This window comes from Sitophilus oryzae, unplaced genomic scaffold (assembly GCF_002938485.1).
Source record: "Sitophilus oryzae breed Bouriz unplaced genomic scaffold, Soryzae_2.0 scaffold_808_pilon_pilon, whole genome shotgun sequence".
Lineage (NCBI taxonomy): Eukaryota > Metazoa > Arthropoda > Insecta > Coleoptera > Curculionidae > Sitophilus > Sitophilus oryzae.
The window spans coordinates 4,031,964-4,141,380 of record NW_022147426.1 but is presented as its reverse complement, the minus strand read 5'-3'; the positions used below and the strand labels follow the sequence as shown (position 1 = coordinate 4,141,380).

General features: G+C 32.4%; 2 protein-coding genes and 2 long non-coding RNA genes across 7 annotated transcripts; 2 read left to right on the top strand and 2 right to left on the bottom strand.

Moving 5' to 3' along the window:
• The first annotated feature begins 3,576 nt into the window (after positions 1-3,576).
• Positions 3,577-4,643, top strand: LOC115888803. Its single transcript, XR_004051317.1, has 3 exons — positions 3,577-3,689; positions 4,181-4,315; positions 4,492-4,643. It is a non-coding gene; the product is annotated as an uncharacterized LOC115888803 (long non-coding RNA).
• An 11,897-nt stretch (positions 4,644-16,540) lies between these two features.
• On the bottom strand, positions 16,541-19,092 carry LOC115888786. Of its 2 annotated transcripts, none has more exons than XR_004051312.1 (3): positions 18,886-19,092; positions 16,980-17,407; positions 16,541-16,753 (listed from the first exon to the last, which is right to left on the bottom strand). It is a non-coding gene; the product is annotated as an uncharacterized LOC115888786 (long non-coding RNA). The 2 variants fall into 2 exon arrangements; XR_004051313.1 differs by lacking the exon at positions 18,886-19,092 and adding an exon at positions 17,530-17,651.
• A 107-nt stretch (positions 19,093-19,199) lies between these two features.
• Positions 19,200-80,775, bottom strand: LOC115888785 (E3 ubiquitin-protein ligase UBR4-like). The gene is given in 85 exon segments (XM_030908625.1): positions 19,200-19,445; positions 19,694-19,850; positions 20,085-20,232; positions 20,288-20,455; positions 20,531-20,689; positions 21,045-21,267; positions 21,646-21,823; positions 21,887-21,985; positions 22,047-22,227; positions 22,287-22,532; positions 22,681-22,814; positions 22,873-23,014; positions 23,080-23,213; positions 23,278-23,461; positions 23,520-23,763; positions 24,465-24,656; positions 24,722-24,832; positions 24,925-25,138; positions 25,887-26,035; positions 26,038-26,110; positions 26,113-26,243; positions 26,299-26,646; positions 26,704-26,875; positions 26,930-27,070; positions 27,128-27,220; positions 27,410-27,712; positions 29,403-29,627; positions 29,686-30,024; positions 30,084-30,292; positions 30,570-30,879; positions 31,594-31,898; positions 34,804-34,943; positions 35,022-35,241; positions 36,902-37,093; positions 37,220-37,394; positions 38,274-38,455; positions 38,521-38,616; positions 39,918-40,022; positions 40,082-40,256; positions 41,628-41,978; positions 42,888-43,041; positions 43,098-43,401; positions 44,275-44,436; positions 44,500-44,641; positions 45,795-46,073; positions 46,512-46,656; positions 46,870-47,035; positions 48,541-48,718; positions 48,776-48,981; positions 50,300-50,456; positions 50,518-50,673; positions 51,938-52,197; positions 52,317-52,457; positions 52,545-52,673; positions 52,964-53,116; positions 53,180-53,322; positions 53,660-53,902; positions 54,006-54,173; positions 54,550-54,707; positions 55,822-56,007; positions 56,063-56,216; positions 61,066-61,309; positions 61,368-61,528; positions 63,148-63,467; positions 63,639-63,803; positions 63,862-64,032; positions 65,015-65,212; positions 65,270-65,429; positions 65,487-65,689; positions 67,510-67,671; positions 67,724-67,950; positions 68,015-68,138; positions 69,371-69,555; positions 69,618-69,795; positions 70,313-70,470; positions 71,297-71,537; positions 72,877-73,065; positions 73,134-73,292; positions 74,080-74,205; positions 74,262-74,460; positions 77,200-77,381; positions 77,469-77,653; positions 79,951-80,190; positions 80,422-80,519; positions 80,640-80,775. Coding segments are annotated over 85 exon segments (15,603 nt in total). The 5' UTR covers positions 80,771-80,775; the 3' UTR covers positions 19,200-19,380.
• A 372-nt stretch (positions 80,776-81,147) lies between these two features.
• On the top strand, positions 81,148-107,536 carry LOC115888806 (protein vav-like). Of its 3 annotated transcripts, XM_030908651.1 has the most exons (17): positions 81,148-81,385; positions 81,552-81,786; positions 84,391-84,560; positions 85,056-85,121; positions 87,229-87,328; positions 87,510-87,671; positions 91,431-91,631; positions 93,011-93,130; positions 93,202-93,356; positions 93,418-93,544; positions 95,499-95,701; positions 95,766-95,966; positions 100,661-100,837; positions 100,896-101,051; positions 101,155-101,332; positions 105,467-105,537; positions 106,936-107,536. In XM_030908651.1, the coding sequence occupies exons 2-16, from the start codon at positions 81,553-81,555 to the stop codon at positions 105,521-105,523; spliced, it is 2,307 nt and encodes a 768-aa protein (XP_030764511.1). In that variant the 5' UTR covers positions 81,148-81,385; position 81,552; the 3' UTR covers positions 105,524-105,537; positions 106,936-107,536. The 3 variants fall into 3 exon arrangements, with proteins under 3 accessions (XP_030764511.1, XP_030764510.1, XP_030764508.1); XM_030908650.1 differs by lacking the exon at positions 105,467-105,537 and having other exon boundaries at positions 106,865-107,028; XM_030908648.1 differs by lacking the exon at positions 106,936-107,536 and having other exon boundaries at positions 105,467-105,815.
• The last annotated feature ends 1,881 nt before the right edge of the window (positions 107,537-109,417 follow it).

Genomic DNA, 109,417 nt, shown 5'->3' with positions numbered 1-109,417 from the left:
TCATTACTATGATGATTGAAATTGTCAGCTTAAATCATCTGCTAATGATTCTAACATGGTTAGCGAAACTCACGTCCAGTGTAAAGGTAAAGTGTTTTGATGTATTATGGTGAATTAGTATTTTATTTTGCTCGTGTAACACCAAAGGTGCCAATCCTCCACTGTAATAATGATGACCATATATAAATGATACATAATGTCATTTATAATTTATGCGATCTTTTGCATTTATGATGATCATATTATGACCATCATATAAAAATATGTATAAATTATATACATCGTATATAATTTATGTGATCTTTTATATAAGATGATCATATATAATCACCAGTGTTGTTAGATGTATGATAGTGACTGTATGATAATTTTACGCTCACTGAAATCTAAAATTGTAATTTAATGTAACAGATATTTGGAATGGCATAGGAATACCTTGTAGTCTGTCCAACGCAAATACGTTTCAAATAAAGTATACAGAGGGTACCGCTTAAATTCCTGTCCCGATATTGAAGGATGGCTATAGAATTTCAATGCATTTCCTACATAAGTCTATCCTTGGTTTGTAGGAGGTTTGACTAAACAAGGATGAACCTATGTCTTGAAACCATTCGACTCGATTTTCTGTCCTCCTTCAATACTGGGACGTAAATCCTCTCATTGCTCTTATGGGGAGGCCGTCGTATATTTTATTTAAACGTATTTGGTCCAACGGGAAGATCCCTGACAATGACAGTTGTGTCAACTCAGAATAGTAGTACTACCATATATGTACATATAAAAGAATAAAGAAATTCTTTATATATATATGAGTACTCTTCTGCAAATAGGGGATTCCCAGAAGTCCATGCTTTTAACATACAACATACATATCATGTAGGGTACCTCTACCCTCCATAATGCAATGCCAATTTCTAAAAAGTATTCAAAGAACATCACAGAGGTAAATTGGAAGTTGACAATATATTTTTTTCATTTTCTAAAAACTTTGTTAATTAACACCTTAATTCATAGTCACCGCTGTATCTTTTACCACAGAATATCTAGCTACGCAACAGAAGCCTCGTTACATGTATAAAATTGTAGGTATCAAAAGGAGACAGGCTTTAAAAGCCTGTCTCCAAATCAGATATTTTGATGCGGTAGTTTCGCTACTACATAATAGAGGGCGATAAATTTAAAAGAAAATAGTTTTCTACAAACGAAATTTAAAAAAGAATTTTTCAGTGTTGCCATTGTGTAATTCATATTGTAATGCTTTCTGATAAATCCTACCTTCAAATTTGCTACATCATTTAAACATATTAAAATAGATCAGTGCTCTTTTTCAAACGTTTAGTCAGGTTTAAGTACGTATTTAACTTGCCATATTAGTTGGGGTTCAATAATCAGTTCCTGACGTTTGATTGTAATTGAATCCTGAATTTTGATTGTAATTCGGCGACAATATAATAAGTATTGTTCTACTATTATGATACCACTTCCTGACGTTCAAATGTGTTCATACTTTATACCGTATGATCGGGGAAAAACGGCGTTAGCGATAGCTATGAAATGAAGATCGCTGTCATTTTATATGGGAAATAGTATACTAAAATATAGTACCATATTACGATACATGGCGTTCGATTGAGCTTAAACGTGGTATTCTACTTATCTTTAGTAACATTGTAATATTATGGTTCCATGGAGCATATAAAGTGGTACCTTCTATAGTACTACATTATGATACCACTTCCTGATGTTCGATTGGGCTCGTATTTGATATATACTTGCATATTTTTGATGACATTGCAATATTATGGTACCATGAAGCATATCAAGTGGTACCATACTATAATATAGCACCATATTAGATACATGGCGGTTGATATAGGGCTTAAACTTGGTATACTACGTATCTCCGGTGACATTGTAATTTTGTGGAACCATGGAGCATATAAAGTGGTACCTTCTATAGTACCATATTATGTTACCACTCCTTGATGTTCGATTGAGCTCATATATTTGATATATAATTTCGTATTTTTGATGACATTTGATGACGATTGGGCCCTAATTTGGTATACTTACGTTTCTTTATAAAGATTTGTTGTGTGTTACTGCATTTTAATAAATTATTTCCATTATTATTAAACTTATATTTCATTACTAACTTTCCAGCATTAATAAATATCACTATCAATCGCCCTGTATATTTTTAAAGGTAATTAAAGGTATTTTCTTAGTTAACAATATAAGGTTGTGTATATTAAAAATGTATTTTTTGAGTATATGTTTTGTAATAATATACTTAAAACTATTTTAAAAGCCAAACGAACAATTAACATAAGTGTGTCTGACAAGAAAAAGAAGAATAGAAAGAAACTATTATACACCAGAAAAAGAATGGGATGCCAATTAAAGGTCTTTTGAATCTGGCAACTGTGCATATTTAGGCGAGCTTCAAGGCCGTCGATGTGCCGTCGATCTAAAACCAAAAGTTCAAAATTTCCAATTATATTCTGATTATAATATTGTCGCGCCATCTAGTATTTTATTTGTGTAATTTTAGCTCTTTCATTACAAGTATTTTTCTGTTGCGTAGCTAGATATTCTGTGCTTTTACTAACTTATACCAGAAAGTAGTTGCTTATACCTAGGATATATAACTTTTGTTAGTGTATTCTAGATATTTTTGTAAGTATGATGATGAATTTGTACGTGCCCTGTCTGTGCAGTAAGAGCGTTTTTCATTCATTTACAACAATCTGTTATAGGGCATTGTGCTTCAGTATTTCCTATCATATTATCTTTTATACAATAAAGATTACATTTTACTTGGTGCAATGTTAAATCGGTTTGTTGAAAACTGGTTAAATTCTCTATATCTCTTTCTTTTAAATTAATACACACATACAATTTTTACTGCACTTTGATTAGCGTTCCCCATACATTCTTAAGGAGTATTACAGGCACATTACAGAGTATTATCATGATGTATTATTAGGAATTATTTATTTATTTACCATTGTTGACATTGCTGTACTTGTTTATTTTTGTTGTCTTTGTGTCTTTGTCTTCACTTACCATAGATTAAATTTAAACTCTCTTCTTTTAATTAATTTTTTTTTGGAGTCTGGCCGAATAATCATTTGAGAAAAAGAAGAGAAAATTTATGTTAATCTGTGGTTACCCATGCTTCAAACCGTAAATATAAAAGAGAAGAAGAAAGTTACTTTTTTTCTGTGGTTGCGGTTCTGTTAAGGCCTAAAATACGAAAAAGAAGAAGAATGCAGGTGGCGCCATTGTGGAAGAAGTGTGAAAATTTTGAACTAAATGGTTTCCAATGTTGCCAAGATATTAGCAAAATCCTAAAACTAATCTAAATCAATATTTTTGTAAGTCTAAAATGAATTAAACGGTTACAAATCATGATAAATCTAATAAACATATATACAAACTTTGTTTTAGCAAAAAAAATAATATATTTTCTTTTCGTATTATTCATGCAGCAAAAAATGACCATTCTGTTTTACTAGTTTTACATATGTTCAATCTGACAACGTTGACGTGTGACATTGTCCGTTTTTAATAGGAAGCCGTTATGTGGCTCTTAAATTTTTCTGATTTTTAATAGAAAAAGTGATTTTTCTGTGCACTGTTTGAGTCTATTCTGTTTCTTAGGGCTTGTTTCGTCTCTTGAAAATGTAAGTACTCATTATTTTGCCTGTTTTCCATAGATTTTTTTCACTTTCAATTACATCATCATTAAAGGCATATATTTTTCCAATTTTCATAGTTTTCTTTTTCAAAATCGAGTATATGGAAATATAAATACATTTCTTGATGTCTCTATTGTACAATAAGAATAAAATTACTTGGAATATTGCTTCATATATAGAAATACTTGTTATTTTTTCGGCCATTTTTTTTTGGTAGAGTTTAGAGATGTTTTTATTCCTAAAGTTTTTTTGTTTAGGTTTTGTTTTTTCCATGATTTTTCGTTCAGGCAATGTAGTATTTTCTACGTCTTTAGAATAAATCAATATTCACCTAAAGGGGCCCTACATTCCCAGTAATTACATAATACTTTCAGATAAACAATTGTTTTCACATTTTTAACGTCGCCATATTGAACAAATCTGCATTGTGTCAATATAATAAATATAATAGTTTAATTTTTAATTTTCTTTTTTAGGAGTGTTATTAATAATACAGACCCAGTAGGTACCTAAAGAACATCTAAAAGAAGAGACTTGATCACTTCTTATATAATTCTGATGTTTCGCCATTATTCTGGTTTACGAGATTGGTGTTCTATTATCCGATTAAAGTAAGTTTATTTAATTCTTGAAAAACACTTTTAATAAATTTATTAAATGTTTATTAACAGACTAACCATATTTTTTAAGATATATTTAATCTATCTTATTATGAAACAAAAAAAATTAACACAATTATTAAGCATAATTTAATGAAATGTAATATTATTTATTTCTTTTTTTGCAGATTTTCTGCAACTAATCAATGGATATATACAGTTCCAGAGCAGTACATTAATTTATCCTTTTCACGAATATTTTACCAACAATGCATCAGGACTTCTAAGTATATCTAAAATTTTATTTCTTTTGGGTAAATATATTTTCACTGGTTTTTAATGTTCATCAATAGATTTCATGATTTCTAAATTTAATTAAGTAAGAAAAAAATTCTATTGAGTCTCTGACTTTTATGGTTCCTTATTATCATAGCCAAGTTCTTGACTTGGCATTTTTGGTAGAATACTATCTACTTGGAAAACATTTTTTTTGGTCCAAGTTTTTTTTGGTTTACTTTCATTTCCCTATAATAACTTGACTCCCATATTTTTCTTGATTATAGGAATAACAATATCCCCATTCATCAATTCTATAAAATATTCTATTGACTATATTTCTATAGGTTTTCTATCTATATATCTACTTAGAATTTGACTTCATGTTGTTTATCGTTAACTTTCATTTCTCTGCAATAGCTTGATTCTCATATTTTGTCCCTTGTGGGATAATAATGACATCATTTATCGATTCTATAAAATATTCCACTGACACATAATATTTTATAAAATATTCCTTTATTTATATTTTATTATGGTATCATTCTTCTATATTACTCTTTGCTTGTGCAATTTCTTGCACAGAATTTTAGTTTTGATGGATTCATTTACATGTTATTTTTCTCAGATTAAATGCCACAAATTTCTATAATTATACAGTTTTGTTTGTCCAAATAATATAAACACTGATAACACTTAAAAACCTCAAAATAAGGACCAATTCCTGGCGCATTCGCCATTTGTTCAAAAACTGACTCGTCCAGTTACTTCTATTTTTCTAGCATTTTCCAATGAACATTTCCACAAGGTAACATCTAGCTCCAGAGCATTGTAACTAGCCTCCCCTAGGAGGACCCAGGTCACCCAACCCTGATGTTCCGGGCATGGAGGTATAAATTCAAGAGTTCTTCCTACTTTATTAGATTGTGTGCGTTAATTTTTTTATGCGCTACCCATAATGCACTATTTATTAGATAATTTATAATATACAGGGTGTAGAAATATTACGAATTTTTTGGAACTTTAGTTTCGGAGATTTTTTTTTTAATTTAATCGGACCTTTAAGAAAATTAATTTCATTTTTCAGAAACTATTAGAGACAGAGTTTACCAAAATGCTTTTATAACTACTATGGGTAAAATGAATTTCTAGATATATTACGAATTTTCTTGAACTCTTAGTTTCGAGATATTAATTTAATCGGACTTTTAAGAAAATTAATTTTATTTTCAGAAACCATTTTAGACTGAGTTTACAAAAATGATTTATATCTACTAGTGGGCAAAACCGAATTTCTAGATATATTACGAATTTTTTTTGAACTTTAGTTTCGGAGATATTAATTTAATCGGACTTTTTTAAGAAAAATTAATTTTTCAAGTCAACCATCCTCTTCAAGATCTTATTAGGTTGATTAAATTCAACATTAAAGAGTGGTTGAAATTCATCACTGATGAGGAACAAAATAATTTTAGGTAAGTATATAATAATAAAATGTTTTTTTTTTTAAATCAAATATAACCACATTTTTTATTTTTTTAAGATATGTAGATATAAATTATGATAGAATGTAATACTACTTATTTCTTTTTTACAGATTTTGGTCAACAAATCGATGGATGTATACAGTTTCAGGGCAGTACATTTATCCTTCTCATGAATATTACAATGCATTAGGACTTATAAGTATATCTAAAATTTTATTTCTTTTGGGTAAATATATTTTTACTGGTTTTTAATGTTCTTCAGTGGATTTCATGATTTTTTAAATTTAGTGAAGTAGGAAAAAATTCTATGGAGTCTCAGAGTTACATTTTTATGGTTCCATATTATCATAGACAAATTCAGAGCATGTCTTTTTAATTTGAGCCAATTTTTGGCTTTTGGTCACTTCTTATTCTCTTTTAGGGGACTTTACTCCCATATTTTCTTAATAAGTCTTTTTTTATTTGTATTATTTTTCTTATGGTGTCATTCTTATAATACTTTTTTGCTTGTATAATTCCTTGTACGGAATTTTAGTTTTGATGGTTTTATTGTCATGTCATCTTTCTCATACCATGAATTGCTGTAATTTTACGAATTCTGTGGATTTGGTTCGCCTGTGTTTATATAATTTAAACACACAAAAGAACACATTTAAAAATCTTAAAATATGGACTAATTTCCGGTCAATTCCTGGCGCATTCGCCATTTATTTAAACATCCTGACTACGGATGTCACTGCTATCTTTCCTATAATTTTTTCCAATGAATTTTTCTTAGTAACATCGACTCCAGAGCATTATAACTAGCCTCCCCTAAGAGGAGGAGACCCGGGTCACCCCCTAACCCTGATGTTCGGGCATCGATGACCTATGTAGCATGCATAGGTACCCAAGGGAGTCACCACCCTCTGGTTTACGAGCTAGGTGTTCTAACGCTAGAGGCTTCGGCCGGATACGACCTGGCACCCAAGCTACGAGACTTCTCTCTTTCTGTGCACGTATCCCGTGACGTCTCGACAGTAGAGGGGGCGGGATATCGGACACATTGAAGATGATGAGGGGGGGTCCGCCTGTAGGGAGGTCCCGGTGGATGTCCGCTCGATGGGTGACGAGGGTGACCCGGAGACGAGGCTGCTTAGCTGGGATGGGAACTGACTGGTGAGGCTTAATCGTCGGACAAGGGTTAAATCTGATGAAGGAAAGCGACCTTATATGCTCTGGAGGATTTTTCTTTATGTGCTTCAGTCATATTTTGACTAGATATTCGTTAGAGGTGGCTAAGCATATTTTTTGTCAATTGCTTCCTTATTTCACTTCTTTATTTTTAATATCATCTTACTTTTTGCTTCATTTTGCTTTTGACCTACCTCTCCCTACTTGTCTGCCAAATTTTCTTTATTATTAGAATATCATTCATCAATTCTATATATTACATTCTTCCAATGACTGTATTATATATTAGTATATTTTCATGCCATTTCCGCCAAATTTATCCCCAATTTTTATGTCAATTCTTTTAATTCATCATGTCTCTCACTATTTCTCCCGTATTTTCTTTATTATGGGAATGCCATCATTTTTCAATTTTTCTATAAACTCTTCCATTGATTGTATTTCTCTAATTTTTTGTATATATTTCTATACATTTTTTGTGTCATTCTTCTGAGATATATTTCATCACTTCTATGACCTGTATAGAATTATAGGATTTTCTAATTTATTTTCAAGCCAGTTTTTCAATGCATCATATCTCTATTTCAGTCTTTATCTCTTATATTACTTCCCTATGGGAATGTCCAAGTCTTTTAATTGTATAATTTTTTGTGTTATTTTTTTCAAGTTCATTTAATTTTCATCATTTTTAATCTACGTAATAATTTATCTTATCTACGTCTCCTATTATCTTCATTCTGGGGGGTGTAAAGCTAGTTCGCCTCCACGTGGTGCACCCTGGGTAACGCTAAATGAACTAGCAAATACTGGCAGTCAGACAATCTTAGGATCTCCTCTTCATAAGACATATTTCCAAAGTTTCACTTTTCTTTAAGAGATATGATGCTATCAAACAAGGCAAACGGTCTTTCTCTACATTATTTTTCTTCTATATTGATTGTATTTCTAAATATTTTTTAAATAGTTTTTGATTCATTTTCTAATTGTTATTTCTTTCATTCCGTGTTTAATTCCTTTTAAAATTGAGTTTGTGAATGGGATATTGTACTGCTTTGGAACAAGGATTTTATGGGACTGCTGCACTTCAAGTCAACCATCCTCTTCAAGACCTCATTAGGTTGATTAAGTTCAACATTCAAGAGTGGTTGAAATTCATCACTGAGGAGGAACAAAATAATTTTAGGTAAGTATATATAATAAAATGTTTTTTTTTAAATCAAATATATTTAGTAACCACATTTTTTATTTTTTTAAGATATGTAGATATAAATTATGATAGAATGTAATACTATTCATTTCTTTTTTACAGATTTTGTTCTACTTATCGATGGATGTATACAGTTCCAGGGCAGTACATTTATCCTTCTCACGAATATTACAACGCATTAGGATTTACAAGTATATCTAAAATTTTATTTCTTTTGTGTATTTTTACTGGTTTTTAATATTCTTCAGTGGATTCCACGATTTTCTAAATTTAATGAAGTAGTAAAAAATTCAATTGACTCTCAGAATTACATTTTTATGGTTCCTATTATCATAGACAAATTCAGAGCAATTATTTTTAATTTGAGCCAAATTTTTTTAGCTTTTAGCCACTTCTTATTCTCTTTTAGGAGACTTTACTCCCATTTTTTTGGAGAGATGAATCCGCCACATAGGTATAGACATTTTTTACTCCCATATTTTCTTAATAAGTCTTCTTTTATTTGTATTATTTTTCTAATGCTACTTATAATACTTTTTTGCTTGTGTAATTCCTGGTATGTTGTTTTGTGTTTATATAATTTAAACACACAAAAGAACACATTTAAAATTTTAAAATATGGACTAATTTCCCATCAATTTATTTAAACATCCTGACTCTTCTACGGATGTCACTTCTATCTGTCCTATAATTTTTTCCAATAAATTTTCCTGAGTAACATCGACTCCAGAGCATTAACTAGCCTCCCCTAAGAGGAGGAGACCCGGGTCACCCCCTAACCCTGATGTTCGGACATCGATGACCTATGTAGCATGCATAGGTACCCAAGGGAGTCACCACCCTCTGGTTTACGAGCTAGGTGTTCTAACGCTAGAGGCTTCGGCCGGATACGACCTGGCACCCAAGCTGCGAGACTTCTTTCGTGCACGTATCCCGTGACGTCTCGACAGTAGAGGGGGCGGGATATCGGACACATTGAAGATGAGGAGGGGGGTCCGCCTGTAGGGGGTCCCGGTGGATGTCCGCTCGATGGGTGACGAGGGTGACCCGAGACGAGGCTGCTTAGCTGGGATGGGAACTGACTGGTGAGGCTTAATCGTCGGACAAGGGTTAAATCTGATGAAGGGAGGCGACCTTATATGCTCTGGAGGATTTTTCTTTATGTGCTTCAGTCATATTTTGACTAGATATTCGTTAGAGGTGGCTAAGCATATTTTTTGTCAATTGCTTCCTGTTCTTATTGACCGCATACTTCTTTATTTTTAATATCATCTTACTTTTTGCTTCATCTTGCTTTTGGCCTACCTCTCCCTACTTGTCTGCCAAATTTTCTTTATTATTAGAATATCATTCATCAATTCTATATATTACATTCTTCCAATGACTGTATTATATATTAGTATATTTTCATGCCATTTCCCCCAATTTATCCCCAATTTTTATGTCAATTTTTTTAATTCATCATGTCTCTCACTATTTGTCTCCCGTATTTTCTTTATTATGGGAATGCCATCATTTTTCAATTTTTCTATAAACTCTTCCATTGATTGTATTTCTCTAATTTTTTATATATATTTCTATACATTTTTTGTGTCATTCTTCTGAGATATATTTCATCACTTCTATGACCTGTATAGAATTATAGGATTTTCTAATTTATTTTCAAGCCAATTTTTCAATGCATCATATCTCTATTTCAGTCTTTATCTCCTATATTACTTACCTATGGGAATGTCCAAGTCTTTTAATTGTATAATTTTTTGTGTTATTTTTTCCAAGTTCATTTAATTTTCATCATTTTTACGTAATAATTTATCTACGTAATAATTTATCTTATCTACGTCTCTCATATTATCTTCATTCTGGGGGGTGTAAAGCTAGTTCGCCTCCACGTGGTGCACCCTGGGTAACGCTAAATGAACTAGCAAATACTGGCAGTCAGACAATCTTAATAAGACATATTTCCAAAGTTTCACTTTTCTTTAAGATATATGATGCTATCAAACAAGGCAAAGGGTCTTTCTCTACATTATTTTTCTTCTATATTGATTGTATTTCTAAATATCTTCTTTTATGTGTATTATTTCTTATTTTACTGTAATTCTTCTAAGAATTCCAAGTCTTTGATTTCTTTTCTATTGATGCCTACATGGAATTGTATAGTTTTCCATTCATTTTCTAATTGTTATTTCTTTCATTCCGTGTTTAATTCCTTTTAAAATTGAGTTTGTGAATGGGATATTGTACTGCTTTGGAACAAGAATTTTATGGGACAGCTGCACTTCAAGTCAACCGTCCTCTTCAAGATCTCATTAGGTTGATTAAATTCAACATTCAAGAGTGGATGAAATTCGTCACTGAGGAGGAACAAAATAATTTTAGGTAAGTATATATAATAAAATGTTTTTTTTTTAAATCAAATATATTTAGTAACCACATTTTTTATTTTTTAAGATGTTTTTTTTTATTATGATAGAATGTAATACTATTTATTCTTTTTTACAGATTTTGTTCAACAAATCGATGGATGTATACAGTTCCAGGGCAGTACATTTATCCTTCTCACGAATATTACAATGCATTAGGACTTAAAAGTACATATATCTAAAATTTTATTTCTTTTGGGTAAATATATTTTTACTGGTTTTTAATATTCTTCAGTGGATTTCATGATTTTCTAAATTTAATGAAGTAGAAAAAAATTCCATTGAGTCTCAGAGTTACATTTTTATGGTTCCATATTATCATAGACAAATTCAGAGCATTTATTTTTAATTTGAGCCAATTTCTGGCTTTTGGTCACTTCTTATTCTCTTTTAGGGGACTTTACTCCCATATTTTCTTGATAAGTCTTCTTTTATTTGTATTATTTTCCTTATGGTGTCATTCTTATAATACTTTTTTGCTTGTGTAATTCCTTGTACGGAATTTTAGTTTAGATGGTTTTATTTTTATGTCATCTTTCTCAGACCATGAATTGCTATAATTTTACGAATTCTGTGGGTTTGGTTTGCTTGTGTTTATATAATTTATGCACACAAAAGAACACATTTAAAAATCTTATAGTATGGACTAATTTCCGATCGATTCCTGGCGCATTCGCCATTAATTTAAAAATCCCGACTTCTACGGATGTCACTTCTATCTTTCCTATAATTTTTTCCAATGAGTTTTCCTGAGTGACATCGACTCCAGAGCATTATAACTAGCCTCCCCTAAGAGGAGGAGACCCGGGTCACCCCCTAACCCTGATGTTCGGGCATCGATGACCTATGTAGCATGCATGGGTACCCAAGGGAGTCACCACCCTCTGGTTTACGAGCTAGGTGTTCTAACGCTAGAGGCTTCGGCCGGATACGACCTGGCACCCAAGCTACGAGACTTCTTCGTGCACGTATCCCGTGACGTCTCGACAGTAGAGGGGGCGGGATATCGGACACATTGAAGATGAGGAGGGGGTCCGCCTGTAGGGGTCCCGGTGGATGTCTGCTCGATGGGTGACGAGGGTGACCTGAGACGAGGCTGCTTAGCTGGGATGGGAACTGACTGGTGAGGCTTAATCGTCGGACAAGGGGTTAAATCTGATGAAGGGAGGCGACCTTTATGCTCTGGAGGATTTTTCTTTACACACTTCAGTCATATTTTGACTAAAAATTCGTTAGAGGTGGCTAAGCATTTTTTTTTATTTTTTCCTGTTCTTATTGACTGCATACTTCTTTATTTTTTAATATCATCTAATACTTTTTGCTTCATCTTGCTTTTAGCCTACCTCTCTCTACTTGTGTCTGCCATATTTTCTTTATTATGAGAATATCCTTCATCAATTCTATATATTACATTCTTCCAATGACTGTCTTATATATTTGTATATTTTCATGTCTTCATGACATTTCCCCTAATTTATCTCCCATTTTTATGCCAATTTTTTGAATTAATCATGTCTCTCACTATATTTGTCTCTCATATTTTCTTCCTTATAGGAATGCCATTTTTCAAATTTCTATAAACTCTTCCATTGATTGTATTTCTGTAATTTTTTATATATATTTCTATACATTTTTGTGTCATCTTCTGAGATATATTTCATCATTTCTATGACCTGTATAGAATTATAGGATTTTCTAATTTATTTTCAAGCCAGTTTTTCGATGCATCATATCTCTATTTCACTATTTGTCTCTTTCATTCTGGGGGGTGCAAAGCTAGTTCGCCTCCACGTGGTGCACCCTGGGTAACGCTAAATGAACTAGCAGAGACTGGCAGTCAGACGATCTTAGGATCTCCTCTTCATAAGACATATTTCCAAAGTTTCCCTTTTCTTTCAGAGATATGATGCTATCAAACAAGACAAAGGGCCTTTCTCTACATTATTTTTCTTCTATATTGATTGCATTTCTAAATCTCTTCTTTTATGTGTATTACTTCTTATTTTACTGTAATTCTTCTAAGACTTCCAACTTCCAAGTCTTTGATTTCTTTGCTATTGATGCCTACATGGAATTGTATAGTTTTCAATTGATTTTCTAATTGTTATTTCTTTCATTTTGTTTTTAATTCCTTTTAAAATTGATTTTATGAATGAGATATTGTACTGCTTTGGAACCAGGATTTTATGGGAGAGCGGCACTTCAAGTCAACCATCCTCTTCAAGATCTCATTAGGTTGATTAAATTCAACATTCAACAGATGGGGTCAGGATGAAATTCATCATTGAGAAGGAACTAAGTAATTTTAGGTAAGTATATATAATTAAATGTTTTTTTTTAAATCAAATATATTTAGTAACCACATTTTTTATTTTTTTAAGATATGTAGATATAAATTATGGTGGAATCGTAATACTATTTATTTCTTTTTTACAGATTTTGTTCAACAAATCGATGGATGTATACAGTTCCAGGGCAGTACATTTATCCTTCTCACGAATATTACAATTGACTTATAAGTATATCTAAAATTTTATTTCTTTTGGGTAAATATATTTTTACTGGTTTTTAATATTTTTCAGTGGATTTCATGATTTTCTAAATTTAATGAAGTAGGAAAAAATTCCATTGAGTCTCAGAGTTACATTTTTTATGGTTCCTTATTTTCTTAGACAAATTCAGAGCATTTATTTTAATTTGAGCCAATTTTTGGCTTTTGGCCACTTCTTATTATCTTTTAGGAGACTACTCCCATATTTTTTTAATAAGTCTTCTTTTATTTGTATTATTTTTCTTAATTTCCGGTCAATTCCTGGCGCATTCGCCATTTATTTAAAAATCCTGTCTCGTCTAACGATGTCACTTCTATCTTGCCTGTCATTTTTTCCAATGAATTTTCCTGAGTAACATCGACTCCAGAACATCATAACTAGCCTCCCCTAAGAGGAGGAGACCCGGGTCACCCCCTAACTCTGATGTTCGGGCATCGATGACCTGTGTAGCATGCAGAGGTACCCAAGGGAGTCACCACCCTCTGGTTTACGAGCTAGGTGTTCTAACGCTAGAGGCTTCGGCCGGATACGACCTGGCACCCAAGCTACGAGACTTCTTCGTGCACGTATCCCGTGACGTCTCGACAGTAGAGGGCGGGATATCGGACACATTGAAGATGATGAGGGGGTCCGCCTGTAGGGGTCCCAGGGTGGATGTCCGCTCGATGGGTGACGAGGATGACCCGAGACGAGGCTGCTTAGCTGGGATGGGAACTGACTGGTGAGGCTTAATCGTCGGACAAGGGTTAAATCTGATGAAGGGAGGCGAACTTATATGCTCTGGAGGATTTTTCTTTATGTGTTTGATGTCAAAGTTTGAGTGGATATTCGTTAGAGGAAGTTAAGCATAATCTTTGGTGAATTTTCCATTTCTTATTGACCACATACTACTTTATTTTTTTTCACTTGCTTTTGGCCTACTTCTATTTCACTATTTTCGTATACCATATTTTCTTCATTATTGGAATATCATCATTCATCAATTCTATAAACTCTTTCAGTGATTGACTTATTTGTATATTTTTTGTCATTCCTCTGATACTTTTCTATGATATATTTTATCATTTCTATATTATATAGAATTATAGCATTTTATTCATTTTCATACTATTTTTTTCAATTCATCATACCCTATACAGAGTATACTTAATTAAAATTTTCTTAAATGTAATTTATTATATCTCTGCTATATTGATTGTATTTCTAAATCTTCTCTTTTATTATGTTATTGTTTATTTTACTGGTTAATTTCATTTCTATTGATGCCTACATAGGATGGTATAGTTTTGGATTCGTTTTCTAATTGATTTTCTTCTCATTCCCTTTCTAATTCCTTTTAAAACTGAATTTTTGATTGCGAAATTGTACTGCTTTGGAACGAGGATCTTTGGACAAGGAGAGCTTCACTTCAATTCAACCACCCTATTCAAGATGCTTTAGATGGTTAAATTGAACATTCTACATTGGATTTAAAATTAAATTCATCATTTAAGAGGAAGCTAAATACTAAAACGTGTTTTTTTAAACACATATGTTTAATAAATACCTATTGTTATTGTGTTTTGTAAAATATGTAGATATAAGGATTAATTTTAAATAAAATATTTTAGCGCCACAATTTATATTAATATAGGCAATTGTAAATACACTTGACGTGTATATAGAGTTGCCTATATAAAAGGTGTGAATATTTTAATTAAGTTTTAACACCTTTTTAATTGTTATAATTAGAATATTTCTTAATTGCAAATTTTACTAACTTAACCGTGTTTTTTTCTTGTATTACTATTGAGAATGATTTTATTCTCTATGTTTTACCCTTGATTATAATAACATTGTTAATAAAAGTAGTAATATGTTATTAAATAAAACTGTGATCAATGATAACAAAAATATATTTTACCTGTAAATATTTTTTAGTTAATAAGTTATATTTCATTAATAAATGTCAATACCATTCTTTATTGTGTATAATTAGAATAGAATATAAATAAAGGCATCATATAGCTATTATTCGTTAGACCAAATATATAGCATTTATTTACCCTGCCACTTAATGGTAACATTTTGAATATATGTATAAACATTCAAAATGAATGTCCTATTTGAATATTTTTAATAAATATTTTAATATATTAAACGTACATGTGTTTTATTTACAGCAAGATTCCATTACGATAACAATTAAAAGAAATATAAAAACTCTTAGAGCTCTTATTAAATATAACAAGAAGAAATAAAATAGCAACCTGAAATATATAAATTGCAAACCAAAAATATAATGGCAATATCAAATACTTTATATGTTAAGAACGATTCTGAAAAATGTACCTCATTTCTGTTCAAAATGAAATTTTTAATGACAAAAATGCACAAGATTTGGTTGCCCCGTGCGAAATTTTTCAACACCTCAAACAAATTTTTAACACTAGAGAGAAATGCTGAATTTTGTTGACTCTAACACTTTGACCTCGTTTTCAAAATTAAAACGCTAATAACTCCGTAATTAAAAAAGATATCGGAGCGCGCTTGGCGCCATTCGATAGGGAATTCAACCCTCTATCTGTACGCAAAATTACAACCCCCTAGGACACCCTTTATTTTTTGGGCCAAAAATTTTCTAAGGTTAACCCCTTTGCTCATTTTTGCTCCAAAAAATAAAGTTTGTCCTAGGGGGTTGTAATTTTGTGTACAGATAGAGGGTTGAATTCCCTATCGAATGGCGCCAAGCGCACCCCGATATCTTAATTAGTTTCTGAGTAATTAACGTTTTTGTAAACGAGTCTAACTGTTTGAGCTCGTTGGCCAACGATCTCCTATTTAATTTCCAAGAGAAAAATATTTTTAAAAATGGTCATTTTTGGTGCTAGATGTGGCTCTTTGAGACAAAAGAAATAAAATCTTTATAGAATAACGCATGGTTCTAGACTATGGCAGGGTTTATATGTTATTAAATTAATGTACTAATATTAAAGGCAACTAGATTAATAATATTTGTTGAATATATTTTTAAGCATTTTGATTTTTGTTTGTTTTGGCAACCAATATTTAATGTTACTGTTGCGATGCCTTAAGTTTAAAGATTATTCAAAGGATTCAAAGGAAACTATTTGAAACATTTATTAAAATTTATTAGAAAAAGAATAGCTTATAAATACCTACAATTAACACAATTAATATTGTTAAACATATTATTCCATGATACAAAAAAAAACATGATATTATACATCCCATATAGCATAACCCCTTGGATTGCTCGTTGATTCTTCTATAGATTTTCTCTCTGATGTATACCGGATGTTCGTATTTCCAGTATCATGCAAATATTTCTGAAAAAAAAAGAAAGTATTTATACAGGGTGATACAGTGTTGCGAAAGAGCGCTCCGTATCATGTCCTTGTTTGATATTTTCACTGCTCAAATATTTTTTACGACATATAAAAACGATGGTAACGTAACTTTTTAATTATTAATATATAATTTTCATATGCATGTTTACAGAATCAAATATATGTTTACATTGAAGTCACTCAAACAACAATGCAAAAAAATTACCTTATGCACTGCATCTCTTCATAACAATAATACATTTCTAACAGTGTAGAACCACCATTAAGATTTAAATTATCTATATATCAAAGAAAAAAGCATGTTCGGGAGGTACAGCATAGAGTCCATGGATTTGAATGTTCGAGAGTATAATTTCCTATTTGGAGGAATGATTTGAAAGCAACAATTAGAAGCAGAAACCATCTCAAGGATTCCAATCTTGTTACCCCAGCTTTATTCTTTATTGGCACACACTTTCATTGAAAAGCAGAGTACAATCGGTGAGGTTTTCTTATGAATCTCTACGCACATCTTATGAATTTCTACGCACACATCTTCCCCAAAGAAAATCTCTTTCTTTCCATTTTTCTTGGTTTATCCTCCTTTCTTATCTTCATAAGAAGCTCGTATCATGTATTATTACATATCTGTACCTGTAATAAAAAAAGTTTCGTCAACATACTCATTCATTGCCTTCACAGATTTCACTTAAAAATACGAATGGTAGATAAATAATATTAAAAATTAGTTATAAAGTAGATTATATAGATCGTACATTTTAATTTAACCAGTAGATTTGTTATTAAACTGAAAATAAACTCATTTTATTTTACTTTTAGATAGCAGATACAAAAAAAGATTTTTTTTCTAGAGTTAAAATCAAAATTAGTATAAAATTTTATTCATAGATGACTCTCACTTAAAACTTTTTGGGAACTAAAAATTATAGATTTCTTTAAAATTCTAAGAAAATTTTAACCGAGGTTCAACTATTTGACGATAGATAGCACTAGTTGTTTTCTTTTTTATATAAATCTATAAATGACTAGTTAAAATATTCAAACCATGAAGGCGCCACCCGTGCATACTAAAGCAGAAACCTATATTTGTTTACTTTTAGAACTTTCCGTATGGTGACGCCACAATCGTTTAGACGTTAGTTCCAAAAATTCTCACTGAAAAAGAATGGCGCTGTAGTCAATTAAACGCGCCAAACGAAAAATTTGAATAAACGGAACGTTTTTTAGTAAGTAAATGTATGATTTTCTTGTTATTTCTTCGCTGGTATACATCGATAGTACCATAAAATACCAAACTTACCAATTGTAGAAGTTGCTTAATGCTTTTTTTCTAAGATTCATAGTTAATAAGCCAAGTCCAAAGAATAATTAATTCAGTATATAAGTAAAATTTTCTAAATAGTATATTACCTCATTTCTTCTAATATTTATTATAATATATTATAATTAATGTATAATTTTGTCCCTTCGTTTTCTCTGTACTCTGTATTTTACTACAGTCGATAATTTTTGGACTGTGCCAATTGGTTACTAATCGACCAGATACTTTTTATCTATTAGATATGCTATAAAAGCTGGTAATTATACAGTTTGACCATTGTAAATACCCGACAAATTTCGCAAGGCCGACGAGGCCGATGTTTTTCACTGATAAGAAAAGAATGTTTTTTTTAGATATTTTTTCTTCCTGAATGCATATTTTAGGATATTTTATATTCTTTGTCCGTTTGGTCTGTTATACTAATCGCAAGTATCAAAGTTCTGTTTGTTCTAGTTTTAAAAAGCGTTCTTATTTCTTTATAGTTGTAGTGTAAAATTAGATTGATTTATTAAGTTTTTATTTAGTGTAGAATACCAGAAGTAGTTTAGTAGTGTTTTTATAACAGTTTATTTTGTAGTTAAGTATAATATGTGAAGGGATAATTTGGTTATTTTTCCTTTTTGTTTGATTATTTAATAAGTTTGATAATTTGTTTAGTGTAGAATACCAGAAGTAATTGTGTAGTGTTTTTATACGAGATTATATTCGTTTATTTTGTAGTTAAGTAGTAGGTGAAGGTATTTAGTTTTTTTTCTTTCAATATTTTTTTTAAATAATAAAATAAACTTACTTATAATCGGATTATGGAAAACCAATGTTCAGAATGATGGTTTAATATCAGAATTGTAAAAGGGGTCCAAAAAAGTCTTCTGGGCTGGGTATTTCGCCACTTGTACTGTAACAAAATCTACAAAATAAAATAGTTATTTTTTGTAAACGCCGCTGCGTTAATCCAACGGAGACCAACTTGTCAGCGGTATACTAATAAAACAAATTTGCCTAACTGGACAAAAAAATTCTTAACGTTTTAGGAGATATATCTCTCGTCATCGCAGGCAAAAAAAACACAAAGGACAAATATATATCACTAAATGATGCCAAAAAGTGCTCTAAAACCTTTATTTATTGTAATTTAAATTACTTTGAAGTTAAAATGTAGATATTGTATCGTGAAATAATTTAGTTTTAACAGTGTTAACATCCTTGGATTACAATAATGAATTAATTCAGCAAGCATAAATGTTTAAAACAGCCTTGTGGTCTTGTACTAGTCCCGCTAGTTTTTTTACTTCACACTACTTAAGACGGAGTTGATGTAGTTCTCTGTGTCTGTTATCACATCCAGCAAACCTGTAAAATTAAAAAGAAACCTTTAATAAAGAAACCTTAGTATTTTTTCGGAGATAATTTTTAAAACCAAAAAATTCTAAAAAATTACGGATTAAAAGTGGCACGAAAACGCTATGACCAATCAGAGCGCCGTCGGACTATCGTACGAACGGATAACGGACACACGAAAATCAAACTATACTCCACCCTTAAAAATATATGCACTTATTTAAAGCTCGGCCTGTATAAAAACTATGAAAAATACTTACCAGCCACATCACAAAATTCGCCAAAGGAAGTGCACGGCAACAGTTCATCTGTGTAATAGCTTAGAAGTTTCTCAGAATTCTTTATTAGCGATTCGTCATTATGACGAATATAATCCGCTAAATTATTGGGCCAGTGTTCCAGTTCGCCCTCTACATCCTATAAATAACAATAATAATTATAAAGTGGTAGATTTGCGTTCTTATGATATAGAAGAAATGGCGTTCGCAAGTTTAGGGCCAGGAACCTTTTATTTAAAAAATTGCCGACGTTTCGACCTGTATCTTCGTCTTTATCAAGGCTATTTTCAGCTAAAGGTTCTTTTGTCAGAAGTCGGGATAATATATTTGATTGCTTCTGATAATCTGATATTTCTATACTGAACAACTTTACCTTAAAGAAATATTTATATATTCCGTCAATCAAACCAAAGAAGACCAAGTATGGTTTGTAAACAGAATATTCTTTCACAGACGAGTCTGTCAGACCACTTCCAGTCCCACCAGGCTGAACATGGCGAGCTTGTGCAACTACCAGTAATCTAAATGAAGAAACATTTAATAAGTACTCGAATGTGGGACACACCCTATACATACCTAGACAAATGTACCAATCTTTCTTTTTCCCACTCTCCTTTACTTTTCAAGTACAAAGCCATGGTTGCCATGTATTGCGGACCTTCGGCTTGGAACGCCAAGTCAGCAGAAATATCGGTAGATGCGTAGAGTGATAGAGCAGCAAATTCTCTTGAGTATACCCTTGTTCTAAAATTATGATATAATTATAATTATTGTCAATAGTCAATTGAGTATACTTTGACTATACTATGTGTCACTTACGTGTTAATGACGTACAGACCAACGTGGATTAAATAAGGCACCATGTGCATGTTACTTTGAGGTCCTCCTCCACCAGTGTCCTCGTGGAAGGACTTCTCAAGAGCAAATCGTGATAATAGTAATTTTAAATCGTGTATCGTGGAACTGTGACCTATATCCCTGCAACAGAATATTACCTGCATTAAAATTCAAACAGATATGTGTGGAGGAACAAGTAAAAAAAGGATACATATTATTTTATACTGAATTGGTCATAATAAAACCATAGTCTGTACTTTAACACAAAGATTATCAGAGAAAACAACACAATCTGAAATCAGTTTTTGACTGATATGAATAGACATCATATATGCTGACTGAGTATGTGTGAATATGCATTAATGCTTGATTTTTCAATTAGGATATCTCAATCATTATCTTACACATTTAAAAGCAAAAAACGGATTTAGGATGGCCAAGCGTGTATATTTAAATAAGATATGAGTAAAATACTTAAATTTTAGAAATGTCTTACCGATGGTTAGTACTCTCCTGCAAGTAAGTGTTGTGCCTAGCTAAGCAACTAGCAAAAGCTGACTCTGGTACTTGGGGACCCCAGAGCGGTAACAGTCCGTTGCACTTTGTATTAGCGTTCTGAAGTGCAGCAGACTCCCATTCGTCGCGTGCTCGAGCTAATCGGACAGCTGACATGTGACAGTCAATATGTACCACATTGAAGTGTGTGACAGTAGAGTAACCTAAAATTGGAAAAGGAATGGTATATTAAAAAATCGTATATGTATCTGCCATACCATCTCATACTCTTGGTTAAAAGATTGTAATAAAAAATATATGCAGTAGTTTTGAAGAAATAATAAGTAAATAATAGTAAAGGTAATTTTGCATAAAGATCTTTAACCTAAATACAATAGTTTTCAAAATAGTTGTAGGTTAACATTTTCCCAATAATGCAACTCTGTACAGTCTGTCCAAAGAGATGATCCCTCACCAGTGACAGCTGTGTTTGTCATTTTAAATCACAGACAACTTGTATTTTCTGACATTATTTTGGATGATCTTTCAAAATCTTCCCTGACTCTTTAGACAGACAATATATTATCAAGGTCATTACGTACCAATAGTTTTGCGTTGTTTAGTTTCAAATTCCTCCACGTTACATCTTTTCGTAAACGTGTAAATCCCTAAGACTTTTGTAGGTTGATATTTGTAACCTTCCCGACAAATACAGCACACAAGACCAGATTCCTCTCCAAGCTCTTCAATTTGTTGCAAAATGGTAGATTTTGCTGTCACCTACAAATAGTACCATATTTACATAGCATGAACAAAACAGCCTGTATAATAAAATATACATACCTGTCCTTTATCGTTAGTTCTCATCCCGAGCTGCCCCAGTTGTTTTTCTCTCATGGCCATTGCTAGACGTTTCTTCTCTGATCGCGTAAACTCTCGAACCTATATAAAAATAAAAATCAAAAAACAAATCTTTAAAAATGTCTTGTACTCTTTTAATTACCTCTTCAATTTGCTTAGCCACTACAGGATTAGTACAAAGAGCTTCTAGTAAATTCTCCGCCAAAGAACCTACGTGTTCGTCAGAACTAACTTGCTCCAATCGGTGAATAATCGGTATAGTTTCCGCTTTTGCTATTTCTAACTGAGTGTTTTCGTGACTATACGCCAGTCCTGTCAAAAACCTGAAATTTTCATGTATTAAGACAAATTATTTAACTCAAAAATTACGTTTTAGTTATACCTTAGAATATATTTTAGTGCAGGTTTAGAAATAAAGTCTTTTAGTTCGTCACTGTCTGTTCTCAACAATGTAGGTTTGACGCACGGCGCGTGCATGGTTATATACTCTATAGCGTCCTTAACTATACCTAACGACAGCACATAATCCTTCAGAGTATTTCCTATGACGTTTTTTTCTATGCTGTTAGTTAGCATGCAGAACATTTCGAGTTTTTGTTGGTCTTCGACTGTATGTTCAAAGTCATACCTGTAAATAAAGAATTATATATATGTTTCCTATTTTTTAAATTGCTTTAGCATATCCTGTAGAGTAACTATGAATTATGGCTCAAGTCTGTCCAACGAGTTCGGGAAGATTTTCTCCACTCGTTGGACAAACTATATATCAATTTTACCTGTTAAATTCTAAAACGTTTTTGAAATGCCCAAGCAAAATCTCCATTTTCTCTTTGTTTCCATAAACCAAAGCCGCTAAAACTCTTGTTAAATGACTTAGAACTGACGCGTTGTTCTTTACCGCAGGATGAACCTAAATCAAATAAAAAAGTATTACACACTTTATCTTAAAATACGAAATAAATATATACCGTGAAAGTTAAAAGTGATTTAACGTATTCGGGTCCTCCAAAAGTTAGAGACAATTCTTCAAAAGTCTCCAGTGATTTACTGGTAGCTTGTGACATTAGCTTTTCCATAATGTCTAGTAGTTGTTCAGTTACCGCTGATTGACTATAAATAAATACATTGTTTGTTTGTAACTAGCATTTTTTTTCTTATGGCTTTAAAAATCTTACCTAGAATCTGTATCACCTTCAAGACATAATTGTAAAATTTTCAAAAACACTTCCATTGCTCTTAATTCCGGATCGATAAGAACTTTCTGACATTTATTGACTTTTATACTTAGTCTAAACAACTTTAGTAACACCTAAAAAAAATTAACAAAGCATACAGATAAATTCTTATGGAGTTAAAGAGATTCAAGGTCATACTTGTAATAAGGGTTTTGCTCTCCAAACGTTTTGTATGGCTCCCAAGCGCATTACCATAACCTTGAGACCGCCACAATCTGCCAAAACGTTGGCCATTTTATACACTTCCTCGTTATCTACGGCACTTTGTCCCTTATTGTCCAGAGTCTCGATAAATTCTTCGGTAGCGTCACCCAACAAACCTCTACACGAGAAAAATACTGTCATTATTGAATTGTTAATAAAACGAATCATTCTTAGACCTCATTCTATAAACTACGCGCATAGCATCGTGGTCACCTCCTTCAGCCAACCATATCTTCTTATAGACGTCCTTCACGGGTAAGTCTAGGCTCATAATTTTATTATTTACTAATAATTCCATTCCGTTGTCGTCCTCCAAGAGCGCGACTAGCTCACAATCTTGACAAATTTTGTTTTTAACGTCTCTCATTAACGGTCCCAGACCTGCTTCATTACTTGAGTATGGATTGCCAAGCATACGACCTATAATTAATAAAAAATGGACATATATAAGCAAATATATTCAAAAAAAATATACAAAAAATCGTAACGCACTGATTATTTTTAGCGCCCAACGTGGGACTCAAATCCACAATTCTGAAATTAAGTATCTCGTGCTCTAAGTAATCACAGACAGTGCATTATTTATTGTCTTCTAGTATGAAAGTAATAATATTAAAACATAAAAATGGGAAAGTCTTATTGTCTAACAGTTTGTGGAATTTAGTTGAGGACTGTCGTTTATTAAAGGTACAGTTTAACCTTGAATCTTCATCTCCCGTAAAATGGATTGTATATAAAATTCAAAATGCAATGTTAATGATATCGATTATCTCCAAAAAAACAATAACGATTGGAAATAAAGGCGTAACAAAAAACATTACACAATCATTTTTGGCGCCCAACGTGGGACTCGAATCCACGACACTGGGATTAAGAGTCTCATGCTCTAAGTAATTACAGACAGTGCATTATTTAACGTCTTCTCCTACTCCGGGGGTAGTAACATTAAGACATAAAAATGAAAAGTTTCTTTGTCTAACACTTTGTGGTATTTAACTGAGCACTATCTCTATCTTTATTAAAGGTACAGTAAAACCTCCCGTGAAATACTGTAAATAAAATTCAAAAGCAATGTTAATAACAAATATTGGAAATAAAGGTGCTAAAAAAGCAATTTTTACCTTGTAAAAAGTCCTCTTGTTGGGGATCTTTTTCCAAAGTCAAAAAGAATTCGCCCACGTCGTTTTCCTCCGGGTAAATAATCGAACACAGCCGTTCGAAAATAAAGACAGGTGTTAGAATATCCTGAAGGCTGTATCTCTCCACCGTTTTGATACACACAGACATAAAGGCTTTTGTCTCTTCTTCGGTGCCTTTAAAATAAAAATTATATATAATTATTGAGATTATTTCATATTAAAAAATAACATTTTTGTACCTGTTGTCATTTCTTCAAGCAGTTCCAACAGTTTCTCTTGAGTCTCATCTATAAGTCTAGTTCTTTGAACCACCAATCTTCTTAGAGACAAGTACCCATTAAGTACGGCCCCTTAAAAATATGAAATAAAATATTAAAAAATTATATTAGTAATTATGGTAAGACTTAAAACATTTTCTTTACAATTTTCTGATTCAACGTACCCACTAGTCTGGACTTGTACTGCCCCCTTATAGAACTGTCATCTAAAAATCCGGCCAACAATTCTGTTAGCTGGTTAAGAGCATAACCTTGGGCTAAATCTGACGTTAATGTGGTTGCCTCCAAGCGATGTAATTGCTCGATTTCGCGAGTCATAAGATTGGCCAGCACTAATGGAAGTCCTTTTATAGTTAAGTATTGTTTCCACGGAGTTTCCTGGAAAATATATATTGTAAAAAATACCTTATGGTCAAATCCAAACCATGTCACAATCATCAGACGTTCTAAATGCTTAAGCTTCATTCAGAACCTCGCAATTAGCGAAGAAGTTTGTTCCTTTAATTTCAATGTAAGCATTCAGAACGTCAAAATTAGTGGTAAACATTTTAAATTAGTAGAAAAAGTTACCAAACTTTTAACTTTTCCACTAATTATACTTCAAAATTTGCGAGAAATGTCATTTTGACCTTTGATTACCTTCCGCCAAGAAAAAATTGTGGATAGAAATCAAAAGTTGATTAGGATTGTTTTATAAGCTAAATATTAGGCTTTCTCTATGGATACAACTAACGCAAGCTGTTGCTAGATATTCTATTAATTTTAATTGTGTTTTTTAAATATTGTTAACGATCTTAAACTAAAAAGTATAATGTGTAATTTAAATCACTAATTTATTCCACTAATTGCGAGGTTTCTGAATGAAGTTTTACATTGATATTAGAGGAACATCTAGGAACTTCTAGTCTAATTGAAACCACTAATTTATTCTACTAAGTTCGAGGTTCTGAATGAAGCTTAAGATATAATATAGCCTGTCCAACTAACTAAGGAAGAATTCAACAGACAACATCCAAAACATGACAGAAAATACAATTCGCCTAGGAGAGCTAATTAAAGTGACAGACACAACTGACACTGTCATGGATCTTCCCGTTGGACAGACTATACAGAAGCATAAACTTACCTGTATCAAACTTTGATATAGATTTAAAAATTCGGCTGACGATTCCCCGGCGTCGCTTAACTTAGACAAAAAGCAAGTGAGAAGAGTGATAATTTCCCTCTTATGTTCGTACGTAGTGCACATCGCTTCGACAATACTACAAGCCACCGCCTCGCTTGCCTGGAACTGGAATTAAACAGAACCGTTTCCAGCCAAGAGGTGGCGCTTAACGCCAATCTACTCGTTTTCCCACTCTCTTAACGTATCTTCTCCATTTCCTCACGTACTTTTCGGCTAAATATAAATTACGAACTTCCTGCTTGGTGCTAGCCAACGAGGAACTCGTCTCGGTACGACGTAACAACCGACCTTTCCAACCTAAAATTCAATAACTGTCAGCAAAAGGTATTTTAATAGTTTATCTCTTCAAAACCTGTAAATGAATGTGACGAATCTTTATTTAAAAATTTTCGTACATCCACTGGCGCCTCGGAAGGAGCTAGCTTGTTTAATCCAGTATTTCTAGAAGTGTTCGATTTTTCTTTAGATTTTTTACTAGTACTGGTACTTCCAGAACTGCTAGCTGGTTCGGAAATTTTCATCAAACTTTGTATGATCTTTAAGCAAGGCAGAATGACGCTTTCCATTACAATAGGACTCTTTGAATCTTCGCAAGCTTTCAAAAATAATGACATCATACAGCTAAGTTTTAGTTCCCAACACTCGTCTTCTTTCTGGACCATCGCAGCTAGTAAGGCTATTTCATGCCGAATGTTAGCTCCTAAATACAAAATATTTAAAAAATAACCTTAAGTGGCGTTATATATTTCTAACTTACCTAAGTCAGTACTGTTCAAATTACCGCTTAAGCTGTTTGTAATCCTCCTCATCAACAAGTTACACAAATCTTCTGTTGCTTCTGGATTATCTCTGGTTAATGTACAAAGGAGTAGTCGTACATCTTCTTGGTTGCTTATATTACCTTTTCTAAGGTTGTTCCATACCAATTCCTAAATGATTTTTAAATTAAAGAAATATACTTTATTTATATAACGGTATCATACCTGTACCAAACCATAGGAGCATAAAGTTTGCCTAGTGGTCTTATTAAGAGCTAAAGCTCTTAAAAGTGTTAAACAATGTTCAGTTGCTGCTGTGGCACAACCATAACATTTATTGACAATGCATGGAGTTTTATAAGTGATCTAAAGATGCAAAATAGTAAAAATGTTTGTTACATCAGAAAAAACTATTTATATTACCTGTAAATCATCGAAAATCGACAAACTCTCTGACAAATCAGTGTCGTGATGTTTTCTTTCGTATGTAACTAGCTCTTTTCTAGAAGCCAACACCTGAAGACAATATTATTTTGAATAAAGTATCCAATTTAATTTTATCCTAGATCATATAAGCATATACAGTGGATATACCTATTTCCCAAATAAACACAAGTATTGTGCGATGAATCCACGTGAGTATATTTTTTTATGACCTAGTAATTTTATATTTTATTTAAAATGAAATAATATAAATAAATTTACCTTCTGAATAATTTTACTTAGTTCTTCAAAGGAGGTTTTACACTCTGTGCAGTACTGTTGCGCCAGCATTTGAATGGTTTTGTTTACTTTTACTTGCGCCATCTGGACGGAACTAACAGAATTCTGAGTGTTGTTGTTGCTCGATGTCTGATCCTCAGGTTTCCTATCGTTTCGATGTTCCGTTATTTTTAAAACTAGCGATTCCAATGTAGGTTTATTAGCTATTAGTTGTTTGTAAATTCTGTCGGCTTTCTCCAACAACGAGTTGATATTCGATACCATTTTCTTCCGATCTTCGTCGCTCTATAACGTGGTAAAATAGTAAAATTCAATAAATACAGGAAAGATTCGTTTTACGCGGTTTAACTTATACGTGTTTGTACCTTTGACACAAGTGAGACTTATTTTAAGTATACATAAAAAAATGGACACCATAATTGGACACCGATATTCGTATAACTCGATTTCAGATATCCAGAAACGTATCTAAGGATTTTATGTAGTTATCTTTCAGAAAAAAAAATAGAAATAAGCGTCTTTCGATCGTGATTTTACTCCACTAGACAGGAAAACGCGCACCTGTTTTTCTTCGATTTAATCAGATCCCCAAGCGATTCACATTCACACATGTAAATACCGACCCAAGATTAAGACTTGCCAACTCGGTATAGTTCCCAAGTGTTTTGCATATGTTTCGAAACATAAATCGCTTTTTGTTTCGAAACATTTTACCAAAATATGGTTTCGCCTACATAAGCTTAGTGTCACAAATTTTTCGAAACTTTTAAGAAACAGATGTGGCTCACATATAAAGATTTTGTACCCGTTTTGTACCTGAAAAGTTTCCATAATTCATTTGATATTCTGTCAAATATGAGAATATAATCTTACTTTAATTGTTTGGATTTTGTTCTGCTATTTTTATAGTACTATAATTAAAAAGTAGAAGGACATATTATAGTGAGTACAAATACAGATATTTTTCTTATGCGATTTTGTAATAATTTATTATACGCATTACAGAGATGATTTGTTTTAGGAATAAATGCAATAACAGCCATTACCCATACCCAACAGGAGACTGAAAAAAAATGTTACCTGCAAACGTTTTTTTCTCTTTTTTCCACAATGGAAAAAAATGTTTTAATTATTTTAACCAGAAATTTTGATCGGCGTTGTTGACAGGTGACTAGTTCGAAATTTCTACACAGATAGCAGTTTCAAAACACGAGTTTCTGTCTTTTTAGACACAAATATGATATAATGTAGATGATTTGTGTCCGACTCCATGCCAATTTTTCAAAATTCCGCCTTGTTGGCTAGTTATAGCGTTTTAACTAAAAATATATGTTTTTTATCGGCTGTTGGGCTTTTAAACTCATAAGGACGCGTTCTATTTACATTAATTTATATATTTTTATTTTCAGAATTAAAATAAAAATCTATATTTGAACAAAAATAGTTTGTAGCAACAAATAATGATATATAGAAGGGGCATTAAAAATATAAAAGTACATTATTAAATTAAACGACGAATTTCATTTGCCAGACATTTTTTGTGCGAGAAATCCTAAAAAAGAGATCTTAAGACAAAAAAAATATGGCGGAGGTCGACATTGTTGATGGTTAACAGTGGCTGCTGAAAACGGGAACATCTTGGAAACAAATTGCAGAAAATGTTTCGAAACACTTCATCTAAAAGCTTTGATTCAGCATCAAAACATTTCAGGAAACGGCTAGTGCCACCACATTGGAAACACATATAATAAAGCCATATAAAATAGGTTTTGAAAATGTCTCCTATTTGTGGCATACCGTTTCCATTTTGTGTCAAGAAACAGAGACATAATTATTAGAAACATTACCTAAAATGTATCCAAAAATGCTACTTGGGTTTATGTAACAGAAAGGTATTTTCATAGGACGTAACACCCGCGTAAAACGAGGTATTTTGGTACATTTTGAACAAGACAAAGGCGTAGGAATTACTTACTTCGATAGGCTCGACTGCGCAGCAAGGTTTGGCGTGCAACGAAAAGTCAAACTTGGCATACTTGCAGAAGCCACAAGCGTGGCACAAGAACGGGTCCCTCTCGTCATAGTTTATGGCCCTGCATTTATGGCATTGAAAAACGTTTTCGCCGCAATTCGCGCACACCCCTGGATTAGCGGGCACCGAGGCGCTACATCTAGGACACTGCAGTGTTTCGCTACTAGCCTAACAATAAATAAATAAATTTTAGATAATCCTTAACAGTCTATTATAGGTATATTACTTGTATATTTTCATAGAAATCGGCATATTCCACCATAAGATTACACGCAACAATCGGCAACGGAAACTCGATTTTTACCTCTGTCTGGCCCGATTGCAAAACCACTTTTTTAGCTTTATGCCACAGAGCAGGCTTGTTCTTTATTTCGACCACTGCCTGCACTGATCTATTGTTATAGTAGATATTTATGGTGCGCACCATTTTAGTTTTCTTCAAGTCACCAATTCTTACTGTAATTTTGCTGATAATATGACTGCTTAACAGCTTTACAATTTGAGTTGTCGTAGTAAATTTAGAATCAACCTTAATTGAAGATAGTTTGATAGTCGTAAATGGTACCTGGAAAAAATATTGTTAATTTTATTTTTTTTCTATTTTACTTATACAAAACAGTATACCTCTGGATTATTGCAAACCAGGCATGGTTCAGATTCTAAGTAGTAACCGTCTAAATCGACAAACTGGGACATATGAGCGTAGAGATTGGCATTTGGGTGGTAAGCAAGCATTTCGTTTTGGGCTCTTAGTACTGAAACAGCCTTTTGAACGTACTCGTCGATTTTAACTTCTCCTTCCTTTTTCTCGGTGTATTTTAACGAAAAATAGCCTAAAATAATATACTGAACATATAATATACAGAACGTCAACCGTTTCTGTAGACGTATCTGTTTTAAAAAACTAAAGGGTTCTCGAATAGTTATATATATATAAATTTATACAAACTTTTTTACTTATTTTTATCTGCAGAATATGCTGTCGAAGTTTCCCGAATACCGCAAAAGACTAATAAAATTTAAATTCCTTTTTTTTTTCAAGAAGGGGCATTATATTTGGGGATTCGCGTGCACAGGTACACTTATTTTGGTTACATTGTATTTACTTACCCAACAGATCTACAAACTGCGCAGCTTTTTTACCGTAGGCTGGCAGCAAGGGCCACAATTGCCACAACAGTTCCAGCAAAGATTCCTGCTCTTTAGGTTTGGAATTCTTGTAAATCGCCAATATTAATCCGTGAGCTTGCCAACGGACTGCAGTAGTATTATTCTCCAGAGTAAACGTTTTAATAAATCTAGCTAGAATCTCTCTAGATATCTGCTTATTGATTTGCTCTACCAAAGCTACACAGTTCGATTCTTCAAAGAAGGCTTCCACTGCGGAATCGTCTGATTTTTCTCTATCCTTTCGACTTGTCTAAAAATAATAATTAGTTTAAACTCGCTATTCAATAAAGTTCAAAGAAAGCCATTAATCTTATTTGTTAATTTATTTATGACGCATGACTCTGGTCGACGAGTCATGGAAGACTCCAGATTTTGAGACGATATCCAAAAAAATGAACGAAACAACAGTCACTGACATGTCCACTCCCAATGGAAAGACTCTAGAAAGTTTTTCACAAAACTAAGCGGTTCTAATGTCAAGTTGCCGTATTTATTTACTGATATTTTGATTACACAGTTCAGATTTGTATTATGAGCTTTTGGTTTAAACGAATTGTGTTGTAATATTTTGAGTTTAAATTTTGTACTAGCAGACCTTGCAGTCGAAAATTGTTCTTTTCATAAAATATTGTAGTGCGAAGTGTACAAGATGTCGAAGCAGCTTAACAGCCGTTGCAAAAAACTTATCGCGTCTTTATTAAAATATTTTGAACGGGAACGCGGTAATAATGGCCCTTTATGTCCCTTAACTATTGTTAAGGAGGCGAGTTTCGTTGATGTAAATAATATCTGTTTATAATTAATTCATTTTTGTTATCTAAAATATTTTGATTAAAAGGAAATATGTAAAAGTCGGCAACGCTGTGCCGGTCAAGTTTATTTGGTATGATCTCTACCTAAGTTTAGTAGTTTATGAAATAACTTCAATTTTATTTTGCCAAATATATATATTTTTTCTACTTACCTTACTGCTACTCTCGCCTTTCTTAGTTTGTGGATTCGAATTAACTACTAGAGCACTAGTTAGGAGTTGCAAAATAGTAGGAGCTACGCCCTCGTCCAACAAGAAACTGACTCTTAATAAAAACGGCAAAATTTCTTCGGTGTGCAGACAATATCTTTGCCAGTTTCCAGTTCTAAACAGAGCGATATCTAGACAAGCCTTTAAGTGTTCTACTAACTCTACAAGGCTGTCGTAAGGGAGGCTTAAGGCATGTTGCAGATCTGTATTGGACTGGTAGCCACCTTTAACGCAACACTGTCTCACTCCTGAAAATATTAAAAAAATTGTAATTTATTTTAGATCTTGTAACCTACGGTAATCGCAAAACATTTTCCGATGCACGTTATCAATCATATCGAAATTGACATTAAAGCCTATAAACCTTGCATAATTTAAGATACCGAGCAGCTCTTCATTTTACTTTATAGAGCAAATGATTGTAACAGATTAACAGATATTTTATTTAGATTAAAACTGTAAAAATTGGTTTAAAGCGATTTTTATTATTGCCATGTTGGTCACACTGCGCCGCAATCAGCAACGTTGTCGTTTATTATTTGACAATTATCATAATGTCAATCATTGTTTTGTATAATATCGTGTTGTTGAATCTTTCAGAGTAATTTTCGTTTTTTGCCGATTTTCATAATTTTTTTTTAAAAATTGTACTTTTAAGCACAAACAGTTCTTTTAAGTAAGAACTAAATTTTCGAGTTTTGGTATTGCATTTCTTGAAATTGTGTGTTTAAAATATGCCGAAGCATTTAAACAGTCGAAGCAAAGAGCTTGTAGTTTACCTAATAAACTATTTTGACTGCAGACAGAAAAGTAAGTTTGATTGGTAAGTATATTATATCACTTTCAAAGTTATTTCTACTTATTTTCGATTTGTAGCGGGTAGCTGCTGCCTTAAATTTAAATACACACACCGGAAAAATCTAGGGATATCATTTTATTAAAGTTAAAAATAAATGTTTTGAATAAACAACCACATATTTGTAGGCCGATTCTTTCTACTTCGATTGAAACGAAGTAGTCACACTAGTTATTTCTAAATTTGGGATATTTGCAGAAGTGTTTGTGCATTTTTTGTCAAATGTATAACAAGCACCTAGCATCAATTGTCTGAATTTAACCTGTACTGGCTATGTTTTTATGATAACTGACCAGAATTCATTCAAATAACTCTGTTTAGTATTAAACGACATTATGGAGCGTAGACATCTTAACAGAGACGAAATGCTAAGGGCCATGGGTATGCTCGAAGTTGGAATGCGCCAAATCGACGTAGCTAGAGCATTAAATACAACGCAAAGTGTAATATCGCGATTAAGTGCACGCTACCGTGAAAGTGGTGATGTTGCTGAAAGGCACACAGGGCGACATCGCATTACTATCTCTCAGCAAGATCATTTTTTTACAATTAAATGCTCGACGCCGACCGACTCTTACAGCACCAGAGCTTAGTTTAATTCTCCAGGAAACACATAATGTAACCGTTAGTCCTGACACTGTTCGCAATAGATTAAGATAGGTCAACTTAAGAAGCAGACGCACCTGGAGAGCTCAACCCTTAACGAGAGGAAATCGAGAGGTACGATATGTGTGGGCTCAAGATCTTGTTCAGTGGTCGAATGAACAATGGGCCAATGTTCTCTTCACGGATGAGTCACGCTTTGGAATTCATCCGGATTCGAGAAGGCTTAGGGTATGGAGAGAACCGGGAAATCTTAATCGGTTACATCATGTTCAGGAAGTGCACCCTTATCAAGATGGAACAGTTATGGTCTGGGGAGGAGTCCAGTTAGGCCGAAAAACCGATCTCGTTTTTCTTGAAAGGTTTCTAACAGGAATCACATATCGTGATTTAATTCTTGAGCCTGTCGTGTTACCATATGCCAATGATTTTGGGAGAAACTTCATTCTCATGCATGACAATGCACGGTCTCATACAGCCAGAGTGGTAAGTGAGTTTATCAATGCTCATCAATTGATGAGCATTGAACATCTTACCCTGGCCGGCACAATCTCCTGCCCTCAACCCCATCGAGCACGTATGGGACGCGGTCCAAAGAAGAATTTTGAGAATGGCTACGCCTCGTGAAACTCGTAGGGATCTGGTTCGGGCCGCGAATTCAGCGTGGCAGGCTATACCTCAAGAAGAGATCGACAACCTGATCAGGAGCATGGAGAGACGATGTAGGGCTGTAATGAACAGTAGAGGAGGCCATACCCTTTATTAAGTAAAAATGGTTTTATCTTTTTTTTTAATTCACAGTTTAGAATAAAAAAAAATGTGTGTATTTTTTGAGTTCAATAAAAATCAAGGTAAATTTGAAAAATTCGGTAAATTTCGCATTTTTATTGCCAATACGTCCTGTAACCTATTTGTTTATTTTAATTTTATTATATCAGAAATGCAAATAATAAAATTACTGGCGACGGCTGGATAAAATTGTAATATCCCTAGACTTTTCCGGTGTGTGTATTTCTACTGTGAGTTTTAGTGACTACTGTTTTTAAATAAATTAATTACTAAAATATTAATTATTAAATTAAAAATAAAACGAAAAAACCTTTAAAAAATGATATAATACAAATGTTGTTTTCCAGTTTTACATTAAGATTCATCTCATAAATCCATCACAATCTGGCAGCGCTGTCGCCATCGCTTGTCACTCAAAGTTAATCACATGTATCGGAAATTGTTTTGCGATTACTTTACGTGCATAGTAAATTCGCTTCATTGTGGTTGAAAACATATCAACGACATTTTATCATCTGACCGTACCTGTCTTTGATACTGTCTTGATAGATCGTCTGTCTTTCTATTGTGTATATGTCATTATTTGAGAAATAAATTAAAATTTTAGAAAAATCGTACTAATATGAACAAAAAATTATTGTTATGTTTGTTATTTATTGGATATATTTAGTGGGATGTTGAAAAGTCAAATGTCAAACATATTTCAATGTTGCAAAATCGTCGTAGCTGCGTTTGCAAGTATGTAATATTTTTAAACACGAATTAACATATGATTTTACTATGGTAAAAAATTTACAAACGTGACAAACGTTTTCTCCTGTGATGTTACAAAATTTAACAAAACATCGACAATGAAAGTCTATATTAGCATCACAAAATATTTTACATTACTAATATTTACATACCTTTAGTATGGGTGCTGAGAGCATGCAAATCTCTCAACTGTCTGTATTTCTCTTTATTTCCGCAAATATACAGCAGTAACTTTCGGGCGTTTCTTCTTGAAGGCGGCGGTAAAGATGTCATCATATATTCACACAAATATCTACAATACAACATATATATAATTATAGACAGTTCTTTAAGACCACCAAACAAATAGACGGAATTTTAAAAAACTAACCTATACCACTGGCCGTCAAATACTGCGCTCATACTATCGTTCACTTCCGACAGTCGTTGAACTTGCAGTGGAAGTCTTAATATGATTTCTGTGATGAGATGACGGTAGTTATTAAAAACGTCCGTAGAATTGTCTTTCAGGTGATTTTTCAAGAAGAATGGTGTCATATCGGGCAGGGGATAGTTCAAATGAGGTTTCAGTAGATTACCATTTGTGGCACCTTTAATAAACAAATTCACAAATATGTATTAATAAATACAGTAGTCAAGTTCGCGGCCTGTATTTTAACTGAGTAAGACAAAGATGTCTTATGTTATAACCAATTGATAGACAAACAAACGCACAGTTGTCGGTTATCACAGGCGATATGCATGATTTAGGAATAAGAGGCATAAAAATACAAACTGAATTAAGCTGAGCACATCAACAGAATATAAAATATTACGTGTGGTATTAAAAGCAGGGTTGGCATGATTTAAATCGTTATTTAAATCAAGTGATTTTCTTTTAATTTTAATCACATGTGATTTAAATAAAAAAAACTTTTATTGAAACTCTATAATAGATCAAAAAATAACTGTAAAAGTTATAAAACTGTGTCCTAGAAAACTAGAAAAAATATTTCTATAACAGATAGTAAATCAAAAAATAACTGTAAATGTTATAAAACTATATAAAAATATCTATTCATCAATTTAAAGCCCTAATGTTGGACGGATTTTTCAAGTAATTTCGTGTGAATCCATTAGACCGCTAAACGCAGGGATTTATTTTAAAATTTATGTATAAGTGACAAAAACTCGCTGTTCGAATACATATTATTCGCAAAGTCTAGTGCCAGAAATAGGTTCTTCTGATATAGAGACTATATCTTCATTCCCGAGAATCTATATCGTTGTCAGAAAACGAAATGTTTCATTTTTTTTTTGAAACGCTTGTTTCCAAATTCCTACCGACATTTTGATCTGCAGCAAGCATTTTACACTTTGACATTAGATAATACATACTAATTTCATTCTCGACTTAAGACTATTTCCGAACAATAGTGTAGGGTTTTATTAGGAATAAAAATTATACTTTTTCTGTACCTTTGAAGGACCATCTTAAAGTTATTCCGACGTTACAGGGAACACAAAAAGTACATTTTTACTCCGAATAGAACATACTATAATATTATATTTCTTTTAAAACATTACAAATAATTTTTTAATCAATTTCAAACATTGCAGATAATATGAACAGTAATCGAGCAACAATTTGTACATTCGTTGAATTTGACACTTAATATTAGTTTAATAATATATTTTTGTACCTTTTTCTTAGGTGTAACAGTGCTTTACTTTTATGCCTAGGCGTTAAAATGACAAAAGTTAATATCTTTGAGATGTTTGAAAAAAAAATCCTTTTGATCTGAAGCGAGCGACTTTTTTTGCGGAATATATTGGTGACCGATGTGGAAAAATGACACAGGCCGTAGAATTGTTAATGTTATCGGTATCAGGCAGAGTTATAAAGATTTAGCCATTTAGGATAGGACTTTAATAATTGGAAAAAAGTCCTAGTCATTTGTAAATCCGATTTAAATATTGTTTTGAATTAAAATCAAAAAAATCTGATTTTTTTGATTTTTTTTAAATCATGATTTTTTCCAACCCTGATTAAAAGTGTAAAGAAATTACTTAAATTTTTGATATTTAACGGTCAAACCCGTACCAAATTAATAATCAAAAAAACTTTCGTGATCGATATTAAATATTTTAATCAAAAACCCATTCTCTATCTCTTCTTTGGCACTTTTAAATTTCCATTAAGGTATCTCCATAATCTTACACGTTAAAATCTAGACCAAGGATTTAAAATGATCAGGGCTGTATACATACCTGTACTACTCTCTTCTTCAGTCTGATTTTTCCAATAATCATTGTAGAGAGTCTGGCAAATCTTCAAACAGTAATTTATAATTCCGACTTTGTGAAGATAAGTTGCCGCAGTTCTAGCGACATAATTAGTACTATCTGCGGCACTACTTGATTTGGACGTGGAAGATGTTTTATGTCTTTGAAGTAAATTGGCTAAAAATTATTACATTGCTAAGATAGGTCCCTTAAAAGTATCTGTGAGGATGACGTATCTAATCTAGACTCGCCGAACAGGCTGAACGTCATCTCTCAATAAGAATCCAAAACAGCAATACTTACAAATTAACTTCAAAAGAAGGAGGTGAACCTCGCCAGTTTTACTTCTAGTGCAAATACTCTGTATATTTTCTCCGTTGAATTGTAATTCTTCAGTTATAACAAGCAATAACGAATTTAAACAAGTCCTGTCTCGCTCGCAGGCACCATCCAGATCACCGGTAAGTTGAGAAATTACCTAAAAAAATATTTTCCATTTTAGTGTATTTACTTTGAATAAAAATATTAAGAAAGGAGCATATCAAAAATCTTAGATCGACCGCGACGGTGTCCTAAAATGGCCGACTTAAATTTCAGTTTACCAGTGCCGTTCTAATTTTATTCAAAACGTGTAAAAATATGATGTAGGGTAGACTAAATAGTTTGTTGTTTTATTTTACTTTGTAATAAATGTTGGTAGTTATTAAAATTGTTATAAAAATGTACAATTCTAATAAAAATAACTAAGTTATATTAATTATTTATTAACACAAACATCCGATACGCTACTGAAGCAGGTAAGTCAAATTGACGTTTCTAAATACTTTGACATCTTCTACATCTAATCTTTGACAAGTAGTAAATAAAATCAAACATGCAAGAAAAAAGATATAATTAGTTAGGAATTTCATAAATGATAGATTTACTACACGTATGTATATTATATAGTCACTTATTAGCGAAAAGTTATTCCATTATTTCCCTCGATTTTTGACGTTTCGAGATCTACCGCAAACTACACAACCAACTATTTTACAGTCTTTTTCGATAAATCGCAATAGTGTCACTGTTGATTTAAGTTCTTCTACAATTTCTTTCTAGATTTACTACCTTGAAACAACTATCAGTAGTAGAATAAATAATAAATAACATAAAATAAGCCCAGTAAAGACTGACAAATCCATAAAATTTCAAATCAAATTCAAATGTGTCAAATGAATCGTCAAACAGAACTGTCAAGGATCCCCTCCCTAGGGCCCTTTGTTCGTCTACCTTGCATGAATACATAGATAGCTTTATACACTTCCTTAATTTCTTATTGAAAGTGTATTTACAACAGAAAATAGATATAGCTTACTTGAAGTAAAGGTATTGTTCTGACACCTTCAACATTTTTCAGTTTAGGTAAATATTCGATAACTTTTTCCAACAACTGTAGTCTGAGACAGTGTAATTTTGCAGTGTTTTCGGTTTCGCATTCTAAGTCTTCTTGTACTTGAGCCAAAGTATCGCTTCCTTGAGATGGTCGCTGTATGATTCCTAAAATTTTAATTGCGGAAAATATTTTAGAATTCTTTAAACGAAGATTATTTTTGAAAATTTACCCTGTGCAGAAACAATACCAGAACTACTCTCGGTAGTTTTGACAGCAGCTCCGTCATCGCCGTAGGCTGATGATCTACCAGACACATTATGTTCACCTAAAAAAAATATTTTTGAGCATAGATAACCTTGAAAAAGTAATAAATTAAAAAAAATATATTTTTTTACGTGTAATAAAAAGTTTTTTATACGTAAAAATAGATTTATGCGTGTAACAAAGACTTTTTTACGTGTAATAAATAGTTTTTAAAGCGTCAAAAATAGTTTTCTAGGCGTAAAAATAGTTTTTACGTGTAACAAATAGTTTTATACGCGTAAAATAAAAAATTAGAAACAATTAAAATTACAATATTTTTTATAAACACGTGAACTGTTCACAAATACACGTCGCGTCACTACGTATACTCTGTTTTTTTATTTCAGGTAAGATTTCGACAGACGATGGCAGAAAATCGTCCATTTATTTCACTAAAAGACAATCCATTTATTTCACTATTTTTCTAATATTTTTTAAGTTAACTATGGATGGGTTTATAAATAAATACGTCATGCGTCGTTTCTTGTTGTTTTTAACCAGTTTTATTGGTTTATTTAAAAAATGACAGATCATATTTCAATATTATTGGTTTGACGCAACGATGAACGACAAACGGACGCCTATGCGTATGAACTCGGCTTAAGATTTTTGAGAGTTGTCAAAATCTTGCCAAATTATAGGTTATAATTTTGTACCAAATTATGTCAAATAGAAATGATAAATATTTTGCATTTTGGACTGTGTTGTTACTTGTGTTTCGTGTTTTTTTAAAATTATGTGGAGGAACACACATAATTTTAAAAAATAAAACACACGAGGGAAAATTAAGTGTTGACCCAGACCATAGTTTACAGGTAATATTCGATGCACAGAGACCGCTAGAGACACAGTTTGCCAGAGACTATGGTCAGAGAGTTGTATTAGCCACAAATAAAGTTGTATATCATCTCGTATATGGTACCAAAAACTGGAGTATCTGTAAAATAACATCACACGCTAGGTAAACAATACATTTTAGTACTGCAGAAAAAAATTAAGATTAAAGTTAATTAACCAAGATTAGATTTTTTCAGTTTCATACAGTTTTTTTTCACAAAATTTTGAAGTAATCACTTGTCACTCAAAATTTATATATTATTAATTATGCGTTCCAATTGTACCAATTTATTTCTTTGTAAAATAAAATAAACTACTTTGAAATTAAAATGACAGACAAATCTATCTCTGTCAAGGACCTTGTCCTTGGAAAGACTATATTTCTAAGGCAGTCCTTACCACTTTTCGTCTTGCTAGCTTGTGTGTTACGGCCTTGAATTTTTATCCCCAGCGCGTAAAAAACTTTCACTTCAAAAAATTAAATACCTGTAATACTATCTACGCCACTGCCTCCGCTTTCTGAGCCAGCGCTTCCTCCTTGATCGGCGGGGGAAGTACGTAACGTGGAACCATCAGTAGCGGCCGTTGACCCTATTAAACATAAAAAAATTAAACTCTTCGATATTAAACATTAATAAATATTAAGCAACCTTCATCGTCCGAACCAGCTGCCGACGCTGTTGTGTCGCTAAAATTTGCCGATTCCTGCTGGGCCTGAGACGGCGCAACCGCCGCTTGGCCTTGTGTGACGTCTCTAAATTGAGCCTGCAAATTCTGCACTACCTGGTGTTGTTCGGCCGCTCCAGCGACGTTCATTTCGTGGTCCTGCAAAGAACAAATAAAGTAAAGTCAGTTCAACATATAACAAACATCCTTAAAAATGACCACAGTTGTATTTTGAGTTACTTTAGTTTGCAATTATACAATTTAAAATAGAATAAAGCACTGTGTCAAGTTTTCTTCTCCAGTTTGTTTCATTTTAATTAAGCAACATTAAAAAACTTTAACTCTCATTTTCTCCATAATTATCTTCTAGGACTTCATCCAGTTAATTTCTGAACCCCTCACTTGATACTCAAAGACAAAAAGACTGTCGAAGCTAATCCGGTGTTTAACCATAGTAAATTTTTGTTATTTTTAAGATAAAATTCAGTTGAAGTGATTAAAAAGTACGCCCTCAATACAAAAAGAAATACAACGAAGTTACAATTAAGGAATAAATAATAAATCAAATTCAATACAATTTTCACTGCTTTGAAATGACGCGTAGAAGATTGTGACGTCACCTATTAGCATTTGACTGAATAGTTGACAGAGGGCGCGAGCCTCTGAAGAATAATATTATGGCGTGTCTAGTTCTCTGCTACCGTATTTACACAATATATCTTAAAATCACGTTAGATTTTTCCATTTTTATTAAGATCGTTAAAAAATACGTTTTTATGTGGGATTATTCTTTATTACCCCAATATTAAATTTACTTTTATATTTTTTACTACTAGAAATTAAAACTTAAATTTTTATAATTAATAGGTTACTGCCATTTTTATCGAAGCACTAAACACTACCAAAGTTGTTCGGATGTTCGAGGCGTTCGAGGGTTCGAGGTTAGATTTGTATTTTGTGGATTTTGCGTTTGGCGTTAAATATTTTTGAGTTTTCAATTTTGTTTTATTGTGCCCTCTTTATTATTTTTGTAATGAAGGGTGTTAAAGTTTGTTTTGTGAAGGGCTGTCTAAATAACTCTGAAGGCTCTCCAGAAAACGTTTTTATAACTGTTCCTTTGGATGAAAGCCGTCGAAGAGCCTGGTTTGAAGAGGCAAGACAACAATATGTCAGCAAAAGTACGAGATTTTGCTGTGAAGATCATTTTAACGGAAGTTCCTTAAGTTTTATTTTACAATTAATTTTATATCTACTTTAAAATACATTTAGAAAAATGTTTTTTATGTACCTTTGTACCTGGTGGCAAACCGTGACACTTTTGATAGGTGACGTCAGAGATTGCAAAAGTGTACATTTGAAATTCTTAATATTGATTAATTTTTAAAAAAAAAGGATGAAATTGAAGTAAAATAAAAAAATACGGGTGTCATAAAATTGTATGAAGATTGATTATTTGCAATAAAAAAAAACTATGGTTAAACTTCGTTTCGAAGAAAAAACGTAAATAGCCGTAAATAATATTTAACCTACCTGCAAACTCAGAGCTATCGCCAACGCCACTATATCCTCATCCGCACCCGCGGGAATATCCAACAAGGGAGGAAACCCGACTCCTCCACCCAGCAAAGCTTCCAGAGGGTTGACACCGCCACCTCCCTGGTGCCTGCTCTGCTCCAGCAGTTCGATGGCTTCGACCATGTCGACGTCGAAGGCTCCCGAACTCGAGGCCACTTGATGGGCCGGTAACTCGCTATGATTGGCTGACGATGACGTGGAAGGTTGAATCGGGTCGGGAGTGTACAATTTCATCGACTGGGGACTCTCGCAGCGAGTGGGGGACGGTATACAGACGCGTCGGCGCTTGACGTGCGGTTTCAACACCTAAAATAAACAGTAAAAGGTGTTAATTGAATTAGTTAATGTACTATAAATATCTTAAATCATACAGGGTGTTCAAAAGTCTATGCTAAACTTTCTAAAGTATAAAATTATTATTATTATTTTTTTAAATAAACACACTGTATATTATTTTTTTTATTAGAAGGAGAGTTAAAAAATAAACATTTTTTGTATTTAAAGCATTTCAAAATTTTTAATGGTTTCGCAGATACAAATAGTATTTTTTCATATTGCTCTTTCAACGGTAAAATATGGGAGAAAAATTACTGGGCGTTTTTCATAAAAATTTACTGTGGAAAATGCCATATGAAATATAAAACCGCGAATTTTAAATTTAAAAAAAAATGTTCATTTTTTAATTCTTCATCTCTTGAAAAAATAATATTCCATGAGGTGTTCCATTTAAAAAAACGAAGAAAAATTATTTTATATTTTAGAAAGTTTGGGGTAGAATTTTGAACATCCTGTATGATTTACGATTACCATATTTACAGCAAAGTAAGTACAGACGATCTAAACTAAATATATATAGTTTTGGTTTCAGGACAGTTCTTATATTTTTAATATTTTTTTTTTCAGAAAGGCTGAAAATATATATTTATTTATTTATTAATATTTCTGAAACTATGGAAATATATTTACTCATATCTTAGGATTATGTGAAGACAAAAATGCAATAATATACAGAGTGTTCCATTAAAAAAACATCCCGATCCACTCCTTTTTTGAGCCACCCTATATAAGTTAAAATATTTTCCTGAAATACATCCTAGTACATACTCTAGGTTTGCACTTCTTCAACAAAATTCCCAAGTTTTTTATTCTAGGAGCTACAGATGCCCGACGCACTATTGCCGCACCCTGTATATACAATACTTAAATTATTCTTACCTTACACAAAGCCTGTTTCGCACTAAACGCTATAACGGGATCGTCGCACAATAACAACTGCAAATAAAGCGAAATTGCAACGTTGCTGTAATTCTCCGAACTATAGAAGGCATGTATAATCTCTATGAGTGAGTGAATAACTTGTTCAGTATATCTGAAAAACAAACAATAATAATATTTCTAATAAGTACCCTTAAAACAATTACGTACTTTAATCCAGGAACAACTACTGGAGCTAAAGCAGGAATTTCGGGATTCAGTTTGTGCAACATCCATAACACATCTATTAGTTGTATTAATAAATGTTTGCTCTTTTTTGTCTCTTTATTTGAGTCTTTTTCAGGTTCTTTACTGCTCTCACTAGTGCCCAACGGATCTTCGACTATCGCGTCTTGAATAGAAGCGTAACTATCGGCAAACTTAACCAAATTTTGCGGTCTGGCCACCGCAATACTTCTAACTATCAATACTAAGCGGTAGTAGCTTTCGGCATCTAAGTCCACGGTCTCGGTTCCTAAAAAATTCAATTATAGTTTCAGTTGAAATCTAAGTTTGTTGATATGGTATTTCCATAATTTATTTTTATTCAAGGGTCGAAACTTTTGAATAAAAAGATTAGGAAAGGAGTAGTACTTATGCATGGTAGACGAACAAAGGGCCCTAGGTAGAAGATCCTTGACAGTTCTGTTTGACGATTCATTTGGCATATTTGAATTTGATTTGAAATTTTGTGAATTTGTCAGTCTTTACTGAGCTTATTTTATATTATTTATTATTTATTCTACTACTGAGAGTTGTTTAAAAGTAGTAAATCTAGAAAAAGGTAGTAAATCTAGTAAAATAGTGGGTTGCGTAGCGTGCGGTTGATCTCGGTCAAAAATCGAGGGAAATAATGGAATAACTTTTCGCTAGTAAGTGACTATATAATATACACATACAAGTAGTAAACCGATCATTTACGAAATTAACTTAAAATTAACTAATTATATATTTTTACTTGCATTTTTGCTTTTATTTACTACATGTCAAAGATTAGATGTCAAAGAATTTAGATACGTCAATTTGACTTACCTGCTTCAGTAGCGTATCGGATGTTTGTGTTAATAAATAATTATTATATAACTTATCTATTTTTATTAGAATTATATATTTTTATAACAATTTTAATAACTACCAACATTTATTCACAACGTAAAATAAAACAACAAATTATTGAGTCTACCCTATATCATATTTTTACACGTTTTAAATAAAATTAGAACGGCACCGATACACCGGAATTTAAGTCGGCCATTTTAGGAACCCGTCGCGTTCGATCTAAGATTTTTGATATGCTCCTTCCTTAATTTTTTTATTCAAAGGTCGAAACGAATATCTTTTATATTACCTTTTCTTTCTGTCATAGACGTCAAATTGCATAGAACGTGTTCCAGTAGAGCTTGATCCTTGTAATTGTGATATTGTTGCTTGGTAGGATGTAACGTCAACATCAAAGCTTTTGAGTGGACTTGAATTGACGGTGGGGTGGGTAAAGTTAATAACTGGGTAGCTAAAATAGATATATATATATATTTTATAACGACTTCAAATAATGGTAAAAACGATTACATACCAATTTTCAAGGCAGCGGGTTTAAGTTTGGTGAATTTTTCTTCTGATAAGTGGGCATAAAGTGAGGCGTCTAAGCTTCTAAAGATGTCCATTGCCAAGCGCTCTAATTTTGACAGTTGTTGAGGCAAACCACATTGTTGATCCTTAAATATTGCAAAGTTTATAGCAAATGCCATTAAAATAAAAAATTGTGTGTGCACTATGTGCGCATATTTGAAGTGAAACAACAGCTATAAAATTGAAGGATTTGAAGGATATATATTTGTTTATGAATGCTTTTTATAAACTTCAAAAAAATTAGAGTTAATATAAAACCGTATACTATTCTAGCTTTATAATTTTATGTTTTTTAATTTTTGATTAAAAAACGATAATTTTATTACCCGGCCGGATAGCTGTAAACCAAAATACTACTACATCTATATCTCTGACTACTACTAACAGCTACCAACCAACAATTTGTTTTGTGTAGTCTGTGGTCTGTTTTTGTTTAAATGTTTTGTTCATTATTCATGTTGGGGATTTATTTTTAAATTAATGTTAATCGTTAGGCAACTAGTATTTCTTTTGCATAATCAAAATTGTCACTAAATTTTACATAACCAAATTGTCATTCTAAATCGCTGTCTTTTTAGACAGATGTCACTTGTCCTGTCATTATTCGAATTCTCAGAATGTTGTTAACAAAAGTTTAATGTTAAAATATATTTTAATCAATCACAATTGTTTATCTCCATCATTTACCGGATTAATAATACAGAAATTATAACTCAATTACAAACAATTCATTATTTATAGTGATTTACAGTAATTTTAATAAATTATACGAATATTCTCGTTGATTGTTCGTTTAAAATAAATATGACAGTGTCCTCCAATAAAAATGCGAGTTACCAACTCTAAATTCTAATTCTGAGCTGGCAAATGAGCTAGATGCTTTACCTAGACCGTTATTCAGAATCTACCAACCTATTGATGAAAATATGCATGAAATCAAGGTTGGTATGTACAGTATCAAGTTTATTATAGTGATTTTCTTAGCCGCGTTGGCACAGATAGTTACCCAGTGTTGTCACAAGCTTATTTTTCATCGGGGTAGATTATCACGAGATAACGGGGTTAAATTTTTTTACAAAGGGGTAGATCTACCCTGAAGGAAGTAGCTGTGGCCACTGCCGCTATCACTTTTCCTCTCGCTAGCTCGCGCGTCACGGCCGTCTCGCTTGCGTCACGCGGCCTTCATTCAAGGCCGTGGGTCACATTCTTGGGAACATTTCGTCTGTTTTAATTACTTACTTCAGTATTCGAGGACAACCCTTGATTATTGTTACAGTTACTGGCCGAGTTAGCAGCTGCACTAGTAACGTTATCGTCGCTGTCTTCGGGCCATCCGAACAAATCTTTCGTTTTGCCGTAAATTTTCAGACTATCCACCATCGTCATCAGCTCGGGATCTTGACAAGGTCCGAAAACTATGGCCAACTTTTTATCGGCTTGTAAACTCTCCTCTCTAGAGAATGGCACATCATACCAACGACTTCTCGTGACAGTAAACGAAATAACTCTTCCGAAAACCTAAAATAATTTTCAAGGATTTAAAATACATTAGAGCTAATACCGTACGTTCGAAAAAAAAACACGGAGTCAAAGACGGCTGGGGAATGACAATCAATGAAAAGTTTAGCATGGTCAATCTCTAGACATTATTAAAAATCATACATTAATAATTAAAAAAAGATAGAACGTTTCAAGACACACAAATTTATTTCCAAAAAAATATGATTTCTCGAATTTTAAACTATACCATTTAGAAATCATTTTTACTGAATATAAAAATAAATTACAATCTTCTAAAGCCAACTGGCAGTAAGCGTCGTTAATAAATAAAGAAGAGTAGACGTTTGTTCCAAGTAAATGACGTGTAGGTCTTGACCTCCCTAAAATTATCAACGATTTTCATCCCCCAGCCGCTGTTTTTTTTTTCAATCGCATGGTATATTTTGTACTCCTTACTTCTACGTAAGATGGAGCTTTTTGAGGATCTTGAGTGCCTACTAAAACTCTGATACCGCACATGACTGTGTTCGGATCGTTGTTGGTAACCTCTATTTGGAATTGGGCCTTGTTGCAAACTATATATAATCCGGTAGTATTTAATCTAAAACGGAAATAAAAAAATAACATATCGTATATTTTGGCTCATTATAGTAAAATGTACAAGTTAAGTTCACTTGAGTTCAACTTCTACAGAGCGATCATCAATGAGTGAACTAGTTGGCCAAACCAAACGAGCAAAATCAGAATGGTCAATTATTTCAACCCTAGTTGATCTCTCCATATATATTCACATGACTTAATTGATTGCTCTTACCTGTGTTTTAGTTGGGCCGCATTGTATATTTGTAGCAAATCGTTGCCGCCATATTCTACGTCGTTCATTACAGTGCAATGTTCGAAAAAGTCGACGGGGAATGTCGGAGCGCTCGATGTTTTGCCAGATTTTATCGGCTTTTTCTTTTTAGGTTTCATTAAAGTTCCTAAAACAATATACAGCAACATTATGGTAATGTATTAATTATTAGAAATACTAATAATTGCCTGGAATTTGATATCTACAGAAAAAATACCACTACACACAGATCTGTTCCTCATGAGTCTTATCATAGTGTTGAACATAAGATGGCTAGTTTAAATTTTTTAGTTCATGACTACCTACTTAGTTTTCCACTTACCAACGAAAGATATGAAATAGAAAGAAATTACATTGGGAATGAAGCTGAGTGTAATGGATTTTCAATTCCTTCATTAGTTGATAAAATAACTAGAAAACGTAGGTATAAGTTTGCGATTTCTGCAACTTCGACTTTTCGAGTGGAGAAAGATACGTCAAAATATATTTCAATACTGTTTTTCAAGAATGTCAATAATAATTATAAACTTGTGTCTAGTGCTAATAATAAATTACAAAAACTATTAGGTATAATGCCTTTGAATAAGATTAAGGAAGGAGCATATCAAAAATCTTAGGTCCATCGCGATGGGCCTCAAATATGGCCGACTTAAATTCCGGTTTATCAGTGCCGTTCTAATTTTATTTAAAAAATGTAAAACTATGATGTAGAGTAGACGTGGGGTAGACTCAATAATTTTTTAGTTTATTTTACGTTGTGAATAAATGTTGGTAGTTATTAAAATTGTTATAAAAATATAAAATTCTAATAAAAATAGATAAGTTATAATAATTATTTATAACCATAAACATCCGATACGCTACTGAAGCAGGTAAGTCAAATTTACGTATCTAAATCTTTGACATCTAATCTTTGACAAGTAGTAAATAAAAGCAAAAATGCAAGAAAAAATATATAATTACTTAATTTAAGTGAATTTCATAAATGATCGGTTTACTACACGTATGTATATTATATAGTTACTTACTAGCGAAAAGTTGTTCCATTATTTCACTCGATTTTTGCCGAGATCTACCGCACGCTACACAACCAACTATTTTAGAGTCTTTTTCGATAAATCGCAATAGTGTCACTGTTAATTTAAGTTCTGCCACAATTTCCATCTAGATTTACTACCTTTATACAACTATCAGTAGTAGAATAAATAATAAATAACATAAAATAAGTTCCGTAAAGACTGACAAATCCACAACATTTTAAATCAAATTCAAATGTGTCAAATGAATGGTTAAACAGAACTGTCAAGGATCCCCACCCTAGAGTGCTTTTTCCGCCCACCATGCATGAATACATGGATAGCATTATGCTCCTTCCTTGGTCTTCTTATTCAAAGGGTAATGCTAAAGATAAAACACCTCCACTGGAAACGTCAGGTATTTATGAAATCTTATGTAAAGATTGTAATCAGATCATTGTAATCATTAGGCAAACTAAAAGATCAATATTAACTAGATTTAAAGAACATATGGTTCAGATAAGATATGGTAGACCGAATAAATCTTACGTTGCTCAACATGTTGTTTGTCTGTTAAAATGTTTATAAATTTAATTTTAAATATTGCAACTTTTACCTATAGGAAGAGTAGGCTGAATATTATTGGACATCCAAAATCCGGTTTGTTCCATATTAGCGATGAACATCTTCAAACTACCATCCTCGCACAGCAAAATCAAAGTAGTTCTTAATTCGCTACCCGAATTATGTCTGATAGCTACCATGTCCATTATTTTTGATTTCGCTGGTACCACCTACCGAAAAAAAATAATAATAATACCGAAAAAAGTAAGATAAAATATATGACAGACCTTAATTTCTTGAATTAGGACAGAATCAGGCTTAAGCATCAACACTACAGGTTGGTTACTGGACTGCATCGCGCAACATATCAAACCCGGATGATTGGGTATCTCAGTCCATTGGCACAATGGTTGAGGATTCGAGCTTCTTGTGCTGTTACTTTTCGTGTTTGAACCGTTAGACGATGTAGTCGTTGGAAGGTTGATCGGAAATACTGGAAAAATCATAGTAAATTAGTTAATTTTGTTTTTGGTTTATAAGTTATAAGTTACAGGCAAGCCAAAGTACCTAAGCCTTCAAAGGTGTATATATTCTGAATCTAGATAACATTTCCTACAAATGCTGAAATTTTTATAATTTTACGTCTATGTTTACTATGTTTTTAAGGCCTTTGAAAATGGGTAGGCAAGATAGGCATTTTTTCGACTTTTTTCCCCATACATATATAGTCATGAAAATAGGCGATTGTCACCGATTTTATTAAAACTGCGGTTACTTACTAAGGTGTAGAATAAGAAAATATAAGCCATTGTAGTCTTACGAGAACAGTGATTGATGTATGGGACGTTTTAACCTTCATCAAAAACAGCTGAAAACAAGGGTCCAAAAAATGAATTCTCTTATAAAGCCAAAGGACCTAAGCCTTCAAAGGCCAATCAAAAATCATTATGAATCTACATAAAATTTCCTACAAATGCTGAAATGTCCATAATTTTACGTTTATGTTTACTATGTATCTAAGGGTTTTAAAAATATGTAAAAATAGTCAAAAAAGGGCATTTTTTGAATTTTTCCCATATATAAAGTCATGAAAATTGGCTATTTTCGTCATGTCACCGATTTTATTGAAACTGCTTAATAAAATGTTAAGTCTTACGAGAACCAGGAACGCATAAACGGGAGGGGTAATAGAGATAATTACCTCTCCAAGAAAGAAATTTATATTTATAAATATTATGTCCGTTATTTCCCAAGTTGATCTTTTTTTTGCTGCCGCCCTCTGATATCTTAGTTTTTGCTCAAAAAAAATTATCCAACGTAAACAAGCTCTTAATTTCTAATTTAAACCGTGCCGGTATCATGATACTTTTCCCATTTAAGTACCGTAGAAATTTCTGACCTTTTGCATTTAATTTTTTATCTCCAAAACAAATGAACCTACAGCTTCGGCAAATACATATTCTAATACAAAATTTTACGCTCTACAAAAAAGGTCTCTTTGGTTTTTTCCATAAAAACATTCCTTTAAAAGTTATTCGCGGTCAAAGTTATGCACATAGTCTATAATCATTGCAATCACTGCAATCATTCACTGCAAATTCTTTAAATTTAATTTTTTTTTTAATTAAATTCATTTAATTAATTCGATACAAGTAATATTTAAGATAAAAACCACTCGAAATTTGTTCATTTTTTTCAATTGACACACATATTTACGAACACTGAAAGGCAATGAAACAATAAAAAAAACCCTCCCAGACTCAATCTCTAGATGCACAAAAAAAATTAAACCCAAATTATTTCACGTTTACCTAAAGACAAGCAGTTGCTCTTCTGAACTATGGGCGAAATAAAGCTTTTTCCTTGAGCGTAGCTATAGAACAGCAAATTTAACGTGTGCGAGAAGTAGATGGACACACCTCCACCCGCTACTTGTCCATTCAGATCTGTCACGTCCAAGTGAAACACCTAAAAAGTATTTTAATATCAATATAGACACCTTTAAAACCTAATATTAAGAGGAACATACTTCAAGTGTGTTGGTGACGTAAAAACTACCATACTTTGTAGAACTGTCATCGTTCAAAGTTTCGATATAGATGTGTCCTGGCGATGACATTATCAGGATTTGGTAAATGCCTTCCTCGTATATGAAAGTGCAATCTCGAATTTTTCCACTGGGAACCTAGAAAATATACAATGTTTCTATTTGAAATTAAACAAATCTAATAGGAAGAAACCTTAATAAAGTAATCGCAAAACAATTTTCGATGCACGTCATCTACTCTGAGTGACAAGCGATGGCGACAGCGCTGCCAGATTGTGATGGATTTATAAGACGAATCTTAATGTAAATTTGAGAAACAATATATTTATATATCATTTTTTAATGATTTTTACGTTTTATTTTTAATTTAATAACTATATAAATAATTTTGAAAGTGGTATAATGTGCTTACCAATCAAACTTACTTTTCTGAGTGCAGTCAAGGATAATAAAGAACCTTTATTGTCACGTTCCCGTTCAAAATAGTTTATCAGGAAAGCTACAAGCTCTTAGCTTCGACTGTTTAAACGCTTCGGCATATTTCAACACACAATTTCAAGAAATACAATACAAAAACTGGAAAATTTAGTTCTTAAAAGAACTGTTTGTGCTTAAAAGTACAATTTGAAAAAAATACTATAAAAATCGGCAAAAAAGAGAATTACTCCCAAAGATTCAACAACAACACGGTATTATATAAAATAATGACTGACATTATGATAGTAATTGTCAAATAATAAACGACGACGTTGCTGATCGCGGCGCAATGTGACCAACATGGCGATAATAAAAATCGCATTAAACTAATTTTTGCAGCTTTAATCTAAATAAAATATCAGTTATAATCATTTGCTCTATAAAGTAAAACGAAGAGCTGCTCGGTAACTAATTTAAACAGTTTTGCCAAAGTTTGATTTTAGTCAGGTTTATAGGATTTAGTGTCAATTTCGATATGATTGATGACGTGCATCGGAAAATGTTTTGCGATTACCGTATGTAAAATTGCACTATTTTGTGAAAATATGCAAAATATTAGAATTTTAGTCGCTTATTAAAAAAGCTGTAATATATCCAAATTACTTTCTGTTAATTTTCTTATATTTTTTTCTGTGTAGACGAAATGACAGTTTTGTTGAAAAACTGAATGATCCCCTCCATTCTCTCGATAGCCTTCCATCATAATTCAGTTCTAGTAAAACGTCTGATTTTTTCGTCAACACACAATATTTTACTTAACACTGTTACGTTTTGACTGAACAGGTAAGACCGACAGGTAAAACGTTACGTATAGTCGAGGCTTTAGAAACGTATTAAAACTCATACATTTTAATACAAGTGTTAAAAGTTTTAAAAAATACACTTTATAAAATATCACTCATTATTTAATTAATAATCTACTTACCAAAAAGTGGTATTGCGGATTGATAGCGTCCTTGCTAAGATCAAAAATCTTAACAAAGTCGGCAGTAACTAGAGCTAGTTCTGTCTGAGACCCGGGCAACCATAAAGCCTTGATAATAAAGTTGCCCGTTTCGAGATGCGGGTGTAAAACTAAGTGATCTGTCACTTGTCCGTTGGAGTTAAATGTCAAAACGTGACAGTCTTTCAGGCCACAAACGGCGAGAAAGTCCTCGTTGCAAAGATTTGATGTCATTGAAAGAACTGTAAAAGAATTATTAATTTTTGAAAAGAAATATATATGATTGACAATTAATGACTGTCAATTTAATTCAAATAGAAATTACTACTATACCATACTTTAAGAAATCACAGAAATATACCTGTAAATGGTATTGGTGCGGAACTAAGTCTGGTCAGAGTCAACTTTCTCGTAGCAGAGTCAGCTTGCTTTAGCAGAGCTGACAGTTGAAGAACGGTAATTTTTCCTTTTTCATGGGATACCGCTAAATGTTGTCTTTTGCCTAAAACAAATAACCATCTTTTTGATCTAAGCCTTTCATCAATATTATAGATCTTGAAGGGTCACGTCTAGAGAAATGGGTCTTTACCTTGAGTAGTAGTCATACAACACATCGCAACTCTTCGAATAATATGAGCTGACAGTAATTGTCTTATCGTTTGACCTTGATCGCCAGCGTACGACATGCGCACGTTTTCAAAAGCGCCCTCTTGCGAGCCTAAAACAATGCAAAAAATAATTATTCTTTGTTGAATTCAGAGAAACGCAGGCAGAATTAGTATTCAATATATTAATTCATTCATGTTCTGCAGATAAAAATAAGTAAATCTGTTCGTATAAATTTATGTCCAAAATGCTTCGTTTCAGAGATACAGGGTGTAGAAGTTTCATTTTTATTTCGATTTTTTTCCAAATAATTAAAAAACGTCGATTTGATGAAAATTGGTGTTTTTATAAAATTTAAATAAAACGAATCTATGACTGTAAATAAACGGGCTTGTTCCTTACCTAGAGTTGGAACCATCAAAAGATCCGTGTGCACGTACTTTTTCTCCGCACTATATAATTGTTCCAGTGCCTTAACACCTCTGACATGACACCCCACTGGGCTGTTCTGATTGCATGTTGCTTCGATAGCGGGAATCAAGCAGTGTAAAAAGTCTGTCAAAAACACAAAAAATGACATAAAACATTTGAAATAAAATCGTTAAAAGAATATAGTACCTAACAAAGACGCTGTCACGTTGCTGGAACTCAAATTATTAAGTAAAAATTCTTTAGATTCTTCTAGTTTCTTTTTCTGGTGGTCTGGCCGTTTTTCTTCAAATAGTATTTTATCGGTTGGTACAGGCGAACTTGTTCTCCTTCTAAAACATCAAAACTTATCATATCTTGTTATCTTCTAGTATTGAATAATTTAATACTTAGTATAAGTACAGGTACATTTTATTTTTTATTGCGGATATATGATTGTTCTTAGATTCAGAAATAAACTTAAATACTATAAACCTCTGGATAAAGCTGGGCCAAAAGATACACACAGTCTTGTTTCAATGAGTACAATATAATTCCGCCAAGAATTTATTGTTTGTTCAGCCATCGTTCAACGTCATATATTGTCGAACTCTCTTTCTTTCACTTGATAACCAGACGAAACAGACTAACATTTGTACGTTATGAAGTACAATAATTATATAAACTAACCTCAATGAACTGGCCAGGACATGTTCACCGTTTTCTTCCTTCTTTTGTCCACCACTTCCTTCAGCGTTCGAAGTGGGACTTCTCTTTATCAAAGCCTGACAAGATCCGTCCTCTTTAGCTCCACAATCACAGAAGAAATTTCCATACTTTGCGTAACTTATATCGTGTCCTTTATGACAGACGCGCGCGCATATAGAACATACGCCTACGCCATCTAGCATTTTACAAGTGTGGCAATGATACCTGTACAGGAAAACAATAATTGTGATCATTATGTAAGAAATATTCCTTCAAATACTTTTATGTTGAAAGAAATTATCAAAATATAGGATAGAAATAAACTTACCAATGTTGGTTCATAAACTCCTTCTGAGTAACTGTAAACGTGCACAACTTATTACACAACGAATCCTCATCAGAATCTTCTCCACTATCGTCATCTTCGTTGATGTCTTCCTGCCAATCCAGTTCTAAATCTAATGGGCTTTCATGTTCCCACTGTGGTGACACAGATCTGAAAGATAGAAAAAAAAAATGGTAATATAGTCCGTTCCACGAGTAAAGACATGACAGTGAGTTTTTTTTGTTATTTTAATTGTATTTTCTGTCACTGTTTAGATATCGTCTGTCAAAATCCTTTCTTATAAAACAATTATTTATAATAATAAATAATACGCTTTATTAAAGCTATATTATATCAGAAACGCTCTGACATACAAACAAACAAAATACAATTTAATCATTGATTCGTTATCTTTACTTTTTTATCATCAATAGTCGAATACCTATTTATTTTTTAAATTTACTCCATTTACAGACTTTTCGACCTTTAATGGAGTAATAATTAAAAAATATTAGACATTAAAAAAAAATGTAATCTTATAACTTACCTGGGTGGTTGTTCAGTAATTAACAAAATTACGTCGCTTACATAATCCAAAATACACGACGCAGCATGTAACATATTACTGTTTTTAAGCGAATCGGGAGATGTTGCCATCTTTTCGCTGATTTCCTTCTTCTGAACGTACTTAACACATAATTCAATCTTTAAAAATATCAAACATATGTTAATAATCCTATATATCTAAAGTATTAATTATAGAGAGATCAATAAAAGTTGGTATGCATATCATTAAAAATGTAGAAAATATTAAATTTCAACTAGTAAATTCAAGTACTAAAATATCAAATTAAATTTCTAATAAAAATTCAATTCAAACTTGGAACGTCCTTTCTCTATAATCTTATATCCTGGAATCTCTCCTGGATATAGACAGAGTAATAAAGCAGAAAAATCGGTGACAAAAGTACAAATTTTAATTGACACTAGGTAAAATTCAAAGTAAAAAAACTAGCCGTGGCAAAATGCGACGTGCGTTCGTCAAATATTTTGATGACATGCTCGCCAACTTTTATTAGGTTTGTTCCAACACAGCAAAGAACTGTTTTTGGTACGGTTACGCTTACGCGCAGTAAAAAGAACGCGTTCCATCAACGAGAGAATCGTTTAGCGAACGATAACTTTTGCGTTCCAACCAGAATGGTAATCATTCATGAACCATATTCGGAACGGTGATTATCCTAAACCGGTGACTATCCTAAAAGCAAGAATTAAAAGAACTGACGTGCGTATTAAGACTGCCTGTCAGCTGATTATTGTTTTTCTTTTTTTTCTTTGGCTATTTTCTGGTTTTAATTTGCTGATTCCTGAAATTTTATTTGGTATTTATCGTTTTATTACATATTTGAAATAAATATTTTTATATTTTTGTACTAAATATGATCAGTGACGAAGAGGACAGTGATATCCAGTATGTGGATACCACTGAAGATGATTTAAAACTTTTGCTAAATAAAGAAAAGGCGATTTCGTGTTAATTAAAAAATAAATAAATTCAATAATCCGTAAATAAATCCAATAAAAACACAATTTATATCGAAAAAATATTTAACCTATATTAATAATTAAAAATTAGGGTTTGCATTTGATTCTATAAATCGGTTCAAAAACTGTTCCAACCCGAATTTAATTTTGGTATAGTAACTGAACTGCCAAAGCCAACACATGCGCACAACTCGATGCCGGCGCTCCGAATTACCGCTCTAAAACGGTACAAACTTCTATGCTGGAACAAACCTATTAATTTTTCTTTACTAACCCATTCTGACACAGCGGGAAACAGATAAGTGTGCCCTCTACCCACTCCAGCATCAGCCAACATAGTCATAACGTTCATCAGCTCCGTGAATCCTACACCTTCTAAACTCGGGCCCAAAATGTGACTTCCCAACGGTATCAAAGCCTTCAGTATAGTTACAGAAACGTCTTCGGCAACATTGCTAGTCTACAAGAGAGAAACGTCAAAAAAATTAGTTCGCGAGAAAAATAGGAAGTCATACCTGCTTAACTATATAGCTCGTGAGGGCCTGTAGCAGTTGGCTGTTTTCTTGTACTAGGGACTTTTTGTCGTCGTTTGATCCCATCGTTACGTATAATTCTTTACCGTCCGAACTAGACGTGCTTGATTGTTTTTTCAGTTTCAAAACGAGTCCACTAAAAATATAAATATCGCAAAAATTGAGAATTATTTCTAGCGTTGATTGATGAAATAAGAAGATGCGCAACTTTTGGGCGATTTCTTGGCACAAAACCTGTCCGAGATTTAGTTTAGCTCTGCGTCGCTGCGCGCTGACAGTCGTTTAGAGCGCAGCGGATAAAGAATACTGTACCGTAGTTCTGCTTTCAGTCGACAGAGTGGGTGATTGCCGGAGAAAGTGTTGCCAGAACTACGGATTAATTCGTAGATTTACGGATTTTGGATACAGTATGTTAATAATACGGATTTTCTGTCATTAAACAATTTAATATAATATTATATGATTAAACAAAGAATGACATCAGAGTTGGCGTGGAAATGAAGATCGCCGCTATTTCAAATGTAAAATATTACGGTAAATGTCAATAGTCGTAATTTCCAAGCCAACTAAACGACTTTTTTCGATCATACGAAATATTCAGTACCTATAAAAGAATTTGTATTTTGTTGTTTATTCTATGTTTAACATGAATAAATTTTCAATACATAAACGCGAATTTTTCATACAAATTTTTCGTTAAACGTATTACAGATATTCCACACCGTCTTCGATATGCCTTCACTGGCCGAATAAGAGAAAAAAAGTGTTTTATGCGTTGGCCGCAGAACGACTGGTGGCTCCACCGTACAGCATTTGAGACGTAAGGGTAAATCAAATCAGCCTTGTCACGAATTTGCCCATTAGGTTGCATATCTTCCCAATTCTTTCAATCAACGATTCTAGTTTGGCTGTACTTAAACTGCCGTTAAACGGTAGCTTACTAAAATGCCGTTAATAGGTATGACGTCGTTGTGACGCACTTGACGGCTTTATGAAATATAGGAATTTTATAAGAACTAACCAACGCTATCCACCCCACCAAATAACCAACTTAACCAACGCAACTAACCTCGACACCGATAAAAAAATATAAAAAACAAATATAAATTAGCCAACTAAAAAATGAATTAACACCCTCCAAATAACCACGCTAACCAACTCGCTAAATAACTAAACCAATCCAACCAAAAAGAGTGAAACCAATGCAATAAGATCACGCTATAAGCAAAAAAAATATATAAAAAAGTCTTGGTCGGCGTGAGATTTGAACCACGGACCATTCGCTCACGAAGCGATAGCCTCAGCCACGGAGCCACAGGTGCTCTTGCAAAATGCTTATAGCTAGGCATTACTTTCCGCCGACATGAACGACGTCACAATATCTATTAATGGCATTTTAGTAGGCTACCGTTTAACGGCTGTTTAAGTACATCGTTCTAGTTTATACTAATTAGAGGTCTTTCATTAATAACGTGAGGGAATCAGGGTGGGAGGGTGTCAAAATCTCTGTAAAACTCACGACGTTGAGAGGGTGGGGTGTTGCAAATATCAAGTAATTTTTTTAGGCAAAAATAGTGTAAAAATTCATTCGTTAGAAACTAAATTAAACAAGGATGTATTCGGTCCCTTTAAATCACCGGTGAGTTCAAGGCGCATGCGAATGATCAATGGCTCCAACACAACAGCTGTGCGATCGGACGACCGGCAATGCGACGAATATCCTTTTTTTCGAGTTCAAATCGAAAAAAAAACAAGAAATGCAAAAAGAAATATTATTAGAAAATGTTTTTTACTTTTTTTAGAGCGTAGCTTTGCTTTTGCTGGGCCTTTGGCGGTATTAGTCATTGTTTTTTTCCTTATATAGTCTGTAAAACGAATAACTTTGAATTTGACAGTTCCCGCTGGCTTTTCTAGTGTAAATTTTATTAGGTTAGCAACTTGCGGCCATGTTGATGCAATGCCGTCTCTAATAGAACAGCCTCCGAGCGAGATTTATTACGTCACGCTAGTTAGATACTACGGATTAATTATGTTGTAGAATACATGGAAAACATAATTGTTCCTCGTATATGTAATTTTTTGGATTATATTCGACACTATTTTTTTCATATGACACAACACTGATGAAGGCTATAAACGTTAGCTATAACGTTTTTTTAAACCAACAAAAATAATGAAAAACCAAATAAAAACTTAATCAGCGTTTTTCCCGAACCTAAATTCCAAGGAAATCAAAAATTTTAGAATAATTTTACAAATAAAATGACAGCGATCTTTATTTCATAGCCATCGCTGACGCCTTTTTTTCTATGATATTGTATTATTTGCAAATATAATTTTTCGAACATTGATGCTTGCAAAATATACATATAAATTTTGTGAATGGAAATAATAATATATCACTATTAGTAGATATTGAATGTTTTTTGTTAAATTAGATCGATTTTCAAACCCCAAAATTTAAAATATATTTTACATTTTACCCATTATCTTATGTACCTATTCATTATTTGTATATTGTAAAACATTTATTAACTGTATCTTTCATGTAAACTATATCATTCTTAAAATACAAACCAAAAATACGAGGAATAATTATGTTTTCCATGAATTCTACAACATATTTATTAATCCGCGGTATCTAACTAGCGTGACGTCATAAATCTCGCTCCGAGGCTATTCTAATAGAGACGGCGTTGGTCTGATATTTAGAAATGTCAAAGGCTGATGACATTTTACTACTTTTGTCAGTTATGACATTTCGCGTTGATTTTTGGTAGACGAGAAAGAACTATCACTTGTTTTATTATTTTCCTTTTCTATTTCACGAAAGTAAAAAGAGTTACCTATCTGATTCGTTCAGGCACTCATTTTAAAGAATATCAGTAACTTTTTGGACAGAGATATTTTATATTTGCCATGTTGGTAAAAAATAACGGTCAAAATTCAAAGTTATTAATTTTATAGACTATATATATATATATATATATATATATATATATATATATATATATAGCCCATATATATATATATATATATATATATATATACTTTCCCCAAATGTCAGGGCAGTGGAATAATTTTTTTTCGAGTACCAAAGGACGAAACAACGTAAGTACCTACTTAACTACATTCTTATGATTGGTAGACCTTGATTTTCTACAAATTTTCTGCCTGTTGACTACTATAGAAGACAAAAAATGTAAAGAATCATGAAAGTTGGAAATGTGTTTTTATTTGTAGTTTGCTAAGTTTTTGCTAAGTTTGCTGTACCAGAAATTATTACTACAGGCTGATTAATTTACATTTTTTACCTCCTGTTTTTTTCTCATAAAATTTCCGATTTAAATTAAAAATTAAGAATGTAAATCATATTGCGGTCTGGTCGACTTTACGGCCAATGGATTTTTAAGAAACACAATTCTAATATACTCAACTTTTATAGTAAACTTGTTACACTCAACTACTATTAAGACATAGAAACTCTTGCTTTAATAATAAAAAGACTATTATCTGATTAGTTGGTTGTTTTTTTAGTATTCATAGAAAATCTTCATTCGTCAACCAATCTTACTTTTATAATTTTTAATACCGGTTTTGTCCCTTGATGTTTACGCTTTTACCAAGTGACAATATAAAGAAATATTGCCCTACGAATTGGTACTTTCTCGTAAGAACTTAATATATGACAAAAATCTAAAAAAATGCATTCCCAATTTTAATTAGGAATATATTTTTTACAAAAGGCAACAATGCATTTGAAAAAAAAACGAAGTCTGACAAAGGTTCGAGGCAGTCCGAGGTCACAGCGGCATTTACCAGAAAGATAAAATAAGTGCCACAACTGATATAATAATCTGTGGTAATGGTATATCGAAAATATCTTTGAATAAGAAGACTAAAGAAGGAGCATATCAAAAATCTTAGGTACACCGCGATGGGCCTCAAATATGGCCGACTTAAATTCCGGTTTATCGGTGTCGTTCTAATTTTATTTAAAAAATGTAAAACTATGATGTAGGGTAGACGTGGGGTAGACTCAATAATTTGTTGTTTTATTTTATGTTGTGAATAAATGTTGGTAGTTATTAAAGTTGTTATAAAATATATAATTCTAATAAAAATAGATAAGTTATAATAAGTATTTATTAACACAAACATCCGATACGCTACTGAAGCAGGTAAGTCAAATTAACGTATCTAAATTCTTTGACATCTAATCTTTGACAAGTAATAAATAAAAGCTAAAATGCAAGAAAAAATATATAATTTAGTTAATTTAAGTGAATTTCATAATACTACACGTGCTATATTATATAGTCACTTACTAGCGAAAAGTTGTTCCATTATTTCACTCAATTTTTGCCGAGAATCTACCGCACGCTACACAATCAACTATTTTAGAGTCTTTTCGATAAATCGCGATAGTGTCACTGTTAATTTAAGTTCTGCCACAATTTCCATCTAGATTTACTACCTTTATACAGCTATCAGTAGTAGAATAAATAATAAATAACATAAAATAAGCTCCGTAAAGACTGACAAATCCACAAAATTTCAAATCAAATTCAAATGTATCAAATGAATCGTCAAACAGAACTGTCAAGGATCCCCACCCTAGAGAGCTTTTATGGTGGCTTTTCCGCCCACCATGCATGAATACATGGATAGCATTATGCTCCTTCCTTAGTCTTCTTATTCAAAGGAAAATATGGTTCCCGTTTCCTTAATGGTTGAAAAAGTATGGCGCGCAGTTTAAATTTCACAGGACAAGTTAGTTTAGAGTGTCTAAATCAGAGTAAAAGTCAAGAGGCAGATTATTTTACTAAATTTCGCATGGATCTGTTAGTACCAACAGTCACTCCTGAGACCGTGCACTACCCTCCATAGACTGAATTAGAATGAATTTGCAAAATTCATCTCACCACACTGAACTGTAGATAAGTAAAATACTGTCAATAAAGAAACACTAGTAAAGATTTTACCTTGATGACACCTCAGTTTCATTAGGACCGAGAATAATCTGCCTTAACCACATCTGCAATTTTTCGCTCTCCACTTCAGCCAGTTTACCCATACTGGAACAAAGATAGTTCAAACTGGGATCGGTAGAACTCTTTTCGGCCGCTTGGAACAGCTTGTTGAAAAAGTGAAGTACTCGGGTACTGTACTGTTGGGACATGCGAGGACTTGACACTGACATTAGCACTTTTACCAAATGCTTGTCCCCTAAAATTTTAAGAGAAGAACTTTATTATATCTACAATTATATTTATTTTATTAGTACCGCTGAAAAAGCTTTCTAAAGCTTGTCTTCCCGAGCTCTTTTCAATAATTTTTTCGTAGAATTTCAGGCAACTGTGTAATATTTTTTCGTCAACCTTTGTCTTCTGTTCGTTGTTAGAGCTGGTATAGTTCATTAAGAGGTTGTAGGTATGATCCAAGACTCTGCAAGATAAAATAAAAAACTGTTAAAAATTTACATATGATTTAACCATAAACTATCGATCTTGTTAATAGTTATGAAAAAAGGTACATTTGAAGGTACATTATACAGGGTTTTTCATTTAACAATTTGATTTTTTTAGAATTTAATTTATAAGAAAACCAATCATCAAAATATTTGACAAATCAATGCTGCCCCGCATACTTCTTTTACTTTTGACTTCTGATAAGTGTCAAATACGTCATGTTGTCACCTTTGAATAAGAAGACTAAGGAAGGAGCATATCAAAAATCTTAGGTTCACCGCGATAGGCCTCAAATATGGCCGACTTAAATTCCGGTTTATCAGTGCCGTTCTAATTTTATTTAAAAAATGTAAAACTATGATGTAGGGTAGACTCAATAATTCTTTTTTTATTTCACGTTGTGAATAAATATTGGTAGTTATTAAAATTGTTATAAAAATATAAAATTCTAATAAAAATAGATAAGTTATAATAATTATTTATTAACATAAACATCCGATACGCTACTGAAGCAGGTAAGTCAAACTGACGTATCTAAAAGCAAAAATGCAAAAAAAAAATATAATTAGTTAATTTAAGTGAATTTCATAAATGATCGGTTTACTATACGTATGTATATTATACAGTCACTTACTAGCGAAAAGTTGTTCCATTATTTCACTCGATTTTCGCCGAGATCTACCGCACGCTAAACATACAACTATTTTAGAGTTTTTTTCGATAAACCGCGATAATGTCACTGTTAATTTAAGTTCTGCCACAATTTCCATCTAGATTTACTACCTTTATACAACTATCAGTAGTAGAATAAATAATAAATAACATAAAATAAGCTCCGTAAAGACTGACAAATCCACAAAATTTCAAATCAAATTCAAATGTGTCAAATGAATCGTCAAACAGAACTGTCAAAGATCCCCACCCTAGAGTCCTTTTTCCGCCCACAATGCATGAACACATGGATAGCATTATGCTGCTTCCTTAGTCTTCTTATTCAAAGGTTGTCACCGATTTTTCATTTCAATTTTAGAAACAATATATATTTATTTATTTCTTGACATTGTCATTCGTTTTGACACTTTAGTATTACGAGGTTTAAATAAATTGTAATACTTTAAGCTTAAAAATTTTTACTAGCAGACCTTGCAGTTGAACACTGTTCTTTTTAAAACCTCTTTTAGTGCGAAATGTAGAAGATAGCTTAATAGCCGTTGCAAAAATCTCATCGCAACCTTATTAGAATATTTTGAACGGGAAAGTAATGGTTTTTTATGTCCCTTAAGTGCTGCTAAGGAGGTGAGTTTTGTTGATGTAAATGATAACTGTTTACATATTTATAATTAATTTATTTTTGTTTTCTAAAATATTTTGATTAAAAGAAAATATGTAAAAGTGGGCAATGCCGTGCCCAAAGACATGCTTTGCCGGTCAAGCTTAATCACGGGACTAAAAGTATATTTGGTATGATCTATATTAGAAATTTAGTTTTGTAATATTTCCAACGGTTTTGATGACGTAGGCGCGAACTTTTATTGATTTCTCTATAGATAGATAAATTTATATTATTATTACTACATCAATTTCGATTTCACCTACCTGATATACACTCGTTTTTGCCTCTCATCCGTCTCAGCATCACCGATCATCTTTTCCAAAGCCTTCGACGAGACGTTATACAAATACTCAGTCCTGGCATCTGTGGTAATCGAAATTAACATCTCGATCGCCTTATTTTTCGTGTCGGTATTCTCGATTTTCGGCGCGTGTTGCACTATGAACTTGACCAGATTCTCCAGGGTACGTTTTAGGGAAAGGTCGATGCTAAACGTTGCCGATTTCGACATGGATGATATGTGGATATCGATAATTTTCAAAATGTAACTCTCTGACGGTATTAAGTCGTTGCAGTACTGCATCTATCAAAAAAAATTGAAAAATATGTATAAAACCTGTATTATAATTAGACTTTTATTACAAAATCTAGATATACAGGGTGAGTCTTAAATAAGTGCAAATATTTTCAGGGCACACAATCTTTTTAGCAGCTCTTTACTTGTGCACGAATTTATAAATAAAACTTTATTTACCGAATATGTATCTTGTAAAAAGTTGGTTCTCCATTCCAGTAAGATCGAACTGATAGTATTGGGCAAGTGCGTGTCAATATCCTTAGCCAGGGTAGTCAACAAGCTATTATCATTAGATGCGATAGCTAACACGTCGTGCATCGTTTCTAAATCCTTTAGTTGTACCTAAATAAATAGTTTGATATAATAAAGAAAACAGTATACAGAAAAATAAGATTGTTACCTTATCAGAGTTATCACTATGGTCGATAATCAAATGAAAGATCGACCATCGGGTACAGTGTAGGAGGGCTTGGGCCAGCTTCAAAACGTGAGGGAACAGATCCTGGATACAGGAATGTTCCGAAGCGGTAATGGAAGGTGGGACTGAGTCTAAAATGTCGTCTAGTGCCACCTGAAAAGCCCATACTATTTATTTTCTTTAATATACGTTAGAGATGAACAAAAAATCACTATCTATACTAATATATAAAATCCTTAAGTGACTGACTCACTGATTAATCACGATCCTGCTCAAACCCCTCAACGTAAGAAGCTCAGTTTTGCCATACAGGTTGATTCTAGGGTGTAGAGGTTCGATAAGAAGAGATTTTTCGAAATTCCAGTTCCAAGGGGGTGAAACCACCCCTCAAATATTACAATATGTTTTATTTAAAAAACGGTCAAGTTCCCGAAAAAAAACCGCTTAAACACGTATATTTTATTTTTTTTACATATTTTAAGATTTTTTAAAAATGTATACAGGGTGTTTCGTAAAAATCTGGTCATTCATTAATCACGATCCTGCTTAAAGCGCTTGATGTAAAAAACTAATTTTTGGAAAACGGATTGACTTTAGGGTGTAGAGGTTCGATAAGAAGGGATTTTCCGAAACTCGAATTCTAAGGGGGTGAAACCACCCCTCAAATATTAGAATATTTTTTATTTTAAAACCGGTGAGGAAAAACTCTTAAACACGTATATTTTATTTTGTTGTTTTACATATTTTAAGATTTTTTAAAAATTTATACAGGGTGTTTCATAAAATATGACCATTGAGTAATCACGATTCTGCTTAAACTGCTTGACGTTTAAAGCTGATTTTTGGCAAACGAATTGACTGTGGGATGTAGAGGTTCGATAAGGAGGGGTTTCTCAATTGTTTTTTCTCATGCTGACATAAATGTGAGAAAATTTTATCCAGTTTGTCTGTTAATGGAAATTCTTGCTTTGCTTTATCATGACCATTACAAATGATTAATTCGACGCGAACGAAGTCGCGGGTACACGCTAGTATGTGATATTTTTTTCACAGAAAAATAAAAGTAGGAATTTACAACCATTAACAATAATTAAAAAAAAACTGTTAATGACTAAAGATGGGAATGAAACCTTACCTCTACCTTTCCTATTAAACAATCCAAGAGAATCAACTGCCATAGCAAAGGCAACTGATCTTTCATTACAATGCCCTTGCCTATTTCCGGAGTTAAGCTAATAATACAAGTCTTAGCCAGAGCTGCATCGTATTCTATGTTGTTAACAGCGTCAGACACTGCTTTTAACAATTTATCCGTGTTCTGAGTGAACATACCCTAAAAATAAATAATAATTTTAAAAATAATAACTTTATCTAAAAATGCTGGTCAAACCTGTTTGACCAGGCAATCTTTTAACCATCTGTTGAAATTCTTATGTCCAGATCGAGGACCCCATATTAAAGAGTGCATTAACAACGAACCGGGTGCCAGTGTTTCTCCAGTTGCAAGTCGTTCCATGTACGAAATCGATGGAGGTAATAAATGTAACAGCCTGTAAAATAAGTATTATACGTATAATATCGAAAAAAGAAAAAAATCCTAGATTTACCTCCAACAAATTGTAAAGCAGTATTGTGTGGCGCATAATCCCAATATAGATATCTTCGGTATACTGGCTGCGTTTATACCGTGAATTACGTTTAGAATTTCGATCAGTGCGTCTAACAATAACGGGTATCTTAGTTTATCGGGCGTGCCCAATATAAAGTTGCAGGCTAGTCCGTCTAACTTTGGAGACTCTTGATTGTTAACCTTAAAATAAATCGCATAATAAAAAACCGCCGCTTCTGAGACTTCCAGAATTAAACATTAGTTGATCCCCTGAATAGGTACATAAATTTTTTTATTTCATTTTTTCAAAAGCTTATGATCTTCCAAATGTAATGATGTATCGCACTTACCCAAAAAATGTTGCTTGTTTTTTACATACACATAATGAAAGTGATCTGTATACCATCTTTCTATAACAAACTGTCTCTTATGGGAATATTCTTTATTGCTTTTTATACAGGGTGTTTCAAAAAAACATGTGCCATCTCTCGTGGGGAGATTCCTCACGTAAAAATTAAATTTATTTTTCATATCAATATAGGTCCGATTCTCCTTTTGTTGCGTAGCTACAGGGTGTTAAAATCTTAATAATTTTTCGATTTATTATAATTTTCTTCCAAGTACTTTTAGTGATTTGAACGAAATTTTGAGGGTATAAGTTACTGTAAGTGCTACATATTTTAATGCCAAAAAAGTGTCGATAAATTCATCAGGGTCGTGCATAAATATCACTGAAATATTTAAAAAAAAAACATGTGCGCCACTGACTTTTTTCTTTTGATATCAAAATTGTGCAGGCCGTTTAATACCAATTAAAAGTTATTTCTAGATATTTTGTCGAATTCGGCGTCCTTGATGAGATAAATGCAATTTTATTAATCACAATTAATAAAATTAAAATAAAAATAAAATTAATAAATTGTATAATTTAGTTAATTTATTATTAAATATTATTACTATTAGTTATTAATACTATTAGTCAAACCTACAGCAATTTCAAATAAAAAATTATGGTATTTAAGATAATTACAAAAAACTTAATTTTAAAAATTTTAACATCCTGTAACTCTAAAACTATGCATATCCATACCCATATTTATAGGAACCTTTTTTCATAGTTTTTTGATGAGGAATCAATGAGTACTTATTTAAAACTTTCGCAAGTTAATGCTATTAAAATTTTTTAAAGGTTGCTATTAGACTTGGATCAAGGCAAATTAAAAAAATTGCGTTTATCTCATCAAGGAGGCCGAAATCGACAAAATATCAAGAGACAACTGTTAATCGGCCTTAAATTGCTTACACTAATTTGCTAACAAGATAAAAAAAAATGTCAGTGGCGTACATGTTTTTTTTAGAAAAATATTCCAGTGATAACCCATATACACGTCCCGGGTAAATATGGCGACACTTTTTTAGCCTTAAAATATGTCGTATTTATAGTAACTTTTACCCCCAGAAATTCATTCAAAACGCAAAAAGTACTTGGAAGAAAATTGTAATAAATCGAAAAAATATTAAGATTTTAACACCCTGTACCTAGGAAACTTATCTACTACAAACTACCGCAAAATCGGACCTAGTATGTTGATATAAAAAATAAATCTTATTTTTACGTGAGGAATCTCCCCACGAGAGATGGCACATGTTTTTTGAAACACCCTGTATATTACTTTAGAAAGTGTTGTATTTGGGACGTCATAAGCTTCGAAAAAGTGAAATAAAAAATCCAGATCCCCAGATTTAAAAAAGTTGATAACAATCTCAGAAAAAAATTGATTTTTCATAATACCAAAGAATGAAGCCATAAAGTGACTTTAGAATGTATTTGTAGATTTTTATGAACTGTCAAAATAAACTCCTCAAGAAAATAAAACCAAAAACAAAATGAAAAGACAAAAATAAGCTTTTCATTGAGGCTCATCGACATGCAACTTAATATGAGCCACTCTGTAATTTATTACTGCTTCTGAGATCCCAATGGTGGGAGAGTCGAATATCAAACACCCGGTATAACTTACCTCCAAGTTTGACAGTTTATAAAATTTAGGTGATGGATGGTTCTCGTTTGAAATTTTCCTATAAGGATCTTCTATTTCCTTCCACACGGCCTCAGATTTAAGAGACGTCATATCTTTGAAATCGCCGTTCAAATTCGTCAAATCGAACAAATTACGCTGAATCTAAACAAACAATACTTTTAATGTAATATTATGTTGGTTTTAAATATAATACCTTTTCCAAAAGTGATGCTGGAACGTCATACAGATGCTTCATGATGTAATCAAACAGCAAAAGCAACCGCGACAAATTCAGAAGTTGCGAATCTTTCAAATTGTTCCTCGCTATTTCGGAACATCTCAGTACACCGCCTGCCATCAGCAGTACTACAGATTTTTTTTGCATTAAATTAAGCGAATGGAATAAATAGAGTAATACCTCGGCATGTTCCACATTTAAATCTAAGTAAAATATCAGTATGTTAGAATTATAATTCACCGATAAAGGCCAGAAAATATATATAACCTTCGCTTTCACCATCGAATCCTTGTGGAGCATTCAAGACGTTTTCTATCAAAGTATTTACCAGTCTATGCCAAATACTTATTACGGAGGCTTCTTTTTCGTTCTGTGGCCTAAGTAGTAACACCTGAAAATATGTTAATATGTAAATATGTATGGCCATACGCCACAATGAACAAGTGGGCGTCGACTTTGACAGTTTTATATCTCCTTTTTTGAAATAAACAACAGAACACACAATCCTTTTCTCAAAAGAAGACGATTCAAGGGCAACATGTACCTTCAATAAACGCCTCATTAGCCTTCAATTAAATACTACGTGTTCTTTAAAAACTTTCCCATTTTTATGTCTTTTAAAATTATTACCCTCATAAAGCCCCAGAACACATTAAATAATGCACTGTCTGTGATTACTTAGAGCATAAAACACCTAAATTCAGGGTACCGTATTCGAGTCCCACGTTGGGCGCCAAAACGGTGTGACGGATGTAATAAAAACCGTTACACATTTATTTTTGGCGCCCAACGTGGGGCTTAAACCCACAACTTTGAGATTAAGAGTCTCATGCTGTCAAATTCAGGGTCCTGTATTCGAGTCCCACGTCGGGCGCCAAAACGGTGTGACAGGTGTAATAAAAACCGTTACACACTTATTTTTGGCGCTCAACGTGGGGCTTAAACCCACAACTTTGAGATTAACAGTCTCATGCTGTAAGCTGTAAGTAATATCAGGACATAAAATATTGCACTGTCTTGGGAGGATTAATTTACTGCAAAACCATAATCATTACAAAAGATTGTATTACAGACCCGGATATATATTCCGTTATTGTCTCACTTCTGGTTTTAGAGTGAGAGGTAATGTGTAAATACCTGGCCTGGATCATGACAGTTAATCTAATGGATGTTAATTCCTAATTTTTGTACTATATTTAGTACATTTTGTAAAATGGAAGAATAGTTATACAATGATATATTTACGTTATAGTAAATTTGAGCAATCTGAATCATATTTTCTATTCATCACATAGATAATTATTTAGAAAATACAAGAGGTCATGTAAGAAACAAAACATGTATTTTTTGTAATACCTAAAATTATTACTTAGTACAATTATTTAGTACAATAACGAGATGTACAACCGCAGATGTACGTTTAGATTCGACTGAATTATTAAATCTTGAAAATATTATTGACCCTGAATTATCACCTTTAGTGACTTTAGTGACAGTAGACTGTCTCATATGTTGGCAACAGTTGGAAAAAGTTTGGTTCCTGTGAAAATAATGTATCCTTTAGCAAAACACAAATGTATGTATTATCTACTACATCACAGAATTATTTTTTGTAATATTTACCTGTGCTAACACTGTTAACGTCCGAGGATACACTTGCAATGGCCAGCCATGTGGAGTATCCGCGTTCCAAGGCGACACCCCCAAATGATTCAACAAACAAGCTTGGAGAGACGTTAAATTATTGCTCGTTATTAAATTGTGAGTAAATTTCATCAAAGCGCTCGAAAATTCGCTATACTGTTCGCCTAAAAGAAAACACATTTATATATTTTAAATGTACACCGTTTAATTGACGTTTTGCACTTACTAAATTCCGATTTTGCCCATTCTCTATCGAGATCTCTTATAATCGCTGCCAGAATAATCATTTGTTGTTCGGTCAGACCGTTTTTGATGTAGCGACTGATCAACGTGGCTTTAGAGCATAGAAAATGCTTATTTAGGAACACAAATATGCTTGTGGCTAACGAAATGTAACCATCGACCTAAAAATAAAGTTATGTCTTAGATATTTTACTATCAGACACATGTATAAGGTAAATTCGCTTCGTTTATGTTGAAACATATTAAACTATTGACTTGATCGATCTTCTGTCTTTTTTTTTGTGTATATTATGTCATTTTTAAGAAACACTTAATTTTAGCCAGGAAATCTTACTAATATGGACAAAAAATTATTGTTATATTACTTACTTATTGGAGATATTTACTGAGAGGTTAAGACCACGCGACAAAAAGGTACCAAACTGTATAGAAAAAAATGAAACAAGGTTGTGTGTAACTACAACCAAATCCACAAAGCTTAGAGGTTAAAAGAGTTAAATTAGAAAATATAATTTTTTCGCTAAGCGTTACAGTAATGTTCTTCCAAATAGTTTGCAGAGTAAAATCAATTCCATTTTGCAAACTGCATAAAAATGTTAATAATAATAAATAATAATAGTTAAATATTTAAAATTATACAGTAAAATGGGGTTTTACAGTTTTTTTATTAGAAATTACCTCTCCTTTTTCAGGAACAATCGAATGGCCACGATTTGACTGATTATTCGATTTAGACTCTATATTCTCGGAACTTGACGGTGTTTTGGATTCGGTAGTTTCGGGTGGTACTAAGGTTTCTTCAAACCATTGGCCTAGTAGAGGTTCACTGTCATCATCTGTAAATGGACAATATAATAGTTTTTAAAAAATTAAATAAAAAACCAGATCCGTATTTAAAAAAAAAACTATAAATTTTGATTCCCTTGAGAGTGTAGAAATATACGTTTCAGCGCCATAAACGGCCCTATCTTTCTTTTACGTTAACTTAGAAGTTTGATTTTTTCACAGCTTCAAGAGACTGTAGACCTGACAATGTTAGGAACGTAAGGAACAGAAATTGAAGCTAAATTTTTGAGATGGAGCTATACAAAATCCACATAAGTCGGTCCTTTTCGTTCAACAGCTTTGAACTAGTCAAGCGTGAGAAGTGCTTCGCGATTAGTTGATTTATTTCATACTAACCAATAGAAGTAGTTTTCGACCTACCACGTAAATCAATTGAGCGTCTGACTATTCGCGCCTTTACTTATAAATTTAAATTTAATCTCTGACATATTTAAACAAAAACAAGAAACGGATAGATATGATGAATATTTAAAACAACAGGCTGAAATAATGCCATTACCAATAAAAAAATAATATAACTATTATACGTTATTAATTTTAGAGTTTAAAATAGTGCGGGGGCAGATGAGAGCGTTCAGCGATAGACGAACGAGATCGTTTTATTTAGCGCGTGCGTACGAAAATCCTGTTGAACCAAAAGGATAGACCTATGCAAGATTGATTTCCTATTTCTTTTCTTTGGCTTCACTTTCCACTCATTGTGTAAATGAGGTAGTAGCAATAATATTCTTATAATATATTTGCTTTATAGTATACGAGACACCAATTGTCACCCTCGAATTTGGAACACCCTGTACACGCTAGAAGTCTACTTACCATCATCTGTCTCTGAGTTTTCATCGCTGCACAAAATCATATCTTCAAAATAAGCTGCGAGTCGGACTGGCTGAAATTATCGCCCTCTGGCGGGAATTAGACGCTTCAAAGAGCAAGCCTTCCTGTAGCTGACGATGGATAGGTAGAAAAGCAAGTGATTCATGGGTGCAGCGCTCAGTACTCTGGCCACGCGTTGCAGAGCTGTAAATTGGCCCATCATAGCCAAAGGTGCGGGCTCAACCTGAGAAATATAAATTTAAATAGTTCTTTAGGCGCATCGTATGGTACTAAAGAAATAAAGGTCAAAAAGTAGGTAAATGGAACATATTTAAGAAAATTAAATATAGTCTAAGAAATACAAATTTTATTAATTAATGTAAATTGTAAGAAAATATATCAGCTAGTATATACTCTGTTTTTTTTTCAGGTAAGATTTCGACAGACGATGACAGAAAAAAGGCAGATGACGTCTATACCAATCTATTTATAAAAAAAGTTTCTAATATTTTTTAAGTTAACTATGGATGGTTTTAAATATAAATCCGTCATGCGTCGTCCCTTGTTGTTTTTAACCAGTTTTATTGGTTTATTTCAAAAATGACAGATCATATTTCGATTTTATTGATTTGACGGAACGATGAACGACAAACGGACGCCCATGCGTATGAACTCGCCTTTAGATTTTTGAGGCTTGTCAAAGTCTTGCCAAATTATAGGTTATAATTTTGTATCAACTTATGTCAAATACCATGCGTTTTGGAACATGATGCATTATGATTCGTGTTATTACGTGAGTTTTGTGTCTTTTGAAGTCAAGTGGAGGAAAAATCGAGGGAAAATTAACTGTAGACCCAGAGCACAGTTTATAGTTAATACTCGGTGCCCAGACAGAAAGTCTTATACACCAATAAAGTTACCATCAATAAAGTTGGTATACCATCTCGTCATAGATAAGTGCATCTTGTATATGGTACAAGGACTGTACTGAACATATACTAAAAACTGGAGTAGCTGTAAAATCACGACATCACGCGATAGGCAAATAATGGATTTTAGTGCTGCAGAAAAATAATGTCAAAAGGTACTGGTTTAGAAAAATTAAGATTAAAGTTAATTAATCAAACTTTAAGGTATAAAATTCAGTAAGTGTTATTATTAATAAAATAATTTGTTTTATTTATTCCTGTGGAATATTTCAAATTTGTATTTGTACATAAGTTATATTGATAAATATAATAAAAGTAAAAAGTAAGAAATAGTTATTTTTTATATTTTTTGGTATACGGTGTTTTGTTCTTGTTTGCTTTGTATTAACACATACCGTTTTTTTTAATAAAATAACTCTTTTATAACATTTTTTCAATTTTATACAGTTTTTTTTCACAATATTTTGAAGTAATCACTTGTCACTCAAATTTTAAATATATTAATTTTCTGCTATGCGTTTCAATTATGCCAACTTATTTCTTTCTAAAATAAAACAAACTACTTTGAAATTAAAATGACAGACACATCTATCACTGCCAAGGATCTTGTCATTGGGCAGACTATACAATATTTATGTCTTTTTATCAACTTACCGTTGCTAAGCTTCCGGCTGGCCCAATACACACTTCCAGGCTCAAGTCGTCAAATAATTCGGACAAAAGTGCCAGAGCTCGTGTAGATAAAGCTACACTTAATACTCCAAAGCTTTGCTGAAACTTTTGTAGACCGGATCTGGCAGGTCCGGCACTTCCCGATGAATTAGCAGCACTTGCTTCCCTGTTCTATACACAAAAAGAAACATATAGTTAAATTGATATAGTAGAAAAAACATCTAAGAAGCAAATATTACCTGTCCTTGCTTGCTAGGGCTGGGTCGGCCCTTCTCAACTTGTTCCCTATCTCTGGATGATGGTTTATCAGTGGTAGGACCGCTGGTAGTTTGGACAAGGTGGGTTTGTAATCCGGAAACTAGAACCCAGGCGCCGGCAAGTAGATAGTTTTGATATACCTATACAAAAAAACGACGATAGGTTACCAGATGATCACCAAAAAAACAGCAGATGGCGTTACGGGTCGTCACGCACGGTACCAATATTAAAATATTCAGAAATGCTTCTTCGATGTATACAGGGTCGCTTTTATGTATGGAAACGGTCGATTATTACGTAAAATATAGGAGGTACCACAAAAAGTTAAATATAAAATGGGTTTATAAATATCTATTAGCGGGTAATAAATTTAAGTATACAGGGTCGGTCCTAAAGTCGTGGCATATCTATAATATATGCTAACTTGATACTAACTCTATAATGCTAAGTTGAGAACTAATGTCAAATATTATTAAGTATCACAGTTTCGGCAAAATGACATCGTTAAATCAAACCAAACACATCGAAATTAATTAAATCGAATTGTTTAAGTGATATTTTCAAAAGTTAATAACTCGGAAACGGTTGCTTTGAGGTACATTGTGTATATTTCGATTTTTGCTTAGAATTGAAGAAAGTTGAAATATGTAATAATATACAGTGGGTTCTATTTAGAAAAATGAAACTTTGATATGCCACGACTTTATGAACAATCCTGTATACTTAAATTTACTAGTAGCTAATAGATATTTAAAAATCCTATAACTTTTGTATTTAACTTTTTGCGGTACCTCCTATATTTTACCTAATAATCGACCGTTTCCATACATAAAAGCGACCCTGTATAATATGTTCAATACAATTAAAAAAATACTTGTAACTAATGTATTAGTACTTCAAAAATTACTAAAATATAATGTATCTTACATGTCCACCAGCTCTGGTTGATCCCTTTATTACAGTCCCTATATACATATACATATTCAACGCCTCTTCAACCAATTTCACTGCATTGGCATCTAAATCTTCTTCTTTCAAATTTGCAGCCTGTGCCTTAAAACATATATGAAAAAATAATTAATTTTTTAATCATAAATTCAGCTGTATACCTGTTGTCCTCCGCATTTTGGTGAGACCATATTTGCTGCGGCCAGACAGGCACTAGCCGACGATTGCGCTATGGCACAGTAGAGCGTAGCCATAGCTAAACTGCACAATTTTTCTAATTTTGTGGGGTTGAGGGGTTCCAAAACAGGAAGATTAATTGCCGAGATGGTTAAGGATATTTCTGAGACAGTTTGGGGAAGACTAAAAGCAAATTCGATTTAAAAAATACCAGTAGTAAACATAACAATTTTCGTGGCCTACGTGATGATAGAGGCCTCAGACGACGATTCATAACGTCACAAAAGTAGGCTTATTATAAAGCGGTCCAGAATGTTCAGCCATCGTTCAATGTCACGTCTTGTATTGTCGAACTCTCTCAATCACTTGAATCAACAAGATGAAAGAGATTGGGGACGCTATTACGGCATTTCGTAAATTAAATCATCAAAATATAAGTCATTTACGGCGTAGAAAGCCTTGTCTAGTAAATAAGATTTCAATGCTTTGCGAAATGAAGAAAATTATTTTATGGATTTGATTTCAAATGGCAGGTGATAGTGCATTTTTTTCGAGTTGTATAATATTGAACTTTTAACTAACTCTGAGCGTGGGGTAGGTAGATAAAGATCTTGCTCCGCATTCCTGAGTGGATAAGTGTGAGGTGGCCTTTCTTGAGAAGCTGATACATGCTTACGTATTAGGCAAACGGATTCAAATATAAATAAGGAAGGAAGAGTTAATATTTTTAATTTTTTAAAAAAGTCCTGGCAATGAGTTCTGCTGTTTAGTTCCAGTGAATATCGAACAGCTCTCTTCTGGAGCTTGAAAATGCGGTCAAATTGAGTCGCACAACACGTACCCCAAAATGGAAGGGCACATCTGAGGTGCGACTCAAAAAGTGCATAATAAACAGTTCTAGCCACTGACAAGTTAAGCTTCATAGAAACAGATCTTAATGCAAAAACAGGCAGAGTTCAATTTTTTCGACAAAGTGTCGATATGCATGTCCCATTTCAGAGAATTGTCTACAACAAGCCCTAAGAATTTTACAGATTTTACGACGTCAATGGTGGTGTTGTTAAGTACAAAAGGCTGCAGCGAGTTTTTATACGACAAAGCTTTAGTTTTAGAAATGTTGAGACTCAGGAGGTTCGAATTGCACCAAGATTTAATGGTGATTAAGTCATTTGATATAATCCTATGAAGTGTCGTCACGTCCTTGTTACTCCAAGTAAAGCTAGTGTCGTCCGCAAAAAGACATATTTTACCACTGATGTTTGTGTTAGTTTGTGATAACCCCTAGATTTGGGGTTATAATTTTATTAACGGATATCGATCAATGTCAAAATTAAAATGATTGTTGCTGTAAAACAAAATTTTTTTTATTGCAAAAATACCTCAAATATTTAACCAAAACTTACAAAAGCTCATTGCTGAGCTTATAAATTATTTTCTCGAGAAAGAGACGCTGGTAGTAACGACGCTCTTGCCCGTGGACGACGTATATGAAGCACAATGCAAAGGTATAATATTCCTATGTAAAATACAAATTGATAACGTTTTTAAATAATATAGCGAGTTGCTGATGCTTTAGAAATAGGAATTTAAACAGTCCAAAGGATTGTAACTGATGAAGAGTTGAAAGAAAAAATGAATAAATGCCGAAAAAAAACGGAACTCGCTCAATCCATAATATAGGAACGTACTTAAAATTTTCTAAACAATATCATTGATCTCAGACACCCTAAAACTAATATAAATAATGATGACGTCACGGTAGAGGTGTGCAGTTCGTGAACGAACTAGTTTCAATGAACTATTCCGACCCCGGAATGAAAGGAACTAGTTCTTGGTTTCTCAAAGAACTAGTTCCTCAGGACCTATTCCGGGATCGAGACTGTGACCGATATAGAATAATATGCGACGGATCGGCTAACGCGCGTAGCCCGATGGTAGGCAGGAGTGGGGAGTGCCAGCCGTACGATATCGGATCCGGACCTATAGGAACTAAACTAAATAAAAGACTAGTTTCTAGTTTACATACGAGCGGATCGGGCCAGCGCGATCGATGCTAGGCAGGAGTGGGGAGTGCCAGCCGTACGCCGTATGTTATCGGATCCGGACCTAAAGGAACTAGAGGAACTAAATAAAAGACTAGTTTACGTATGGATCAGCCAGCGCGATTGATGCTAGGCAGGCGTGGGGAGTGCCAACCGTATGTTATCGGATCCGGACATAGAGGAACTATTAAAAGACAAGTTCACGGGAATCTATTCAGTCGGCAGATCCGAGATATAATACAAGGCGACGACGATGGATTCGGCCTTGTCTATTGCCACAGAAAATTGTCGTGGATACTGTTTTTGATTTTTAGTTTGTTTTTTAAATATTTTATGGGAATGTTTCACGTTAGGTCCCTAAAATTAAGAAATATCTTATAAAACGAAGTAGATATTCTGAATTTTTAAACAAAAACAAAAAGCTTGAAGTGAGGAAAAATGCATTTTTTCGTAAATTTTTTGTAATATTTGCTCTAATTGATTTGTGATATAGTTTTTTAAATTCTGATTTGAGTTTTTTTATTTTTTTGCAATAAAACTTACCTATATGTTTTTAACATACACAATTACACATCTCATTATATCTCCGTACATTATAAAAATTATACAGATCATATTGTGAATAGTTCTGACTGACAACGAACGCATTAGCAAGCAAGGGGGATGTCAATGTTAGTCGGGAGCTATTGTGAACTAAAGACTTAGTTCAAGGAACTATTCCTTTGGAGGAACTAGAACTAAGGAACTAGTTCCTCCCAAGGAATTAGAATTCCCACCTCTACGTCACGGTGAACGATGCTTGAACAGCCTTTAGTTACAGTGTGTACTAGAAGTACATTTGGGCCTATGTATCGCAAATATGTTATAAAAATTCACCTACCTGTTTCTGTGGGCTAATGCCTCCGCATGATTGGAAGGTATACTAAAAGGTCTGCCGGCCAGTGCTTCTTCAACTTTTAACTTTGACTTTTTAATAGTTGGTAAATTAAGGCATAAATCGATAAGAGTATCGCCCGCTCTAAGGGACTGTAAATTTTCCGTATTCGTTCGTAAAAATAATCTCTGTAAATGACAAATGACCTCAATAATTTTATATATTGCCACAAAATAAAAAATAGGAATTAATTTTCAAAAATAGGATCAACTTACGGTTATTTCGGCGGTAGGATCAGATTCGCCAGCATTTTCTGTAAGGGCTTGCGCACTAGATAGAATGTCCTGGTTCGAATGCGGACTGTCGCGTATTGGTAAGGTGAGTCTTTCGAAGATAGCTACAGAGAGATCGGGACGGTTTTTTGACGTCTCCTGTTTAATACTAATCTCTTTTTCACTGCCTAAAATACGAAAATTACTCAAGCTTAATGGTTTATGCTTCCAATATTAACATTAAACATGATAAGACATTAGTCCTAACGGGTCCTAAGAGATATAAGATATTTTATATTATTAAGGTGCGTCCACATTGCTCATGATCCTGCTCGCGCTCTTGCTTCTGATTGTGCTTGCGTTGCTTGCGCTTCCTGTTTGTCGTGTTTCTCAAGATCTTTCGGATCGCAAGCAACGGCGCCCACATTGTAATGCAGTGTTTGCGTTCGTGCTATTCGGACATGGATGATACCGAAGTATTTTTAATAGCGGCTGCTAGTGCGATCATTATTGCAAAACGAAGGGGACAAAGAAAAAAAAGGCGGTGTTGGATGTTTAATAATTTCAAAAGTAGATCCCAGCACAGTGAAAGTAAACATCTTCGTGATTTACAAACAGACAGAATATTTTTTAATATTTTTCATCGCATGTCCGCTACTGATTTTGAAAGACTTATTAACTCAGTTGGCCCCCGTATAGAAAGAAAAAATATAACTTTAAGGAAGTGTATTCCGGTTAAAGAAAGAGTTAAATAAAGATTGCCCATAACATTAAGATTTCTTGCAACTAGAGACTCACTACCAGTTTCGGTTATTTATTCAAAGTTTCCAAGCAAAGCATTTCAAAAATAATACCAGGCGTATGCCAAAATATAAATAAAGTTCCCAAAGATCATATATTTTAATAAAGGTATATTTAATATTATTAATCCAAGAACACACAAATATTTGTAATTCCGAACAAAATAAAATAAAAAAAATCATGGTAGTATCATCGTACTGCAGTAAATACCGAATCCTATTTATGAAACCAAACTAAAAACTTAACAAACAACGCAAACAACTCGAGCGCTTCGAACCTTGCTCGCATGGCTGCGAAGCGTCTCTTTCATGTACCGCGACAGAGCCGAACAGTCGAAACATGCATTTTATGATCATTTTATGAGATCGCAAGCACGTGGAGCACCGCGAGCGCCGCGAACATCTCGCTCCGACTGTTTGCCATGTTTCTCATGTTTCACGTGCTCGCGAGCTATGTGGACGCAGCTTTAGGGCTTACGCTAATACAAAATTGAAAAACTTTTGAGTGCCGCTTGTTCAGTTTCCGAAAATTTGTTTACAGTGCCTCGAGAGAATGCAATGTTGCCACCTCCTACGTTCTCGACATTCTGTATATTTATAAGTTCACATTTTTAAATTTCTACAAAAAAATATACTTAAATTAATTTTATTCACTGTATATTTATTAATCTTTGTAGATTACTATTAAGTATAGCGCACCGTCTACTATATTTTAAATACCTTTTTTTACAGTTTAGTAAACTGAAATAATGAACAATTATAGCAGCTTTTCAACGGTTCAGAATCAGCGCCCTCTATTAGATATGTAAATAGTCAACCTTTGACCTACATTTAAATAGATCAGCAGATGGAATTTTTAGGTTATACAATTCATTTGAGATTTTACTCAAAACAGTAAACCTCTGACAAAAGTAAAAAAAGACAAATGTAAGGTAAGCTTAGCGGTAATACTTTTATTATTTAAATAGAAATATCAATTATTTTGGTGTTTGTTCACAAAACCAAGAGTGTGAGATAGAAAAACAAAGTTTAAATTCTCAAAAAATGATCCTAAATAATTTAGGTGGCATATAAATGTATTTTGTACCAAATACACCATGAAGTGTAGTGCTGTCACGAACCGCAATAAAATGAAGTGTTGTTGAATAAAAATAATTGCATCAATCTGCTATCTATCAGAGTCCTGTTTTCTAATGTTAGGTAAGTTTTTTACTTTTAATCTGAATTTTCCAAGTCGTTTCTAAATCTAGTCGATGTGTCAACACTGCACGTCAAGCAAGTTGAGATTATCTGTTCTGATTATCAATTGCTGCAGGCGGCTCTCAAAATGTTACCATTATTTTTTTTAAATTTTTAAAGTTAAATAACTCAGTTATTATCAATTTATTTTACAAATGGTAAAGAGAAAATATGTCTCTTTTGGCCAGATCTACAACCCCTTAAAATAATTGCACTTATTTCAGGGACGCCCTGTATAGACATTTAGTAAGCGACAATGTAACAACACTGGAGTTAGTTCATAAATTCGCCCTCAAATTTAAAACTTTACACTAATCCCCACTCCAAAAAGCAAAAAGTGTCTTTCAAGTCTTCCAGTTTAGTATTTACCAAAAGGAAAAAGGATATATTGGGGAAAACAGATAAATAACCAAACAAAACTAATTAACTGTTAAAGAAATGTTTACCAGGAGAAGTATTGGTTTGTTGTGGTAAATTTTCTCCCTTCATTGTATCGACTAGACTAGAAACTTCCGTAGTGCTCAGTAATCCCGTGCCTATGCACAAAACCCTTATCGCATTCAGATAGCGCTCTATGGCGGCACTATCTTGATACTGTTCACTTCCCGCATTCTGCAGTGCATTCAGAAGGTATTTCAACAGAACGCGACATGCTGCACTGGCTGTTTCCAGTTGTGTTCCTGACACTAAAAAAAATCAGATCAAATTAGTTAAATTAAACCTTTATACTTGGGTAGGTATAATGACATAGATTTTTTTATAACCTATAATACTGTATTGTGTATTTTATTTAATGACGCAAATTGTGTGCATAGAATTCTTGGCACCCACACCTATATACTGGACTGATCAATCGTTGAATAGATGATGTTATGCAGTGCTTAGTGAAGATGATAATTGTTACACTAGAAACTTACATTTTGATATACTGCTACTAATATAATCAGCGGCTAATACGGTGAATGTATTGTAGAAGTTCTTGTGGCTTTCTTTATGCCTCCAAATCTCAGATTCGCTAAAAATCAAAGGGAAAAAAAGGTCAATAAAAATATACAAAAAATTCGTCTCCTGTCAGAACGAGTATAAACTGATTTTATTCGGATACCCTTTTAACAAGTAATTTAAGGTGAAATACCTCTTTACAATTGTAGAACATAGCTCTATCAGTTCTGTAGTATTGGAACTTTCATAATTCGGTGATAGAAACGGTTTCAAAACAAGAGACCAATCGACTCCGCCACTGCTTGCTGCCATTACTTCGACCATTTGTAAATTTGTGGAAAAATGACAAACATGACAAATATTTTTTCAGGATGACTTTTCTAGTCTAGAAATTTCGATTAATAATTTGACAGATGCCCATATTTGGAGCGTCCATGGTTAACTTTCAATGACGTCATAACGTGTTCTTTAGGAATTTATTGTTCCAAAATGTATTCAAAGAAAATATCTTAACAAGAATTTACTTAAATTAAACAAAAATAAACCCAAATGGCCTTCCAAAATAATGTATAAGAGAAATCTAAACTCATTACCGTTCTGTTTCAGTGTTCTCACATACCAAGAAAAACCGATTTACCAATCGAAACGTCTTTTTCTAGTATAGAGAATTTTGACAATGACATTTAAAGACACTGCGATTTTGCATTTTTGACAGAAATCATAAAATTTTTGTATGGTTCTTCACTTTTGTAGATAGAAATTTATCAATGTTGTTGATGTTTACGAGTACCAAGTGCGTACCGCGTATGACTTGTACTTATAATTAGCTGGTTTTACATAAGAGTACCCACTTTAGAAATAATTAACAGCCGAATATGCCACAATAATGCAATCTATTCCAAAGGTTGTGTCGATTCAAATGATATAATTTTTAAACAAGTATGTATTATATTTTTATTATGTATTGAGACTGTTTTAGAGTTATTATTTCCAGTTATAATGTTTGTTATTTTGTTATGAATGATATTTAGAAATAATGCAATGTAATATATTTGTTTAAATTTACTTGTATAAGCAACTATTGGATATTTATTATTAATTGTAGAATGGCTACAGCCTTTATACCCGAAACCAACGACGAACTGTGGAGAGAGTGTGCCTCCTGGCTTACGAGATGGGAAATATTGAGGCACGATCATAAAGCTAACTGGCCCGACAGTAAAATTGCTGATCTTGCCAGTATACTTCGAGACGGTGTATTGCTGTGCAGGCTGGTAAATAAAATCGACCCAGGCTGCATAGACATGAAGGAGGTGAATTTAAAACCTACAATGGCTCAAGTAAGTTTTAGTGATAAGATGTGAACCATGACATGAACCTGATAAATATTCAGGATGTTCATTTAATTTTACTGTTGATTTCTTTCAATTTCTGCTTAATCTTTCAGAAACAAATCTATATAATATTTTCTATCTATGTTGAGTTACCTAAGTTAGATTGTCCTTAAAATTCGAGTTCTAAATAGTATACCTATGCATGGTTTGCATCAATAATTGCTTAGATATTTTTTAAGTGTGGCTAATGATTCTGCAATTAGCACCCATTTGTAATATATTTACTCATATTTTTTTAAGATAATTTGAAATAAGTATTAACAATAAACATAAATTTTCTCTTATACCTATGTTTCTAAAACAGTTATTTTTTATTTGCAATCGTTATAGTTTTGTATTGTAGTTTGAATATTTTATAAGAACTATAAATAAGTTATAAACAGCTGCTACAGTCAACCAGGTCACTTTATATTTTTTTTCTTTTGTATTGTATTCAATCAATTAACTGATACCAATACATAAATATTAATAAACAATCATTTAAAATTTTATTACTAATAAAATTAATTATTTAAAGATCTCAAACAGATGGTATTTAGTTCCTCAGTCTTTGAATTGTTTATGTGGTCATTTCAATACAATCTATACATGCATTTTGTAGTATTTTTAAGTCATATCTAGTACTTAATACCACTATACAGGGTGTCCGGAAATTAATGCAACAAAATTTGGTCATAGATTCTTGAGAAAAAAACAGGTGACCCTTATTTTTTATTTTTGGCGGGTGGCCCCCCTTTTCGGATTTACAGCCCCCTGAATTTCGCCCCTAAAAAGAGTTTTTTTTTAATATCTCAGGGCCCTGTTAGACGAAAATCACTAAATTTGGTACACGTTGTTTTACTATAAAATGACATTTTTTGACGCTATTATTTTTTTTATTTTCATCAGTGGCGTCCCTACGGTATTTAAACTAAATATTATTGAAGAAAAAAATGGTACGCCACTGTTTTTTTTTAAATAAAAATTATTTTTAAAATCTACATTAAATTTGGAACAAATTTGATCTCTTTACTTTTTTTTTGATGAAAATAAAAAAAGTCAATAGCTACAAAAAATGTCATTTTATGGTAAAACAACGCGTATCAAATTTAGCGATTTTCGTCCAACAGGGCCCTGAGATATTAAAAAAAAATTCGTTTTAGGGGCGAAATTCAGGGGGCTGTAAATCCGAATAGCGGGGCCACTCGCCAAAAATAAAAAATACGGGTCACGTATTTTTCTCAAGAATCCAAGAATGACCAAATTTTGTTGCATTAATTTCCGGACACTCTGTATAGAGTAGGGTATTTTTTTTTCACATACTCTGAAAAAAGGTTGGTAGACACCTCAAAAAAATCTCTCAAAGTATGAGCTCTTAATTTTATTAGGAAGGTCATCCGCCTTTCAGTTTTATATTTTTTCCGTATTATTAGAAAGAAAAATTCATATCTCGGTGTCTACTGTTTGAAAAAATATTTCGTTTAATTCCTATTAAAATTAAGAGCTCATACTTGGAGAGAATTTTTTTGAGGCGTCTACCAACCTTTTTTCACGAAAAAAACGGCGTCAGAGATGGCTGGGGAGCGACGATCGATGATTATTTTGGCGAGGTCAAGCCCTTAATGTCATTACTTGGCCCGCACTCTTATCTTTTAATGGCGCTTGCTGCCAGTTGTTCCTATTTTAATCTTTCGATAATCAGTGTTAATTTTTGACAAGTTTTATGTCAATTTTTAAATAAGGACATCTAGAGATTGACCTGGCCAAAATTATCATCGATTGTCATTCCCCAGCCTTCCTTGACGCCGTTTTTTTTTCAATCATACGGTATTATCTGTGGTATTATTATTGTTTCATTTCAAGAATTTTGTTACCATGACAAGTAAAGTCTTTGATGCTTATAAAGTTTGAATATTTGTCATGGTAACGGTTTTCTTTACATGAAACTATAATAATTGTTTCATTATAAGCAGGAGTAGCGACAGTCCCGTTTTCAATTTTCTTTGCGGCTGCGCGAAATAAGTAGTTTGTCTGTCATATGAAGAAGCGAAGTTGCCACTGTTGCCATTTATCAAGTATCTCTATATACTTTATTTCAAGTATGCCTCAGGCAACGAATCGTTTTTTTAATTATTTATTAGCTGTAAGATATTTTATACATTCAAATTTAGAAATAAGGATAAAACAAAACAAAAAAATAAGTATAAAACTTTATAATTAATTCCACTTCAAATTATGAGCAGTGTATACCATGTTTATAGGATCATTTTATAAGTTGAGCAGTTAAGTACGTAGTCTATCTGTCAAACACGTCAAACGAGAGAGAAAGAAAATTTGGTCCCACCACATCAAAAGAGCCGACGCCGACGGTTTCTGTCGCTACTCGGCGATCTACTTACTCTGTTATAAGCTTATATTTATTATAAGCCAACTTGACACTGTTTTTTTTTATCATATACCTAGTATACTCAAAACTATTTTAGTCAATATTGGTAGTTGAATTAAGCCATATATTATTTTAGGATATGGAGTGATAATTTTTCTGTTTAAAACTATTTTTTTTTGTTCCAGTTTTTATGTCTACGCAATATTAACTTGTTTTTGAAAACCTGCAAAGAAAATTTCGGGATTTCGGATTGCTTTGAGGATACAATGTTATTTGACTTGACTAACTTTCATAAAGTTCTTTGCACATTGTCCAAATTATCGTTATGTCCAAAAGCTTTGAGTAGTGATATTGAGTAAGTATTAAAAATAGTATAGTTTACAAAAGAAGACGTTATTGAGTATAATTCCACCAAAATATAAAATTTAAAAAGTTCTTAGTTAGTGTCTATGAAAGCACCTAATCAATCACTTTGTTATAGACTGTTATCTAATCAATTACCTATCAACATTTATAGTGACTGCATCAATATTGGACATCTTTATTTTTATAATAATCATAATGACTTGGCAATTGCACACCTACATATTCTACTAATTAAAATACTTTATTTTTTAGTGCACTGTTTAGATTTCGTTACTAATCGAAATAGATTATTTTATTATTATAATACCGTGCGAGCGCCAAGTCATTATAATTATTATAAAAAAATTATTAGAAGTAAAGATGAAAAATTGTAAAAATATTCTGACACAATGGTTATCTTTTGTAAACAAATATATTGTTTTCTATTTTTATTGATATTTATTTATTATTATTTTTTAAATACATAAATATATTATTTTTGTAGGGGATTTTCTTCACAAAAGCTAAAAACAAGAGAGGAAGATGTAATATATCAAAGTTTAAAATCTGTGTAAGTACCTAAAATATAAACAAAACAACAAAGTATGAGTTCATATTATTGCGAAATGTATGTAAATATCAATTTTAAGCTTCTTGATTGACAATCAGGAAATTCACAATGATTTTGAATTCTTCGTAAATTCTATGACCTTATTACTTTGAATAAAAAGATTTAGGAAAAGGAATATAAATATTTTAATTAAGCAGCCATATATTTTTCCCCATCGCGAGGGAAACATAAGTTTGTTGATATGCTACTTTTCCTTAGTATTTTTATTCATAGCTTTATTATAATAGGTATAATAAGACATTTACTATGTATTTAACAGAACTTTAACATCATCGCATTCAAATGGCAATTCAGATAGTCATTGGCAAATGTTTACCATTCCTTGTCCTCGAATAGAGACTAAAGAAGAAATTTACGACGATTTGTGCTACGTCACTTTTCAAACATCACTGCCGGAGGTTAGGTTTTTAAAATTTGACAAAATCGTATTATTTTTTTCGCAATTTTAGTATTTTTTTGCCTTGGTTTTGTTTATTTCTCCGCCATTTAAACAACCAATACATATATTATTAAATGTTTACAAAAAAACAAGTGGAATTATTCATCCTAATAGACAAAAGGTTTATTATAAAATTAAGTAATGTTATGATGTAATTTTCGTATATTTTGAGAAAAGCTATTTAGAACATTTCTTGTAATTTAATTAAATAAATTACGCTTGGATAATAATGGTTTAAGTAAACAAACCTACATAGAAAACGGCGCCCAGTTTTATTTCAAAGCCATCGCTGACGCCGTTTTATCGCCATCATATACTTGTATCAGTTTGGTTCAGAAGTATTTTTTTCAACGCAAAAAATGAAAATAAGGTTATGAATTTTATGACAGTTTCCAGAGTTGTCCTTAATGATGTTTAATTTGTTGTTGCGATTTGGCGCTAATATTTTGGAAATTTTGTGCTCTATTTAACTGTGCGAAGAGAAATATAGCCTCCTATTTAAATTTTTTACGCAAAAGCGCAATATCTGTTATGATGTCAAACAGCGCCCTCTAGCTACCACGAAGAAAATTGTGGAAACAAAATTTATAATGGAGATGATTAAGGAAGAAAAGCTCTTTTAAACCAGCCCTAGTTTGTTTAAATCGCATAACCTAAATCAGAGTTATCCTTATTTTAATAAAAGCAAATTTAACCTTCCCCCACCACTTTATTTTATGAGATACAGCAAAATACTTTATATCAAAAAAATTACAAATTACTTGATGATTACAATAGTAATATTTAAAGTACCTGTTCACCTGCATATTTTTGAGAAAAACCCTGTTTTCTGATTGGCTACTAGAGAAACGTTCCCTAGCGGGCATTTTTCGAACTTGAAAATAATTTCCAGCGTTTCCTCTTGGTCGATTTACTCATTAAAATTTGTTTTCCAAAGTTATACGATAAGTAGTTTCTGAGATATAGCCGGCGTCCATTCTTAGTTGGCCACCCGGTACTTTTTCAACCATATGAAATTGTACTTGTTGCCTCAGATATTAAAAAGATGATAATTGATTTTTAATTATTGACTGAGACTAATACAATAATATATTTTGTTAAGCAGTGATTAAACACTCCAATTCAAATGAAAAAAAAATTGGTAAAATGTTTCCAAATGAATTGTCCAATATTTTGTACAAAATTAATATGAAGTTGTGCACTGCATAAGACTTGTCGTAATTATGCATTATCCATGTAACTATATACAATCTAGGGATCGTATGTCTTGAAAATGAATTAATTAATGTACTAAACAATAATTTTAGGTATTTAAAAATATATATTTTGTTATTTACATGACTTATAAGGTATTCTTTAAATAATTACCTACGCGATGAACATAAAATATTTTTCAAATCGCTCAAATTTTGCTCGAAATATACAATTTTAACATTATTCTTTCATATTAAAAAATGTACTAAATATAGTACAAAAATATTAGGTAACGCCATCCCTTGGCTTAACTGAAAAAATATGATTTTCCATTTAAAAATATGTGTATTGTTTATTATTTTTTAACATAATTGTTTCTTTGATTTTTGCATGTATTTTCTTTTATTTTGCTAGTCAACCAGTGCATAGAGGCTTAGAAATTATCGAAAGCGATTGTGGAATATCACACGAAGAGATCTATCAAGATTTGCTTGTAGTGCGCTCTAGTATTGAGGTATTTTGATTTAATCTTATATAGTCTGTCCAACGAGAGAATACATAACAGTGATAGTTGTTTTCTGTCATTTTAATTCAGAGACAAATTGAAATTTCTGTCTGAAATATTCTCTGGCTTGTTGGCCAGACTTTAGGTAATTTTAATATTAATATTATGTGTCATAAATATCAAATTTTAGCAACCCCAACCCTTAGAAAAACGAGACTTTGTAATAAAGGAGTTACTAGACACTGAGAAGAATTATGTAGACGTCTTGAGCAAGTTAAAAAATAGTTTTATGATCCCCCTGTGTAACTTGATGAGGTCCGAGGAGCATAGTGTTGTTTTTCATAAAATTAAGGTAAGAAATATTTACTTATACAGGGTTTTACAAAAAACATGTGCCATCTCTCGTGGAGATTTATTTTTCATATCAACATAGGTCCGATTCTGCTTAGTTTCGTAGCTACAGGGTGTTAAAATCTTAATATTTAGCGTTTTGAATAAAATCTTGAGAGTAAAAGTTACTATAAATGCGATATATTTTAATGTTAAAAAAGCGTCGACATATTCACCAGTGACGTGCATATGGGTTATCACTGGAGTATTTAAAGCATGTACGCCACTGCCTTTTTTTTCTCTTGTTAGCGAAATAGTGTAAGCAGTTTAATGCCGATCAATAATTAAGTTGTCTCTATATTTTTGTCTATTTCGGCCTCCTTGATGAGATAAACGCAATTTTATTAATTCGCCTTGATCCAAGTCTAATGCAACCTTTTTAACACCCTGTAGCTACGAAACAAAGCAGAATCTGACCTATGTCGATACGAAAAATAAATCTTATTTTTACGTGAGGAATCTCCCCACGAGAGTAGGGCTGCACCGAGTACCGAGTAGTTCAGTGCTCGGCCAGAATTTTAACCGAGTAATATGTACTCGGTGCTCGGCCTTACTCGGCCGGGTAGGCCGAGTAAAGTATAGTAATAGAAACAGTCCGTTTATGCATGTCCAAAACAGAAAGAAATGAGACTCACAGTGGCAAATAATAAAATAAACAAAAAGTTATTCATTCATAACTTTAATTAATGTATTTTAGCAAAGTAATAATAATAAGTATAAGTAATAACACAGAGTGAAATAATAATTTAATACTTATGATCTAAAAGAGGTCAGCACTGTCACTTATTTTAATATATCTTTAAAGGGTATTATTAATTGTTTGAATTATTTTTCAATTTTAAATTAGTTATACATATAAGTTTTGCTTAAAACAAAATCAACGTCGCCACCGCACCTTGAAAGAGTCAATTCAGAATCCAGCATATTAGAAATATCAGTTTGCATGGAGAACCACAGAACAAAACAATATCTCCATAAGTAAATCAAACCAGGTCATTGGTTTGTAGTCGGGGAATCCCAGCCGCTCGCCAATCATAGGCAAAACAAACAAGGTCATTGGTTTAAGGCCGGGGAATTCCGGGAATTTTAACTAGCTTTCTTTAATGTTAAATTATATATTTATATTTATATTATGTATAAAATATAATATTATTATGTTATGGTGTATAGTATAATTAGTATATATTGATAAAGGACGCATAACTGTTAAAACTATTAAAAACCCGACAATTCCACTACTCGGCAGCTGAGTACTAGGTACTCGGCCATTACCTTTAGCCGGGTACTCGGTACTCGGTCAAGTTAAAAAACAGGGCTCGTTACAGCCCTACACGAGAGATGGCACATGTGTTTTGAATCACCCTGTATATTCAGTAAATGAATAAATGACAGTTACAGCTTCCTATTAGCACAGAATATCTAGCTACGCAACAGAAAAATACTCGAAATGAAAGAGCTAAAATTGCACAAATAGAATACTAGATGGCGCGACAATGTCATAATCAGAATATAATTAGAAATTTTGAACTTTCCGTTTTGGATCGACGGCTCGTCGACTGCCTTGTAGCTCGGCTAAATATGCACAGTTGCCGGATTCAAAAAGACTTGAATTGGCATCCCATTCTTTTTACAGTGTATAATTAATGCAGTATGTGTTTCTTTCTATTCTTCTTTTCTTGTCAGATACACTTATATTAATTATACCTTTGGCTATTAAAATAGTTTTAAGTATATTATTACAAAACATATACATTTTTAATATACACTATACCTTATAATGTTAACTAAGGAAATACCTTTAATTACCTTTAAAATTAATAATATACAGGGCGATTGAGAGTGATATTTATTAATGCTGGAACGTTAGTAATGAAATATAAGTTTAATAATAATGGAAATAATTTACTAAAATGCAGTACAAAAAATGTTAACTGACTAAAAAATACTTTAATAACAAATTTCTTCCGTTTGCCACGTTATTTATATAGACCTAGGTAGATTTTAAAAAGTGACACAGGTACAATTAATAATATATTAGTTCGGCATAAAAGTTGCTGTCACGACATCGAACAATAAATTAAAATTCGTAAAATAAATTAAAATTATTAATTAAACAAATCTTTATAAAGAAACGCAAGTATACCAAATTTGGCCCAATCGAACTCCAGGAAATAATATCATAATAGTGTACTATATTATGGTACCACTTGATATGCTTTAAGGTACCATAATATTGCAATGTCACCGAAGATCCGTAGTAGGTATACCAAATTTAAGAACAATCGAACGCCATGAAATGGTATCGTAATATGGTACTATATTACGGTACCACTTTATATGCATCATAGTACCATCATATTACAATGTAACCGAAGATACGTAGTATACCAAGTTTAAGCCCAATCGAACGCCAGGAAATGGTATCGTAATATGGTACCTCTTGGTACTCCATGGTACCATAATATTACAATATTACCGAAGATACGTAGTATCCCAAATTTAAGCCCAATCGAACGCCATGTACATAATATGGTACTATATTATAGTACCAGTTGATATGCTTCATGGTACCATAATAATGCAATGTCATCAAAAATACGCAAGTATATATCAAATATGAGCTCAATCGAACGTCAGGAAATGGTATTGAAATATGGCACTATTTTAAGGTACCACTTTATATGCATCATAGTACCATCATATTACAATGTCACCGAAAATACGTAGTATAACAAGTTTAAGCCCTATTGCCGCCATGTACCTAATATTGCTATTTCATCAAATATGGTACTATAGAAAATACCACTTTATATGCTCCATGGTACCATGATATTACAATGTCACTGAAGATATAGTATATCAAGTTTAAGCCCAATCGAACGCCATGTATCGTAATATGGTACTATATTATGGTATCACTTGATATGCTTCATGGTACCATAATATTGTAATGTCATGAAAAATAGTATATATCAAATACCGTATGATACCGAAAAAAACGGCGTCCAGTTGGCTGGAAAAGGACGATCGATGACATTTTCCATATAAATTAATATATAAAATGACAGCAATATTCATTACATAGCCATCGCTAACGCCGTTTTTTCCCGATTATACGATATGAACATGGTATGAACACAATCGAACGTCTGCACAAGCTTCCTCCACACAGGTGAGGCAATACTTATTATATTGTCGCCGAATTACAATAAAAATTCAGGATTCAATTATACAATCAAACGTCAGGAAGTGATTGTAATTTAGCTCATAAAATTTAATTCCAACTAACATGGCAAGTTGAAAAAAACAGCTCTGATCTATTTTAATATGTTTAAATGATGTAGCAAATTTGAAGGTAGGTTTTATCAGGAAGTATTACGATATGAATTACACAATGGCAACACTGCACAAAATTCTTTTAAATTTTGTTTGTAGAAAACTGTTTTCTTTTAAATTTATTGCCCTCTATTATGTAGTAGCGAAACTACCGCATCAAAATATCTGATTTGGAGACAGGCTTTAAAAGCCTGTCTCCTTTTGCTACCTACAATTTTATACATGTAACGAGGCTTCTGTTGCGTAGCTAGATATTCTGTGCTATTAGATAGAATAAAAACACCGCAGTGTGGTCCGGTTTTTTTATTCTCTGCTTACCTTTGGTCTCTGACTATGCGCACTTTCAAGAATATTATACTATAATTTCGTGTTTTATATATTTTAGGAGCTTTATGAAATCCATTCGTCGTTTTTGCACGAACTGACTAGGACGAAAACGAACCCTAACGTTAAACTTTGTAGCGTTTTTTTACAATTTAGAGAGAAATTTTTAATATACGGAAGTTATTGTGCCAATTTGACTAGGGCCACCACGCTTTTGCAGGAACTATGCGATCAGAACGAGGCATTTAATCAGGCTGTCATTGTAAGTATCTTCCTTCTTGTTTAACTTTATTGTGTGGTGTACAGGGTGTCCCAAAATCAAGCCTCATCGTGCATTATGCTTGGTAATTATCTGGAAAATTGGAAGTCGTCCGATTTTTACCAAAGTTGGTATACACCCTATTTTGAGGTCGTAAATTACGAATCTGAAGTTTTTTCTTGGCGGTCTCTTACCGTTTTTCAGAAAAACGGAAATTAATTTCAACATTGAATTTTTCTTTATTTCGGCCCTATAAAGTAATAATTTCACTATATTTTCATTATATTATAGTTTATCTAAAAGCCACACTTGATTGAGGATAGGAAAATGTCCAAAATTTTACTGAAAAACACTTTTCTGAGCAAAATAGCAAAGAAAATTGTGACCAGATGAGGGCCAGATGGAGGTTTGACATTTCATATATCCTTCTTTTTCTCTCCTATGTAATGAGAGAGACAAATTTATTCTAGACCTAATCTAGAAATTTGAAATTTTACAACGTTGCCATATCTTCTATTTTTTCGGGTGATTAGGGATTTTAACTAAATTACCTATTATGAGATCTGACAATAGTTAAATATACCTATATCCACAAAGTTACGCGGAAGAGTTTTGATTGCATTGGTTTTAACTTCTATGCGGAGGGGGTTAATCTTTTTTTGTTATATTATATTAAAAAAATATTAACCCCCACCGCAAAGAAGTTATATAAAGACTATTTATAACCACGAAGTTGCACGAAAGAGTTTTGATTGCATTGGTTTCGACTTCTTTGCGGAGGGGGTTAATCTTTTTTTGATATCATACAACAACAAAAGATTAACACCCTCCGCATGGAAGTTGTAACCAATGCAATCAAAACTCTTTCGTGCAACTTCGTGGTTATAAATAGTCAGATCTCGTTAGTAAAATAGCAGTTATGGGAAGGAGCCGTTCTTCTGGTAACCGCCTTTCGTAATCCCAGAATGACAGAAAAAAACACGCTAAATTTAGGTTTAGCATTGGCAACGTTGCTTTAAATGCCAGAAACACATAACCCAACATTTTCAGATTGTTTACAAATTTATTTTAGCAAATTTTCCTCTATTATGCATAGAATTGGTTAAAAAAGTAACAAAAAATAGTAAAAACATCATTGTTTATTGAATACCTAACAAAATATGTGCTAGAAAACCTTAAAAATATGATAAATTAAGAAAAATTTGATGTTGAAATAATTTTTCGTTTTTCCGAAAAACGGTAAGAGACCGCCAAGAATATATTCATATTCGTAATCTACAACCTCAAAATAGGTATATCAATATAGTATATCAATTTTGGTGAAAATCGGACGATTTCCAGTTTTCCCAATAATTACCTTATGCTTTTTCTTTTACATTCAGAAATACGAAAAAGAAGTTAATAATGGAAGGTTTAAATTAAGAGACGTATTATCAGTACCGATGCAACGAATATTGAAGTACCATTTATTTCTAGAAAAACTAATTGAAAATACCGACGTGGTAAGTATATTAAAAAAAATCTAGTTGCCAGCTTTTTCGCATACGCCGTATAATAATTTTGTATTGTTCAGAACCATGACGAATATGCTGATTTACGAAAATCGAGGGAAGCCATGCTGGATGTAGCCGGTTATATTAACGAGTCCGCCAGGGATGTTGAGCATTTAAACGTGATCAACAATCTCCAAGAAAATATAGTTGAATGGGACCATGATCCGTATTTGAAGTAATACTTGTTTCCGGTTTATTTTGAATGTTTTTTACACAAAATTGTATCGATTTTGTAGGTTATCGGACTATGGAAAGCTAATTAAAGATGCCGAATTGAAAATCAAGGCTCACGACGATCAGAAAACCAGAAATCGATACGTGTTTATTTTCGATAAATCGATATTGATTTGTAAACAGTTAAGGGTAAGTTTTATTTTCACTAATAGCAGCCCCGGATGTACATGTTTTTTTTGAACCGGTGCAGAAACTTGATAGTAGCGCCTCCTTTCTTCAGTGTTTGAAATAAATTACTTAAAAGTTTTCAGTTAAAAAACATTATTTTTTGATAATATGGCAACATAGGTAGTAGATTAAGTTCACATGAAAGAAAACCTAGAAAAGATCCAGTGGTTCTCAAAATTTAAGCAAAAAATCATTTTTTATTTGGAAATTTTTAAAGTAAAATATAGTTATTTTGGACTTATTTGAAAAAAGGTAAAAAAAATATGTTTCTTTTATCGAGATCTACCAGCCCTGAAAATATTTGCACTTATTTAAGACTCATCCTGTATAATGGTTGGCATTTTTCGCCGAACGGGGCAATAAGAAACTTTCGACACTTCATTTGCGTGGTCTGTACTTTAACGCATGCGACAGAGATAAATATAAATGTCCGGTTGACAGACAAAGAGACAGAATAAAAAGCGGCATACAGTGTTGCCGGTTTTTACCTGTGTAGGAAAATGCGTGTAGAAAAAAATAAACTATTTTAAAAACTTCATGTATACTATTGAAATGAAGATAATATATCTAAGCTAAATATAATTTATTACAGCTGTAGTAAAATGAGTAACTAATTATGAAAAATAAAATTTCAGTTCTAGATGCAACATTTTTCATAAACGCCTACTTGTGCGGTTTGAAATTTTGATGCAAAATCCGGCAATACCGCGTAGAAGAAATGTATCAACCGACCTTTTATCTCTTTTTAATACATTTAATTTTCCATTAAGCTGTTTACATCACTGTCATACACGTTAAATTCTAGACCACGCTTTTAAAGGATAAAAAAACATTTTGTTAGTAGATGTAGAAAATAGACGTGGGAATTCTAGTTCCTTGGGAGGAATTAGTTCCTTAGTTCTAGTTCCTCCAGAGGAATAGTTCCTTGAACTAGGTCTTTAGTTCACAATAGTTCCCGACTAACATTGACATCCCCGTTGCTTGCTAATGCGTTTCGTTGTCAGTCAAAACTATTCACAGTATGATCTGTATAATTTTTATAATGTACGAAATATAACGAGACTTGTAATTGTGTATGTTAAAAACATATAGGTAAGTTTTATTGCTGATAAAAAAAAATAAAAAAGAAACTCAAATCAGAGTTTAAAAAACTATATCATAAAGCAAATATTACGAAATTTTTACGAAAAATTGCATTTTTCCTCACTTCAAGCTTTTTGTTTTTGTCTAAAAATCTTCGTTTTATAAGATATTTCTTAATTTTAGGGTTCTAAAGTGAAACATTGCCCTAAAATATTTAAAGAACAAACTAAAAATCAAAAACAGTATCCACGACAATTTTCAGTGGTAATTACGCCGGCTGTGGCAATAGACAAGACCGAATCCGTCGTCGTCGCCTTGTATTATATCTCGGATCTGCCGACTGAATAGATTCCCGTCTTTTAATTAGTTCCTCTAGGTCCGGATCCGATAACATACGGCTGGCACTCCCCACGCCTGCCTAGCATCAATCGCTCTGGCCGATTCGTACGTAAACTAGTCTTTTGTTTAGGTCCGGATCCGATAACGTACGGCTGGCACTCCCCACTCCTGCCTAGCGTCGATCGCGCTGGCCGATCCGTACGTAAACTAGTCTTTTATTTAGTTCCTCTAGGTCCGGGTCCGATAACATACGTCTGGCACTCCCCACTCCTGCCTAGCATCGGGCTACGCGCGCTTGCCGATCCGTCGTCGTCGCATATTATTATATATCGGTCACAGTCTCGATCTCCGAATAGGACCTGAGGAACCAGTTCTTTGAGAAACCAGGAACTAGTTCCTTTCATTCCGGGGTCGGGATAGTTCATTGGAACTAGTTCGTCCACGAAATACACACCTCTAGTAGAAAATAAAAAAAATAATTTTCTTTTTGCAGGGTAACCAGTTCGCCTACCGCGGCATATTAAATATAGTAGAATATCACGTAGAGGAAATACACAACCGTCCCATTTTAAACAAAGACGCCAGATGGTCGTATAATTTTCTACTAGTTAAAAACGAGCGTCAGATGGCCTACACGATTTTCGTAAGATCCTTGGAATTGAAAGAACAAATAATAAAGGCTATAAATGACGCTTTGTAAGTATATTAAAAATAATACAAAATTCGCTAGTTTAGATATAAATATTTTGATCTCTTTTAGGGATAACATCCAGCCTAAGTCCCTAACACTCACTACTCATAATTTTCAACTAAATACCTTTCAAACCCCCGTTCAATGCGGATATTGTTATAAATATCTTAAGGGCCTTATATTTCAAGGGTACGTCTGTATCATATGCAAATTTTCCGTCCATAAGGATTGCATTCAGTTTAGTGGGAAATGTGGAGTTTCAACTACTAGGTATGTATTAAAATACTTGTTTTCCATAGCACCTGTTAAAATTGCCTTATATCTATCAAAAATAGTAGATAAAGTAGTACTTTAACCGCAAGGGTAGATTAAATGATACTTTAACAGCGAGGATAGGTTAAAAACTTTATTTCTTCTTGCACGTCTTTAATTGCTTCCATTTTTGAAAATTTTTCTATTCCTTTTCATAAGTTATTCGGAATTTAAATGGAAGTAGTTTGGATATGGCGTTTGTCGCCTCAGCCTGAATATCTGTTGGTAATTTACTTATTTCGTTTTGAGCAATTTCTGGCTCGAACTCAATCAGCAATCGACATGAAGGAGAATTAAACACAAAACACCATCCTTTAGAACTTCGTCTATCATGTTAAGAAATGAAAGTAAATAATAAAGCGCCTCTCGTGTTTGTTCGCACGCTAAAAATTTCAATTATTGCCTGTATATATTTTTTAAATTTACATTTTTTTAATTGTAAAGTAATATATTACATTTAAATGGAATATATTACTTAACAATTATGTCAATTATAGGATTACAAGCTTGTTTTCTAACATTTTTTAAATAAAATGAATTATAAATTTTCAATATGTATATTTGTCGTAGGTATGAAAAAAGTATATATATAAAATGGACAAACGCTTACTTACATTGCAATAATACTTCCACTTTTCGTTTTGCAATCCAAACGCAATTATTTCTATTTCACAAATAAAAATATCCGACAACACTAAAATCACTGAAACTTCCGCGGCTGACAACGAAAACTGAAAAATATAACGGCACTTTTTGTTTTGGACCTGCATATCAACATAACGCTGTACCATTATGTTTTTGTTTTTAAAATAATATAAAATATCTAATTATAACTTGTAAATTTTAATATTTTAACATGATTTTAACTATTTCTGACATTAACTAACTTTTTGTTATCAAGATGACATTTTAGACGGCAACTGACATATATTTCATAATATTTAAATTTTAAATATGTAAATATAATTTAAATTAATATAATGCAACTTTATACTAAGAAAACATTTATACATTCACAAAATACAACAAAGTATAATAATATAGTTTGAAAACAATGAATATTGAATTAAAATTAAAATTAAAATTAAAAAATTAAACGCGACCCCTTGTGTCAAAATTAGATGATTAAATTTTCGCAATTGTTGCACCATTTGATAACCGGTGGCGCCTCTAGTGTTTGTTCGGGCGGTTGGTCTTTTACTCCCGCTTATGGCCATTAAAGAAAAAGTTCTAAAGGGGGATGTTTTGTGGAATTAAAAAATATTTACTTAAAACTGACAACTAAAGAGACAGCTTTATTTATTTGTCAAATTACATAGAAACCAACGCCAACCCAGCACAATATTTTTTCTACTAGTTAATAAATTCCTTGAAATAATAATTTCTGAATATTTTTTAAAACTTAACTCGCTATGGAAAAAAAATATTGTTTTATACACGACGATAAAATTGCAATATCGTCCCCCGAAATCTATTCGGTCAACGATAGAATACCAGTTTATCGTCTTGTATAAAAAATAACTATAAAAAATTATTTTTCAGCAGTTTAATCAAAATAAAGTTATTGTCGTCCGTTTTTTCTACAATCTCACTTTTCATTGGGCGGTTTTTGACACAAATGCATAAAGAAATTCTAAGACAAGTCAGCAAAGTTTGCCAACAAATAATTTTTTGTATTGAGTTTCATAAAAATGTTGGGGAAAATTATAAATCAATTCAAGAAGCTCAGTCACTAAAAATCAATGTGTAAATAAATTATACCGTGCTGGCAACTGTTACTTTTGGGTCGGTTTTTACATGTGTGGAAGTAAATCGCATAGGGATAGGGATCTTATTAAGTCAGAGTGAGAAAAATGCGACATTGTGCTGTTGCCACATTTCCTTATCAAGTTAAAGTAAAATCACGATCGCAAACCGCTTGTTTTCAAAAGACTTTTTTCTCGAAAAAAAACGGTCCATTTACTTTTAGTGCATTGCAATTTTCAGCGATCGTGTAATTTTTTTATTTGTAAAGATTTTTACATGCTAGTAGAGGGAGATGGCCGATTCACCATCAGGAGGAGGAGGAGGCGTAAATCAGCTAAGGACATGTAAAATAGTCTAATAAACAAGGATAAACAGGTTTAAACAAGAAACAACAGCTTTAAAACAGAAATAAACGAGTTTGAACAAAAAATGAACAGGTCTGTTGTTTTAAACTAAAAAGCCGTTCAAAGCAGTTCAAAAGCTGTTGTTTCTTGTTTAAACCTGTTTATTAGACTATTTTACATGTTCTTAGTTGATTTACGCCTCCTCCTGCTCCTTCCTCCTCCTCCTCCTGATGGTGAATCGGCCATCTCCCTCTACTCATACTGTATGCGAAGAAGATATAGCAGAAATATTAAGAAAGTTTTTGAAAAAAATTACAATCGGTTATTTCTAATGGATTTTGAGATATCGATTTTTGAATTCAGAGTTCTAATAGCGCGACCACTGTCGAACACCAACTCAATTCCACTTATTTTTACCAAAAGTGCAAGTGTTTCTAACTTGCACTTAAAAATTTACAAGCTATAGGGAAAATTACAACTCTTGTTAATATATAAACAAATAAAGTATCACGAGACGTAATTAAATCGTAAAGCTAATGCATGATATATACCTTTGAATAAGAAGACTAAGGAAGGAGCATAATGCTATCCATGTATTCATGCATGGTGGGCGGAAAAAGCACCATAAAAGCACTCTAGGGTGGGGATCCTTGACAGTTCTGTTTGAGGATTCATTTGACACATTTGAATTTGATTTGAAATTTTGTGGATTTATCAGTCTTTACGGAGCTTATTTTATGTTATTTATTATTTATTCGACTACTGATAGTTGTATAAAGGTAGTAAATCTAGATGGAAATTGTGGCAGAACTTAAATTAACAGTGACACTATCGCGATTTAACGAAAAAGGCTCTAAAATAGTTGGTTGTGTAGCGTGCGGTAGATCTCGGCAAAAATTGAGTGAAATAATGGAACAACTTTTCGCTAGTAAGTGACTATATAATATATATACGTGTAGTAAACCGATCATTTATGAAATTCACTTAAATTAACTAAATTATATATTTTTCTTGCATTTTAGCTTTTATTTATTACTTGTCAAAGATTAGATGTCAAAGAATTTAGATACGTTAATTTGACTTACTACTATCGGATGTTTGTGGTAATAAATACTTATTATAACTTATCTATAATACTTATTATTACTTATATGTTATATATATTTATAACAATTTTAATAACTACCAACATTTATTCACAACGTAAAATAAAACAACAAATTTCTGAGTCTCCCCCACGTCTACCCTACATCATAGTTTTACATTTTTTAAATAAAATTAGAACGACACTGATAAACCGGAATTTAAGTCGGCCATATTTGAGGCCCATCGCGGTGTACCTAAGATTTTTGATATGCTTCTTCCTTAGTCTTCTTATTTCAAAGATATATACCAAAGAATATACCTAGCTAGAAAAAGAATGGACTCTGCCATACTGAAAAATGGTCCTACAGAAGTGGCGTCATCTATTGAGTAGGGCTTGTTTTAAACGGATCGAAGCGCGGGCTTTTTAAACGAGCGTATTTATTGAATTTTACTCTAAAATAATTAAATTTGATTGTTGGGTCTTATTTTTTACACAAATTCAACAATACTAATAACAAGTATCGTTGTGATGTATAAAAAATAAGATTTAACAGTATAATTTATACAATTAGTAAATAAAATTAAAGCCAAACATGTGTAAATATTATTTATTTTTTAAAGTTTTTATTTATAAGTCAAATATTTAAACATCGTTTATTATAATAAAACAAGACCAACGTAATACACCGAAAGTTTTGTAAATGGAGTAAATATAAATAGGTACTTAAATGATGGCAAAAATAGACTTACATTATATTTTTAGGACCACATAAAAAAGGAATTGTCTAATTAAAACACATATAACAAATTATAGTTTGAAAAACGTTTTGATAATCATTTGATAATATTATGATTGGCGCTATGACAACGACAATATTTTTGAGAATTTGACAATCGGTTATTTCTAATGGATTTTGAGATATCGATTTTTGAATTCAGAGTTCTAATAGCGCGACCACTGTCGAACACCAACTCAATTCCACTTATTTTTACCAAAAGTGCAAGTGTTTCTAACTTGCACTTAAAAATTTACAAGCTATAGGGAAAATTACAACTCTTGTTAATATATAAACAACGTATCACGAGACGTAATTAAATCGTAAAGCTAACGCATGATATATACCCTTCTCTAGAATTTTAAGTACTGATTGGGTCGACCGCGACGAATCTGTTGTATCCCGTTCCACGTCTCTTAGCAATGTGCACAGATTCTCGGTTTATTTCATACGTTTGACAACGTTTTTACTGTTCTCTCTTTGTTCAGTACATTATAAACGCATTGTGCTCTTCTTACATACGGAAATCTCGACCCAAAACTAACCTTTACCAGCCCTTGGTATAATGTGGTGTCATAAGGTGTGAACTTCATAAACTAAATCTTTGTGTACACGATATATTTACCTAAAAGCAATTAAAAACTGTGTCTGACAGATGGTTTATTTAAAGACAGACTAATAATATATTTTCACATTTTAGGACAAACGGTTTTTCTAACGGTATAAACGAAAACGATCCCCTAAGAGATAAGTTATGGTATGTAGGGGAAATGAGAAGAGAGACTGCCGAACTTAAACTAGCAAAACGAGAAAACGGCACTTTTCTAGTGAGAATTAGGCCTAACATGGACAAGGATACGTATGCCCTAACATTAAAGTATTAAATTCATTGAATGTTGTGTTTTTTATCTTATTTTTTTTTCTTTCTTTTTTAGAACTGATAATACAGTCAAACACATGAAAATATGTTCAACCAATGACGGGTTAGGAGATTCAAAGAAGTACTATTTGTCACAATCGAAGTTTTTTAGCAGTATCGATGAGTTAATATTGAATTATCAGAATTGTAGCTTAAAGGAAAACTTTGACAAGTATGGTATTTTCTGAAAAAAATACAACAAATTATAAACACAAATTATTCCGAAAATTATAAAAATATATAACGTGCCTGAAAAATGTTTTAAACTTTTTTAGACTTGGAGATAATGCAATGCTTCTTTATCCTTACCACCAGTTAAAAGCTGTAGTTTTAAGGAATCACACTGCTCAAGACAGGACGCAGCTGAATATACAGGAAGGTCAAGTGATTCATATTATTGGCAAGGAAGGATACAGGGATGGTTGGTGGAAAGGACGTACAAGAAATAATGAGGTAATATTTATTAATAACCCTCAAATATAAAGTTATTACAATTTATTAAATTAAAAAATTGGCGCCGGGAGGCACGTATAGCCGCCCATACTAAAATATGTTAATATCTCAAAAACTGCGACTTTGACTGATTTTGATGTTATTATAAATTTTATCCAAAAAAATCCTTATGGGTTTTTCGCCACTGCACTGCAAGAAAAATGCTGCTTGTCAGAAGTTGTGTTTACAGTAATAAAAATTTGCCTAACAAAGAAAAAAAATGCTTAACGTTTCGGAAAGTTTTCTCTTTCCGTCGTCGGAAGCAAAAAAATATAAAGAATCAAGAAAAAAAAAACTAATTAAGATATTTAAATTGAACTATTCGAGAACACTTTGCTTTTTAAAACAGATACGTCTACAAGAAATCGTTGACGTTCTCTTAAAATGACATTATATTAAGTTAAACTTCAAAATTAACAATTACTACTTGATAACAATTACTTAATAAGGTAAAACCAAAAAGCCCAAACCTTCTGTATGATTATTTTTAAATTTTACATATGTTATGTTTATTTATGTTATGTTCTTTAAAATCAAAGAAGCGATTGCCATACATTACTAACATCTACAGATGCTTAACCAATACATTTATTTTTATTAGATTGTATTAAAAAAGGTTCTTTTATTTTTCTTTTAGAGGCTATCGCTTCTTTCATTATAATTTTGGCGTTATTAAAATTTATTCTGTGCCCTGTGTCCCATGAATGCTGACAAATCTTAGATTTGTGAAAATCTCCCTTTCTTAAATAATCTTTATGTTCTTTAATTCTAACATTTAAGGGTCTAGATAATAAAAGAGGCTTTTTTAATTCAATCTAATAAAAATAAATGTATTGCTCATGCATCTGTAGATGTTAGTAATGTATGGCAATCGCTTCTTTGATTTTAAAGAACATTACATAAATAAACATAACACGTGAAATTTAAAAATAATCATACAGAAAGTTTGGGCTTTTTGGTTTTACCTTATTAAGTAATTATCAGGTAGTAATTGTTAATTTTGAAGTTTAACTTAATATAATCCATTGCCTGGAAACTTATATGGTGAAATTTTGATAAAATAATTTAGTACTCACTAAAAACACGATACGTCGCTAGTGGTAGGAAAAATAATTTTTAGAGGTTACTAGTTTATTTGGTTGCCTATGATATGCATATACAGGGTGTTTCCTAATTAATCTAAAAAATAAAAAATCGTTAGAAAACGGCTTAAGGCGGGCTCTTAATAAGTATATTTATTTTTTTCTCGGCAACCGTTTGATGAACAAGAAAAACTCAAAAGATCAATTTTGTTGAAAAAGGATGGCCAGTCAAGAAAAAAATATATTTTCTTTAAAAAAGCAGTACTGTACCATTTATGTTAAGCAAAATATCGATTTTTTTTAATTTTTAACACGCTGTAGATCAGAAAGGAAGTACTTTAGACCTAATGGTTATATAAAAATTGTTTTAAGAAGACATGAGGAATCACACCACAATTTTTTAGACTAATTAGAAAAAAACCCTGTATATTGTCAACTTGACAATGATTGTTGATAAATCAAAAAATACTTTTTCTGTGAAAAAAGCCCGATTTTCGCAGGAAAAATTTTGGTTTTTATTGAATTTGGACCTGCGTCTGCAAATATCGGTATGTTTTTTAATATTCTAACTATCTAAATTTTAAATATCATAGTCAGAAATAGTTTTATTATTTATTAACTGTAAAAATGATATACTTATAAGTTTTGTCAAATATTGTGATTTACTTTCTACCTTGTAGTCAAAATTTATATTTAATAAACTGTAAAATATATATATATTCTTATGTTTTATTAAAGTTACTCTGATATACTAATATATCAGTGTAACAGAACGATTTCTTGTAGACGTATCTGTTTTAAAAAGCAAAGTGTTCTCGAATAGTTCAATTTAAATATCTTAATTAGTTTTTTTTTCTTGATTCTTTATATTTTTTTGCTTCCGACGACGGAAAGAGAAAACTTTCCGAAACGTTAAGCATTTTTTTCTTTGTTAGGCAAATTTTTATTACTGTAAACACAACTTCTGACAAGCAGCATTTTTCTTGCAGTGCAGTGGCGAAAAACCCATAAGGATTTGTTTGGATAGATGAATCCGCCACATAGGTATAGACATTTTTTATTATAAATTTTGTTGCAAATATTATTCCTAATCTTAATTTGAAAACCGCGTTTCCCTAGCTACTGTAATTTTGGAGTTACGGTTTTTTTTTAATTTTTAACCCCCTTACCAACCCCCTACTCCCACCAAAAGCTAATGGCCAGATTCTCGGGTGCTACAGTATTTTTGTGCCAAATTTGGTTAAAATCGGTTCAGCGGTTTTTGAGTTATCGTGTTACAGACGGACAAACAGACAGACATACGCCATGAAAATATTTTGTATTTAGGTCATTTATGACCCAAATAACTCATTTTTAGTGAAATTAAAAAAAAAATTTTTTTGCCGATCTTAATAGCCTTAATAATTCTTAATCGGCTAAAAACAATCATTAAATATTTAGTATATAATATTTGTTCCCAAACATATTCATTTGACGCACCTCTATACAAAAGTGCTTCGTTTGTCCGTTAGAGGGCATCAAACACATTTTTTTTAAATATTTTAAGAACCGTTATTCCGATTTGAATAAGTTTTGGAGTGCCTCTGTTTTGTTAAGTGCTTTAACATTTGACTTTCACAAAAATCAAGAAAAATTATGGGAAGGGTGAAAATTGCCCCCACCCCTACATAAATTTTAGTTTAAATATTTTCTAACTCCACCGACGACCGATTTTTTTTCGCAAATGGTTCTTCTAGTATCTATTTCATTTAGAATATATTTTTTTTATAGAATATTTAGGTTCAATGATCTTGTGACGCTCTGTATTTATTGGCTTTGCATGTAAATTATAAATATAAAGACTATTATTAATGTTAATATGTTACAAAAATCGTTACTTAATATATTAAAATTTAAAAAATAATGCGTTATACATAGAAGTAGTTCAAATGTCCCAATGCAAAAAATGTCTAAATACTAGCTGAGGTTTTTTGTCAATCTTCCATTTGTTGTCTATATTTTTGTTTACATTTGGATTCAAGTATTTTCTATATATTTCAATACCTTTCTAGATTTGAACATGGAATTTTCCAAATACTTTCAGTTGAATTCTACAATGTCTAGTATGTCACTTCTTTGCAGCGGACATCAATAATTATTACCTTAAGATAAGGAAGGAGTATAATGCTATCCATGTATTCATGCATGGTCGACGAAAAGATGACTCTAGGGTGGGGATCCTTGACAGTTCTGTTTGACGATTCGTTTGACACATTTGAATTTGATTTGAAATTTTGTGGATTTGTCAGTCTTTACTGAGCTTATTTTATGTTATTTATTATTTATTCTACTACTGATAGTTGTTTAAAAGTAGTTAATCTAGAAAGAAATTGTGGCAGAACTTAAATTAACAATGACACTATTGCGATTTATCGAAAAAGACTGTAAAATAGTTGGTTGTGTAGCGTGCGGTAGATCTCGGTCAAAAATCGAGGGGAATAATGGAATATAACTTTTCGCTAGTAAGTGACTATATAATATACATACGTGTAGTAAACCAGTCATTTATGAAATTCACTTAAAATTAACTAACTTTATATTTTCTTGCATTTTTGCTTTTATTTACTACTTATATATAAGATAAAAAGAAATAAAGATTAGATGTCAAAGAATTTAGATACGCCAATTTGACTTACCTGCTTCAGTAGCGTATCGGATGTTTGTATTAATAAATAAGTATTATAACTTATCTATTTTTATTAGAATTATATATTTTTATTAGAATTATATATTTTTATAACAATTATAATTAACTACCAACATTTATTGACAACGTAAAATAAAACAACAAATTATTGAGTCTACCCTACATCATATTTTTGCACGTTTTGAATAAAATTAGAACTGCACTGATAAACCGGAATTTAAGTCGGCCATTTTAGAGTCCCGTCGCAGTCGATCTAAGATTTTTTTTTGATATGCTCCTTCCTTGATCTTTTTATTCAAAGAGATTAACAATTACTTTATTTTACAGGTTGGATACTTGCCAGTAAGTTTAATAAGATTAGAGGGTCAAGTTAGATTCGACTAATAAAAGAAAGATATTTAGCAAAACTAGTCAAAAGGAGGAATCATTTTATAATTAAAAGTTGTATTTTCGAATACAAAAAGTAAAGTGTTATTAAAGCTGAGTATGCTTGTTACATCAGTGATGTTTTATTTAACTAATTTATCACTTTATATAACAAGAATTGCTATAGTGTGTCCAACGAAAGGAAATATTTCGACAGACGATATCTAAAAAATTACAGAAAAGACAATTTGTCTGTTGGATCCCCCCATTGGACAGATTATAGTAAATAACCAGTACTTTGTTCAACGACTCGAATATTATGTAGATCTTTTGAGTTACCAATAGTTACCAGCACAGGTAGTTACAGTCACGGGGAGTTCAAGCTTAACAGGTGAATGCCAAAAAGATTCATTTCAATCAGGATAGGTATAAAAACAAAACAACTCCATCAAAAGGCACTGAGTTTAAAATATTAATAGCTGCCCATACAAGGAAAGACTTGGCCTTGAGTCCGGGCCTTTAACCCAAAAAATCTATCTTATTTATTATTTTCAAAATGCGTACCAAATTATTCTTAAAAAAATGCTTTTTCCAAATATGCTTATGAGATATGATTGAAATACGATTTGGGCATTTTTTAACCAGCCAGGGCAAGACACGAAAAACATTAGACGATCAAATCTATTTTTCCAAGGCTCCTTGATTAAAAATTAGTGTTTTCAACACAGCTATGGCACTCGAGATTGATATTTAAGTACGATTTTTTTAAAGCGAAAATGTCAAAAGTTGACATATGATATGTCATTCTATTCAGGGTGTCATTTTTTATCGAATAAAGTAGAAAAATACCGAGGGTGCCATTTAAAAATCAAAAGTTATGAAGGTGAAACAGGAAGTAACCAAAAACAATTGAATACGTCAATCAATCTTAATTTATGTCATATACTAACATATCAAATCTCGTTTTTTTCCCGAAGAAATAAAAAAGTTATAGTAGTGAGCCACTTTTGAGACACACCCGGTATATTATTTCAATATATTTCTGGATTTGAACATGTTATTTTCCCAATATTTTTCGTTGAATTTCTATTCTATAATGTCTAGTATGTCACTGCTTAGCAGCGAACATCAGTTATTACAAAAAATAAGCTATAAGACGTGAGCTATCAATTGCGAAATATGGCCGAGTTCCAAACCTAATATATTTAATTAATTTTCTGTGTACTTGTTTTTTCGGTAAATTTTCCCCATACTTTAATAGTTATTCTGCTATTCGGGGCGTAGACGAATCCAACAAATCAGAGACCATTAAAATCGGTTCAACCGTTCTTCAGTTATAACAATTATTTTATTTTACAGGTTGGATACTTGCCAGTAAGTTTAATAAGATTAGAGGGTCAAGTTAGATTCGACTAATAAAAGAAAGATATTTAGCAAAACTAGTCAAATACGTAAAAGGAGGAATCATTTTATAATTAAAAGTTGTATGTTCGAATACAAAAAGTAAAGTGTTATTAAAGCTGAGTATGCTTGTTACATAAGTGATGTTTTATTTAATTAATTTATCACTTTATATAACAAGAATTGCTATAGTGTGTCCAACGAAAGGAAATATTTCGACAGACGATATCTAAAAAATTACAGAAAAGACAATTTGTCTGTTGGATCCCCCCATTGGACAGATTATAGTAAATAACCAGTACTTTGTTCAACGACTCGAATAATGTACACACAATGACAGTATTTTATCGAAATAAGTGTTCTTTTTTATTGAACGTAGAGTTTAAGATTATCTGTAATATTATTTGTTACAGTAACGTTTATACAATTTTTTTTATAATAACAAATGTGGCGTTTTTTGTTAAGAATCTCAATTAAATTCCTAGATCATATATACTTTGTGGTATGTAAGTAAACAGCAGGTGAAGCTGTCGTAAACATATCAACGACGTACTTTGATCCCTGATTGAAAGAGTTGGGAAAATACAAGTGCTGTACGGTGGAGCCCCCACTTATTTTGCGACCAACGCATAAAACACTCATTTTCTTTAACTCGGCCAGCGAAGGCATATTTTAAATTTAAAATTACTTATAGATTTAAAAATTTAAAAAAGAAGAAAGAATTTATCGGGCAAGCCTACAGTAAGATTAGACATGAGACATGACTAAAACATGACAATAAATTCTTTCTTCTTTTTTTTACAATTCCCACGATAACATCTTTTGTTTATTTAAAAATATATTTACTTATAGATTTAAATCTATAAGTAAAGGCGCGAACAGTAAAGCTTGATTTTCATGCATCCGTTATATGTTGATACGATGGTCCGACGGTGCTCTGATTGATCATAGCGTTTTCGCGCCACTTTTCATCCGTAAATATTTTACTTCAGGAGTTACCTCAAGTCTTTAAATTCTACCAATAAAATTAATATCGTATCAACGTATCGTCGGACAACGGATGCATGAAAATCAAGCTTAAGACGCTAAACTTGATTTACGTAGTAAATGGAAACTCTGAAAACTACTTGTATTGGTTATTATGAAAATAAATCAACTAATCGCGAAGCACTTTTCACGCTTGCGTAGTTCGAAGCTGTTGAACCAAAAGGACCGACACATGTGGATTTTGTATAGCTCCATTTCAAAAATTTAGCTTCAATTTCTGTGCCTGACTAGCCGTATATATTTTTTTTTAATATTATTACTGAACACACTCGCATCCTTTCAAATATAAAAGCTTGAAAATCAAAAACCTAAAAAACAAGAGTTGTATGCCCATGAAAATAAGGTTATAAGGTTTATGACCAGGGTTGTCCTTTGTACATTATTTATTTTGTACTTTTTCGTTGATAGATTTTCTACATAAGTATATATTATGATCTAGGGTTAAATTTTAATGTAATTTTTACATTTTGGATATTTTTGTATATAAACGTGATTACTTATGGGCAATTATGAATATTTTTATTTATCAGTGTGACATATTGTACCCATTACAATAAGTACCCAATTCCCTTGCTCATATATTGTGGCCTAACATAAAAAACTAATATTTGTGGTGCTGATTTTAAGATGATTGACGGAAATTGTCTTATTATTGTTAAGTTTTATATTGGCGCAAATAAATTATGTATCATATCATGCTTTTTATATTTAGTCTTAAGCCCCGGCTACACATAACATTTTACCTGTCAGTTAAAAGGGTCATGTAAGACGGATTAAAGACTAGCGAACACACTGGAATTTTTACCTGCGGTTTTAGATCAGTTTTTAGTAAAGATTATGAAGAAAGCACTGCTTTTATACGTTATAGCGAGTCTGTTGTGCGTTTTTTCGTCTACATACAATGTTTTTCTTGATACGTTTTGACTGAACGGTATGGGCGGAAGGTTAAGTTATGTGTAGGCGGTGCTTTAGGCCTGACCATAAAACTCTTTAAGGTTGATTCTCACTATACCTTCCGTATCAGCTATCTTCCGTTTACATAAAATATTATATCATGTAAATGAATAGGACAATGCACACTATCCGTTCCGTTTTTTTCTTTCCTTCCATACATTTTTTTGGCGGACGGACTGAAGCGTATCGGAAACAGCGTTGTCAAGTCCTTACATTTGTACCAGCTCTGTTAATATTTTGCTGATATTTATTTATTCTTTCATCTCTTAATTAAATCTATTATCTTTTTCAAAAGATATAATTTTTTATAATAAAACTTTTGTAATTATATAAATTGTACAATAAAAGTATGGAACTGATACGGAACGGAAGCTTACGTATATCGTCAATACCATAGACTTAAAATAAAATATAGACTGAGCATCTCATTCATAAATAGCTGGAACATGCGGTCAGACAATGTCTTGTTATTGTTGTGTTATTGTTTTAGGTTATAACGAGTGCGACACG

What these genes read in the sequence shown, in the direction of transcription:
- LOC115888806 (XM_030908651.1), top strand. Translation starts at nt 81,553, where the DNA reads ATGGCTACAGCCTTTATACCCGAAACCAACGACGAACTGTGGAGAGAG. An exon ending in TTGTTTTTCATAAAATTAAG is followed by an intron (nt 87,672 to 91,430) that starts GTAAGAAATATT and finishes TATATATTTTAG; the next exon opens with GAGCTTTATGAAATCCATTC. An exon ending in GACCATGATCCGTATTTGAA is followed by an intron (nt 93,357 to 93,417) that starts GTAATACTTGTT and finishes TCGATTTTGTAG; the next exon opens with GTTATCGGACTATGGAAAGC.